At 41.9% G+C, this 144,179-nt stretch overlaps 4 protein-coding genes across 6 annotated transcripts in view; 1 reads left to right on the forward strand and 3 right to left on the reverse strand.

Moving 5' to 3' along the window:
* Positions 1–769: 769 nt before the first annotated feature.
* LOC308102931 (uromodulin-like) lies at positions 770–4,941 on the reverse strand (the record flags this gene model as incomplete). Its single annotated transcript, XM_080452783.1, has 8 exons — positions 4,850–4,941; positions 3,347–4,129; positions 2,832–3,109; positions 2,315–2,457; positions 1,592–1,834; positions 1,103–1,262; positions 922–1,003; positions 770–789 (listed from the first exon to the last, which is right to left on the reverse strand). Exons 1-8 carry the CDS (start codon positions 4,917–4,919, stop codon positions 770–772), a joined length of 1,779 nt encoding a protein of 592 aa, XP_080308909.1. The 5' UTR covers positions 4,920–4,941.
* Positions 4,942–13,778: 8,837 nt separating this feature from the next.
* On the forward strand, positions 13,779–17,637 carry LOC308102932 (uromodulin-like; the record flags this gene model as incomplete). Its single annotated transcript, XM_080452784.1, has 8 exons — positions 13,779–13,794; positions 15,314–15,387; positions 15,605–15,769; positions 16,018–16,160; positions 16,641–16,883; positions 17,213–17,372; positions 17,472–17,502; positions 17,618–17,637. 8 exons carry the CDS (start codon positions 13,779–13,781, stop codon positions 17,635–17,637), a joined length of 852 nt encoding a protein of 283 aa, XP_080308910.1.
* A 37,899-nt stretch (positions 17,638–55,536) lies between these two features.
* On the reverse strand, positions 55,537–119,602 carry LOC308103856 (uncharacterized protein). 3 transcript variants are annotated; one of them, XM_080454049.1, is made up of 17 exons: positions 119,353–119,602; positions 117,209–117,269; positions 112,605–112,741; positions 101,238–101,288; positions 98,122–98,771; positions 92,666–93,286; positions 83,113–83,736; positions 79,919–80,061; positions 79,491–79,566; positions 66,433–66,543; positions 63,187–63,332; positions 62,769–62,838; positions 60,568–60,713; positions 59,835–59,904; positions 57,903–58,066; positions 57,556–57,631; positions 55,537–56,080 (listed from the first exon to the last, which is right to left on the reverse strand). In XM_080454049.1, the coding sequence occupies exons 5-17, from the start codon at positions 98,417–98,419 to the stop codon at positions 55,821–55,823; spliced, it is 2,805 nt and encodes a 934-aa protein (XP_080310175.1). In that variant the 5' UTR covers positions 98,420–98,771; positions 101,238–101,288; positions 112,605–112,741; positions 117,209–117,269; positions 119,353–119,602; the 3' UTR covers positions 55,537–55,820. The 3 variants fall into 3 exon arrangements, with proteins under 3 accessions (XP_080310175.1, XP_080310174.1, XP_080310176.1); XM_080454048.1 differs by having other exon boundaries at positions 101,238–101,360; XM_080454050.1 differs by lacking the exon at positions 117,209–117,269 and having other exon boundaries at positions 101,238–101,360.
* Positions 119,603–127,798: 8,196 nt separating this feature from the next.
* LOC308103855 (uncharacterized protein) overlaps positions 127,799–144,179 on the reverse strand; it is a 164,163-nt gene continuing 147,782 nt past the window's right edge. Inside the window, exons 26-27 of the mRNA XM_080454047.1 lie at positions 130,525–130,585; positions 127,799–129,789 (exon numbers count right to left, since the gene is read on the reverse strand). Of these exons, the coding sequence (XP_080310173.1) occupies positions 129,704–129,789; positions 130,525–130,585 (147 nt within the window). The 3' untranslated portion in view covers positions 127,799–129,703. The remainder of the gene's footprint in view (positions 129,790–130,524; positions 130,586–144,179) is intronic.

Here is a 144,179-nt window from a genome sequence, read left to right on the forward strand (position 1 = left end):
TTCACTCTGAAAAACTCCTAAAACAACGATTTCATTGGTTCATCAAGATAAAGGTGAGTGGAATTTGATTGGATAATGTTAAATAATTTGTGGTATTGTACTGTATATTATGGCCCAATCATTGGATATTCATCCTACTGAGAAGGATATATTATGTTTAATAATTGTGTGTATTGTGAATAATCTACTGTTGTGTACACAGGGAGGATTCAGTTATAGCTGATGTTTGAATAGAAGTGCTTGTCAGTATCACCTTGTTTTTTCATTATTGAGTTAAATTAGTTATGACACACATTAAATGTGTGTCATAACTAATTTATGTGTTTTTCATATCCTTCTTGACATCACATTTTTATGTCAAGAAGGATATGAAAAACATTCATTGATCAGTGTGTTTTCTTACATTTTTAAAGCACTTTTATAAGCATTGAGGCTACATATATTCTATTTTTGTATAAATATACTTCATCATTGATCATTCACATATTTCTATATTTACTAAATAACTATATAATGATTTATTTGGGACTTGAACCTTGAAGAAGCAGACACAGATTTGCCATTTAATGCTCAAATCATCATTTATTTGTAACCATATTATTGACAGTATTTGTTTATTTTTTTCAGAAGAGAGAAATATAAAAATGGTTAATGATTAGTTAGATTAGATTAATCATAGCATAGCATATTTATGAAACCTACGCACCAAATAAAAATCATACGATTAGAAAATGTAATATATTGGAGTCAGTTAACGATGTCCGCTGGTTCACTCCACTAGCTTGTCCCCTGAAGATCCAAAGCAAAGAGAAAAACACAAAAAAACTAATGTAATCCACTTTAACATTATTGAGATGTCAGCACTTAAGATCCTTGTATTTCATAAAATATAAAAAAATAATTGTTGTTCTTGATACTCACAGGTGATTGGTCCAATGGTGATGGGTTTGAAGCGTACAGGTGTGGAAACGGAGCGACGACGGCGACGCCTCCCTGAGCAAACCTGTGAATGGTGAAGGAATAGCAGTAAGCACACAGTTTGCTACTGACTTAACTGTCTGGTGTGAAACAGCAGAGTGTGGAAAGAAAGTGTGAAACTTACAGGAGAACATGAGGAGGCTCTCTGGTCACACAGGTGGAGGCTGCAGTGAAGGTAGATATCTCTGTAGTTTCCATGGAACAGGAAGAGCAGGGCAGAGAAACGAGCCTGGAGGGAAGAGCCGCTCTCATCCACTTTCACCTGACGACGGTTGATAGAACACCTGGAGAAAAGAAGGGTCACGTTGTAGGCTCATCCGTCAGTCTTTTCTTTTTAGTTAAATGATTTTAAATTCATACTAAGACACTAAACTTATAATAAACAGTTTTCACATTATAAATGCTACGCTATTGTAGACTCATGCGACATCACTGTTGCATCCAACATTCTTCTCTTTTCATAAGGATTTTACATTCATACAAAGACTCTGGACTAAGACTTCACATTATAGTTGATATCACAACCCCATACCCCACTCCCACCCAACGCTCTCTTTCATTGTTTGTTTATTGTGACACAAGCCATCTGCTGAGGCTGAAGAATGAAACATACTTGTTTTGAATGAGGAAGTATCGCATGAGGTCATCAGGGCTGGAGGAGTGAGTGGCGTAGCAGTCGTCCAGAACGACCGCAAACCTTGGATCTGTTTCCCCTACAGATACTCCTACATGCAGGGCAGAGCCCACTGGCAGGGTGACTGGGCCTGCTGGGTAAGGCTCTGTGTAGTTGGAGTTTTGGAACAAGGACATGGAGGTGTTGGTTGGTGAACCCACACCTGACGTGCCACCTTTAAGCCTGTCAAGGAAACATATCATTTAAAGGATCAAACGGTATCAGATGGGTTTGGTTTGGCCGAGTGGCTGGCTGTCACTATAGCAGAAATTTTTTTAAGTGCAAACTTAAGAACTGTCTTTGAAAAAAATACATATTAATGGCCAACATTAACTAAGTATAAAATGTGGCATACAAATACTGTAGTTTCTCTAGCCTGGATCAAAATATGACAGCAGGGAAACAAGTTGAAGCCTGAAATGTAATATACTAGTCTCTTCTTGTATGACAGCAACTAGAGGCCATTATAACAATGGCAGATGAATTAATAAAGAACCATTCAAAACACACTTAAATCTGTAACCTTTTTTCATTTGTCTGTGTTTTCACAGTTCTGTACTGAGGCTGTTTGGTGCAATGCAGTTCACATTTATTGTACCGCAATACATTGTATATTCACTGTGTTTTCACTATCATTTGCAATTTTGAAAATAGGTTACTCACTGAAGGTTTGGTCTGATGGCCACATCTAGGCTGGTCTCTGTGTCCAGAGGATAGACACAGGAGAAGGGAAAACTCACAGGAAGTGAGTTATTTGCAGGATAGATAAATAAACTGTTGGAGTAGATGGCATGGGTGTTGTTGGTCTGAAAGACAGAGGTTAACAGAATGGTCAGTCCAGTCAATCATCTAGCCAGCTTGGACACACAGTATCAGTATACAAGTACAACACATAATTAAACAGAATGACTGAAAAAAATGAGTAAATAAATAAACAACCTCTGTCCAACCACAAAGTAAGTTTGGATTCCAACTATATATATATATATATATATATATATATATATATATATATATATATATATATATATATATATATATATATATATATATATATATATATATTGTACTGTGGCCAACAACATCACTTTGGCAGCCACAGCACAAAAGAAAAAACTAACTTTACTGCTGATGAAGACAATCCTATAAAACAGCTACAAGTTATCAGACAAATCCTCACTGTCAATATGTTCCCACAGGTGTCAGCCTGACGTTCCACTTGGTACCACACTGTTCCATCACGCTCTGTGAAAGATGAGCACCGCGGGTCGGCCAGGTGACCAGAGGATCCATTCAGACCAGAGGATTGCAGACCAGTCAGCAGCAGACCAACCTGGATTTGACTCTGACCACAAATAAGTCCAGCAGTTGAAGCTGGAGGTGGTTGAGTGACAGTAGTTGAAGGGGGTTGAGTGACAGTAGTTGAAGGGGGTTGAGTGACAGGAACTGGAGATAAATCTAGGAAGGTAAAATCCAGGTTTGAGAGTTATTACAGCACATCTTTAACAAACAAGGTTAGAAGCTGAAATGTTGACTAAAGAGGAGAAAGATAGGAAGGTAAAGGAAATATGGAACAATTCTTAATTTTATGTACACTTACACAACACACTATAGCTTTCAAGCCTTCAACACCACCAAACAAGCTGTAATATTATAGATTAATATGTTATGAACAATTTTACAGCACCAACTTACCTGCACAATAGGCAGCGTGACAGTATGTTTGCTTTAGAAACTTGTAGACATAGTAGTTCCTATTACAGTTCTTGACGTGGATGGGAGGTGCGTGATTCAATTCGTTCAACCAACAACAGTCGGAACGCCAGGTACCACAGACACTGCGCTGTACAATTCCATCTGACTCTGCAGGATGAGACTGTTTCATCCATAGAGGAACCTGCGTTCCACACTTGTAGGATTCCACACATGTCTCTGGCATCTGGGCACTGCTTTGCCCCAGGATCATTCGATACCACCCTTGCCAGTTGACATTGTCACAGTGATAGTTAGTATAGTGGGGGTTGTTATCTGTCGCTCTCCAGGCATCATTCAGTACTGTGTAGTGATCACAGGGATCTACACAGCGAGAGTTGATACAGTCCTGACCTAATGGACAAACCACATTGCCACAGGAGAACTGAACAGATCTTTTGGCCCTGGAGGGAGGCACGAGGCACTCAAAGGAGCCAGGTGTGTTCACACAGACCTGAGACCCATGGGTGCAGGATGCCTCAGGGAGGGAGCACTCATCAACATCCACACAGCCTTTCTCTGGTGACCATCTGTAACCTTGGTGACAACAGGAGGAATTAGTGCAGAGCTTTACATCGTAACAGGTGAGGCCATCACCGACGAAGCCATCTCTACAGACACAGGAGACTGATTGGCTGAAGAAGGTGTCGCCTCTCTCTGGTTTGACGGGAGACTCCAGGCATTTAGCCTGATCATGACAGGATTCACAGCCGAGGAAAGTTGTGCCTGTGAAAGGAATTAGTCATTCAACACATCAGGCTATTCATTATGGCAGGTGTGAACATTAAATAATAATAATAATGATAATAATAATAATAATTACTATTATTATTATCATTATTATATTTAAGAGAAGTCATTTTGGTGAAACAAGCTACAGAACTGCGCACACACGCACACGCTCAAGCACACGCACACCCACACATGCACACATGCACACACGCACACACACACACACACACACACACACACACACACACACACACACACACACACACCCACACCCACACCCACACACACACACACACACACACACACAAACTTACGCTCTACAATTTAAAAGTAACTAAAGTGACTAAAAAGTAACTACAGTGCAAAAAGTAATCATAGTGAGTACAATTATTTATAAGAAAACAAATTGAGTAAAAATACTTACAAGTAGTTAAAATGAGTAAAAAATACTTAAAAGTTGTTAACATTAGTAAAACTACTTAAAAGTTGTTAAGATTTGTAAAGAAAATACTTTAAACTACTTAAGATGAGTACAAATATTTAAAAGTTGTTAAAAATAAGTATAAATACTTAAAAGTTGTTAAAATGAGTACAAATACTTTAAAGCACTTAAAATTTGTAAAAAAATCTTTAAAGCACTTAAAAGTTAAAGAAATCGGTAAAAATACTAAACATCATATCTATACCAATAAGAGGACATTAGAGGCAGCTTACCTGGACTGTTTCCAGTAACATTCTGTATGAACAGAACTAACAGAACAGCTGACACTCTCATGGTCCACATCCTGGAGATCTGTCACAAACCTGTTGAAAATGTAAAAAACATTTTTAGACAGACTACAACATCACAAAGGAAAAAAAAGATAGAATGTAAATATAGAAATTGACCAAATATGTTATTATACAGAAATCTTTAGGTGCTAATATACAATTATTTACCTATCCTTACCTTACCTTAAAGAGGTTGTGTGTTAAGATTCAAACTGGAGTTGAGAATTTATAAGCCTCCAGAGCTCAACAGTGACTGCCCACTTTTTGAACATCTCCATTTCCGGAAGTGACGTTCCATGATTGATGGTTGGGAAGGTGACGTAACAAAAAGACGTGAAAAACTGGAATCGTCTTTAGTTCCGATAAGGCGATAAAAGCAGGCATAGAGCTGAGTCATATCTACACGTATCTCATTACAAGGTGTGGGTCACTGGGTTCTATCGTCCATGCAGTCAAGCAGTACAATACTGTTGAAACTCATAACGACAACAATTATGAAATCCTCCTGGACAACCCTTTATCTTAAAATGTTATAGATCTCTCCCCGTACTCCCATATAGTTAACTAAAACTACAAAATAACAACAACAAAAATATAATTGAAATACAAAACAAAATAAACATTATAACTTCCCACAAAAAAGTTTGGAAACGTAACTTCGGTCGATTATTTCTCCCCTTTAATAATACTAATTGGTATTGTGTTTTATTGTTATTGTTGATTAGTCACCTTTACAATGAGGTACAGATTGTAAGGATCGGGCATTCGTGGAATGAGCAACACAGCTAAACGTGTGGTTAGTGCCCCCCCAAAAAAATATCCAAATCCCCCAATATGCTTCTGTTGGTAATCGCTCTTGTTTTTAGCGACGATTACAGTCATATATAAATATATAACCCTAACCCTTAGAACACTCATTGCATTTTGATTCTAATTTATAGCACTTTGTAGGTGCTCACCCGATCTCGTGGAGTTGCAAAAGTTGCAAATATTACACTTTTTCTGCCAGAACTTTCATATTGTTTTCATAATATGACAACAGCTGACCCTCACCCCATAGCCTCAAGCAAACTCTGCAACATTCTCCACTAACAGGCAGCCCATTCCTCCTGCATTATGTGCAATTTAGAAACGGGTGTTACCTGACCTGTACAGACAAGATCAGCTCATGACCATTCTCAAGAAACTGCCCACCATTGCCCAGCATTCAATGCAAATACTAACCATTTCATCCATTGAAAACGCGCTAGCGTATACCCACGACCACGCGCATCTCGTGCAGGGAATGATTATTGTATACCTCCGGAAAAACCACACCACTGATGCAACTGTTTGCAGCTGTAAATGTATGTATTTACAGCCAGTATTATTGTCTCCGCCAGGCCTAAAGGCATGGCGAGAGAGTATGTTTTCGCCCCTGTCCGTCCGTCCGTTTGTCCGTCCGTGTGTCCTGTCTGTGTGTTAGCAGCTAATCTCTGGCACCGTTGGCCCGGTCGCTCCGAAACTGTGCACACACACTCCCTGGATGCCAATTCAGAACCTCTACCCCAATTTTCACATGGGCCTGTTATAGCGCCACCAGGAGGCCGATTTGTGCAAAACCCTTTTTTTTTTACATTACTCCTACAGATTTTATCCAAACGTCATGCAAATCGGTTCACAGTATCTCTATAGTCATGTGATCAACACAAATCTGTCCGATTTTCCATATTCCATCCTCATTGCCTATGGTTGGCTTCCAAAGTTTGCAGGATTGGTCCGTTTTGAACAAAAAGCCTCAAACTATGCACGCAGCTTGTGATTTCCGTGAATTTTCACACGCACATTCCCACTAGGCCGAGGAAGAAATGCCACCCTTTTCACATTGGCCTGTTATAGCGCCACCGCAAGGTCTAATTTATCAAAACACATTTTTGGAACAAAGTGCCTCAAATCATGAATGCAGTGTCTGATTGCCGTGAAAGACCTAAGAATAAATGGCACCCTTTTCACATTGGCCTATTATAGCGCCACCAGGAGGCCACAATAACGTACCTGACCTGGCGGAGACCTGTGCTCTTTTTCTAGTTTGTCATTATTTAGTTATGCAATCACTTAACATTGAAATGCCAAAAAATCCTATCTGCAGAATTAGCCAGGAAAAGTGGGGAATAACCTCCTATCTGCATTTGCAATATGAAATCAGTGTAATTAACATATAATATTTTAATATAGTCCAGAAATCCAGAAACGGTGTATTATGTGATGGGTATCATAAAAAAATAGCATTGTGCTAAAAAGATACAACATTTTGTAGTTTTCTTTTTCATTTTCTCAACAATGTTAATTTTTCAGATAGGAGGTTTTGCGTTTTGGCCATCGACTGGTGACTTATTTTCCTGGTTTTATGTTACAGGACAAAAGCATGTAGTTCAAAAGGTGAGTCCTAAAAATCTGTCCGGGTGGGTATATTTCTGCATTATAGGCTCAGAAATAATACATTCCCACCTAAATACACATAATCTAAATCAAATTGTATTAAAGACTAGGAAAATGTAATTGCGCTGTAATCCAGAATGTGGTTGGCAAGAATGTTTTGACAATAGTGTTCAAAGTGTTGTAACTGTAGAAACATTTAACTAATGAGGCCTAATTGTTATTGATAATCAGCATGAAAAAGGAAGATGGGAATCAAATTGTTGTTTCATAATCATAAATGACTACTAGTTATATTTGGCTGTGATGCAGCTCAGCTACTTGGGCTCTAGATTGGTGGGTTAGCCTGCTTGCTTGGCAATATAACACTGTGATGCATAACACAATAAAACTACTACAAGATATTTGCCAGATCAAGTTACAAAACAAATGCAGATGATTTAAACCAGTGGTTCTCAACCTTTTCAGGCCACGACCCCCCAAAATAATCATATTTGAACTGGGGACCCCCCACCCTGATAAGCACTTGGAACGTAAGAGTTGAGGCATTACATTTGCTTTGACTCTGTTCCACAGATAAACATTGTGAAAATAGCAGATCTACAAGATTTTGGTTCACAATCTTTATCTCTTTCTTATATTATTTGACAATTTGGCCAATGTTTAACCAGCTTTTATAGAATAGTTTGTTGATTACTATTGATGCAGTAATGGTCTTTTTTCTTTTATTTCTTTCTTTTTTTTAGGTATTAAAAAGGTCTTAAAAGACCTTAAATTGTCACTTCACTGTCATCTGGGGATCCCCCAGAATCTTTCCCGACCAACAGGTTGCGAACCACTGATTTAAACCATACCAGATTAAAATTATTGTCTCCACCAGGCATAAGAGTGTTTATAATGGACAGTGGACACAGTGATAATGGATCAAAGTTTGCAATGCTCAGCATTAGGCTATGTGCAGCAGACAGTGTTAAATGTAGGCTAACAAAATAAAACACAACTATACAAATAGGTTCAAATGGGCATTATAGTTACACACATTGATTTGAACATGTGTCTTTCGCTGATACAAAGTATTTTAAAGTATAAAAACACTATAATATACTTTATTTCACAACTGTCTGTAGTGTTAATATACAGTAAAATCATGTTGTCTAATGTATCTAAATGTTAACGACAGCACATAAAGATATACTTTGGGGGAAAACTGATAAGCCAGTAGAAGCTGAAGTTCAACCTGATACAGGACATGAGCTGTCTGTCTGTCTGTCTGTCTGTCTGTCTATCGTCCGTCCATAATTCTGTCCATCTGTCGAGCAGCATAAGTTAGAGAAGTAAGTTAAGAACATATTTCCTTCATTTCTTAATGAATTTTAATGAATTAAAGAAGCAATATTACATCAGAGGGTGTGCATTACCTTGAGTATTGACACAACAGTGATGAGGTCAGGAAATAAGCCATTGTGCTTTTATGAGCGATCTAGTTTAGAGGACCTTGTATTGTGAATTGTACTTCCATGTACTGTTACCATGTCTTTTCTAAATAAAGTATTCAATCAATCAAAAAGGAGGCAGAGCCTTGTTGAAGAATGATGTGAATCTATAGTGTGTCTGTTGTGTTGTTGTTGTGGTTGTGGTTGTTGTTGTTGTTGAAGATTGCTAGTTGTGACATGGTGACTGTATTAATTCATATGATTGGCTCGGTGGAAACACTTCTGTCTATGTAGGCCTTTTCCTCACAGCCTTTTTATTTATTTCTATTTCTTTCTTTTCGGTGAGCTCTATTTTTCTTTTCGATTTGGTGGATTTTAAAACTGCACAAATAATTTACAAAGCAACTGTGCTGTTCCTGCCAAAGTGTAAGCTGAACTTCAGCTCAACAGCGAGCTAAACTCCACTTCCCATAACAATAATGACAGAATCGTGACGTTGGACTTGTTCTTTTTACTGAAGATTCCATAGGTTTTCTTCCAGAGATTTACAGGTAACATTTCCACAACGGTAGCTACCAAAGACAGATGTAAAAGTTGCCGGACCCATGCTCAGCACCTGCCAGCAAATGCTACCGGCTTAAGTAAATCGTTGATGAACAGAGCTAAATCAGGTTGTGTGCATCAGCAAGGGCTTGTGTTGTCTTGTTGCTGCTTATTCTGGGTTGCTGTTGGAGGCGGAGCTGTGTGTGTGTGTGTGTGTGTGTGTGTGTGTGTGTGTGTGTGTGTGTGTGTGTGTGTGTGTGTGTGTGTGAGGAGTCAAGCCAATAGTTTTTTTGATGGCGACAACCACACTTTTTTTCCTTGTTTCTTGATTTTACCTCACTTGTTTCTTGATTAAAAAAAAAGTCATATTTTTTGGATGCCACTGCACGTCCCCAATAGCACCTCCCCGCGACCCCACTTTAGGTCGCGACCCATAGTTTGAGAACTGCTGCTATAGACACTTCCAGCCTCACTTTTCAGGTCCCGTCATACGCAGGCGGTGCCAGAAATCGGGTCATTATGCCAGGGGGTGTGCTATCCCTCCGGTTGGTCCAGCGAGCCAGCAGCCAACCCTTAGAACACTCATTGCATTTTGATTCTAATTTATAGCACTTTGTAGGTTCTCACCCGATCTCGTGGAGTTGCAAAAGTTGCAAATATTACACTTTTTCTGCCAGAACTTTCATATTGTTTTCATAATATGACAACAGCTGACCCTCACCCCATAGCCTCAAGCAAACTCTGCAACATTCTCCACTAACAGGCAGCCCATTCCTCCTGCATTATGTGCAATTTAGAAACGGGTGTTACCTGACCTGTACACAGGACGCTAAGATTTACAACAAGCGCTTCCCAACTCGAACACATAATAAAATTCATGGCTGCTCTGAGTTTAGTGACAGAAAGTTAAATGCTCATATCATGACAGTGGTGGATTGTTTTGAAACAAGTCTTGACAGAGACAAAGGATAATCCTACATGCAGACATGCAAAAGTGTCACTTTTGTTGTAACTGTAGAAACATTTAACTAATGAGGCCTAATTGTTATTGATAATCAGCATGAAAAAGGAAGATGGGAATCAAATTGTTGTTTCATAATCATAAATGACTACTAGTTATATTTGGCTGTGATGCAGCTCAGCTACTTGGGCTCTAGATTGGTGGGTTAGCCTGCTTGCTTGCTAATGGGCAATATAACACTGTGATGCATAACACAATAAAACTACTACAAGATATTTGCCAGATCAAGTTACAAAACAAATGTAGATGATTTAAACCAGTGGTTCTCAACCTTTTCAGGCCACGACCCCCCAAAATAATCATATTTGAACTGGGGACCCCCCACCCTGATAAGCACTTGGAACGTAAGAGTTGAGGCATTACATTTTCTTTAACTCTGTTCCACAGATAAAAATTGTGAAAAGTAGCAGATCTACAAGATATTTGTTCACAATCTTTATCTCTTTCTTATATTATTTGACAATTTGGCCAATGTTTAACCAGCTTTTATAGAATAGTTTGTTGATTACTATTGATGCAGTAATGGCCTTTTTTTTTTTTTTTTGGTATTAAAAAGGTCTTAAAAGTCCTTAAATTGTCACTTTACTGTCATCTGGGGACCCCCCAGAATCTTTCCCGACCAACAGGTTGCGAACCACTGATTTAAACCATACCAGATTAAAATTATTATCTCCACCAGGCATAAGAGTGTTTATAATGGACAGTGGACACAGTGATAATGGATCAAAGTTTGCAATGCTCAGCATTAGGCTATGTGCAGCAGACAGTGTTAAATGTAGGCTAACAAAATAAAACAAAACTATACAAATAGGTTCAAATGGGCATTATAGTTACACACATTGATTTGAACATGTGTCTTTCACTGATACAAAGTATTTTAAAGTATAAAAACACTATAATATACTTTATTTCACAACTGTCTGTAGTGTTAATATACAGTAAAATCATGTTGTCTAATGTATCTAAATGTTAACCACAGCACATAAAGATATATTTTAGGGGAAAACTGATAAGCCAGTAGAAGCTGATGTTCAACCTGATACAGGACATGAGCTGTCTGTCGTCCGTCCATAATTCTGTCCATCTGTCCAGCATAAGTTAGAGAAGTAAGTTAAGAACATATTTTCTTCATTTCTTAATGAATTTTAATGAATTAATGAAGCAATATTACATCAGAGGGTGTGCATTACCTTGAGTATTGACACAACAGTGATGAGGTCAGGAAATAAGCCATTGTGCTTTTATGAGCGATCTAGTTTAGAGGACCTTGTATTGTGAATTGTACTTCCATGTACTGTTACCATGTCTTTTCTAAATAAAGTATTCAATCAATCAAAAAGGAGGCAGAGCCTTGTTGAAGAATGATGTGGATCTATAGTGTGTCTGTTGTGTTGTTGTTGTGGTTGTGGTTGTTGTTGTTGAAGATTGCTAGTTGTGACATGGTGACTGTATTAATTCATATGATTGGCTCGGTGGAAACACTTCTGTCTATGTAGGCCTTTTCCTCACAGCCTTTTTATTTATTTCTATTTCTTTCTTTTCGGTGAGCTCTATTTTTCTTTTCGATTTGGTGGATTTTAAAACTGCACAAATAATTTACAAAGCAACTGTGCTGTTCCTGCCAAAGTGTATGCTGAACTTCAGCTCAACAGCGAGCTAAACTCCACTTCCCATAACAATAATGACAGAATTGTGACGTTGGACTTGTTCTTTTTACTGAAGATTCCTCATCATTACAGGTCATGGAGTAAAAACAGGAAACAAAAGTAACATACAATGTATCATGAGATGTTGTCCTGTTCTATTTACAGTGGCTTGTAAATACAATCATTTTTTAATACAAAATAACCATTAACTGCCATTTTTAACATTAACTTATTGTCTTAGTTAAGCATACATGAAATTACCACAACAACATGAAATTATAGCTTCCACATGAACTCTAACTTACAGCATTGCCTCATGGGGAAGGTATGTTGAAGGTAAGATGAAAAACATCCGAATTGGACACAGCAATGGAGAGCATGCACTCTCTGCTGCTACTGACATAAAAATGCTGTTTGCTGGCTCACACAGCTGTTCTGTATCCAGTGCAATTAGCTAAACTCACACACCTGCCTTAACTAACAGACCTCTTCTCATCAAGAGGACCTAAAGTCACAGTGGCCTCTTCTTGTCAAGAGGGCCTTTCAATATAAGGGTACTGTTGTCTTTCAAAATAAAGCCATTCTAAGCAACATAACGGCAAACAATAAAAATCACATTATAAGACAAGACACTCCCCGCTTGACCTTTATGAGGTCACCATCTTATTTTTTACACTGCGGGTTCGGAATATGAGTCCTCTGTAGGTAGAAGCAGAACTATGACTAGTCTACAAAAAGTCTTTGCACAACCTCGGTCCATAGTCTTCATTTCCACATTGCGTAATCTTTCCTGAATTTGCCTCCACTTTTTTGGTGTAGACATCCTTGTCTGTGAAGTCTCCTTGAGGGCGTGAGACTACAGGCTTCTTGCTGAACCTGAATAGACTGTCATGCGACTCCCCGCCATGACAGGTTTTCTCGTTAACGTGCATGAAGCACTGGCCCGGGATGCATGGCTGTTATGTGAAAGCCGCTGTCACATTCCTCACACTTTACTGCATTTTTGCAGTCCTTTGCTAGATGAGAGGCCGAGGACACACATTTGAAACATATTCCTTTTTCCATGAGAAAGGCCTTCCTGTCCGAGAGTGTTTTATCTCTGAATGTCCTGCACTTCCTCAGTGGATGTGGAAGGTCGTGGATTGGGCATGTTATACGTGGATCATTGTCGCTTTTCACAAGGTTGTTTGCATCAGTTTCTGCTGTGGAGACATCGGTCTGGTGAACCGTGATTGGATAGCTGGAGCCTTGACTTTTAAAGTTAGGTCTGTCTGTTTTTGCAGGTGCAGTGTCACTGCTGGAAAGAAAAAAGCTTGGGTCGTTACGCTTTCGTGCTTCGTAACAGACAAACCCGGCAAAATACTGAAATGGAGGGTAACAGCCGCCGTTTTCCTCCTTCCATTTGGAGCCGGTAGACATCCATTTTTCTTGGAGCCCGTAAGGTAGCTTCTCGACAATGGGGTTTATGCCCCGTGGAGTGTCCAAATATGACAGCCCCCTGAGTTATCCGTCCTCATTTGCACCCTGGAGCTCCATGAGCAGATCTCCTAGGTCTTGTAGCTTTTTGTGGTCTTTCGCCGTCACTCGTGGGAAGTTATCCAGGCGCTTGAAAAGAGAGTTCTCCAATATTTCGGGAGCTGCATAACATTCACGGAGTCTTTCCCATGCCTTCTGAAGAGCTGCTGCTGGGTTGTTTACATGCACGGAGCGCATTCGTTTGACATCTTCGCTGGATTCCTTACCAAGCCACCTTGTCATTAAATCCAATTCCTCTGTTGCTGTGAGGCCTAACCCTCTGATAGCGTTGGTGTAGGATGAGTGCCAAGCACGGTAGTTTTTGGGCCTGTCATCGAACTGATATAAGCTTGAGCTCACCAAGTCTCGCCGAGCCAGGAAGTTTGCCAGTGGTTCAGTGGTGGGTGCCTTGGCATTAGCTTTTGGTGTACCTTGGGGGGTGTACGGTAGGGCGGAAGTGTTCAACTTAGAGTAATCCCTGCTTGAGGAAGCTCTCAGCTCTGAACTCTCAAAAATCCGTACCTGGCTTACCGATAACAAACTGTCTCTACACCTTGGGAAAACTGAATCCATCCTATTTGGGACCAAACATTCCCTCAGTAAAATGAAGGTAAATGACTTCAAGGTCAAAGTCGATGACACAATCATCACTAGCAAAGAAGAGATTACCTATTTGGGATGTATTCTGGACAAATACCTGTCAGGTGAAAGCATGGCAACAAAGGTGGTCAAAGGAGTAAACCAGAGAACCAGATTTATGGGCAGAGTTTCCTCTTTTGTCAACCCTCAGGCCCTCAGGACCCTCTCAGGGGCCCTGATTCAGCCCCTTTTTGACTATGCTAGCTCCTCTTGGTACTCCAACACCTCAGTGTCACTGCAGACTAAGCTTCAAACCTCCCAAAACAAACTGATCCGACTACTTCTCGGACTGGGGCCCATGACCCACCTCTCTCCCATTCACTTTGCCAGCCTAGGCTGGCTCAGGGTGGAAGACAGGGTTAAACAACAAAAAATGGGTCTGGTCTTCAAAATTGTAAATGCAGATTTGCCCGATATGCCCCCTATACCCGCATATCTGTATAAATACCTCGAAAAAGTTAGTGACACCCACAGCCACGAAACTAGAGGGAGCGTAAACAACAATCTGGTACCACCCACCCATAAAACAAACATGGGCAAATTCTCCTTCTATAGCACAGCCACCAAGGAATGGAATAGTCTAACCCCATCCCTCAAAAAATGCAGTTCGCTGGGCTCATTCAAAACAGCCCTAAAAACCCATCTTTCTGGAGGCCGAAAGAGGAGCTAGTACCAGTTTCCCTGTAGACAGACGACCCCCCCCCCCTCCTCTTTTTGTACATATTTTGTATTTCCTCATGCTTTTTTTGTATATATTTTTTTATTTTTCCATGCTTCCCCCCCCCCTTTCTTTTTGTACATATATTTTTAAATGCTTTTTTTGTACATAGTGGTACTTTTTCTGTATTATCTGTATTTTCATGTTGATTTTTGAACTGTTTGGTTGCTACTATATATGTCTATGAAATTAACTCAAGGACCCCAACGGAAACAAGTCCGCAAGGACTTTTTTGGCCGGACCTTTTAGACAAAAGCATTATAAATGTAACTGTGTTGTTTTACATTCTTTTGCCTAATAAAAATTTCAATCAAAAAAATCAAATGAATGTCCCTTATAATCATGCTCTCTTTTAGGGGACATTTTAACAGGCCGTGGTGTGCTTGTATCTTTGATTCGGTGTTCGACTAACACTTGTTTGCTGCCGGATTTAGCGTGTTGTGGTGCGCTATCTCTTGCTGGGCCTTGCTGTGTCAGTGGAGAAACGACAGTTGTGCTTGGCTGTGTCGGAGTATCGGCGTCGACACGGTCTTGCGGTGGAGAATTCGCCTGTGCGGATGGCTGATTACCGGATGAGCTTAATGAGCAGCCTTTTCTTTTTGTAATTCTGCTTCCATAGCAGCCTTTTGCTGGTGCATATCTGCTTCCATAGCAGCCTTTTGCTGGTGCATATCTGCTTCCATAGCAGCCTTTTGCTGGTGCATATCTGCTTCCATAGCAGCCTTTTCCATCTTGAGTTCAGCTTCTTGTGTTGCATATTCTGAAAAGTGGAAAATCCAGATTGGTCTGCTGCTGACTGCTCTGCAATCCTCTGGTCTGAATGGATCCTCTGGTCACCTGGCCGACCCGCGGTGCTCATCTTTCACAGAGCGTGATGGAACAGTGTGGTACCAAGTGGAACGTCAGGCTGACACCTGTGGGAACATATTGACGGTGAGGATTTGTCTGATAACTTGTTGCTTTTTTATAGGATTGTCTTTATCAGCAGTAAAGTTTGTTTTTCTTTTGTGCTGTGGCTGTGTATGTGTGTATATATATATATATATATATATATATATATATATATATATATATATATATATATATATATATATATATATATATATATATATATATTATTATTTTTCAAGCTGGCTAGATGATTCACTGGACTGACCATTCAGTTAACCTCTGTCTTTCAGACCAACAACACCCATGCCATCTACTCCAACAGTGTATTTGTCTATCCTGCAAATAACTCACTTCCTGTGAGTTTTCCCTTCTCCTGTGTCTATCCTCTGGACACAGAGACCAGCCTAGATGTGGCCATCAGACCAAACCTTCAGTGAGTAACCTATTTTCAAAATTGCAAATGATAGTGAAAACACAGTGAATATACAATGTATTGTGGTACAATAAATGTGAACTGCATTGCACCAAACAGCCTTGGTACAGAACTGTGAAAAGACAGACAAATGAAAAAAGGTTACAGATTTAAGTGTGTTTTGAATGGTTCTTTATTAATTCATCTGCCATTGTTATAATGGCCTCTAGTTGCTGCCATACAAGAAGAGACTAGTATATTACATTTCAGGCTTCAACTTGTTTCCCTGCTGTCATATTTTGATCCAGGCTAGAGAAACTACAGTATTTGTATGCCACATTTTATACTTAGTTAATGTTGGCCATTAATATGTATTTTTTTCCAAGACAGTTCTTAAGTTTGCACTTAAAAAATGTTCTGCTATAGTGACAGCCAGCCACTCGGCCAAACCAAACCCATCTGATACCGTTTGATCCTTTAAATGATATGTTTCCTTGACAGGCTTAAAGGTGGCACGTCAGGTGTGGGTTCACCAACCAACACCTCCATGTCCTTGTTCCAAAACTCCAACTACACAGAGCCTTACCCAGCAGGCCCAGTCACCCTGCCAGTGGGCTCTGCCCTGCATGTAGGAGTATCTGTAGGGGAAACAGATCCAAGGTTTGCGGTCGTTCTGGACGACTGCTGCACCACTCACTCCTCCAGCCCTGATGACCTCATGCGACACTTCCTCATTCAAAACAAGTATGTTTCATTCTTCAGCCTCAGCAGATGGCTTGTGTCACAATAAACAAACAATGAAAGAGAGCGTTGGGTGGGAGTGGGGTATGGGGTTGTGATATCAACTATAATGTGAAGTCTTAGTCCAGAGTCTTTGTATGAATGTAAAATCCTTATGAAAAGAGAAGAATGTTGGATGCAACAGTGATGTCGCATGAGTCTACAATAGCGTAGCATTTATAATGTGAAAACTGTTTATTATAAGTTTAGTGTCTTAGTATGAATTTAAAATCATTTAACTAAAAAGAAAAGACTGACGGATGAGCCTACAACGTGACCCTTCTTTTCTCCAGGTGTTCTATCAACCGTCGTCAGGTGAAAGTGGATGAGAGCGGCTCTTCCCTCCAGGCTCGTTTCTCTGCCCTGCTCTTCCTGTTCCATGGAAACTGCAGAGATATCTACCTTCACTGCAGCCTCCACCTGTGTGACCAGAGAGCCTCCTCATGTTCTCCTGTAAGTTTCACACTTTCTTTCCACACTCTGCTGTTTCACACCAGACAGTTAAGTCAGTAGCAAACTGTGTGCTTACTGCTATTCCTTCACCATTCACAGTTCAAACCCATCACCATTGGACCAATCACCTGTGAGTATCAAGAACAACAATAAGAAAGACTGTATTTTTTAGTGCTGACATCTCAATAATGTTAAAGTGGATTACATTAGTTTTTTGTGTTTTTCTCTTTGCTTTGGATCTTCAGGGGACAAGCTAGTGGAGTGAACAGCGGACATCGTTAACTGACTCCAATATATTACATTTTCTAATCATATGATTTTTATTTGGTGCGTAGGTTTCATAAATATGCTATGATATGATTAATCTAATCTAACTAATCATTAACCATTTTTATATTTCTCTCTTCTGAAAAAATAAAAAATACTGTAATCAATAATATGGTAACAAATAAATGATGATTTGAGCATTAAATGGCAAATCTGTGTCTGCTTCTTCAAGGTTCAAGTCCCAAATAAATCATTATATAGTTATAGTAAATATAGAAATATGTAAATGATCAATGATGAAGTATATTCATACAAAAATAGAATATAGCCTCAATGCTTATAAAAGTGCTTTAAAAATGTAAGAAAACACACTGATCATTGAAGGTTTTTCATATTCTTCTTGACATAAAAATGTGATGTCAAGAAGGATATGAAAAACACGGAAATTAGTTATGACACACATTTAATGTGTGTCATAACTAATTTAACTCAATAATGAAAAAACAAGGTGATACTGACAAGCACTTCTATTCAAACATCAACTATACAGTACATGAATCCTCCCTGTGTACACAACAGTAGATTATTCACAATACACACAATTATTAAACATAATATATCCTTCTCAGTAGGATGAACATCCAATGATTGGGCCATAATATACAGTACAATACCACAAATTATTTAACATTATCCAATCAAAGACCACTCACCTTTATCTTGATCAACCAATGAAATATCACAATCCTTCTGGTCTCGTTGGTTTAGGAGTTTTTCAGAGTGAATTCTTGCACAGGTGTCTGTGGACCAAGGGTGACATAATCTTTTATTTGCTTAGTCTTTGCTTAGTCTTTGCTTAGATTATTATTATTGCCAGCTTGCTTTGATGCTAAGTTGTGTTGTTTTTGTTGTTGTTGCTCCTGTCTTTTGTTCAGAGCCAACAACAGAGGTGCAGATAGTAACGATTACTTACTCTCATTCACTCATTGTGTGGCAAAACTGTCTCAAAATCATACTTTAAGCTCATAAACAAATGCAAAAAACAAGGTGAATTAATTATTTCAATGTTCTGGTAAAGCCCATCCATACCTCTAGCATAGCTGCCTTTGTATTGGGTTGTTACACCAATACTAACCTACCAAGTTTGATTTGATTTGGACATATTTTACATAATCGTCTCTGTCGGGTGGAAACCTCATATGTCCGAAACTGTTCCTGTTCAGGATTCAAATTCAAGCAGCAAAAGTAGAAGATCTACAAGCTCAAAACGCATGTATGTGTGTGCATGCGTGGGGCTACACTCTATTTTACATCTCACATTTTGTATGTTGCCAGGAAGCAGATTATGTCTTGCTTTGTAAATTATTTGTGCCGTTTTAAAATCCACCAAATCAAAAAAACGTTCATTTGTGTGATCATGATATACCACGTTAAAAGCATTAAGAATACTCAATAACCTATTTGTATAAAGCCCATGAGAGAAAGAAAAATAGAGCCCACCGAAATGACAGAAATAAAAATAAATAAATAAAAAGGCCATGAGGAATAGGCCTACATAGACAGAAGTGTTTCCACCCACCATGTCACAACTAGCAACCTTCATCATCAACAACAACAACAACAACAACAACAACAACAACAACAACTAGACGCGTCGCAATTATGGGAAATTGCAAAGTGTGGTTGCGCCGTCGCCGGTCGCAGGTTGCCGCCGCCCGGACGTGAGGAATATGCTTGGAGGAATACCGTCGGAGGTCGCGTGACGTACCATTCGAATTTGGTGCTGATTGGATCCTGTGTTCGTGATACATGGCGTTTTGATTTGAAGAAATAGGCCCCACCCACTAAAATAAATAAGCCCCTCCCACAAATGTAGCGGGCCAATGACATCGTCATGTCACTCCTGAGATCACCTGCTTTTCAATTTGAGAGGAGTGATCCCCCCAAAAATCATGTTTTTGCATCAAACGGTTACGTTTTGCAGAGTTGTGGCGCCCCCTATGGGTCAAAGTGGAAATGCTTTTGGGGATTCGTTGAGTAAACCACCCTCGACATGTGATTCAAATTTGGGATCGATTGGACGTTTCGTTCGTGATTTTTGGCATTTTTGGTAAAACGGGCTCCTCCCACTAACTTTGGAAGCCATTTACGGACGAACGGTATGGACTATCAAAATGCCGTTTGGATAAGTTTATCCCATGAGTCCATAGATCACGTGTACCGATTTTTGTGAGATTTGGGAAAAAAAATTAGGAAAAGGTGCAAAAAGTGTGTTTTAAAGAAAATTCAAAATGGCGGAAAATCTATCCTGACGCAAATGGGCGTGGCCTATATAGGGAGATGCGTCATGACCCAAGGAATCTAGGGAAAAAGAAATTTTGATTTTACGACCTACGGTTCAAGAGTTATAGGCCAAAAGGTAAAGTGGGCTGTTATAGCGCCACCATGTGGCCGACTGGTGTGATTTTTTTTTTGATAATTTTGCAATAATCTATTAACCTCCCCTCCAAGTCATGTAACTGTAGCCTTTATGGTTACCGAGAAAAAAATACTTGAATGGGAGTTTTTGCAATTCCCATTAAAGTGGATGGGGAAATTTAATGCACTAATAAATCAATATCAAAAAATCTATCCAGACGCAAATGGGCGTGGCCTATATGGGGAGATGCGTCGTGACCCAAGGAATCCAGGTGAAAAGAAATTTTGATTTTACGACCTACGGTTCAAGAGTTATAGGCCAAAACGTAAAGGGGGCTGTTATAGCGCCACCATGTGGCCGATTAGTGTAATTATTTTTTCAATAATTTCGGACTTAATTATGAACCTCCCCTCCAAATCTGGTAACTCTAGCTCTTACGGTTTCTGAGAAAAAATGACTTGAATTTGAGTTTTTTCACTTTTTCATTAAAGCGGATGGGGACATTTAATGCACTAATAAATCAATATCAATTAAACTATTTAACCAATCTCTTAGCAAAATACAAGCGCACGATTCCCAGTCAAGACGGTCATTTTGAGATATGGCACTACATTGGGGAATAAAAACTGTGGGAGGAGATGCAGTTTGAAATATTGTTTATTAACATTGTTCAAGAACAATGTTAATACTAGACGCGTCGCAATTCAGGGCAATTGCAAAGTGTGGTTGCGCCGACGCCGGTCGCAGGTTGCCGCCGCCCGGACTTGAGGAATATGCTTGGAGGAATACCATCGGAGGCCGCGTGACGTGCCATTCGAATTTGGTGCTGATTGGATCCTGTGTTCGTGATACATGCCGTTTTGATTTGAAGAAATAGGCCCCTCCCACTAAAATAAATAAGCCCCTCCCACAAATGTAGCGGGCCAATGACATCGTCATGTCACTCCTGAGATCACCTGCTTTTCAATTTGAGAGGAGTGATCCCCCCAAAAATCATGTTTTTGCATCAAACGGTTACGTTTTGCACAGTTGTGGCGCCCCCTATGGGTCAAAGTGGAAATGCTTTTGGGGATTTGTTGAGTAAACCACACTTGACATGTGATTCAAATGTGGGATCAATTGGACGTTTCGTTCGTGATTTTTGGCATTTTTGGTAAAACGGGCCCCTCCCACTAACTTTGGAAGCCAATTACGGACGAACGGTGAGGACTATCAAAATGCCGTTTGGATATCTTTATCGCATGGGTCCATAGATCACGTGTACCGATTTGTGTGAGATTTGGACAAAATTTGAAGGAAAAGGAGCAATAAGTGTGTTTTGAAGAAAATTCAAAATGGCGGAAAATATATCCTGACGCAAATGGGCGTGGCCTATATGGGGAGCTGCGTCATGACCCAAGGAATCTAGGAATCTTATAGCGCCACCATGTGGCCGACTGGTGTGATTTTTTTTTAAATAATTTTGCAATAAACTATTAACCTCCCCTCCAAGTCATGTAACTCTAGCCCTTATGGTTTCCGAGAAAAAAATACTTGAATGGGAGTTTTTGCAATTCCCATTAAAGTGGATGGGGAAATTTAATGCACTAATCCCAGCCAGCACGCCCACGTGGGTCCCATATGGGTTCAAGGTGGGCTAAACCATATGGGCCCCATGTCGGCATGTCAGCGGGATCCACTTGGGTCCCATCTGGGATGCCCATGTGGGCCTTACGTGGGTATTACCTGGGCCCCACATGGGCCCCATGTGGGCTTTTAGGTGGGTTCTACCTGGGCCCCACGTGGGCCCCATGTGGGCTTTAGGTGGGTACTACCTGGGCCCCACATGGGCCCCATGTGGGCTTTAGGTGGGTTCTACCTGGGCCCCCCATGGGCCCCATATGGGCTTTAGGTGGGTACTACCTGGGCCCCATGTGGGCCCCATGTGGGCTTTAGGTGGGTTCTACCTGGGCCCCACATGGGCCCCATGTGGGCTTTAGGTGGGTACTACCTGGGCCCCATGTGGGCTTTAGGTGGGTACTACCTGGGCCCCACATGGGCCCCATGTGGGCTTTAGGTGGGTTCCACCGGGGCCCTAGGTGGGTCCCTTATGGTTTCAAGGTGGGCTAAACCATATGGGCCCCATGTCGGCATGTCAGCGGGATCCACTTGGGTCCCATCTGGGATGCCCATGTGGGCCTTACGTGGGTACTACCTGGGCCCCACATGGGCCCCATGTGGGCTTTTAGGTGGGTTCTGCCTGGGCCCCACATGGGCCCCATGTGGGCTTTAGGTGGGTTCTACCTGGGCCCCAGGTGGGCCCCAACTAGGCAAGTCTATGTGGGACCGAGGTGGGTCCCAACTGGGATGCCCATGTGGGCTTTAGGTGGGTTCTACCTGGGCCCCAGGTGGGCCCCAACTAGGCAAGTCTATATGGGACAGAGGTGGGTCCTAACTGGGTTTGTTTGTGCAATGGTTCCTTTGATTTCCAACGTGTGTCCTAATAAGATTTAAATATAAATAAAATAGATTAAGCAGCAAACATGAACCGTGTTAATTCTTGTAAACACACCTAAAATAAAAATTGGGTATATAACATTTTACACGTCTTCAGTTTTACCAGGATGAAAATAGACAATATATATTTTGACAAATTTATTAAAAACAATATTACAAGATAATGAAAATACAATGAAAATACAAATGGAAATAAATATAGCAGTAGTGTAAAGGTGCAGGAAGAGAAGGCACACACATTAAACGTGCAAGTGTACATACAGTATATACATAAAATCACAAAAATGCAACATAATATTCTGACAATGCTCCACAGAGACTATTAACAGAACAAAATATAAGAATAAAAATGGTCCAAAAAATGTATAAATAGTGTATAAGAGGTGCATCAAAAACTTCCATTGTCCATGTAACAGGGCAGAGGGATTCTGAGATCCAGTTTCATGTTGCAGATGAATCTGGGCCCTATGTGTACGTGGGTGTCTCTTGAGCCTTTCTGTTTAAATCCCCAGTGACAGAACCAACCAAGTATTGTGCTGCTAAGGGGAGAGAAAGAGAGACAGAGACTTTGTCTACTAGGGTGGTGCATCATCCAGTTGTGGAAGCTGTCTCTGAGCTCAAACTCTGTTTCCACCTCTATCACAAGCCCCAGTGAACCACTTGGAGAGAGCCTTCTCTGCATCCTTGTGTTCTTCAGTCCTCCTAATAGAAATGACAAGAAGCCAACTGTTAGAAATTATAGAATTATGAAACTTTCCATTACTGTATATGCTGTGGCATGCCTTCTACTGGTATACATCAAATGTGTTGCCAAATTACATTTAAAGTTAGACAGATAAAGGAAAATTAATCACACACACACACACACACACACACACACACACACACACACACACACACACACACACACACACACACACACACACACACACACACACACACACACACACACACACACACACACAATGATTCACCAAGACAAGCAGGAAGAATGCCCAAACTGAGCAGCATAAAACAGCATGAAAATAAAGTTTAGCTTGAGAACAGAGTAATGCACAATCTACTAACTTAAGGAGATCAGTACTGAATTTAAATATTTACTTACTTAGTTATGAAAGCAGAAATCCATCACAAGGCAATCCTCCTCTCTGCTTTGCTCCTTGAGTCCTTTGTCAGTTTAAATTTGAATTTAGTGGACAAACAGAGGGGGCCTTTAGGACCCAAAGCAAACAGGACCTTTAGCTGTCCTTAGAAATGCCTGAGCAAATAAACAATAAATAAATAACAATAAAATACTAACTGAAAACTAAATACAATGGGCTTGCCTGTCTTAAGTAAAGTGTGTAATACTGCATTAAAGCAAACATCGCCAGCCTTTATAAACATAACCTGTGCTGATGTAAACATTCGACTTTCTAAATGAACACCCGAGCTCTCTCTCTCTCACACACACACACACACACACACACACACACACACACACACACACACACACACACACACACACACACACACACACACACACACACAGCTCTGTTCAACACAATGCTGTACCCCCTCCAACTGTACTTCTTGTTTTCATTATGTTTTAAAAAAGACTCTCTGTCTTTCTAAAAGGAAGATATGTGTGTCCCCACTGCTGCCTAAGCCAGGAAACAAGGCTTTACAAAAAATATAACTAACTGAAACAGGATTGTGTATTTTCAAAGTTAACTAAAACAATCTATCTGAAAAAGAGCTTGTAGGTCGGCTATTAAAAAAAAATCCATATTACAATAAAAAATTAAAACTAAACTTTAAAGAAAGAAATAAACTAAACCACCCACCCCTCCAAACCCAGACTAGTCTGGCATGCCTTGAAGTGATAATTTGAATACCCATTGTTCCATTGTTGCTATCTGTGTGTGACCTCCACAGGGTCACACTCAGATAGGGCCATTAACAGGCAGTCAGGGGGAGGGGATTTAGTCTGGACTTGAACAGGATAATACAAATGTAGTTTGACTTGAAGCAGCACATGTAACTGAAAGAAAACAGAAAGCTCTGAATCCACAAGCTTATGAACAAATTGTATTATCATTGCTCCCTATCACAAACGACACATTTATACTTGTTAAAATCTAAGAAAAAGTGAGTTGGGCTTTAACCACTTAAACCCTTAGTAAACTTGTACTTGGTCTGCTCTTTTTTCCCCCTCTACACCAAACCTCTTTGCCAAAAATAGCCGATCTACAAGCTTGAGCTTGTAGATTGGTTTATTAGCCAGGGATCCTTTTAATGGTTAAACGGTTAACAGTTAAAAAGTTAACCTGCCATGGCCATCTCTAATAAATAAAAACAAATACTTAAATACTTAAAAATACAATGTAATGTCCAATCTGTATGGTAGAGTATGTTCATACAATATAACTTATACTATATATATAATTGGGGTGGTTGCATTTAGTCTCCCTGCTCTTCTATTGAGACATTTCGATTGTGTCAAAGGTCATGTCTCACCTAGACACAGGATCTGACACAAATTCTGACCTGATGGTCAAGATTGAAATCATCCCCTGAACAGGCAGGCTCTATCTTAATGGTAAAATATGTCAGCACTTGTGCAGGAAACTGGGTTAAAATCTGGGGTAGAAGAGGAAGATATAGTACAACTTAAAATGGGGTTGAATAGTTTGTCCGTCTTTGTGAGCTTGTATATTGGCTGTTTTTGGCATTAGTGTTTAGTTTGGCAGTGGTAAAACAAAAAACAAAAACAAATCTGTTTACACATTATTCGATTTATAGTGAGTGAGTGAGTGCGCGCGTGTGTGTGTGTGTGTTCCAACCCATGCCCAGTTAGCCCATATGTACATGTCAGTTAGCCAGCATGTACACCACGTGGGAATCACATGGGCTTCCCCGCTTCCAACCCATGCCGGTTAGCCCACATGCAGACCACACGGGAACCACGTGGGCTTGCCCGCTTCCAACCCATGCCGGTTAGCCCACATGCAGCCCACGCGTGAACCACGTGGGCTTGCCCGCTTCCAACCCATGCCGGTTAGCCCACATGCAGCCCACGCGGGAACCACGTGGGCTTGCCCGCTTCCAACCCATGCCGGTTAGCCCACATGCAGCCCACGCGGGAACCACGTAGGCTTGCCCGCTTCCAACCCACGCCCAGTTAGCCCACATGCAGCCCACGCGGGAACCACGTTGGCTTGCCCGCTTCCAACCCATGCCGGTTAGCCCACATGCAGCCCACGCGGGAACCACGTGGGATTGCCCGCTTCCAACCCATGCCGGTTAGCCCACATGCAGCCCACGCGGGAACCACGTGGGCTTGCCCTCTTCCAATCCATGCCGGTTAGCCCACATGCAGCCCACGCGGGAACCACGTGGGCTTGCCCGCTTCCAACCCATGCCGGTTAGCCCACATGCAGCCCACGCGGGAACCACGTGGGCTTGCCCGCTTCCAACCCACGCCCAGTTAGCCCACATGCAGCCCACGCGGGAACCACGTGGGCTTGCCCGCTTCCAACCCATGCCGGTTAGCCCACATGCAGCCCACGCGGGAACCACGTGGGCTTGCCCGCTTCCAACCCACGCCCAGTTAGCCCACATGCAGCCCACGCGGAAACCACGTGGGCTTGCCCGCTTCCAACCCATGCCGGTTAGCCCACATGCAGCCCACGCGGGAACCACGTGGGCTTGCCCCTTTCCAACCCATGCCGGTTAGCCCACATGCAGCCCACGCGGGAACCACGTGGGCTTGCCCGCTTCCAACCCATGCCGGTTAGCCCACATGCAGCCCACGCGGGAACCACGTGGGCTTGCCCGCTTCCAACCCACGCCCAGTTAGCCCACATGCAGCCCACGCGGGAACCACGTGGGCTTGCCCGCTTCCAACCCACGCCCAGTTAGCCCACATGCAGCCCACGTGGGAACCACGTGGGCTTGCCCACTTCCAACCCACGCCCAGTTAGCCCACATGCAGCCCACCTGGGACCCTCATAATTTGCCCAGTTCAAACCCATGCCCACTTGGTACCCAAGTAGCCCGCATTGGGCCCATATGGGTCCCACGTGGGCGTGCTGGCTGGGATAAATCAATATAAAAAAATCTATCCAGACGCAAATGGGCGTGGCCTATATGGGGAGATGCGTCGTGACCCAAGGAATCCAGGTGAAAAGAAATTTTGATTTTACAACCTACGGTTCAAGAGTTATAGGCCAAAACGTAAAGGGGGCTGTTATAGCGCCACCATGTGGCCGATTGGTGTGATTTTTTTTTAAATAATTTTGGACTAAATTATGAACCTCCCCTCCAAATGTGGTAACTCTAGCTCTTACGGTTTCTGAGAAAAAAATACTTGAATTTGAGTTTTTTCACTTTTACATTAAAGTGGATGGGGACATTTAATGCACTAATAAATCAATATCAATAAAACTATGCAACCAATCTCTTAGCAAAATACAAGCACACGATTCCCGGTGAGGCCGGTCATTTTGACATATGGCACTAAATTGGGGAAAATAAACTGTGGGAGGAGTAGCGTGCCAAAGTATTGCGTGCTTCAGTTAACCAAGAACAATAGTCTGGTTGCCCTGTTAGGGCAACCACACTAATAAAGAGTATAGAGTACTATAGTCTGGTTGCCCTGTTAGGGCAACCACACTAACTAGAATTGTCGCAATTCAGGGCAATTGCAAAGTGTGGTTGCGCCGACGCAGGTCGCGGGGTCGCCGCCGCCGGGACGCGAGGAATACGCCGGGAGGAATACCGTCGTAGGCTGCGCCAATTACATTGTCACGTCACTCCTGAGATCACTTGCGTTTCATTTTGAGAGGATTGATCCCCCCAAAAATCATGTTTTAGCATCGAACGGTTACGTTTTGCGCATTTGTGGCGCCCCCTATGGATCAAATTGGAAATACTTTTGGGTATTCGTTGAGTAAACCACCCTCGACCTATGATTCAAATTTGGGATCAATTGTACGTTTCGTTCGTGATTTCTGGCATTTTTGGTAAAACGAGCCCCTCCCACTAACTTTGGAAGCCAATTACGGACGAACGGTAAGGACTATCAAAATGCCGTTTGGATATGTTTATCGCATGGGCCCAGAGATCATGTGTACCGATTTTTGTGAAATTTTGACAAAATATGTTGGAAAATGAGCTAAAAGTGTGTTTTGAAGAAAATGCAAAATGGCGGAAAATCTATCCTGACGCAAATGGGCGTGGCCTATATGGGGAGATGCGTAGTGACCCAAGGAATCCAGGGAAAAAGACATTTTGATTTTACGACCTACGGTTCAAGAGTTATAGGCCAAAACGTAAAGGGCACTGTTATAGCGCCACCATGTGGCCGATTAGTGTAATTATTTTTTCAATAATTTCGGACTAAATTATGAACCTCCCCTCCAAATCTGGTAACTCTAGCTCTTACGGTTTCTGAGAAAAAAATACTTGAATTTGAGTTTTTTCACTTTTCCATTAAAGCGGATGGGGAAATTTAATGCACTAATAAATCAATATCAATTAAACTATTTAACCAATCTCTTAACAAAATACAAGCGCACGATTCCCGGTCAAGACGGTCATTTTGACATATGGCACGAAATTGGGGAATAAAAACTGTGGGAGGAGATGCAGTTTGAAATATTGTTTATTAACATTGTTCAAGAACAATGTTAATACTAGACGGGTCGCAATTCAGGGCAATTGCAAAGTGTGGTTGCGCCGACGCCGGTCGCAGGTTGCCGCCGCCCGGACTTGAGGAATATGCTTGGAAGAATACCATCGGAGGCCGCGTGACGTGCCATTCGAATTTGGTGCTGATTGGATCCTGTGTTCGTGATACATGGCGTTTTGATTTGACAGACGACCTTTGATTTGAAGAAATAGGCCCCTCCCACTAAATTAAAGAAGCCCCTCCCACAAATGTAGCGGGCCAATGACATCGTCATGTCACTCCTGAGATCACCTGCTTTTCAATTTGAGAGGAGTGATCCCCCCAAAAATCATGTTTTTGCATTAAACGGTTACGTTTTGCAGAGTTGTGGTGCCCCCTATGGGTCAAAGTGGAAATGCTTTTGGGGATTCGTTGAGTAAACCACCCTTGACATGTGATTCAAATTTGGGATCGATTGGACGTTTCGTTCGTGATTTTTGGCATTTTTGGTAAAACGGGCTCCTCCCACTAACTTTGGAAGCCAATTACGGACGAACGGTAAGGACTATCAAAATGCCGTTTGGATATATTTATCGCATGGGTCCATAGATGACCTGTACCGATTTGTGTGAGATTTGGACAAAATTTGTAGGAAAAGGAGCAAAAAGTGTTTTGAAGAAAATTCAAAATGGCGGAAAATTTATCTTGACGCAAATTGGCGTGGCCTATATGGGGAGTTGCATCATGACCCAAGGAATCCAGGGGAAAAGATTTTTTGATTTTACGACCTACGGTTCAAGAGTTATAGGCCAAAACGTAAAGGGGGCTGTTATAGCACCACCATGTGGCCGACTGGTGTGATTATTTTTTAAATAATTTTGCAATAAACTATTAACCTCCCCTCCAAGTCTTGTAACTGTAGCCCTTATGGTTTCCGAGAAAAAAATACTTGAATGGGAGTTTTTGCAATTTCCATTAAAGTGGATGGGGAAATTTAATGCACTAATAAATCAATATAAAAAAATCTATCCAGACGCAAATGGGCGTGGCCTATATTGGGAGTTGCGTAATGACCCAAGGAATCCAGGGAAAAATAAATTTAGATTTTACGACATACGGTTCAAGAGTTATAGGCCAAAACGTAAAGGGGAATGTTATAGCGCCACCATGAGGCCGATTGGTGTAATTATTTTTCCAATAATTTTGCACTAAATATTGAACCTACCCACCAAATCTTGTAACTCTAGCCCTTACGGTCTTTGAGAAAAAAATACTTGAATTTGAGTTTTTTCACTTTTCCATTAAAGCGGATGGGGAAATTTAATGCACTAATAAATCAATATCAATTAAACTATTTAACCAATCTCTTAGCAAAATACAAGCGCACGATTCCAGGTCAAGACGGTCATTTTGAGATATGGCGCAACATTGGGGGATAAAAACTGTGGGAAAAATAGCAGTTTGAAGTATTGTTTATCCGGAAGATTAATAAAGAGTATAGAGTACTATAGTCTGGTTGCCCTGTTAGGGCAACCACACTAACTAGACGCGTCGCAATTCTGGGAAATTGCAAAGTGTGGTTGCGCCGACGCTGGTCGCGGGTCGCGGCCGCCTTGACTCGAGGAATACGCCTGGAGGAATACCGTCGGAGACCGCGCAACGTGCCATTCAAATTCGGCGCCGATCGGATCCCGCGTTTGTGTTAAGTAGCGTTTTGATTTTAAGAAATAGGCCCCTCCCACTAAATAAATAGACCCCTCCCACACATTTAACGGGCCCATCATGTTGTCACTTCACTCCTGAGATCACTTGCTTTTCTTTTTGAGAGAACTGATAACTCCAAAAATCACGTTTTTGTGTCAAACGGTTACATTTTGCGCATTTGTGGCACCCCCTATGGGTCAAAGTGGAAATGCTTTTGGGGATTTGTTGAGTAAACCACCCTTGACATGTGATTCACATTTGGGATTGACTGGACGTTTTGTTCGTGATTTGTGGGCTTTTTTGTAAAACGGGCCCCTCCCTCTAACTTTGGAAGCCATTTACGGACGAACGGTATGGACTATCAAAATTCTGTTTCACTCCAGATTATCGCATGGGTCCCGAGATCACGTGTACCGATTTTTGTGAAATTTGGAGAAAATATGTGGGAGGAGGAGCTAAAAGTGTGTTTTGAAGAAAATTCAAAATGGCGGAAAATCTATCCTGACGCAAATGGGCGTGGCCTATATGGGGAGTTGCGTCATGACCCACGGAATCTAGGGGAAAAAAGATTTTGATTTTACGACCTACGGTTCAAGAGTTATAGGCCAAAACGTAAAGGGCACTTTTATAGCGCCACCATGTGGCCGATTAGTGTAATTATTTTTTCAATAATTTCGGACTAAATTATGAACCTCCCCTCCAAATGTGGTAACTCTAGCTCTTACGGTTTCTGAGAAATAAATACTTTAATTTGAGTTTTTTCACTTTTACATTAAAGCGGATGGGGAAATTTAATGCACTAATAAATCAATATCAATTAAACTATTTAACCAATCTCTTAGCAAAATACAAGCGCACGATTCCCGGTCAAGACGGTCATTTTGACATATGGCACGAAATTGGGGAATAAAAACTGTGGGAGGAGATGCAGTTTGAAATATTGTTTATTAACATTGTTCAAGAACAATGTTAATACTAGACGCGTCGCAATTATGGGAAATTGCAAAGTGTGGTTGCGCCGTCGCCGGTCGCAGGTTGCCGCCGCCCGGACTTGAGGAATATGCTTGGAGGAATACCGTCGGAGGTCGCGTGACGTACCATTCGAATTTGGTGCTGATTGGATCCTGTGTTCGTGATACATGGCGTTTTGATTTGAAGAAATAGGCCCCTCCCACTAAAATAAATAAGCCCCTCCCACAAATGTAGCGGGCCAACGACATCGTCATGTCACTCCTGAGATCACCTGCTTTTCAATTTGAGAGGAGTGATCCCCCCAAAAATCATGTTTTTGCATCAAACGGTAACGTTTTGCAGACTTGTGGCGCCCCCTATGGGTCAAAGTGGAAATGCTTTTGGGGATTCGTTGAGTAAACCACCCTCGACATGTGATTCAAATTTGGGATCGATTGGACGTTTCGTTCGTGATTTTTGGCATTTTTGGTAAAACGGGCCCCTCCCACTAACTTTGGAAGCCAATTACGGACGAACGGTAAGGACTATCAAAATGCCGTTTGGATATATTTATCGCATGGGTCCATAGATGACCTGTACCGATTTGTGTGAGATTTGGACAAAATTTGTAGGAAAAGGAGCAAAAAGTGTGTTTTGAAGAAATTTCAAAATGGCGGAAAATCTATCCAGACGCAAATGGGCGTGGCCTATATGGGGAGTTGCGTCATGACCCAAGGAATCCAGGGGAAAAGATTTTTTGATTTTACGACCTACGGTTAAAGAGTTATAGGCAAAAACGTAAAGGGGGCTGTTATAGCGCCACCATGTGGCCGATTAGTGTAATTATTTTTTCAATAATTTCGGACTAAATTATGAACCTCCCCACCAAATCTGGTAACTCTAGCTCTTACGGTTTCAGAGAAAAAAATACTTGAATTTGAGTTTTTTCACTTTTCCATTAAAGCGGATGGGGAAATTTAATGCACTAATAAATCAATATCAATTAAACTATTCAACCAATCTCTTAGCAAAATACAAGCGCACGATTCCAGGTCAAGACGGTCATTTTGACATATGGCACGACATTGGGGGATAAAAACTGTGGGAGGAGAAGCAGCCCGAAGTATTGTTTATCCGGATTAATAAAGAACATCCAGTACTATAGTCTGGTTGCCCTGTTAGGGCAACCACACTAACTAGACGCGTCGCAATTCTGGGAAATTGCAAAGTGTGGTTGCGCCGACGCCGGTCGCGGGTCGCCGCCGCCGGGACTTGAGGAATACGCTTGGAGGAATACTGTCGGAGGCCGCGCCACGTGCCATTCGAATTTGGTGATGATTGGATCCTGCGTTCGTGATACATGGCGTTTTGATTTTAAGAAATAGGCCCCTCCCACTAAATAAATAGGCCCCTCCCACAAATGTAGCGGGCCAATGACATCGTCCTGTAACTCCTGAGATCACCTGCTTTTCATTTTGAGAGGAGTGATCCCCCAAAAATCATGTTTTTGCATCAAACGGTTACGTTTTGCGCAGTTGTGGCGCATGGATCAAAGTGGAAATGCTTTTGGTGATTTGTTGAGTAAGCCACCCTCGACATGTGATTTAAATTTGGGATCGATTGGACGTTTCGTTCGTGATTTGTGGGCTTTTTTGTAAAACGGGCCCCTCCCGCTAACTTTGGAAGGCATTTACGGACGAACGGTATGGACTATCAAAATTCTGTTTCGGTCCAGATTATCGCATGGGTCCAGAGATCATGTGTACCGATTTTTGTGAGATTTGGGAAAAATCTGTAGGAAAAGGTGCAAAAAGTGTGTTTTGAAGAAAATTCTAAATGGCGGAAAATCTATCCTGACGCAAATGGGCGTGGCCTATATTGGGAGATGCGTCGTAACCCAAGGAATCCAGGTGAAAATAAATTTTGATTTTACGACCTACGGTTCAAGAGTTATAGGCCAAAACGTAAAGGGGGCTGTTATAGCGCCACCATGTGGCCGAATGGTGTGATAAATTTTTTTATAATTTCGGACTAAATCATGAACCTCCCCTCCAAATCTGGTAACTCTAGCTCTTACGGTTTCTGAGAAAAAAATACTTGAATTTGAGTTTTTTCACTTTTCCATTAAAGCGGATGGGGAAATTTAATGCACTAATAAATCAATATCAATTAAACTATTTAACCAATCTTTTAGCAAAATACAAGCGCACGATTCCCGGTCAAGACGGTCATTTTGACATATGGCACGAAATTGGGGAATAAAAACTGTGGGAGGAGATGCAGTTTGAAATATTGTTTATTAACATTGTTCAAGAACAATGTTAATACTAGACGCGTCGCAATTATGGGAAATTGCAAAGTGTGGTTGCGCCGACGCCGGTCGCAGGTCGCCGCCGCCGGGACTTGAGGAATACGCTTGGAGGAATACCGTCGGAGGCCGTGTGACGTGCCATTCGAATTTGGTGCTGATTGGATCCTGCGTTCGTGATACATGGCGTTTTGATTTGAAGAAATAGGCCCCTCCCACTAAAATAAATAAGCCCCTCCCACAAATGTAGCGGGCCAATGACATCGTCATGTCACTCCTGAGATCACTTGCGTTTCATTTTGAGAGGATTGATCCCCCCAAAAATCATGTTTTTGCATCAAACGGTTACGTTTTGCGCAGTTGTGGCGCCCCCTATGGATCAAAGTGGAAATGCTTTTGGGGATTTGTTGAGTAAACCACCCTTGACATGTGATGCAAATTTGGGATTGACTGGACGTTTTGTTCGTGATTTGTGGGCTTTTTTGTAAAACGGGCCCCTCCCTCTAACTTTGGAAGCCATTTACGGACGAACGGTATGGACTATCAAAATTCTGTTTCGTCCAGATTATCGCATGGGTCCAGAGATCATGTGTACCGATTTTTGTGAAATTTGGAGAAAATATGTGGGAGGAGGAGCTAAAAGTGTGTTTTGAAGAAAATTCAAAATGGCGGAAAATCTATCATGACGCAAATGGGCGTGGCCTATATGGGGAGTTGCGTCATGACCCAAGGAATCTAGGGGAAAAGAGATTTTTATTCTACGACCTACGGTTCAAGAGTTAAAGGCCAAAACGTAAAGGCGGCTGTTATAGCGCCACCATGAGGCCGAATGGTGTAATTATTTGTATAATAATTTTGGACTAAATTATGAACCTCCCCTCCAAATCTGGTAACTCTAGCTCTTACGGTTTCTGAGAAAAAAATACTTGAATTTGAGTTTTTTCACTTTTCCATTAAAGCGGATGGGGAAATTTAATGCACTAATAAATCAATATCAATTAAACTATTTAACCAATCTCTTAGCAAAATACAAGCGCACGATTCCCGGTCAAGACGGTCATTTTGACATATGGCACGAAATTGGGGAATAAAAACTGTGGGAGGAGATGCAGTTTGAAATATTGTTTATTAACATTGTTCAAGAACAATGTTAATACTAGACGCGTCGCAATTCAGGGAAATTGCAAAGTGTGGTTGCGCCGACGCCGGTCGCGGGTCGCCGCCGCCGGGACTTGAGGAATACGCTTGGAGGAATACCGTCGGAGGCCGCGCGACGTGCCATTCGAATTTGGTGCTGATTGGATCCTGCGTTCGTGATACATGGCGTTTTGATTTTAAGAAATAGGCCCCTCCCACTAAATAAATAGGCCCCTCCCACAAATGTAGCGGGCCAATGACATCGTCCTGTAACTCCTGAGATCACCTGCTTTTCATTTTGAGAGGAGTGATCCCCCCAAAAATCATGTTTTTGCATCAAACGGTTACGTTTTGCGCAGTTGTGGCGCCCCCTATGGATCAAAGTGGAAATGCTTTTGGTGATTTGTTGAGTAAGCCACCCTCGACATGTGATTTAAATTTGGGATCGATTGGACGTTTCGTTCGTGATTTGTGGGCTTTTTTGTAAAACGGGCCCCTCCCGCTAACTTTGGAAGGCATTTACGGACGAACGGTATGGACTATCAAAATTCTGTTTCGGTCCAGATTATCGCATGGGTCCAGAGATCATGTGTACCGATTTTTGTGAGATTTGGGAAAAATCTGTAGGAAAAGGTGCAAAAAGTGTGTTTTGAAGAAAATTCAAAATGGCGGAAAATCTATCCTGACGCAAATGGGCGTGGCCTATATTGGGAGATGCGTCGTAACCCAAGGAATCCAGGTGAAAATAAATTTTGATTTTACGACCTACGGTTCAAGAGTTATAGGCCAAAACGTAAAGGGGGCTGTTATAGCGCCACCATGAGGCCGACTGGTGTAATGTTTTTAAAAAAAATAATTTCGGACTAAATCATGAACCTCCCCACCAAATCTGGTAACTATAGCTCTTACGGTTTCAGAGCAAAAAATACTTGAATTTGAGTTTTTTCACTTTTCCATTAAAGTGGATGGGGACATTTAATGCACTAATAAATCAATATCAATAAAACTATGCAACCAATCTCTTAGCCTTATACAAGCGCACGATTCCCGGTGAGGCCGGTCATTTTGACATATGGCACAAAATTGGGAAAATTAAACTGTGGGAGGAGTAGTGGTTTGAAATATTGTTTATCTAGAAACACCGAAAGAATAAAGTTTCTGTAAAACAATAGTCTGGTTGCCCATTCGGGCAACCACACTAACTAGACGCGTCGCAATTCAGGGCAATTGCAAAGTGTGGTTGCGCCGACGCCGGTCGTGGGCTGCGGCCGCCGGGACGCGAGGAATACGCCGGGAGGAATACCGTCGTAGGCTGCGCCAATTACATTGTCATGTCTCTCATGAGATCACTTGCGTTTCATTTTGAGAGGATCGATCCACCCCGAAATAATGTTTTTGCATTAAACGGTTACATTTTGCGCATTTGTGGCGCCCCCCTATGGATCAAAGTGGAAATGCTTTTGGGGATCCGTTGAGTAAACCACCCTTGACATGTGATTCAAATTTGGGATTGACTGGAGGTTTCGTTTGTGATTTTTGGCCTTTTTTGTAAAACGGGCCCCTCCCGCTAACTTTGGAAGCCATTTAAGGACGAACCGTAAGGACTATCAAAATTCAGCTTGGAGACGTTTATCGCATGGGTCCAGAGATCATGTGTACCGGTTTTTGTGAAATTTGGACAAAATATGTGGGAGGAGGAGCTAAAAGTGTGTTTTGAAGAAAATTCAAAATGGCGGAAAATCTATCCAGACGGAAATGGGCGTGGCGTACATGGGGAGTTGCGTCATGACCCAAGGAATCTAGGGAAAAAGAAATTTTGATTTTACGACCTACGGTTCAAGAGTTATAGGCCAAAAGGTAAAGTGGGCTGTTATAGCGCCACCATGTGGCCGACTGGTGTGATTTTTTTTTAAATAATTTTGCAATAAACTATTAACCTCACCTCCAAGTCATGTAACTGTAGCCCTTATGGTTTCCGAGAAAAAAATACTTGAATGGGAGTTTTTGCAATTCCCATTAAAGTGGATGGGGAAATTTAATGCACTAATAAATCAATATCAAAAAATCTATCCAGACGCAAATGGGCGTGGCCTATATGGGGAGATGCGTCGTGACCCAAGGAATCCAGGTGAAAAGAAATTTTGATTTTACGACCTACGGTTCAAGAGTTATAGGCCAAAACGTAAAGGGGGCTGTTATAGCGCCACCATGTGGCCGATTGGTGTAATTATTTTTTCAATAATTTTGGACTAAATTATGAACCTCCCCTCCAAATCTGGTAACTCTAGCTCTTACGGTTTCTGAGAAAAAAATACTTGAATTTGAGTTTTTTCACTTTTACATTAAAGCGGATGGGGAAATTTAATGAACTAATAAATCAATATCAATTAAACTATTTAACCAATCTCTTAGCAAAATACAAGCGCACGATTCCAGGTCAAGACGGTCATTCTGAGATATGGCACAACATTGGGGGATAAAAACTGTGGGAGAAATAGCAGTTTGAAGTATTGTTTATCCGGAAGATTAATAAAGACCATCCAGTACTATAGTCTGGTTGCCCTGTTAGGGCAACCACACTAACTAGACGCGTCGCAATTCAGGGCAATTGCAAAGTGTGGTTGCGCCGACGCCGGTCGGGACTCGAGGAATACGCTGGGAGGAATACCGTCGGAGGCTGCGCCAATTACATTGTCACGTCACTCCTGAGATCACTTGCGTTTCATTTTGAGAGGATTGATCCCCCAACATAAGGTTTTTCCATCAAACGGTTACATTTTGAGCATTTGTGTGCGCCCCCTATGGATCAAAGTGGAAATTATTTTGGGGATTTGTTGAGTAAACCACACTTGACATGTGATTCAAATTTGGGATTGACTGGACGTTTTGTTCGTGATTTGTGGGCTTTTTTGTAAAACGGGCCCCTCCCGCTAACTTTGGAAGCCATTTACGGACGAACGGTATGGACTATCAAAATTCTGTTTCGGTCCAGATTATCGCATTGGTCCAGAGATCATGTGTACCGATTTGTGTGAGATTTGGGAAAAATCTGTAGGAAAAGGTGCAAAAAGTGTGTTTTGAAGAAAATTTTAAATGGCGGAAAATCTATCCTGACGCAAATGGGCGTGGCCTATATGGGGAGATGCGTCGTGACCCAAGGAATCCTGGTGAAAAGAAATTTTGATTTTACGACGTACGGTTCAAGAGTTATAGGCCAAAACGTAAAGGACGCTGTTATAGCGCCACCATGTGGCCGAATGGTGTGATAATTTTTTTTATAATTTCGGACTAAATTATGAACCTCCCCTCCAAATCTGGTAACTCTAGCTCTTACGGTTTCTGAGAAAAAAATACTTGAATTTGAGTTTTTTCACTTTTCCATTAAAGCGGATGGGGAAATTTAATGCACTAATAAATCAATATCAATTAAACTATTTAACCAATCTCTTAGCAAAATACAAGCGCACGATTCCAGGTCAAGACGGTCATTTTGAGATATGGCACAACATTGGGGGATAAAAACTGTGGGAGGAGTAGCAGTTTGAAATATTGTTTATATAGAATAATAATAAAGTTCATCAAGAACAATAGTCTGGTTGCCCTGTTAGGGCAACCACACTAACTAGACGCGTCGCAATTCAGGGCAATTGCAAAGTGTGGTTGCGCCGACGCCGGTCGCGGGTCGTTGCCGCCGGGACACGAGGAATACGCTTGGAGGAATACCGTCGGAGGCCGCGTGACGTGCCATTCGAATTTGGTGCTGATTGGATCCTGCGTTCGTGATACATGGCGTTTTGATTTGAAGAAATTGGCCCCTCCCACTAAAATAAATAAGCCCCTCCCACAAAGGTAGCGGGCCAATGACATCGTCACGTCACTCCTGAGATCACCTGCTTTTCAATTTGAGAGGAGTGATCCCCCCAAAAATCATGTTTTTGCATCAAACGGTTACGTTTTGCGCAGTTGTGGCGCCCCCTATGGGTCAAAGTGGAAATGCTTTTGGGGATTCGTTGAGTATACCTCCCTCGACATGTGATTCAAATTTGGGATCGATTGGACGTTTCGTTCGTGATTTTTGGCCTTTTTGGTAAAACGGGCTCCTCCCACTAACTTTGGAAGCCAATTACGGACGAACGGTAAGGACTATCAAAATGCCGTTTGGATAGGTTTATCGCATGAGTCCATAGATCACGTGTACCGATTTTTGTGAGATTTGGAAAAAAAAAATAGGAAAAGGTGCAAAAAGTGTGTTTTGAAGAAAATTCAAAATGGCGGAAAATCTATCCTGACGCAAATGGGCGTGGCCTATGTGGGGAGATGCGTAGTGACCCAAGGAATCCAGGGGAAAAGACATTTTGATTTTACGACCTACGGTTCAAGAGTTATAGGCCAAAACGTAAAGGGCGCTGTTATAGCACCACCATGTGGCCGATTAGTTTAATTATTTTTTCAATAATTTCGGACTAAATCATGAACCTCCCCTCCAAATCTGGTAACTCTAGCTCTTACGGTTTCTGAGAAAAAAATACTTGAATTTGAGTTTTTTCACTTTTACATTAAAGCGGATGGGGAAATTTAATGCACTAATAAATCAATATCAATTAAACTATTTAACCAATCTCTTAGCAAAATACAAGCGCACGATTCCAGGTCAAGACGGTCATTTTGAGATATGGCACAATATTGGGGGATAAAAACTGTGGGAGGAGTAGCAGTTTGAAATATTGTTTATCTAGAAGATTGTGTAAAGTATCCCTAGAACTATAGTCTGGTTGCCCTGTTAGGGCAACCACACTAACTAGACGCGTCGCAATTCAGGGCAATTGCAAAGTGTGGTTGCGCCGACGCGAGTCGCGGGTCGCTGCCGCCGGGACTCGGGGAATACGCTGGGAGGAATACCGTCGGAGGCCGCGTGACGTGCCATTCGAATCGGGTGTCGATCGGATCCTGCCTTCGTGATACATGCCGTTTTGATTTTAGGAAATAGGCCCCTCCCACAAATGTAACGGGCCAATCATATTGTCACGTCACTCCTGATATCACTTTTATTTCATTTTGAGAGGATTGATCCCCCCAAAAATCATATTTTTGCATCAAACGGTTACGTTTTGTGCATTTGTGGCGCCCCCTATGGGTCAAAGTGGAAATACTTTTGGGGATTCGTTGAGTAAACCACCCTCAACATGTGACTCAAATTTGGGATTGACTGGACGTTTCGTTAGTGATTTGTGGCCTTTTTTGTAAAACGGGCCCCTTCCGCTAACTTTGGAAGCCATTTACGGACGAACGGTATGGACTATCAAAATTCTGTTTCACTCCAGATTATCGCATGGGTCCAGAGATAATGTGTACTGATTTTTGTGAAATTTGGAGAAAATATGTGGGAGGAGGAGCTAAAAGTGTGTTTTGAAGAAAATTCAAAATGGCGGAAAATCTATCCTGACGCAAATGGGCGTGGCCTATATGGGGAGTTGCGTCATGACCCAAGGAATCTAGGGGGAAAATGATTTTTATTCTAGGACCTACGGTTCAAAAGTTATAGGCCAAAAACGTAAAGTGGGCTGTTATAGCGCCACCATGAGGCCGACTGGTGTAATGTGTTTTTTAAATAATTTCGGACTAAATCATGAACCTCCCCACCAAATCTGGTAACTCTAGCTATTACAGTTTCAGAGAAAAAAATACTTGAATTTGAGTTTTTTCACTTTTTCATTAAAGTGGATGGGGAAATTTAATGCACTAATAAATCAATATCAATAAAACTATGCAACCAATCTCCTAGCAAAATACAAGCACACGATTCCCGGTGAAGCCGGTCATTTTGACATATGACACTAAATTGGGAAAAATACACTGTGGGCTGTGATACGGTTAGAAATATTGTTTATCTATAAATAAAGAAAGAATAAAGTTTCTGTAAAACAATAGTCTGGTTGCCCTGTTAGGGCAACCACACTAACTAGACGCGTCGCAATTCAGGGCAATTGCAAAGTGTGGTTGCGCCGACGCGAGTCGCGGGTCGCTGCCGCCGGGACTCGGGGAATACGCTGGGAGGAATACCGTCGGAGGCCGCGTGACGTGCCATTCGAATCGGGTGTCGATCGGATCCTGCCTTCGTGATACATGCCGTTTTGATTTTAGGAAATAGGCCCCTCCCACAAATGTAACGGGCCAATCATATTGTCACGTCACTCCTGATATCACTTTTATTTCATTTTGAGAGGATTGATCCCCCCAAAAATCATATTTTTGCATCAAACGGTTACGTTTTGTGCATTTGTGGCGCCCCCTATGGGTCAAAGTGGAAATACTTTTGGGGATTCGTTGAGTAAACCACCCTCAACATGTGACTCAAATTTGGGATTGACTGGACGTTTCGTTAGTGATTTGTGGCCTTTTTTGTAAAACGGGCCCCTTCCGCTAACTTTGGAAGCCATTTACGGACGAACGGTATGGACTATCAAAATTCTGTTTCACTCCAGATTATCGCATGGGTCCAGAGATAATGTGTACTGATTTTTGTGAAATTTGGAGAAAATATGTGGGAGGAGGAGCTAAAAGTGTGTTTTGAAGAAAATTCAAAATGGCGGAAAATCTATCCTGACGCAAATGGGCGTGGCCTATATGGGGAGTTGCGTCATGACCCAAGGAATCTAGGGGGAAAATGATTTTTATTCTAGGACCTACGGTTCAAAAGTTATAGGCCAAAAACGTAAAGTGGGCTGTTATAGCGCCACCATGAGGCCGACTGGTGTAATGTGTTTTTTAAATAATTTCGGACTAAATCATGAACCTCCCCACCAAATCTGGTAACTCTAGCTATTACAGTTTCAGAGAAAAAAATACTTGAATTTGAGTTTTTTCACTTTTTCATTAAAGTGGATGGGGAAATTTAATGCACTAATAAATCAATATCAATAAAACTATGCAACCAATCTCCTAGCAAAATACAAGCACACGATTCCCGGTGAAGCCGGTCATTTTGACATATGACACTAAATTGGGAAAAATACACTGTGGGCTGTGATACGGTTAGAAATATTGTTTATCTATAAATAAAGAAAGAATAAAGTTTCTGTAAAACAATAGTCTGGTTGCCCATTCGGGCAACCACACTAACTAGACGCGTCGCAATTCAGGGCAATTGCAAAGTGTGGTTGCGCCGACGCGAGTCGCGGGTCGCTGCCGCCGGGACTCGGGGAATACGCTGGGAGGAATACCGTCGGAGGCCGCGTGACGTGCCATTCGAATCGGGTGTCGATCGGATCCTGCCTTCGTGATACATGCCGTTTTGATTTTAGGAAATAGGCCCCTCCCACAAATGTAACGGGCCAATCATATTGTCACGTCACTCCTGATATCACTTTTATTTCATTTTGAGAGGATTGATCCCCCCAAAAATCATATTTTTGCATCAAACGGTTACGTTTTGTGCATTTGTGGCGCCCCCTATGGGTCAAAGTGGAAATACTTTTGGGGATTCGTTGAGTAAACCACCCTCAACATGTGACTCAAATTTGGGATTGACTGGACGTTTCGTTAGTGATTTGTGGCCTTTTTTGTAAAACGGGCCCCTTCCGCTAACTTTGGAAGCCATTTACGGACGAACGGTATGGACTATCAAAATTCTGTTTCACTCCAGATTATCGCATGGGTCCAGAGATAATGTGTACTGATTTTTGTGAAATTTGGAGAAGATATGTGGGAGGAGGAGCTAAAAGTGTGTTTTGAAGAAAATTCAAAATGGCGGAAAATCTATCCTGACGCAAATGGGCGTGGCCTATATGGGGAGTTGCGTCATGACCCAAGGAATCTAGGGGGAAAATGATTTTTATTCTAGGACCTACGGTTCAAAAGTTATAGGCCAAAAACGTAAAGTGGGCTGTTATAGCGCCACCATGAGGCCGACTGGTGTAATGTGTTTTTTAAATAATTTCGGACTAAATCATGAACCTCCCCACCAAATCTGGTAACTCTAGCTATTACAGTTTCAGAGAAAAAAATACTTGAATTTGAGTTTTTTCACTTTTTCATTAAAGTGGATGGGGAAATTTAATGCACTAATAAATCAATATCAATAAAACTAGCGGGTCGCTGCCGCCGGGACTCGGGGAATACGCTGGGAGGAATACCGTCGGAGGCCGCGTGACGTGCCATTCGAATCGGGTGTCGATCGGATCCTGCCTTCGTGATACATGCCGTTTTGATTTTAGGAAATAGGCCCCTCCCACAAATGTAACGGGCCAATCATATTGTCACGTCACTCCTGATATCACTTTTATTTCATTTTGAGAGGATTGATCCCCCCAAAAATCATATTTTTGCATCAAACGGTTACGTTTTGTGCATTTGTGGCGCCCCCTATGGGTCAAAGTGGAAATACTTTTGGGGATTCGTTGAGTAAACCACCCTCAACATGTGACTCAAATTTGGGATTGACTGGACGTTTCGTTAGTGATTTGTGGCCTTTTTTGTAAAACGGGCCCCTTCCGCTAACTTTGGAAGCCATTTACGGACGAACGGTATGGACTATCAAAATTCTGTTTCACTCCAGATTATCGCATGGGTCCAGAGATAATGTGTACTGATTTTTGTGAAATTTGGAGAAAATATGTGGGAGGAGGAGCTAAAAGTGTGTTTTGAAGAAAATTCAAAATGGCGGAAAATCTATCCTGACGCAAATGGGCGTGGCCTATATGGGGAGTTGCGTCATGACCCAAGGAATCTAGGGGGAAAATGATTTTTATTCTAGGACCTACGGTTCAAAAGTTATAGGCCAAAAACGTAAAGTGGGCTGTTATAGCGCCACCATGAGGCCGACTGGTGTAATGTGTTTTTTAAATAATTTCGGACTAAATCATGAACCTCCCCACCAAATCTGGTAACTCTAGCTATTACAGTTTCAGAGAAAAAAATACTTGAATTTGAGTTTTTTCACTTTTTCATTAAAGTGGATGGGGAAATTTAATGCACTAATAAATCAATATCAATAAAACTATGCAACCAATCTCCTAGCAAAATACAAGCACACGATTCCCGGTGAAGCCGGTCATTTTGACATATGACACTAAATTGGGAAAAATACACTGTGGGCTGTGATACGGTTAGAAATATTGTTTATCTATAAATAAAGAAAGAATAAAGTTTCTGTAAAACAATAGTCTGGTTGCCCATTCGGGCAACCACACTAACTAGACGCGTCGCAATTCAGGGCAATTGCAAAGTGTGGTTGCGCCGACGCGAGTCGCGGGTCGCTGCCGCCGGGACTCGGGGAACACGCTGGGAGGAATACCGTCGGAGGCCGCGTGACGTGCCATTCGAATCGGGTGTCGATCGGATCCTGCCTTCGTGATACATGCCGTTTTGATTTTAGGAAATAGGCCCCTCCCACAAATGTAACGGACCAATCATATTGTCACGTCACTCCTGATATCACTTTTATTTCATTTTGAGAGGATTGATCCCCCCAAAAATCATATTTTTGCATCAAACGGTTACGTTTTGTGCATTTGTGGCGCCCCCTATGGGTCAAAGTGGAAATACTTTTGGGGATTCGTTGAGTAAACCACCCTCAACATGTGACTAAAATTTGGGATTGACTGGACGTTTCGTTAGTGATTTGTGGCCTTTTTTGTAAAACGGGCCCCTTCCGCTAACTTTGGAAGCCATTTACGGACGAACGGTATGGACTATCAAAATTCTGTTTCACTCCAGATTATCGCATGGGTCCAGAGATCATGTGTACCGACTTTTGTGAAATTTGGAGAAAATATGTGGGAGGAGGAGCTAAAAGTGTGTTTTGAAGAAAATTCAAAATGGCGGAAAATCTATCCTGACGCAAATGGGCGTGGCCTATATGGGGAGTTGCGTCATGACCCAAGGAATCTAGGGGAAAAAAGATTTTTATTCTAGGACCTACGGTTCAAGAGTTATAGGCCAAAACGTAAAGTGGGCTGTTATAGCGCCACCATGAGGCCGACTGGTGTAATGTTTTTTAAAAAAATAATTTCGGACTAAATCATGAACCTCCCCACCAAATCTGGTAACTATAGCTCTTACGGTTTCAGAGCAAAAAAATACTTGAATTTGAGTTTTTTCACTTTTCCATTAAAGTGGATGGGGACATTTAATGCACTAATAAATCAATATCAATAAAACTATGCAACCAATCTCCTAGCAAAATACAAGCACACGATTCCCGGTGAAGCCGGTCATTTTGACATATGACACTAAATTGGGAAAAATAAACTGTGGGCTGTGATACGGTTAGAAATATTGTTTATCTATAAATAAAGAAAGAATAAAGTTTCTGTAAAACAATAGTCTGGTTGCCCATTCGGGCAACCACACTAACTAGACGCGTCGCAATTCAGGGCAATTGCAGAGTGTGGTTGCGCCGACGCGAGTCGCGGGTCGCTGCCGCCGGGACTCGAGGAATACGCTGGGAGGAATACCATCACTTGCGTTTCATTTTGAGAGGATTGGTCCCCCCAACATATGGTTTTTGCATCAAAAGGTTAAATTTTGAGCATTTGTGGCGCCCCCTATGGATCAAAGTGGATTTTTTTTGGGGATTTGTTGAGTAAACCACCCTTGACATGTGATTCAAATTTGGGATTGACTGGACGTTTCGTTCGTGATTTGTGGCCTTTTTTGTAAAACAGGCCCCTTCCGCTAACTTTGGAAGCCATTTACGGACGAACGGTATGGACTATCAAAATTCTGTTTCGGTCCAGATTATTGCATGGGTCCAGAGATCATGTGTACTGATTTTTGTGAAATTTAGATAAAATATGTTGGAGGAGGAGCTAAAAGTGTGTTTTGAAGAAAATTCAAAATGGCGGAAAATCTATCCTGACGCAAATGGGCGTGGCCTATATAGGGAGTTGCGTCATGACCCAAGGAATCCAGGGGAAAAAAATGTCATTCTACGACCTACGGTTCAAAAGTTATAGGCCAAAAGGTAAAGTGGGCTGTCATAGCACCACCATGTGGCTGACTGGTGTAATTATTTTATTAATAATTTGGCAATAAACTATGAACCTCCCCTCAAAGTCTTTTAACTCTAGCCTTTACGGTTTCTGAAAAGCTGATTGTATGACATTCTGTATAGTAGTGTGTATATCTGTCTGTCTCTTATATGTCATCATGATTTGTGTGCATGGGGTTCTCATCTTAAACAAGCTACTGTAAGTGCTTAATGAGTCTTCCAGTTTAGTAGACCTTGTATTGTGAATTTGTACTTCCATGTACTGTGATTCTCATGTCTTACTAAATAAAAGTACATCAATCAATCAATCCAGTCGGGATGGTGGATCTTCATATATTAACAATCTTTGGTGCTGGTCTGTGTTTCCGGGTTTACAGCCAATGACATTTCACAACATTGACAGAGAGCCAATCACAAGCTGGGATGTAGGGGACCGCGAGTAACGCTTCATACGATTGGCGGAGCCTGGAACCATGCAGCTACCGGAGCTGTTTTTTTTTCTGGTCTAAAAGGATATTATATATTAATATTGTAATCATTGTCATGCATTAAAATGAAACGAGCCTGTTTTGAAAATGTATGGAAAATACAGATATAGTGAGCCCCGCCCCCAGACCGTTTTTAAGTTGCTTGATTCAGTATTTAGATATTTGATATTCATTTTATCAGACACGCCCCCTTCCTATACAAACCCATTATAACTTCAAACTCCATTTTTAACATGTTAAATTCATCAAAAACACCGTCCTTGGTTCTGGTGACTCACCATGCCCTCCTAATACGCGAGGGGTCGTGTTTTTTTTATTACTTTTTTCATTTATTATTTTTTATTGTATTTAATTTTTTCATTTTCCAAAACAAATATTAAAATAAATGTACACAACACAGGGTTTCTTCACAATAAGCACAAGCATGGATGCAGAATATCATGCAGAGTTAAAACACACCTAACACCCATGACCAACCACCTGTCTGGACTACAACTATGGCCACCCGTACTACTGGCTCGGACAGAACCAAATATACCTCAAATATACCTTATTATTAAGCCTCACAGAAATGAACAGCTGGTTTGCACAACACAATAAACCTAAATAAACCTAAATGAAATAATCAAATAATAACCAAAACAACAAGGACAAAAACAGTAGAGGCAAACAGAGCTTCTCCTAATAAAACAAAAGGACATAATTAATAACCAGGTCAATGACATTAAGACAAACAAACTACAATATGCACGGATTATGCATGTTTATTATATAGGAATAAGGTTCATGTTTAGACATAGTTTCACTGAGGTTAAGGTTAGAAATAAGGTTAAGTTTAGACATAGTTTTACTGAGGTTAAGGTTAGGAATAAGGTTAGGTTTAGACATAGTTTTACTAAGGTTAAGGTTAGGAATAAGGTTAGGATTAGACATAGTTTCACTGAGGTTAAGGTAAGGAATAAGGTTAGGTTTAGGCATAGTTTTACTGAGGTTAAAGGGATATTTCACTTTCAAATAAAATAAACATTTAAAAAATATATTAAAAATAAATGAAAAAAGTTATGGAAAAATCACGGCCCCCTCACGCATTAGAGTGTCCTACTAATGTGTGAGGGGGCCGTGATTTTGCCATAACTTTTTTCATTTTTTAAAAATATTTATTTTTAATGTTTATTTTATTTGAAAGTGAAATATCCCTTTAAGGTAAGGAATAAGGTTAGGTTTAGACATAGTTTTACTGAGGTTAAGGTTAGGAATAAGGTTAGGTTTAGACATAGTTTTACTGAGGTTACGTTTAGGAATAAGGTTAGTTTTAGATATAGTTTTACTGAGGTGAAGGTTAGGAATAAGGTTAGGTTTAGACATAGTTTTACTGTAGCCTCACGTGGCCAGACAATATCACACGACGCACCAGGCGCGTATGGTGGGTTCTAACGTGGACCGGGCAAGATTCTTAATGACTCCCCCCTTCCCCCCGGCCCCCCACCCACTGTGTCGCGGGCATGTACGCGCGCGAAGCGAGCGCGATTTTTTTGCTTAATTAATTCATTAAATGACCATAAAACAACATTAACAACACTCTACCCATCCCTCAGTGTGTTCCATCCTCAAATGTTTTTTGAGTACTTTTTCCACCACTGGTATTCAGTGCATTCAGTGACTGTTAGTGCACACAGGACGAGGGAGTCGAGGGACACAGCATAGCGACCCTTCATTTCAATAAGGGCAGACGGCAGAGCCAAAACCTGCAGAACATGTTTAGCACAGCCACAGAGATCACGACTTGTTTATTAGAGGCAATTAGCATGTCTGGCTGGGGCCGTTTGACAATGGGAACGGTGGGGTGGGCGGAGGCTGCGGAGCTACTGCGCCGGTAGAGGAAAAAAAAGACGTTTTCATATATAAAAAAATAGGGGAGCAGAGTTTTCCAGACCGGGCCATGGCCCCATTGGCCTCTATGACGGTACGCCCTTGCGACACACTAGGGCTAAAGTGCGATGCAATTTAGCAAAGGCAGATTTGTCTGGAACCAGGCTAGTTTTACTGAGGTTACGTTTAGGAATAAGGATTGATTGATTGATTGAATACTTTATTAGAAGTTTGCAGAAAAAGCACATGAAAGTACAGTTCAATACAAGGTCAGCTAATAGGAATTAAAAAAGCCAAGAAAGCCATTGGCTTGTTTCCATTGGGGTCCTTTGTACTCAATTCATAGTGACATTAAATAATAAATAATAATAATAATAAACTTTATTTGTATAGCACCTTTCATGACATGAAATGCAGCTCAAAGTGCTTTACAGAGCAAGAATACAATTACAGTTAGAACCAATTCAACAATAAAGCAAACAAAAATAAAATAAAATAAAATAAAGGCAGTAAAATGCAGTAAAATGCAGTGGCCCTCGCCACTACACAACTACAACACAAATGAATATAACTTAAATGTAGTGACCACTGTCCTCTACAACACAGCTAAAGAAATATCCACACTTCACACAATTGCCAATATTACATGTGTACCTTGTGTACCTTAGTAATATATCTTCACACAATTGTCAATATTACACCTTAGGGACCAGTCGAAATTTACATAAGGGGGGGCATGGAGGAAAATAGGGGAGGGTCATGCCTTTCTAATTTTGGTCCAAGGGAGGGTCAGCTAATTTTACTTTGAATCCAAGGGAGGGTCATGCAATTTTGAATTGATAAAATAGTCCGTTTTTTATATACCTTTTTAGTACAGCAGAACAGTGGTCAATGACCCCTCTCCATTTCAAAAGATACAAAGAATTCAAATCAAGTAACACCTTGTCTATTTAGAATCAATGACGGTCGTTAACAAGCCATCAACGCACAGCGAGTGTGAACGACCCAGTCAAATCTATTCAGCGTCTTAACGATGGTGGTTGAACAATTAAGCAAAACTTCAACAGGCGTTATTGGAGAGATGCATTATAAATAGGCCTACTATAACTGGATATTCATAATCATTTGAAGTAATTCTGTGCATGTGATTAATGTGGATCTACAGTATATGGACAGTTGTGTATAGATGCCTAGCTCCACAGGTAAAACCAGAAGCATCAGGCCATAATTGATAGCCTAATTTGTTTTATGTAGGCAACAGTGTAGTTGTAGTCACTGTAGTTGATAATTAAAAGGGCAGAGTGACAAAAGTTTTAAACTACTGGTTACCAAATATTCAACTTTCTTCAATCTGACCAGGATTCAATGGGTTTCCCACATGTAAGATGAGAACACTATCCATTCTGCTACCACTACTACAGATACACTGTGCATTTAGCAAGACTGACTACACTACAGCAATGTTCTAATCAATGTGGAAAGCAAAACATTGGACATATCAGTTTTAAATGTCATGTTGTATTTGATGGGGAGGGTTAGGGGTGTCAAGAATTTCACAATACGATACATGTTGGGCATGATATCGATATGATATATTATTAATGTTCTTTTCTCATGTATCATCAACATTGGCCATCATCTTATAAATAACGTTATAAAGCAAGTTAGAAACAATTACAAAGTGCTTTGTACACACAAATAAATACATTTGTGCAAGCTTAATGGAGAAGTGAAGTTCTCACTAACTATAAACCCATTGTTTCAGAGGACAGAGACACTAATATAACAAATATAATATAATATAAGACTGCATAACTTTAATTCCACAAACATCATATTTTTGTCATCTGGACTTTACCAACCAAGTGCAGCCTAGTTATTTCCAACAGCTAAAAAAAATCTATAATACCAGATACAGTATAATACAATCTTAGATTAGATGTAGGCCTATTTGAGAGTGCAGATGCATGTCACATTAACGAGCGTCAACGAGCATCAGCTGACACACAACACCTCCCCTCTGCAGTGCTTTAAACTGAAAGTGACTGACTGGAGTCTGTTTCATTTCTCTCCAAAATACCTTGAATATGATGGAGGACATGATTAATAATTACTATGATTATGATAAGCTTTACATTTCATATCATACAGTAAAAACTCCTAACTTTCACCGGCAAAAAAAAAGAAAGTGTTTTTTTTTTTATTAAAAAAACAATTAAAAAAATATTACGATACAGTATGACATCATGACAATACCTATCATCACATTTTAATACCACGATAGGCTATATCGTGACACAATATATCGTGACACTTCTAGGCGGGGAGGGTTACTCTTTTTTTTGTAATCACTTGGGGAGGGTCATTGATTTTTTTTTTTTGTCAAAGGGAGGGTCATGGCATTTTAGATCAGGGCACATACATTTCCTCCATGCCCCCCCTTATGTAAATTTCGACTGGTCCCTTAGTAATATATTTTCACTTAGTAATATTACACCTTAGTAATATATTTTCACTTATTAATATTACACCTTAGTAATATATTTTCACCATGTTTACCACGTGTGGACTAGCCCAGGGGATCTGCTAACTTATCACATCCAAACCACACACCGTACACCCCTGAGAATGATATCGGGGTTATACAAGATATATAGACTAAACATAGACAAAAGGATCTGCCCTGGAGGGTCCACCACGTGTCGACGTGCCCCAGAGGATAATTCACTAAATCCTCCGGATGGAGTTATCAGACTCTTGTCTTTTAACTACCGTGACTCTCTCTTCCACTCACACAAAACAAAAGCAAAGGCATAAAACAACATTAAAATAGGGAATACAGTGAGGAATTAAAAATCAACCAAAGAATCTGCTAAAAGCAAGAGTGAAGTAATAGGTCTTGAGCTGTGCTTTAAAGCTATCGACTTAGTAATATTACACCTTAGTAATATATTTTCACCATGTTTACCACGTGTGGACTAGCCCAGGGGATCTGCTAACTTATCACATCCAAACCACACACCGTACACCCCTGAGAATGATATCGGGGTTATACAAGATATATAGACTAAACATAGACAAAAGGATCTGCCCTGGAGGGTCCACCACGTGTCGACGTGCCCCAGAGGATAATTCACTAAATCCTCCGGATGGAGTTATCAGACTCTTGTCTTTTAACTACCGTGACTCTCTCTTCCACTTTGATTGATTGATTGAATATTTTATTAGGCAAAAAATGTAAAACAGCACAGTTACATTTAAAATACTTTGTCTAACAGGTCCGTTCATAAAAGTCCTTGCGGACTTGTTTCCAATGAGGGCCTTGGTATTTAATTCATAGGCATATATAGTGGCACCACAGTTCAAATATCATTACAAAATAAACAGCCAAAAACAATATATAACACTATGTACAAAAAATAAAAATAAAATAAAAATAAAATAAATAAATAAAAATAAATAAAAAAAAGAGGGGAAAAAAATATGTACAAGAACAGGGGGGGGGGGTCTGCTGTCTAACGGGAAAATGGTACTACCTCCACCTTTGGCCTCCTGAAAGGTGATTTTTTAAGGCTCTTTTAAATGAGCCCAGCGAACTGCATTTTTTGAGGGATGGAGTTAGACTATTCCAATCCTGGGTGGCAGTGCTGTAGAAGGAGAATTTGCCCATGTTTGATTTATGGGTGGGTGGTACCAAATTGTTGTTAACGCTCCCTCTGGTATTGTGACTGTGGGTGTCGCTAACCTTTTGGAGGTATTTACTCAGATATGCGGGAATTGGGGGCATATCGGGCAAATTTGCATTTACAATTTTGAAGGCCAGTCCCATTTTTAGTTGTTTAACCCTGTCTTCCACCCTGAGCCAGCCTAGGCTGGCAAAATGGGTGGGAGAAAGGTGGGTCATGGGCCCCAATCCGAGGAGTAGCCGAATCAGTTTGTGTCCACTCACACAAAACAAAAGCAAAGGCATAAAACAACATTAAAATAGGGAATACAGTGAGGAATTAAAAATCAACCAAAGAATCAGCTAAAAGCAAGAGTGAAGTAATAGGTCTTGAGCTGTGCTTTAAAGCTATCGACAGAGGCTGCCTGTCTTAAGTGTAATGGGAGTTTATTCCACACTGTCGGTCCGTAAAAGCAGAATGCTGCTTCACCGTATTTTTTATATGTCATTGTAGGCACCTCGAGCAGGTCAGCACTTGAAGACCTGAGGGCCCGGTTTGGAACATATCTCTCTAGGCAGTCGGAGAGGTAGGAAGGTGCCAGACCATTTAGAGCTTTATAAACTATTAAAAGAATTTTAAAATCAATCCTAAAAACAACCGGGAGCCAGTGTAGTGAAGCTAGAACTGGAGTGATATGTTCTCTCATCCTGGTTTTAGTTAAAATTCTGGCTGCCGCATTTTGAACAAGTTGTAATCTGTCAGTTGTTTTCTTTGGCAGGCCAGAGTAGAGTGCGTTGCAGTAATCAAGCCGAGAGAAAACAAAAGCGTGGATCAGCGTTTTTGCATCGTCTAACGACAGATAGTCTCTAATTCGTGCAATATTTCTATAAATGACACTACTATGCAGAACAACATCATATAAGCAGTTTTAATATCTACAGTTAACAGTTTGGGGGGGGGGGCATTTTGTTGCATAGCAGGAGAACAAATTCAACCCCTTGTTTGTGCCAAATCTGGGTTGTACGTGATCAGTGGAGCTGCCTCTGGTGTTGTGATTGTGGACTTCATTTATGTTTTTGAAGTATTTTGACAGGTACATGGGTATCCCAATGTTGTGGTGTATCTTGTACACAGGGTTGCCAGATCTGCTTATTATAATTTCCTCGCAATATTTTATTTGAAAATAGCCGATCTACAAGCTCACAACGCGTCCCATCGTGACGCGTTGTGAGCTTGTAGATCTGCTATTTTCAAATAGCTGATGTATGAATGAATGAATGAATGAATGAATGAATGAATGAATGAATTATTTTATTTAAGTGTCATGCCACCTCGTGGCCCATCCCTCATGGGATTATATGACACCTTTTCAGACAGTTACAATATTCACAAAAATAGTTTCATATGCTGGTTACCGGTATTGCTGATCATATACAACAATTAACAGTTAACAGTTAAAGTGCTCATGTGGCCCATAGACGCTTCTTTTGGGCTGGTTTTCCTAGACCTGGTTGCTTGTTTCTCTCACAGAATCTGGCAACACTGCTTGTAGACCAGGGGCCTGTTCCTCAAAAGGTGAATTAACAAAGCCTGGCCTTAAGCCAAATCAAGGCTTGACAAAGTCGGGTCCGAAAAGCCTCGTTTGTTCCGTTCCTCAGACGCCAAGCCAGGCTGAAAAGGAGCAACTTTGTCGAGCTAGACCTTGTCAAGACAGGCTGTGTCCAGCCAGGATAATGAAGCCAGGCTGAATGGGCGGGGATTCGCCGGCGACGTATTTCTATAAAAGACCATGAACTCGAGCACAGATTCCTTGAACTTGACCAATCACGGAGTCCAAAACCAGAGCAGCGTTCTTCTCTGTGGCTGAATAGCAGCACTGCAGCAGCTCATGAAATCATACAAGGAAGTAAAATGTATTTAAGCAAGAAAGGAAACGCGACCGCAATAAATAGATCCAGGGAGAAAGCATGGCAAAGTATTGCACACACACACAGTGTGTGTGTGTGTGTGTGTGTGTGTGTGTGTGTGTGTGTGTGTGTTTGAGACGGACGGGCAACGGGACGAACGGGAACGGGACGGGACGGGACGGGACGGGACGGGACGGGACGGGACGGGACGGGGGGGGTGTACTGCGACGGGGGCCACAACGGGACGGGGGGGGGGGGGTTGACCGCGACAGGGGGCCGTGACGGGATGAGCGGGGGGGACGGGACGGGACGAGACACGCAATAAATAACCCCACATTTGCAAGACCACTTTGGTAGAGGTTTGGGTTGTGTAGTTACCTTGCCATCATGATGTAACTCCAAAGGTGGACAAGAAATAAAAAATAATTTCTCCATTGACTAGAAATTGATAATTTAAAATATGCTCCTCATTGACTTACAAAGAGGCTCCTTTAAACCCTTAACTAATAATTTATATATATATATATATATATATATATATATATATATATATATATATATATATATATATATATATATATATATATATATAAATTATTAGTTACGGGTATATGTGTGTGTATGTATGTGTCAGACATTTTTTATAATATTTAAAAAAAAATGGAATATATTATCAAACATCTAACAACAAGATGAACTATAGTGTTAACTATAACAGAGTGACAATTACATATCACATGAGTCATTGTGAAAAAAATATGATTATGATTCATGGTCACACACTATTTCAGTAATTAATTTGATTATATCTTATTGTATTTATTTCATTTTATTTGAATGCAGGGTCATTAAAATGAGTCCATATACAAACACATGTTTTGAATTAACTGTGGAAAAACTTGAAGAACAAGGCACTAGATTAAGTAAGCTTGGCTGTTAGCCTGCTCCTGACCAGGCTAACTTCACAGCTAAATTGCCATGGTAACTAAGCTAGGCTTGCTTCAATTCTCTTTTGAGGAATCGGATAAGGCTAAACTTAGCCAGGGTGAACTGGCTAAACTAATCTTCAAGATAATTCACCTTTTGAGGAACCGAGTCAGCTCTAATCCTGGCTAAATTAAGCCAGGATAGGTGGAAAAGCCAGGCTTTAGCTCTAATTCACCTTTTGAGGAACAGGCCCCAGGCCCATTGCAAGTTGCTGTACTCTGTCCTCAACCCTGAGCCATCCCACCCTAGCATAATGAGCAGGGGTTAGATGAGTTGTAGGTTTAAGGCCAAGGAATTGCCTTACCAGTTTGTGTTGGGATGTCTGGAGCCTTGTTTTTAAGGCCTTAGTGGTGTTGTGGTACCATGAGGTGCATGTATAGTCGAAGTAACCTTGGATGAGGGCTCCTGTTAGAGTCCTCAAAGTATTCTTACTGACTAGAGAGGAAATCCTATACAAAAAAACGTTATTTGTCCTGACTCACCTGTTGTTGTTGTTTTGTTTTGTTTTCTTAATTTTTTCTTTCTATTTTTCAGAAGGTTCCTTGGAAAAACGGACGTGTATCTACCTGAAGTTGAACAAGCTTCATGGTTATATAAGGCACCTTTATAGGAGGACATTGTAAACAATGATAGTTACATCTAAAGTGTTAGCACACCCTGTAACAAAAACAAACATACAATTGATGATTGTTAAAGTACACATGGTGTTTGGGCCCGAGCTAAAATGTGATGCTTTTTTATGTACGTACAACTTTATGAAGTGTCATTTATACGACTGCTTAGCTGAACTTAAATATGCTATTAAAACTGGTCATTGGGATTATACAGTGACTAAACTCTTTAAATATGCTCTGTTTCTGCTTCATTTGTAATATTGTGTCCCATTTACATCCAGAAGAGGAGATTATAGACAGAAGATAATTAACAGAGCCGGTGGATTTACAAGCTCCTTTTTTTTGTTGTAGATGTAATATTGACTTCTATTAATATGTCTGTTGATGTTTATGATCAGTGCAGTGGTTTAGTGATTACACTGACTTCTGTAGGTGACAGATATGTCGGGTGTGTGTGTGTCGGCTGATTCTTTGTTCCACTGATTTAAAAGTCAGCAGTTTTTCACTTGTTTCACACTGATGAAGACCACCATGCCTTGGACTTTCACCCCCCCCCCCAACAGTACACCTTCATCAGACATCAACTATTAAATAGATTATGAACTGAAATTATTTTATTAAACAAAACAAATTTGTGACTTTTTTTCTCAAGATCACCTAAAATACATCTCATGTAATCCCCCCCACCCCCCATTTTCTTTTTTTTAATAAAATAGAAATATACAGAAAAAATTGATAAAGAAAAAATAACAAGAAACAACTACAACCCTGATGCTATTTATACACAAATTATGAATTGCAATTTAAGTGTGGAGCTCTTAATAGAAAATAATAGAAATAAAATAAAATAATACGCAATCATCCTGAAAGCATCATGGCCTGATAAGGTACATTTTCTTGTACTAATATAATATTTGGCCAACAATTCATTATTGACACTAACTTGCCCTTGGTTGGCAGACAATAGGCAGTAATCGTCACTGGAAATGACAATTACTGTGACTTCAGATCATCGAGAAGACATGGCTCATTTTTTTCAAGACCTTTGTAGAAAATGTGTTTGGCTTTGTCCCCACGTTTATCCAGGAGTATGAAGAGTTCCCTCATCTTCTTGACACTGGTTGTCCCAGCCCTCACGTCACCACAGTCCTCAGACTGCATGACCCCCTCATCATCCAGTAGATCCAGGATGGCGTCGACCCTGGACACTCGCTGAATCAGGTCACTACGGTGTTTAGTGACAAAGTCAACCTCTGAGGACAAAACATATTTAAACATCTTTTAATTTTCTTTGCATTCCAAAGTTACTGGAATATTAACAACTGCTTGTATAGGCTGTATCTCAGCTTTTTGGAATTTGATAAAAGCTTTAATTTAGCCTAGTTGTTGGCTCCTACAAATGTTACAATAATTGAAATAGACAACAACACTTCCAATGTTATAATATATGGAAAGTAATCTTATAAATTGTATTTTCGATCTGTTTCAGTATGCTTTAGGTCAGGACATGTTCTGACCATGTTTTCAATAGGAACTAACCATGTCACAGTCAGTATGTGAAGCGCTTAACAAGTGCATAATTAACTGATATGAAAGGTAGGGTATGTGATATTTTTGGTTAAAAAAAAAGAAAGGTTAAATTGTTAAACAGTACTATATTTGTGATAGTAATCATTGCTATAGAGTGTTTGTTCAGTAACAGTGGTCTCCCTGTCTCTCCAACTCTTTAATAAACAGAAATACATTTTCAGGTGGGTGACAGAATTTCAGCCAATCAGGAGAGAGTACACAATTATCAGGTTCAATTTTATATTGTTCCAGTTCCAAATTTGTCTGCAATTTTTTTTTACGAAAACAAACAAAATAACAAAAACTGAAATTTAAAAAAACATTTGTTAACTGAACTAAATAAAAACTAGAATACTAGGGGTATATATATATATATATATATATATATATATATATATATATATATATATATATATATATATATATATATATATATATATACATGTATATAATGTATATATACATTTATTTATTTTTATTTTATTTTTTTTATTCGCTTTTTTTCCCCCCATATATTTTCATAATAAAAAAGTGCCATATATCGTATCGTATCGATGTCGTGAGCCCAATATCGTATCGTATCATGAAATTAGTGCAAGCAAAACACTGAACCCCTAATTGATGAGCAGGTTGGTGCCTTGCATGGTTTCCTCCGCCATCTCCGACAGGGGACATGTTGAAGTGGACAGAGGACTTGTTGAAGTGGACAGAGGACATGTTGAAGTGGACAGGGGACATGTTGAAGTGGACAGAGGACATGTTGAAGTGGAGAGAGGACATGTTGAAGTGGACAGGGGACATGTTGAAGTGGACAGATGACATGTTGAAGTGGACAGGGGACATGTTGAAGTGGACAGAGGACATGTTGAAGTGGACAGGGGACATGTTGAAGTAGACAGGACATGTTGAAGTGGACAGAGGACATGTTGAAGTGGACAGGGGACATGTTGAAGTAGACAGGACATGTTGAAGTGGACAGAGGACATGTTGAAGTGGACAGAGGACTTGTTGAAGTGGACAGAGGACATGTTGAAGTGGACAGAGGACATGTTGAAGTGGACAGAGGACATGTTGAAGTGGACAGAGGACATGTTGAAGTGGACAGAGGACATGTTGAAGTGGACAGAGGACAGGTTGTCAGAAAGCACTAGGTTCTTACTCAGTCTCTTGGCCTCAGCTGCAGCATTACAGGAGATGACCACTCTCTGGATCTCCTCTTTGTCCAACACCACCGTCTAGTAGGACACACACACACACACACACACACACGCACACGCACACGCACACGCACACGCACACGCACACACACACACACACACACACACACACACACACAATGCAGTGTATCCATTAAACGGCTTCGTTGAATACTTGATTCTGATTAGTCAATCAGTGAATTCATTGGTGTGTTATTTTTCAATATTATGACCTCTGAACTCATTAACAGAGCGCTGTCTAATCAAAGACTCAACAAGTGGTGAGGTTTGTGTGTGTGTGTCTGTGTACCTTGTCAGTGAGCTGGCAGCAGGTTCTGAGGTAGTCCAGGTACCTGTGTTTGTTGGCGGCCTGGACCACCAGCAGACCAAGGGCCTCCAGCCTGAGGCTGTCCAGCAGAGAGGCCTCGTCCTGGGCAGCCACCGCCTTCTGCACCTGCTTTACCGCAGCCATCACTGGATGGATGGACCAGCGCACGCACGCGCACACACACACACACACACACACACACACACACACACACACACACACACACACACACACACACACACACACACACACACGTTATGTGAATATACTTTTATTGCTCCTAGTATTGATGATTTCTTGCATATTATTATATGTCTTGATGAATTGAATACACAGGACCACAATGGCAACAAACTCCCAGGGCTCTTTGTATGTATTTTGGATCTTCTCAGTGAGATGTCTCCTGTGTGTAACTGCGTAGAATGGGTGAAAGACTCCACCGTGTTTGTGTTACTACTGTGCTATGGAAACTGTAGGTATGGGTCGTAACGAGGTGGTGCGAGACCATTTGGACCGGAGCGATGTGGTGTGGTGCGGGGTAGGGCTGCTGTGTTGAAACAACAACAGGCATATTTTATCGACTACTTCAAAATGTGAGGTGGACTCGGACAAATACTGTGGCATGGTCATGTTGGACCTCCAGAAGGCATTTGAAGGCATTAAATCACTCTATACTGATTGATAAGGCAATCGGTTTTGATCAGTGAACTGGAGGAATCCTATCTGGAGGGGAGAGAACAGGTGGTGGAGGTGAATGGAACCCTGTCCTCCCTCCTCCCAGTGAGCTGTGGCGTTCCTCAAGGACGCATACTAGGACCTTAACTGTTCCTAATTTACGTTAACAACATGACATCAGCATGTGACTGCAATTTGTTCTTGTTCGCAGATGACTGCTCTGTAAAATCCGTCAATCTATCATTACACCTGGGTAATATGTTTCAGTCCAAAATTAACCTCAGTAAGGCCACAGACTTTACGATCAGAATGGGTGACAATTGTTATCACAAGGCAAGAAGAGATTACCTATATGAGTTATATTTTAGATTAAACACCGATTTCCGGTGATAATCCAGAAAGTCAACCAAAGAATAATAGTTTTGGGCAGGAGCACAAATAAATACAATATCATTTTGACAATGCATGCACCTCATGGTACTATAGCACCTCATGGCATTAAAACCAAAACTACAGACCTCTCAAAACATACTAATCAAACTACTACTAGACCTCACACCTAGGACTCACCTAACCCCTGCTCATTATGATCAAATCAAATCAAATCAAACTTTATTTATGGATGGCTCAGGTAGAGGACAGAGTCAAACAACTTGCAATGGACCTTGTCTACAAGATACTCAAGGGACCAGTGACCATGTATCTGTCAGACTACTTCACTAGAGTGAGAAACACTCATGGGCACAACACCAGAGGGAGCTTCACTGATGACGTTCCCCCCAGGTTTTGGCACAAACATGGGCATGAATTCATTTTACTGTTATACTACCAAAACGTGGAATGCCCTACCAACAGCCATCAAAAAGTGTGACTCCCTTTCCCTACCCTCTTTCAAACCCCCATAAAAGAACAATTTTCAACAGGACCTAGACAACTAGACTTCTAGCTTGCCACAATAAATATACCCCCCCTCTCTCTCTCTCACACACACACACACACAAACACACACACACACACACACACACACACACACACACACACACACACACACACACACACACACACACACACACACACACACACACACACACACACACACACACACACACACACACAACTGTTAAAATGTCTGCTACCGCCTATAGTTATGAACAACAGTGTCCAGGGACCAGGTCATTACAATGCCCTGCAGGTTGAAGTGGACAGAGGACATGTTGTCAGAAAGCACCAGGTTCTTACTCTGTCTCTCGGCTGCAGCATTACAGGAGATGACCACTCTCTGGATCCCCTCTCTCTCCAACACCACCGTCTAGTAGGACACACACACACACACACACACACACACACACACACACACACACACACACACACACACACACACACACACACACACACACACACACACACACACACACACACACACACACACACACACACACACTTCATTGGTGTGTTATTGAGCGGTGTAGCCGCTCCTATAAGTGGGTTTGGGACCCATCCGTGGCGAAAGTTTTTCTTTCCGTCGTGAAAATTTGTCTTTCGCTGTACTGTGATTGGCTGATTGGCTGTGTCGTACTGTGATTGGCTAGCGAGACGCATGATGAAATTAATAACTCATAAATAGCACCACTCACTTTAAAAAAAATAAAATAATTGAAGTGAGCTTCCATCACTGTGATGACCACTGTTGTTGTCGATCAACCGTCTGGCTAGCTTCTACTCAATACTGAGCAAAGGGTCTGAATACTTTTGAGCTAATGAATACTTGTATTAGCTCAAAAAGGTGCTTCTCAGTGTGAAGTGAGCGGTGCTCACTTCACACTGGGTGTGATTTTTTTTCAATATTATGACCTCTGAACTCAATAACAGAGCGCTGTCTAATCAAAGACTCAACAGGTGGTTAGGTGTGTGTGTGTGTGTGTGTGTGTGTGTGTGTGTGTGTGTGTGTGTGTGTGTGTGTGTGTGTGTGTACCTTGTTAGTGAGCTGGTCCAGGTAACTGTGTGCGTTGTCGTCCTGGACCCCCAGCAGACCCAGGGCCTCCAGCCTGAGGCTGTCCAGCAGAGAGGCCTCGTCCTTGGCAGCCACCGCCTCCTGCACCTGCTTCACCGCAGCCAGCACTGGGTGGATGGACCAGCACGCACGCACGCACGCACGCACACACACACACACACGCACGCACACGCACGCGCACGCGCACGCACACGCACACGCACACGCACGCACGCACGCACGCACACACACACACACACACACACACACACACATATTGAATACACAGGACCACAATGGAAACAAACTCCCAGGGCTTTTTGTGTTATCCTTTTAGCATTATTGTATAACTGACTGTATGGTTTTTTATATATGTAATTTGGATCTTCTCAGTGAGATGTCTCCCACGTGTAACTGCGTAGAATGGGTGAAAGACTCCACTGTGTTTGTGTTACTACTGTGCTATGAAAACTGTAGGTATGGGTCGTAACGAGGTGGTGCGAGACCATTTGGACCAGAGCGGTGTCGGCTGCAGGGCTGCTGTGTCGAAACCCGGCATATTTGATCGATAACTTCAAATGTGAGGTGGACTCAGGCAAATACTGTGGCATGGTCATGTTGGACCTCCAGAAGGCATTTGAAGGCATTAAATCACTCTATACTGATTGATAAGGAAAACGGTTTTGATCAGTGAACTGGATGAATCCTATCTGGAGGGGAGAGAACAGGTGGTGGAGGTGAACGGAACCCTGTCCTTCCTCCTCCCAGTGAGCTGTGGTGTTCCTCAAGGAAGCATACTAGGGCCTTAACTGTTCCTAATTTATGTTAACAACATGACAGCAGCATGTGACTGCCCGGCTCAGTAAAATCCGTCAATCTATCATTGGGTATCTATATAAATGCATCATTTACCATTTACACCTGGGTAAAATGTTTCAGTCCAAAATTAACCTCAGTAAGGCCACAGACTTTACGATCAGAGTGGGTGACAATGTTATCACAAAGAAAGAAGAGATTACCTATATGGGTTGTATTTTAGATTAAAAAACATATTTCCAGTGATAATCCAGAAAGTCAACCAAAGAATAATAGTTTTGGGCAAGATCTTCTCGTTGGTCAGTAGGAACACACTGAGGACACTAGCTGGAGCACTCATCCAATGTCATTATGACTATGCATGCACCTCATGGTACTCTAGCACCTCAAAAGGCCTTAAAACCAAAACTACAGACCTCTCAAAACATACTAATCAAACTACTACTAGACCTCACACCTAGGATTCACCTAACCCCTGCTCATGATGCTAGGGTGGGATGGCTCAGGGTAGTGGACAGAGTCCAGCAACTTGCAATGGACCTGGTCTACAATTTACTCAAGGGACCAGTGACTAGGGGTGGGACGATATATCGATATCGCGATACATTCTCCTGCGATAAATAATCGATATACTGCCGAAAAAAATTAAAACAAACAAACAAAGAAAACGTTTTTTTCCCGTTTGTGATACGTTGTTTTTCCGACTCTGTATTTGTGTAATGATTATTTTTGAACTGTGCTATTTTATGTGTTTATGAATTGAATACAAGGACTATCGTTATTGGCACAAACATGGGCATGAATTCATTTTACTGTTATGCTAAAAGTGGAATGCCTTACCAACAGCCATCTAAAAGTGTGACTCCCTTTCCCTACCCTCTTTCAAAACCGCCATAAAAGAACACCTGTCTGCAATTTTGAACAGGACCTAGACAACTAGACCAGGGGTTCTCAACAGATTTTGACCCAGGGACCACCATCCTGACTAAGAGCAACCTGGGGACCACCACTATTGTGCGTGGTGGGTCCATCATAGACCCAGCCCACACAATAGTGGTGGGGGGTTCATGCACCGCAGGGAGCTGGAGAAAATAGCTATAACATCAATATAATATCTAATAAAATACAGTGATTTTGTTTGAATATGATGGAATATGATTAAGGATTACTGTGATTATGGTTAGCTCACATTTCATATCACACACACACCATACAGTAAGAACTCCTGTAAGTTATTAAAAGTTTTTTTCTTTTGCCAGGGACCACCTGCAATACCTCTGCGGACCACCAGTGGTCCGCGGACCACCGGTTGAAAACCCCTGAACTAGACGTCTAGCTTGCCACCAGAAATTGACCCTGGTTCTTACTTTGACTCCTGGCTGTATCATTACAGGACATGACCACTCTTTGGATCTCCCTTCTGTCAAACACCACCGTCTAGTAGGACACACACACACACACACACACACACACACACACACACACACACACACACACACACACACACACACACACACACACACACACACACACACAATGCAGTGTATTCATTAAACAAACACCACTGTCTACAACAAACACACATGACAGCATACACATTAAACCACATTATAACACAGCTTGGTTGAATGCTTGATTCTGATTGGTCAATCAGTGAATTCATTGGTGTGTTATTTTTCAATATTATGACCTCTGAAGTCAATAACAGAGCGCTGTCTAATGAAAGACTCAACTGATGTTGAGGTGTGTGTGTGTGTGTGTGTGTGTGTGTGTGTGTGTGTATACCTTGTTAATGAGCTGGTCCAGGTAACTGTGTGCGTTGGCATCCTGGACCCTCAGCAGACCCAGGGCCTCCAGCCTGAGGCTGTCCAGCAGAGAGGCCTTGTCCTGGGCAGCCACTGCATCCTGCACCTGCCTCACTGCAGCCAGCACTGGGTGGATGGACCAGCACACACACACACACACACACACACAAACACACACACACACACACACACACACACACACACACACACACACACACACACACACACACACACACACGTTATGTGAATATACTTTTATTGCTCCTAGTATTGATGATTTCTTGCGTATTACTGTATGTCTTTATATGTCTTGATGAATTGAATACACAGGACCACAATGGAAACCAACTCCCAGGGCTTTTTGTGTTATCCTTTTAGCATTATTGTATAACTGACTGTATGTTTTTTTATGTATTTTGGATCTTCTCTGTGAGATGTCTCCCGCGTGTAACTGCGTAGAATGGGTGAAAGACTCCACTTTGTTTGTGTTACTACTGTGCTATGAAAACGGTAGGTATGGGTCGTAACTAGGGGTGGGACGATATATCGATATCGCGATATATCGCGATACTTTCTCCCGCGATAAATAATCGATATACTGTCGAAAAAAATCGATATAAAAAAAGATATATATATTGTATTTGTGTAATGATGATTTTGAACTGTGTTTATTACACTATTACACTATTTTATGTGTTTATGTATTGAATACAAGGACTATCGTGATATATCGTTGGTGAAATTTCATGCAATATATCGTGTTATCGAGGGCCTAATATCGCCACAGATATCGTATCGTGAGATACCCATATCGTCCCACCCCTAGTCGTAACGAGGTGGTGCGAGGCCATTTGGACCAGAGTGGTATGGTGTGATGCGGGGCAGGGCTGCTGTGTCGAAACCCGGCATATTTGATCGATAACTTCAAATGTGAGGTGGACTCGGGCAAATACTGTGGCATGGTCATGTTGGACCTCCAGAAGTTATTTGAAGGCATTAAATCACTCTATACTGATTGATAAGGCAATCGGTTTTGATCAGTGAACTGGATGAATCCTATCTGGAGGGGAGAGAACAGGTGGTGGAGGTGAATGGAACCCTGTCCTTCCTCCTCCCAGTGAGCTCCTCAAGGAAGCATACTAGGGCCTTAACTGTTCCTAATTTATGTTAACAACATGACATCAGCATGTGAATGCAATTTGTTAGAGAGACTCATCGTCTCTATCTCAGCCGTCACACAAGATCATTTATGAAGTCTTGTGTTTGAAAACAAAGTGTAATCCAGGCAGAGCAGCAGTAACAACTGTAAATCACCAGGGATGTAAAAACTTCAAACAACGGTGCTCTGCTTCGGTGCGACCAGGGATGTAGTCACGATAATTTATCTGGTGGGGCGCTATGTCACTCGCACCCACTCACATATGAATGCAGTCCACCCAGTCAACTATTAATTATGATTGACATATGGTCATAAATTCCGCAAAATGTTTCCTCAGAGTGAAGAGTGATTTTGTTAACAAATTTGTGAAGGAGGCCGATGCACACCTCAAGGGTTGGCGACAGGTGCGTAAGTCAAAAATGCACACTTTAGGAGGAGAGCTCTGATGGTTAAACCAAAGAATAGGACCCACACACCGTCTGAATCTTGCAACAAAAAAAATAGCTCTTTATTCGACAATTGTCTTTCCTGATGAAGGTCTAACGACCGAAACATTGAATAAAGAGATTTTGTTTTTATAGAGACATTTTTTTTGCAAGATTCAGACGGTGTGTGGGTCCTATTCTTTGGTCTAACCATCAGAGATCTCCTCCTAAAGTTAACAAATTTGTAACAGAACATCCTAGATAAGTGTATAGGCTGTTGTATGTGCTATAAGTAGGAGTCAACATGCAATGACAGCGACAATATTTAAATAAATGATGTACTCCCACTGCATGCTTATAATGTGAAAAAAATAACTAAAATAACTGTTTATATCGCGTCCACTGGAGTTCAGAAATTACCATTTTCAGGGGACAAAACGTGTAACCCCGCCCCCCCCCACCCAACGCAAAGGAAAAGCTATAGTTTAGAAAACATACCCATGTACGTGTGGACGGGGGCCTGAGATGATTCTCCATCTGTAAACTGTCATCCTCTCATTATTTATCTGGTGGAGCGCTATGTCACTTGCATGCATAAATACGTACGTGTGGCCCCCGATTGAAATAACCTCTTAAAGGTTTCATGACATTCAATTTTACAACACATTAAAAGTCTTTATCTTGGTCCTTCTAACGTGTATTAAAATGTTTTAACTGAAAAATCCACTCCAGTGAGTCAACACTGTTCTATTTACACCGAGTCTCAAGTCGAGGTGACATCTCGCCCGGGTGGTCCTGCTCAAATAGCATTGGTCTCCATGTACAGACGAGCACACTGCGCAGCGTATCTCGTAATGTCTACAATTAATAGAGAGACATTTATGTTTTGTTTCACTTATGAGCCATTTCATGGAAGTTCAATCGGTGAATATTTCCAACTGGAACGCTAATAAAAAGCAGAATGATTAAACTACACCTCGGGAGGAGGGGAGGCTCCACCCGTCAATGATAGGAGCGTCATCGATACATTCACAAGCTGAATGTAAATTCACCGGACAATCACCGCGTCCATTCACACATAGAGTGGTTTGAGCCAAATGGGACATTACCAGGACTTAAGTCAAGGGTCCTGCCCACTAAAATCCATTTTGTGTCCGAGCCTACTGATCCAGACTGTTGCGTTCTCATTTCAGAGACGAATAGCTACACTGTAGCAGCATGTGGGCTAAGCTCCCTCTGTTTAGTGTGTGTGTGTGTGTGTGTGTGTGTGTGTGTGTGTGTGTGTGTGTGTGTGTGTGTGTGTGTGTGTGTGTGTGTGTCACTGGCGCCTACTACTGGTTGCACAAGGGAGCACAGGCTACCCCACGGCCCCGCCAGGGGTGGCCCGGGACCCCCACCCCTCACACCCCAAAAAAACTCTTACAAACACTATATATACATTTACTACATGAACAAATGTTTGATCAATGTAATCAATATATTGAAGAAGGTTTGATCTGTAAAGGTTAAGATGTGAGACAGTGGTTGGTCAAGTGTGGAGACACTAATCATTTATATTTTCACATTGTTATCATTATACAGTAGATACATAGATGGATGATCAAATATAGATACAAAAGAAAATGTCAAGTTCAAGACTCACCAGAATCCTTCTTTTTCCAGTGTAAGTATCCCAGTACTGCTGCCACTATGATGATGATCAATCCTCCCTCTGTGGGAATGTCACCCATGAATAGTCCTCTCCAAAACAAAGCTGGGATGTCAGTAAGAATAAATAACAAAATAAATCCATTATTGTATGAAATGTTGTATGGCAGGGAAATAATAGTGCTTAATTCTTTCACTATCACATTGCAATATGGCTTATTACTAAAATAGTAGTTCTGTAAGATGTTGAGCTCTCAGGCTGTCAGCTTATAGTGGAGCTGTGTGTGTGTGTGTGTGTGTGTGTGTGTGTGTGTGTGTGTGTGTGTGTGCGCGCGCGCGCGTGTGTGTGTGCGTGTGTGCGTGCGTGCGTGCGTGCGTGCGTGCGTGCGTGCGTGCGTGCGTGCGACATATCAAAATATCATGCATCCTCAGTGAGAATGTACAAACATTCCCATTAGTCCAGTTCTACAGTATATGTAATTTTGTTCAAATTTTCGGGGGATTAGGAAAACTATACATTTTTGGAAACTTCAGAGTATAACAAATCAGAAAATCCATGATTCCATTTGCGCAGAAGCCAATATGGTGGCCATCTTGGATTTTGCAAAATGGCGACCTTTGAATATTCGTTTTTCATTATCTCAACTTCTAGATTACATAGGATCTGGATTCTAGTGGCTAAATCTACATTTTTAGGGTCAGGAAATCCAATGGTGCTAATTAAAAATATTTACAAATGATCAATGGCACAGATTTGGGTCATAGTCCTTGATTTTGGGGGGGGGGGGATGAAAGATTTAATATTCGTTTTTCCACTATTTTGACTTCTAGATTACATAGGATCATGATTCAAGTGGTTAAATCTACATTTTTCAGGAAATCCAATGGTGCTAATTAAAATCAGTGATCAATAGCACATATTTACATAACAATCTAGAATTGTAATATATGATTATCTGAAGAGACAGAGACAGATGATTTCTCTCATTGACACAAGGTTGCATCATTTATTTACACAAACACAAACTAGACCAGTCTACATCATCCTCACTATGCTATCACTAGCCAATGTATCTTGACAGTCTTCATCATTTTGGCAGTCAGCAGTACACTGACATCTGGGATTTTGGAAGTGGCACCAATATGGAACATTCTGGGTGCAGACCGAGCCAAAGCTTTGCCGGCATTTCATGCCTTTACAGGAGCAGACAACACTGGGAGATTTTCTAGGATAGGCAAACCTGCCTGGTGGAACAGCTACCTCAAAGCTAATCTCTCAAGAACAGATTCTGCTCTGCGTTTGAATCTGTCGGGGGGGTTCGTCATATCGTGTACGCACTGGCCTACAAGTGGGCGTGCCTTCAGATCAGGAAGCAGGCCGCGCTTTACCCAATCAAATGTAGTGGGCGGGATTCACGTGTCCGTCGATCCTTCCCCACTCGAAACAAACCGAAACTAATTTAACAATAGCGTCCGTGGAGCAGACAAAACCACGGAAAGATATTCACATTTTAACTTACTCTTTCATCATAGAAACAAGTGGACTTATAACCAAAACGATCCATGTTCTCTGGGAGAAGTGCTGTTAGTGTTCCGTGTAGAAATATTGTTAGTGGGAATGAAAACATAGTCGCACCACCGGAAGTGATGCGCTGAAGGCAGACCAAAACCCCGGTTTCCTTGCACACGGGTGCTACGTCAACTTCCTCCCAGAGCCAACTGAGATAGTCAAAAACAGCAGAGGGCGCTGTTTTTCCTTTTCTTTTGGCGATGGGTTCCCAGATTGCCTCAAAGCTGGTGATGATGTCCTCGAGGCTCTGAAGATGCTTTCTCAAACCAGTGACGTGACAGAGGATCTGCTAACTACAGTAGCTACGTTTGTATGCACTGCATACTTACCAAAGGGGATCAAAATTTAAAACATCCCTGAGCTGAGATGGCATCTATTCTGCAAACACATGGCAGAAGGGGACAAGCTTCCACCCACCCTTGGTGCTCTCAAGCAGCATGTCCTAAGAGTCCATATCCAGGCCAGAGTGTGGAGTCAGGCACTCATTGCTCAGCAGGAGTTCCTTGACCCACTCAACAATGGCCGGGTTTCCCAAACGAATGTGAGCTTGTGCGTAGCCTAGAAGCTGCGTAAGAGCCTCCACGCATCTGCGCAGTAGCAACCCCGCCACGCACTATCTTCGTTAGTAGCAGCTGTGTGTGCCCTACGTGCCATCTAAACTGGCTTCAGGAGATACCATCGTCGTAGGTTCTCGTTACGTGTGTGCTAAAACTACATTCACGAGACAGCATGCACGTAAAGACCTCCTGGACGAAGCCTACGTAAAGCCTACATGAACTACGTAGTGCTGTCCTACGCTACACAGCAGTTTAAACACCCTTTGCGAAAGTGAAATGGATCATAAAAATACCAGAGCCAACTGTCAGATGTCCTGAAGCAGTCCACTCCAAATACAACTTTTGAATAATATATTTATGAATTAAATTACAGCGATGAGGTGACATCTGCAAGGTAAATAAAACACTAAAGTGTCCCCATTATGCAAGTAAATTAAATATACTTAAAATACCAAAAGTAAAGGAATGCAGAATGTCCCATTTCCCAAATTTAATATGTATTAAAATCTTTTGAAAATAGCAGATCTACAAGCTTGTGAAGCGTTGTGAGCTTGTAGATCTGCTAGTTTCAAAAGATTTTTTAACCATTCATAAACATGGCGAGCGCAACAGCTGTCACTTTGTAAGAGGAACTGGGGACTTTCATCATAACATTTAACTATAAAACTTCGAAATTAAGGAAATATGTTTAGCTCAGCATCATTTATATACCTTTAGTTAACTTGGCATATGCTTAATATTAAAACTAGTAAACTTCGGGTTCATGCATAGAGGACGAAGCAGCGTAGCGAACCAGGGCTAGAAGCAGCGCAGCCGCCCGCCCTGTGTGTGTGTGTGTGTGTATATATATATATATATATATATATATATATATATATATATATATATATATATATATGTATATATATATATATATATATATATATATATATATATATGTGTGTGTAAATTATATGTGTGTGTGTGTGTGTGTGTGTGTGTGTGTGTGTGTGCTGCTACTAATGAGGGTAGAGCGTAGATTTCGCCGAGTCCCAGCTGTGTAGGAGGCTCTTACGCAAGCTGCGTAGGCAACGCATGACCTGAAATCTACGTGCCTGCTAGGGTACTGCGCAGCCTGTGTGGACACACGTAAGACCCGTCGTAGTACCTGCGCAGGATCTCTACGCAGCATCTCTACGAATCTCTTTGGGAAACGCGGCCAATGGCTACTACAAGGACAAGGACGGCCAGCTGAAACCAGTTACAACTGAGTCCCTCCCAGCACCAGAGGCAATCATTGAGATGGTCAGATGTCACTGTAAAGCAGACTGTTCTTCACTTAGATGTTTGTGCAGATCAGTGGGGCTACCCTGTACGGAGCTATGTCAGTGTACTGCTGACTGCCAAAATGATGAAGACTGTCAAGATACATTGGCTAGTGACAGCAATGATGATGGTGAGGATGATGTATAGACTAGTCTAGTTTGTGTTTGTGTAAATAAATGACGCAACCTTGTGTCAATGAAAGAAATCATCTGTCTCTGTCTCTTCAGATAATCATACATTACAATTCTAGATTGTTATGTAAATATGTGCTATTGATCACTGATTTTAATTAGCACCATTGGATTTCCTGAAAAGTGTAGATTTAACCACTTGAATCATGATCCTATGGAATCTAGAAGTCAAAATAGTGGAAAAACGAATATTACATTTTTCATTTTTTTCCCCCAAAATCAAGGATTATGACCCAAATCTGTGCCATTGATCATTTGTAAATATTTTTAATTAGCACCATTGGATTTCCTGACCCTAAAAATGTAGATTTAGCGACTAGAATCCAGATCCTACGTAATCTAGAAGTCGAGATATTGTAAAACGAATATTCAAAGGTCGCCATTTTGCAACATCCAAGATGGCCACCATATTGGCTTCTGCGCAAATGGAATCATGGATTTTCTGATTTGTTATACTCTGAAGTTTCCAAAAATGTATAGTTTTCCTAATCCCCCGAAAATTTGAACGAACCTTCTTTTTTGGACATATAGAACTGGTCATTCCATCCATGTTTCATCTCTGTGATAACCCAGACATCTTTACATATCTGACAGCTAATACATCAGATGTTGTTCTGGTTGATGAAGAGTTCAGAGCCTAAAGATCATTAAATACCAACCACTCCTACATACCATCTCAAAGCTGAACTATAGGTGCAGACTATTTGTTTTTATATTTGGCAGCCTGGGACATTATACCCACAGACTGGTTGTTAGAGGGTTTCAACAACTTGGGATGCCCTAAAAGGAGTCGTCTCTGATATAATGGACCCTTCGCTAAGCCCCACCCACTCCACTCCGTCAGACCCAGGCCTGGCAAGCTCTGCTTCTCCCATTGACTTGCATGTTAAATGACGGCTTTCCCCCTTATAAATAATCGATCATTTCAGGAGCAAGAGCTTCAAAATCTCTTCTAAATCTAGTCAACAAGGCCTGCAGTAGGCTATGCACTGGACACATGTGCATGACATTATTTCAACAAACGAAAAACACGGGAAATGTTAGAGGGAGTAATAGCCATGGATACGACCGTCATGGATGAACTTCAACCTGGTGTTTGCACTTTCTCCATTTACGGCCCATACAGCTACATAAACGTTCATATTTCAAACATAAAGTGCTTACCCCATGGCCACGGATGTTACATTTATGTACGGGCTCTCAGAGGTACCCGTATCATCTGTATTGTTCAATAAAAAAACATTTTAATCCAATCAGTGGCCAAGTTTTCATGTAGCCTACCACACGGTAAGACTACAGTAGCAGTTAATAAATAGACAAACAAATGAATTAATATACTTTAACGTGCAGAATTCGAAACAGGCAGAGCTGTGATTCAGATTTTTTTTACGATTACGGTGATTAGTATTATTGACACCACCTGGGCGGGTGAGTCGTGTAACTTTCCCGACGTTAAACTGTGTTGTTCAACAACACAGCCTTGCAGTTTAAGTGCAGATTTCAGCTTGGGAAAAGCTAGAAAAAGTGCTCCTCGGAGCACAGGTCTCCGCCTATGCATAAATCGGCCTCCTGGTGGTGCTATAACAGGCCCATTTGGGGCACCAACGGCACCGACGGTGCCGGAGATTAGCTGTACACAGAATGACAGAATGACACACACACGGACGGACAGGGGGTAAAACATACTCTCGCCATGCCTTCGGCCTGCCGGAGACAAAAATAAATATTAAATCATATGATATACTATATTTAATACATTTTGTTTTGTGGTTTTCAAAAAAAAAAATTTCACAGAATCAAATGTGTTATGGTCATGATTCACCAGTAGCCTGTATGGCTTGATTCTAAAATAATTGATATAAATATTTTTGGAAAATGGAAAAATTAATGGCCTTTTTTGGGGTGGAACCACTAAATAGCAGCCACTGTTGTGCCCTAGTTTCTGTTGGTTTCTTGATGGAAAAAAAGTGGTTTGGACTTTATATATCACTTAAAGGAAGAGTAACACAATGGGCTCTACTTTGTCTCAATTTAATTGTGTAATAGTTGTGAAAATATTTGCCAATGCAACTATACACTGAAAGGGTCTATGTGTAGAGCTGTCAGAAGGAGGAGGCGGCCAGTGGCCACAATTCCGAAAGTCCCTCCCACCACCTCCGAGAAGGACGAGTCATAATAACGTGTCATTGCGGGAATTTCGGTGAATTCACCCCATTGAAAAATGGCTGTGGGAATTGGGGATTTTATACACTCTAATAAGAAGTGCATACATAACTTTGTTAACGACCATGACGAACAATATTTATTCTCTCACACGTTATATTTTTTTTAATGATTGACCTGACCATTTTTGCAATATTCATAGTGAAACAGAGCTAGCTTCAGTGGCTAGGTCTGCAGTCGCGAGGGGCGGGTGTAGACTCTCCTCTCCAGGCTAGTTACAGCGGGCCACTGAGGGTCCCCAAGCCCAAGGTGAGTGGTTATCTGTGGGGAGAACAAGCGAGATGACTCGGTGGATGCTATGGAGGTTTTTTCCCCCTGCGATTTTAGCGGTGGGTCCTCCTGGGACAAATAATGACAACATCTTGCCACATTAATTGACCAGCACACTCATGGAGAGTACATGAGTGTATGTGGACAGTCTCAAAGCAGACACATGCACTCCACACTTTCCACAAAGATTCCTCAATAGTCTGCCTGTAACACCAGCTGCTTCCCATATACCGTTACTGTACTTGCACGATGTACAATTAATATGAAATGCATTATGACCCAATACTTATGCAAATCACTTCTGCAGGTAGTGCAACGTAAAAATCGTCTTCTCATCTTTTGGACAACAGATCTACAAGCTAACAACGCCTCGCGTTGTTGCCTTGCAGATCTGCTGCCAGTAGCCCTCCCCCCTTTTACTCACTGCACACAAGACCCAAGGCTCTGGACAGAGACGGAGGAGGAAAGCGACAGAGGGAGAGAGAGAGAGAGAGAGAGAGAGAGAGAGAGAGAGAGAGAGAGAGAGAGAGAGAGAGAGAGAGAGAGAGAGAGAGAGAGAGAGAGAGAGAGAGAGAGAGAGAGAGAGAGAGAGAGAGAGGGGAGAGGGGGGGGGGGGGGGGGGGGGGGGAGGGGGACAGAGAGGGACAGACAGAAACAAGCGTACGCGACTACGCGCCAGTGTTGCCAGGGACATGGAGAGAGAGAGAGGGACGGAGAGAAACAGAGACACACAGACATGACACGAAGGAGCAATGTATGTGTGTGCGTGTGTGCGTGTGTGTGTGTGTGTGTGTGTGTGTGTGGAGGAGGGAGGGAGATGAGAGAGAGACAGAGGGAGGGAGAGAAACAGAGAGAGACAGAGAGACGCGACCAAACGTTTCTCTATATCCCAGGCCTTCTCAAACTTTTTTATACCACGACCCCATATTATGAGCAGGGATGAGCTGTAGGGGGTGCTATGGGGGGTCGGCGACCCCTTAGCAAGGGCGTACCGTCATAGAGGCCAATGGGGCCATGGCCCGGTCTGGAAAACTCTGCTCCCCTATTTTTTTAATATATATTAAAGAAAAAAAAAAATCGTCTTTTTTTTCCTCTACCGGCGCAGTAGCTCCGCAGCCTCCGCCCACCCCACCGTTCCCATTGTCAAGCGGCCCCAGCCAGACATGCTAATTGCCTCTAATAAACAAGTCGTGATCTCTGTGGTTGTGCTAAACATGTTCTACAGGTTTTGGCTCTGCCGTCTGCCCTTATTGAAATGAAGGGTCGCTATGCTGTGTCCCTCCACTCCCTCGTCCTGTGTGCACTAACAGTCACTGCATGCACTGAATACCAGTGGTGGAAAAAGTACTCACATTTTTTACTTAAACAAAAGTATAAATTCTGCGATGTAAAAATACTCTGTTACAAGTAAAAGTAAGGTATTCAAAATGTACTTGAGTAAAAGTAGAAAAGTATTGGTATCAAAATGTATTTAAAGTACCAAAAGTAAAAGTAGGCTACTCATTATGCAGAAGGTCCCATTTCACAAGTTTTCAAATGTGAAAAAAAAGTTTTCTAACCCTTGATACTTTTACTTAAGTAAAACATTTGAGGATGGAACACACTGAGGGATGGGTAGAGTGTTGTTAATGTTGTTGTATGGGCATTTAATGAATTAATTAAGCAAAATTCGCGCGCGTTCGATTCGCGCGCGTACATGCCCGCGACGCAGTGGGTGGGGGGCCGGGGGGAATGGGGGTAGTCATTAAGAATCCTGCCCGGTCAACGTTAGAACCCACCGTACGCGCCTGCCCCTTAGTTCTGGCGCTGGCTGGGGGGCTGGGAGCTCCACATGCACGCGCGAGCACGCACCGTCAGCTGCGGTCTTAACACCTTAAAGTTTAAACAATAGCCTCTCAAGGTTCGCGCCGTCAGCGGCGAGGCGTTCTCAATAGCGTCTACCTGGCTGCTTTGCATAACATTAGGCTACTCGGAAAAAGCCATGGACTTGAATTGAATGTGTACATTCCTCTCACAATGAGAGACAACAGTCTCTGCACTGCAGAGTGTGAAGGGGATCGCTTTGAGAAGAGGACCCAGTGCTCTGAGACAAGACAAAGACAAGTTGTCTGATTATTTTAAGTACTTATGTGTGGGTGAGTCTATGTAAAGGGCTTTTATATAAAACTAAAAGGAAAATAAAATAATTAATTAATTGAAACAAAAATAAAAACAACAAATTAACAATGCAACTAAATAATAAGATATAATTACATTAAAAATCACATGTTGAATACAGTATTTCAACTAGCACTGAGCTGATTGGCTATGTGCACATGCGTGCACGTGCGCGTGCACGTGATGTCAGAAAATATAGCCCCCCTAGTTCAAAAATCCACAGCTCATCACTGATTATGAGGGATTTATTTTGGCGACCACCCCCCCCCGATCTAGATTTAACTCTGCGAGGGTAGAGATGGAATCAAATGGACCTGTGGTCCATGTATTCGTACCATCCGCTCATATTGAACATAAGTCCTGAGTAAATGGTTTATGAACAGCTAAAACGTGTGCCTCACTCAGCCTGTGTTGGCGGCGGAGCTGTCTGTGTATGAGAAGGCAAGTGGCCGGCCCTGTCATAAACTCACACAGTTCTCTTTCACTTCTGCCATTTACTGTGTTAATCAGCAAAATAGGTACAGCTGGTCAGATTTATATAACAACCCCGTCCCAGTGCCATCTATTAGAGAGTTACGCCAACTCCGTTCACTTCTTCGGGCCAGGTCTTCTACATACACATACATTGGCGAATAGTGACAAATCCCTGAACCGGAAGTACATCGGAATGCATTGAAGTGGACGGCTCCTTGTCACTATTTCCAGCTACATGAACCACGTGACCGACGCTGTTTCTGACCCCTCATTGGCGCAACTCTCTAATAGAAGGCTCTGCCCCGTCCTGACTAGACTACTGCAAGGGTGTACTCAATGAACACTAATTGCATTCATCACAGTCCCTTCTTGGTCGAAACTCTTTTTCTTATTTAACACAAGGCATATCATAACACAAGGCATATAAAAACGCTCGCCCCAATACACAGTGGCCCCGGGCCACATCCGCCGGTATTCCCCTGCTATAACGTAACCTCAGTAAAACGGTGCCAAAACCTAACCTTATTCGACAGACGGGGCACGTGGGAGAGAGACACAGGGACAGAGAAGGAGGAGAGTGCGACAGAGAGGAGAGCGACAGAGAGAGAGGAGGACAGAGAGGGGAAGGGGGAGAGAGAGACAGAGACAGAGAGGGACAGAAACAAACAAGCCTGCAAGTGCCACGTCCTCTGATTATAAGCGAATTTGGCTTACTTTTCACCACATTGTTGCCATGTCTGAAAATTATAAGCGACTTCGCCCTACTTTTGCACAATACTCTCTCTCACACTGTGAGGTGGCTGTAAGGCGGGGAGAGAGTGACAAAGAGAGAGAGGGGAAGGGGGCGAGAGAGGAGGTGGATCTGGCCGATGATCTGCGCTGCCAAGTGGGCGCTACGTCACGCTACATGTCAGGCCTGCATGTGTGTGAGACACCTCTGTTATATTATATTATTCATTCATCAGAACTCTTTAGAACTTCTCCGCACTGTACTTTTCACCTCAGTGTTGCCATGTCTGAGAATTATAAGCGATTTCGCCCCTGACTGGTTGATTTTTGACGGTGTATGCCATTCAGCACCATGGACAGCGATCATCTGGACGATCCGTTGATCATTCCATTGTAGATTAATAAGCTGACTTAACCTTAACCCTAACCCTAACCCTAACCCTAACCCTTAACCCTAACCCTAAACCTAACCATAAACCAAAACGTTGAAATGGAACGAAAATTTAAAAAATGAGAAAATGAACGTTTTTGTGTTCCATAAACGTTGTCATTGAACGTTTATGGAGAAACGTTCAATGACAACGTTTCCTCTGGCGATATGGTTGCTATTGGCCTACTATTGACCCCCCCTCCCCCCTTCTCTCCCTCTCTCCAGTGTCCTATTCAAAAAGTATTTGAATCATGACGAACATAGGCTACACCCGTAGGTAACAATTTAATCCTTAATGGATCAAGATGGCCTAGCAAACTGCAACAAGAGTTTCCAAATATGCACACATGCGCATAGTGATGCTGATTCCATCCAGTTTTATAGACTATATTTAAAATGCAATATCAACATGGCTACATGCTACCAACATTTATTACCCAAACTGCCTGTTGCGCTGTTGCGCACACACACGCACACGTACACGTACACGCACACACAAACACACACTTCATTTTTTTAATTTAAGAAACAGGCTAATAGCCTGTTTCTTAAATACAAGACATATTAAGCCCCCCCCTCTCTCTCTCTCTCTCTCTCTCCCCCCCCCCTCTCTCTCTCTCTCTCTGTTTTTTTTCATGGGCGTGTTAAGGGGGAGCTTGGGGGGTCCCTAAGAAGACCATAGCACCCCTAAGAATGGTAGCCTATATTTACAGTAGATGTTGTGTAGGGGGGATCGGGGACAAAAAGTAACACTTTTTGTATTTGCCTTCATAATTCACAGACTACTTGAAATATCCTAGTCATCTTTTGCTATAAGAAACATATATATGTACCCTAATTAATAATACAATTTTTAAGCTTTCACTAATAAGTACAAGACTAAAATATTAATTTGAATGCAATGAGTCACAGTGTTACAATTGCCCCCGTGACGGGGGCAGTTGTAACAGTGGTAGGGGGCAATTGTAACACTGTAAAAATAAGTCATATTAACACACTTTATCTCAAATAAAAGCACATTACTAAGTAATATGTCTTTTTTATAATTTAACATTTTTACTTACAAATGTTTTATATAGATAATTACAATTATTTTGTATTTTTATTCGAATTATTTTATTTTTCAATTTTGTTTTTTCAAATGTATGTCTATTTTTTATTTAAATGTATTTTTACTTTGAAATGTAGTGACATTTAGTGAAATATGTTAATTTACTAACATGAAAGTATGTAATCCCAGACAAAAAATCTGCTCGCATTGAAAACACATTGTTACAATTAACCCCGGTCACTTTGTTAAAATTGCCCCCGATGGGGCAACCATGATAAAATCCCATATTCTAGCAGGAAACACCTATACTAGCATAGGCTGCTGACATTCATTTGTGACCAATAACATAGAGATACAATTCATCTCAGTTTAATTAGCTGACATCGTATCTTTAGACAGCAGAAGGAAAATACTGTACACTCAAAAAATTACGTTTACACCTCAAAATCAGTTTTTTGTTGAAAACTTCTTCTGAGATGAAATGATCATTCTATCCTTCCATAGGCAGAGCGAGGACCCTACTGAGAATGTGCGCAAGAAGTCTCACCCCTCTAGCTTATTTCTAATTAGAGTTATTGAGTGTGTTACTTTTGCCCCCTGTTACTTTTAGACAGATGCTAGAGCTTCTCCAAAAATATCTGATCTCCTAGTTCACAAAGCGTCGCGCTGTGATGCGTTGTTAGCTTGTAGATCAGCTATTTTTGGGCAGCAAAGTGAAGGTGAAATTACAGAGTTATACAACGCGTCTCAGTGCATGATGCACGCTGATCCGAAAGTTACATTTCAACAAAAGGCATTTTATTGAGTGGTAATCAAATCATGACTGATACACAGAAGTAACATAGACACTTCAGAGATTAGAGAGAACGTTTAACTATTGCAATCGCTATCGATTTGGGTGAGTTCTATTGGTTAAAACTGAAATCTCGACAAAATGTTTGGACTTAGAGACATCGAAAAGAAAGCAGTGCCAATTGCTTTCGTGAAAGGTAATACAGGCAAGACAGATGTAAACTTTTATTTGATTTAATAAAAGGAGGATTAATGAAGGATTAATACACACAGGTGCTTCGATGTTGGTTGGGGCAGAGTGTAGAAAAGAGAGTAACGACACGCTTTGAGCTCGCCGCAAAGCGGGCTCCTATGGGCCATAGTTCCAAACATTGGAACTATCTCATTGAGATAGACAGAGCACTTCCGCATTCCATTCTTACAATGGGAGTCGACGCTAGTGTCAGAACTCTCTTTATGGCTCTGGGTTGGGGTAATGACTTGCAACATGTCATGTCATCTTCCTCTCTATCTCCTCTTTCATGCTCACGGCCACCAGAGCGCATTTTTCCACACACACATGTGACATGCCACACAATGATGTGCCGCCCACCTGAGGAAATCTCACACAAGCACACACATATACACACACCAGCCTGATCTCCAGCCCTTTTAGTATACATTGCACGGATCCAGTGCACGTCATTCCATGCATAGTAGCCTAGAAACCCCGAAAATCTGTGCATATGTACGACGAGTCCCACGGTGGGAGTAACCAGTTGTAACCCGGAAAAACCCGGAAGCAGAGCAGTCCCCACAACAAAATTTACGATTCTGTGCCTATCGGTACATAACTCAAACGGCGCTGAGTAGGTTCAAGGCAATGTCGCAACGTTCGAGACGGCAACTTGTTCGCTTTAGCTCACTCGGTGGTCTCTTACGTGGCGACAATTCACTTGAAACTGCGTGCCGTCGGGTTTTGCAGTTGTCTATGCAGGGAATGATCACTCCGTGCAATTTATACTAAATTGGTGGCGATCGGGTTGCGCACACGCAAGCGTGCACTATGCCTTCTACTATGCCTTCTACTAGATACTCAAGGGACCAGTGACCATGTACTTGTCAAACTACTTCACTAGAGTGAGAAACTCTAGAAACTCCCTCTGGCACAACACCAGAGGGAGCTCCACTGATGACGTTCCCGCCCGGATTTTATCACAAACATGGGAATGAATTCATTTTACTGTTATGCCACCAAAATGTGGAATGCATTAACAACAGCCTTAACTTCTAGCTTGCCACCAGAAATTGACCCCGGTTCTTACTTTGTCTCTCGGCACAGGCTGCAGCGTTACAGGAGCTGACCGCTCTCTGGATCCCCTCTTTGTCAAACACCACCGTCTAGTAGGACACACACACACACACACACACACACACACACACACACACACACACACACACACACACACAGCAAAGTGTATCCATTAAACACACACCACTGTCTACAACAAACACACATGACAGCATACACATTAAACCACATTATAACACAGCTTGGCTGAATGCTTGATTCTGATTGGTCAATCAGTGAATTCATTGGTGTGTTATTTTTCAATAATGACCTCTGAACTCAATAACAGCGCGCTGTCTAATGAAAGACTCAGCAGGTGGTGAGGTGTGTGGGTGTGTGTGTGTGTGTGTGTGTGTGTGTGTGTGTGTGTGTGTGTGTGTGTGTGTGTGTGTGTGTGTGTACCTTGTTAGTGAAGTGGTCCAGGTACCTGCGTGCGTTGGCGTCCTGGACCCCCTGCAAACCCAGATCATTTTGCCTGAGGCTGTCCAGCAGAGAGGTCTTGTCCTTGTCAGCCACCGCCTTCTGCACCTGCTTCACCAGCCTCACTGGATGGATGGACCAGCACACACACACACACACACACACACACACACACACACACACACACACACACACACACACACACACACACACACACACACACACACACACACACACACACACACACACGTTATGTGAATATACTTTTATTGCTCCTAGTATTGATGATTTCTTGTATATTATTGTGTCTTCATATGTCTTGATGAATTGAATACACAGGACCACAATGGCTTTTTGTGTTATCCTTTTAGCATTATTGTAGAACTGTTCCAGGGTTGCCAACAGCAACACACACACACACACACACACACCCACGGAGTGTTCACCTGCTGCAGTGGCGGGGGAGGAGGAGACAGCTCATTCCTTCAGATTATCCTGCACAGTTTTGAGGCCAACTTAAGCATGTTGGCTGTTATCTCGGCCTTGATTTTTCTTTTGCAGTATTTGCATCATTAAACATTGCACTGTTCAGTGTAGTGTAGTCCTGCTGTTGTAGCTCAGTCTGTGTTTAACTAACTATACGCTAGTATGATATACTAACATAACGTCACATGAAGCAACTTTGTAATTGTCGGTAGAGCAATGCTAGATAGATGCACCTTTATTTTGTGTCGCCCGCTTGTGCATGTCTGTGCCAGCATGTTGTTTTAGGTTGTTTTCTCCTCCATAAGTATAAATGATTGAAAACTCCCTCCGACTGTCTGACACAAGGTGCAGAAGGCTCTGGACTGCAGATGTGTCCATTTAACACAGTGTTTCTTCCCACTGTTTGTCTTAAGAACAAAGTATTTTATTTTTAGGAGGGCCTAGGCCGCATCTTCCTCTCTATTCCTCTTTCATGCTCACGGCCACCAGAGCATTTTTCCACACACAAGCCACACAATGATGTGCCCGCCCACCTGAGGAAATCTCACACAAGTACATGCATACAAACACACAAGTGCCTTTACAATCGATACGACATACCTCCCGACCCCCCGCAAGACATTTTCTCAACGGATCTGCAGGATTCACACACATGACCTATTTGGATTCAAAATGGTGATTTTCACCAAAAAGCTACAAGTTTGCTTGCCTGTATACTCCTTTAGCCAAATTCCAACACTCAAATCTCTGCTCACTCCATACTCGGTCAACCAGCTTAACCCATGTGTCCCAAATGTTTGCTTTTGGAGGAGCCGAGACCGGAGAGAGAGTGAGCTCTACAAGACGCTTGGTCTTGGTCTTTGTCTATGATGACTGAGTTACGCTTCGACGCACGACGGTATCGTCGATGTACAAGCCCACAAGCGTTGCGGAGGCGACTTGTTGTGTGTTTGTAGATCAGCGATTTTCTACATGCGATACCGTCGTGTGTTGAAGTATAAACCAAGCTTATTGAGGCATGAAAAGCACCACAACTCACTGAGTTCTCAAACGATTTACACACGGTTTGGTTTGTATGATATAGGATTAAGAATGCTGGCTTTCATACCAAAATGATTACATAGAAAACGGATTCACGGATTGCACGCTGTATTCATGATTTAAGGGATTTTGTTTCAAACAGAGCATTCCTGCAAACTTTAGAAGCCAATCTTAGCCAAGACCTGTTTCATTTACTGACTATAGAGATACTGTGTACCGATTTGCGTGATGTTTGGACAAAATTTGTAGGAGTAATACAGATTAAGTAATTTTTCAATACATCGACCTCCTGGTGGCACTATAACAGGCCCATGTGAAAATTTCGGGGCAGTGGTTCTGCTCTGGCATTCAGGGAGTGTGTGTGCACAGTTTCGCTGCGAGTGGCCGGACAGGACGGACGGACGGACGGACGGACGGACGGACGGACGGACGGACGGACGGACAGGGTGCAAAACATAGTCTCTAGATGTCCTAGACTCTTCTCCCTTCCCTAAAACACCCTGGACAACACTCCACACATCAGAGACTCGTCCTCCTGGCTCCCAAACTGTGAATAAACTCCCCATTGCAGTTAGAACTGCAGATTAACTCACAATGTTCGACAGTAGTCTGAAGAGTCACCTCTTCAGACTCCACCTCACCCCCTAGCACTCACCTCTTCAGACTCACCTTACAGTAGTGCACAAAATAGCAGATCTACAAGCTCACAATGCACCGCAATGTGATACGTTATGAGTTTGTAGGTCTGCTGTTTATTGGGTCCATTTGGTAAAACTGAGGTTAGTGTCTTAGAGCTGTTGTGAGTACATTATTGTAAAGGCAGCTCACTTGTAAAGTTGTATATGAGCCACACAAGGATTTATGTTTTGTTTTTGAGGAGATGAACATTTTCACACTTGGTAGGCTAAGCCTACTGTATACCATTAATTTATTTTGGTTCACAATTTCATTTAATGTTAAGATATTAATGTTTGAAGGAGAGTGATTATACACACACATCACAATAAATGATCAAAACATCTTAGCCAGAGAATGGTCACGGAATTGCCGTTTGGGACTCTACTATATTTGACTGTGTGTAATAACTGTTGAAAAAGTAGTCGTGTGCATATAGAAAATTGAGATGCATGTTATTAACAAATTATTATTAATCAAATTATTAACAGACAAATATTAATCAAATCAAATCAAATCATATCCTGTATGACAAGACTCTCCCACCAGTTACTCCTCCATTGACATCTTCCTTAACTCTTAAGGGGGGGGGCTGTGAATGATCCAAGCACCACCGAAGAAGAGTACACCCAGAAATCACGTGATCACAACAAAGTAAAGCTAGTTTCCTTTCATGTTAAAGGATTTATAAAAGTACATTTTTCTCTGCTTTCTGTTGTTTTAGGCAAAAACAAGCCACATTCAACTGGCCATAGCTCTGGAATGGAGGATCGCGACGGACAATTTTTTTTTCCTATAATACGACACTCGTGTGTGTAATGAGCCGATCTCCGTGAGGACGGAGGTCACAGAGAATATTCCATGATTTTCAAAGGTAGAGTAAAATCGCTCGTTTTCGCTGGCAGCAGTGGCACACTATTATACTATTACTCTGGCAGTCAAAGAGTTAATGAGTAATGACTGGTTTCTCTCACCTTGTTTCCTTGCTGCTTCTTGGAACATCTGGTTGGTGTAGTGGCTTCCACCGTTCTCCACCACCATCTGGTTGATTTTCTCCAGCAGCTCAGTGACTTGAGAGGAGGGATCCTCGGTTTTGTTGTTAAAGACATGATAACGACCACTATATTTGCTGATTAATTCTTTTAGTTCTGGAGATACATTCACAAATTCTTCAATTGTTTTAGCTTTAAGCTTGTCACCATGAGTGAAGAGAATCATGGTGTATTTGTCTGAATCTCCAAATTCTTTCTGAATCTTTGCCAAAACGTTCCTCTGCTCATTTGTGTATCTGTCTAGTCTGATCACAGTCAGGAACACATGAGGACCAGGAGCAGCACAACTAATACAGTTTGTGACCTCTTGAATGGTTTCATTATTACTGAACTTAGTGTCAAACAAGCCTGGAGTGTCAATAACAGAAACCTTTCTACCATCCACTACACCACTGGCCTGACTACAGGTCTTTGTCACTGATTTGAATCCAAACTTGGATTCAAATGCTTCAGGACCCAGGATGGTGTTTCCAGTGGCACTCTTTCCAGCTCCAGTCTTCCCCACCAGCACAATCCGGATTTCTTCATCATTTGTTATGAGATCATCTGAAGAAAGAAAGAAAGAAAGAAAGAAAGAAAGAAAGAAAGAAAGAAAGAAAGAAAGAAAATGGCAGCATGTATTTTTAAATTCATCATTTGAAGTGTGTTGATCATGTCACAGCAACATAACTTTAATTGGTGCATAAGTTTAGGCTCTCTAAGTTATAGAAGGCTATGAATTAAAACAAAATGCCTCAAATCATGAAAGCAGCTTGCAATTACCTGGCGGAGACCTGTGCTCCGAGGAGCACTTTTTCTAGCTATATTTCATACAAATTTTATTTAGCTAACTAAAACTCCTCACAAAGTTCAGAAACGTAACTTTTGCCTATTATTTCTCAGTTTCAATAATAGCAATTGGTATTGTATTTTATATTGTTTTTATCGTTGATTCGATTTTTGGTCTTCTTTTCTTAATAAACTTTTTTTTTTAAATTACCTATTACTGTAATGTTACCACAAAATTTACTGAAATAAACTAAACTAAACTAAACTAAAATTAGTCACCTTTACAACGAGGTATAACTTGTAAGGATCGTGCAATCGTGGAATGAGCAACACAGCTAAACATGTGGGTAGCGCCTCCAAAGAAGTTACCAAAATGCCCCAATATTCTTCTGTTGGTAATCACTGTCGTTTTGAGCGTCCTGCCACACCTGTGACTGGCACACACCTGTGACTGGCACACACCTGTGACTGGCACACACCTGTGACTGGCACATACCTGCTGGCCGGTGAGTGCCAGTCACAGGTGTGTGACTGGCACCTGAGCATGGGTCTTGCAACTTTGACAGAGATCTCTGGAAGATAAAAAGCCTATGGTCCCTCAGTGAATCAACCAGTCTTCTTGGAGTGTTGTCTTCCTGGTACCGCCATGACTTTACCAGTCTCACAGAATGGTACCAGGGCTGACACCAAATAATGCTGCCACTCTGCGTAACAGAACACCAGCTTCCACTTGCCCCATTGCACGGGTCTTATCCTTAAGGGACAAACGTGGCATCTTTCCATGGGGGCAAAGTTGCTGCTTGGAGCATACACACAAACTCAACAAAGTTGCAGAACCCATGCTCAGGTGCCAGTCACACACCTGTGACTGGCACACTGTCACATTGTAAAGGTGACTAAATCAATGATGAAAATGATATAAAATACGATACCAATTGGCATTACTGAAGGGGAGAAATAAATCGACCAAAGTTACGTTTCCGAACTTTTTGTGAAGAGTTTACATATGTACATTACAATACTAATCATCAAAGGGGGTCCGAGGACCCCCAGGGGTCCTTGAGGGGGTTCCAGGGGGTTCGCTGGCAGCAGTAGCGCACTATTATACTATTACTCTGACAGTCAAAGAGTTAATGAGTAATGACTGGTTTCTCTCACTACACTGATCCAGGCAGCAGCAGGCAGCAGCAGGCAGCAGCAGGCGCATCGAGGTGTCAAGGCTAAAGTTGACACCAGGAATAGTACGGTGCTGCTATGGATCTAAAACTGCTAAAGAAATCCTAGTGAAATGTTTGGCTTTTTATAGAAGACATGTTTCGTTTAAGTCTTTTATTTTTATAATCTTTTCATATGTTTCATGAGCGCTAAAGTGGTAGCCAAAGCTAGCTGCTGGCTAGCTCCACGGACGCTAACAAACTTTTTCTAGCTCGGTGTGACTCGTCTTTAGCCAGGAACTGGGCTGGATTAAGTGCATTGGTGAACTGAAAGAGCAGGGAACCCTCCATCCACAAGAGCCCTGAACACTCTACGGCACCACAGTGGATATTCTGGCGAAACAAACAAACAAACAAACAAACACACCTTTTCTAGCTCGGCGTGGCTCGCTTTTAGCCAGGAACCAGGCTGGATTAGGTGCATTAATAACCGCAAGAGCAGGGAACACTCCAGTACAGAGCCCTGAACTCTCTACGGGACTAGTCTCTCCTACCCCCGTGTGGCTCGTTCTCAGGAACCGGGCGTGAAATTGGAAGTACATAATGGCGGATGGTACCGTGACGGACATGGACTCGGCTGGCCATGGACCGGCTGCTAAACGTGTACATTCACGTGTTAAACCTGTCACCTACAAGACAACTGATGGGCAAGTTATTGTAGAAGATGAGCTGCTTAACTTCTTGCCTATAAAAATCAAGACCTTAAGCCAGGATGACATTGGCCGGGTTTCCCAAACGAATTTGAGCTCGTGCGTAGCCTAGAAGCTGCGTAAGAGCCACCACGCACTATCTTCGTTAGTAGCAGCTACGTGCCATCTAAACTGGCTTCAGGAGATACCATCGTCGTTACGTGTGTGCGTGTGTGCTACGTGTGTGCTAAAACTACATTCGCGAGACAGCATGCACGTAAAGACCTCCTGGACGAAGCCTACGTAAAGCCTACATGAACTACGTAGTGCTGTCCTACGCTACACAGCAGTTTAAACACCCTTTGCGAAAGTGAAATGGATCATAAAAATACCAGAGCCAACTGTCAGATGTCCTGAAGCAGTCCACTCCAAATACAACTTTTGAATAATATATTTATGAATTAAATTACAGCGGTGAGGTGACATCTGCAAGGTAAATAAAACACTAAAGTGTCCCCATTATGCAAGTAAATTAAATATACTTAAAATACCAAAAGTAAAGGAATGCAGAATGTCCCATTTCCCAAATTTAATATGTATTAAAATCTTTTGAAAATAGCAGATCTACAAGCTTGTGAAGCGTTGTGAGCTTGTAGATCTGCTAGTTTCAAAAGATTTTTTAACCATTCATAAACATGGCGAGCGCAACAGCTGTCACTTTGTGAGAGGAACTGGGGACTTTCATCATAACGTTTAACTATAAAACTTCGAAATTAAGGAAACATGTTTAGCTCAGCATCATTTATATACCTTCAGTTAACTTGGCATATGCTTAATATTTTTATCAGACGATCGGATCATCCGTGAGAGTACAATTTGTAAACTTCGGGTTCATGCATAGAGGACGAAGCAGTCCTGGTTCAGAGACGCTCTGAACCAGGGCTAGAAGCAGCGCAGCCGCCCTGTGTGTGTGTGTGTGTGTGTGTGTGTGTGTGTGTGTGTGTGTATATATATATATATATATATATATATATATATATATATATATATATATATATATATATATATATATATATATGTGTGTGTAAATTATATGTGTGTGTGTGTGTGTGTGTGTGTGTGTGTGTGTGTGTGTGTGTGTGTGTGTGTGTGTAGTCGGTCTTTTCATAGATCTATTTCGCTACGATGGGTGTTACGAGCGCCCCAGGGCGCTCGTTACAAACTGCTGCGTAAGACAGCACTCAGGGCTACGCCTCTCCCAGGAGTAGGAGGAGAGTAGGATACGTGCATGCTGTTGCCTGAATGTATTTTAGCAGAGACGTGAAGCCAGTTTAGATGGCACGTAGGGCACAACCAGCTGCTACTAATGAGGGTAGAGCGTAGATTTCGCCGAGTCCCAGCTGTGTAGGAGGCTCTTACGCAAGCTGCGGAGGCAACGCATGACCTGAAATCTACGTGCCTGCTAAGGTACTGCGCAGCCTGTGTGGACACACGTAAGACCCGTCGTAGAACCTGCGCAGATGCTCAACGCAGCATTTCTACGAATCTCTTTGGGAAACGCGGCCATTGTGTTGCTGGCAGTAAACACGTTTGACTCAGCAGAGATTGAATCATCTAAGAAAATGCTGTTTGAAGTCTGTCCCTCTACTACACTTCGCTGCATTACACACAAAGGGCAAAACAAAGATGCCAGTTATATAAAGCTCTGTCTTAGGGTGTTGAATGAATGTGGGGAGGATGTTCCCCGATTTGTTTCCCACTACCTGGACGATCTACCTCCAGTATCTTATTCCAGCATGGATGTATCCTGCCTACTCAGGAGAATGGAGCCGCTATACACGAATCCACGGAGCGCTGCCCTGTAGGTGGCGCCGCCATTGCTGCGGTGTCAGACTCGATCAGCTGCTGCTGTGCGGTGTCAGTCAGCTGCTGTCACTGACTGCTCACGTTACTCTTTTACCTGCTTTTTACTAACTTTTACTAACACTAACTTTACAAAGATGTACAGAAAATCGGGATGAACCTGTGTAGTTTATGGCTGCTCCAACAGCCAAGCAGGTAAGGAGTAACGTGAACATACGGACAGAACCGCAGCAGCAGCTGACTGAGTTTGACACCGCAGCAATGGCGGCGCCACCTACAGGGCAGCGCTCCGTGGATTCGTGTATACTCAGAGGTCTGTGCACTGAAACATGTATCGGGTCGCCAGGCTGACATATGTGAGAGTGTTCGGGCTGATACTGTGGCCATCAACGCTCGACTGAGTGCTCTGGAGCGTCCTGTCGCCTCTGATCCGCCGCGATATGAGGACCAGGCTGCTGCCCCGGCTGATGACCCACCAGGGACTGCACCACCGGACCCACCGGGGACTACACTGGACTTGAGGGAAGCATCAGCGCCAGCGGGGAGTACAGACGTGCCACCGGCTGAATGGAGTGCTGTGGTAAAGAGCGGGCGGCGTCGACAAGGACCAGCGACTGAGTTGGCTGGACCAGGTCAACGGCCTCCCATGTCAGCTGGACGCGTGAAGAAGACCCAGCGCTTCAGCTGCGGTTGCAAAGGGAGCGGGGAGCTCCGTAGGACGGGTGAGGAAACCTGCTGCTGCGGCTATTATTGGTACGGGTGCTGTGAGTACCATCAAAATAATTAAAACCAAATTAGTAAGTGTGTTTGCCACCAAATTTCACCCTGACTTGGAACCCGTAATATTATCTGACTATCTTAAAAGTCAACTTGGCCGTGATGTCACTTGTCACAAGATTGAGACAAAAAACAGTAGATTTGGCTCATTTAAAGTCACTGCAGAATGCAATGAGGTCAGTGAAATGTACAGTCCCGATATCTGGCCGGAGGGTGCACTTGTACGGCGCTACTTTGAGCCGTGCAAGTCTGGAGTTATTGGAGCCAATTATCGTGCTGTTGTGGGGTCACTACCTCAAAACCCCACGCACCTGTCCTGAAGATTTCATATAATGCGGCCTCCGTGTGGGACACAGTGCTGCTGATAAAGCAAGACGCTTAGTTGTTGACTCTCTGTTGGAAGAGTGTGACATAATGTGCCTACAGGAGACATGGCTATCCAAGCAAGATCTGGATAAACTGAACTCATTACATGTCAACTTCCATGGTGCTGGGGAGTCCACCACTGACCTCTCCTCTAAAATAACTAGGGGAAGAATACCTGGTGGTGTAGCAATAAAATATAAATATAAATATAAAATAACTAGGGGGAGAATACCTGGTGGTGTAGCAATAAAATATAAATATAAATATAAATATAAAATAACTAGGGGGAGAATACCTGGTGGTGTAGCAATTATGTGGAACTCTAAATATGACAAAGCTGTGAAAGTGGTCAGACTTAATGTTGGGCCATAGCAATAGAAATAACCTGTGATGGCAAGACATGTACACTTATGAATGTATACATGCCGTATGAGTCAGCACAATCTTTCTATTTCTGAATAGACTAGCATTTATACAGTCCTTCATTCAGGTCAATGACTCTACATGTGTGTGTTTGCTATTGGTGATTTTAATGCTGATATATCAGATAACAATGCTATGTTTTCTAAGCACCTGTCCCAGTTTTGTAAAGATTCAAATTTGACCCTTTCGAGTAAATCTATGTTGCCTGACAATACTTTTACTTTTATTAGTGACGCATGGCACACAACGTCATGGCTTGACCATTGTTTAAGCACAGCTGATGCTCATGCCTGTATAGACAACATAGAGGTGTGTTATGGGCTGGCCATTTCAGATCATATGCCTATGGTAACGAATATTAATATTGTCAATCTCCCTACCTCTATCAACATTGATCCTGGTATTAAATCAGGGAGGGTAGACTGGTCAAAATTAACCAGTGAGGATATTGACTGTTACACTGCTACTACTGATAACCTGCTTGACAACATTGGCCTGCCGAAGGAGGCACTGTACTATGATAATCTGAACTGCAAAAACGTGCAACATGGCATCCAACTCTGTGTCATGTACTGTATGATAACATTGTGGAGGCTCTCGTTGCCTCTGGTAGGCTGCTCTGTAAAAAAGGGGAAAAAAATAAGCCTGGTTGGCATACTTTTGTAGCTGAGCATCATGTGGCGGCCAGGGCAGCATTCAAACGCTGGAATGACTCTGGTAGGCCCAGACAAGGTTCAGTGTTTGAGGAGAAGAAACTCTCCAATGCTAAATTTAAATATGCTGTTCGATCTGTAAAAAGACAGGAGAACACTCTGAGAGCTGACTCTCTTGCTAGTAAGCTACAAAGTAAATACCTGTATGATTTCTGGAAAGAGGTCAAAGTAATGAACAACAGTAAAACATCCCTACCCTCTAACATAGAGGGTGCATGTGGCCCGGTTGAAATAGCTGAGGTATGGAGAAAACACTATCACAACTTTTTTAACTGTGTAAAAAGTGGCACTGTGGCAGTAGATCAGGTTGATCCATCAGAAAGTGATCAGGTCTGATGATGTGGTTGATGCCATTAGGTTGTTAGACAACAACAAGGCATGTGGCATGGATCACATCACAGCAGAACATCTCAGATTTGCAAGCAACAAAATCCGCCCTTTACTGGCCTTGTGCTTCACAGGTCTGATGGGTCATGGTGTCCTATCAGAAGCAATCACTTCTGTACAATTAGTACCTGTCCTTAAAGACAAGGCAGGTAAACTAAACAGCATTGACAACTATAGACCTATCGCTCTGGCCAGCATCCTCTCCAAAGTTTTGGAGAGAATCTTGCTTGTGTGCCTGGAAGTGTTTGTCCTGACTGCAGATAACCAGTTTGGATTTAAAAAGAAACACGGCATAGACTTATGCATATTTGCACTTAAAGAACTGATTGCCAGCTACAGTAGCCATAATTCCACTGTTTTACTATGCTTCATTGATGCATCTCAAGCTTTTGATGGGATTAACCACTTTAAACTGTTTCAGAAACTGCTTGATAGAGGCACACCGAGACACAGTACGAATACTGGTGTTTTGGTATGCAAATCAGAAAATGTAAGTCAAATGGGGTAATGGGGTACGCCAAGGGGGGATTATGTCTCCCGTTTTATTTAATGTTTATATGAATGATCTATCTTTTGAATTAAATAAGTGCAATACGGGCTGTCTGGTAGGTAACTCTATCATCAATCACCTGATGTATGCTGATGACCTGGTCGTGCTAAGTCCCTACAGTGGAGGGTTACAGCAGCTTTTGAAAGTCTGCTCTAAGTATGGCAATGAAAAAAAAGTAGTGTCATGATTGCGAGAAGCCATGACGACAAGAAATCGTCTTTTCCAGCCTTTTCCCTAAGTGACAGTCGTTTATCTTTGTGCCAGGAAATTAAGTATCTGGGCCACATTTTTACCGCCAATCTCCAAGATGATAGAGATATCTCTAGGCAATGCCGCATACTTTATGCTCAGGCCAATATGCTGCTTCGAAGGTTCAGTATGTGTTCTGATCCTGTTAAATATGCTCTTTTTAAAGCATTTTGCACTCCCATGCATACAGCCTTCTTGTGGTGCACGTACAAGAAAGGTAGCATGCGTAGGCTTAAGGTGGCATACAATGATGCCTTGAGGATTCTACTTAAGGTCCCTAGATGGCATAGTGCCAGTCACTCATTTGTGACCTGTGGTATCCACACTTGTGAGGCTCTCTTAAGACACTCCATGTATGGCTTCATGTCCCGTCTAGATGAGTCGCGGAACAGTATTATTGAGGATTTAGTCAATCCTGGGAAGAGCTGTCTCCAATACTCGTCCAGGCTGCGGAAACACTGGAGAGCCAGCCTCTATATGTGATTTTAAGTCTTTGTATTGTATTGTTACTAGAGGTCCGGGCGCCCAGGGCTCGCTTATTTTGGGGTTTCAAAATCGTGGGATCAAAATTTCCCCCCAAAAAGTTTTAATTTCTTTAAAATAAAAATACAAAAAAAAACAAAAAAATACATGTGGGACCCCCAGGGGGTCCGCGGACGCCCTGGGAGTCTTGGGGCCCCCGAAAAACATCGCAGACCCCCGTGAAACATCGCAGACTCCTTTTTTTTTTTTTCTTTCATGAAGGTGGTTGCTTGTTTCTGGCGCACATCTGGCAACACTGACCTGTCTGATTGTCTGCCCCCCCCAACGTGGCAACGTTGGGGGGGGGGCTGCGTTGAGACCATAGAGTTAAAAATAATAGAGAGTGCACCCGAAATGTCCTCCCGTCCACTTCCATTGAGTTGCTCAACCAGCCCATAGTCCTAAATCACCCCTTCTTCCGGGTTGGAAATTTGGTGGGCGCGGCCTATTTTGTGCCCCAGTGCGTCACTTCTGTGACGCGTTTTGCGTCACAGAAGCGCGCAGCCCCGTGCGCAAGCTCGTGCGCATGCTCGTGAGTCGAGCCCATTGGTCGAAACCGTTTTCGCTCGTTCATGTTGAGGCCCCTAAGCTGCAGTACCATGAATGGCCAGCATGTCCATTTGGCATCAAGGAAACCACTGGGTTCTGGGGGCTTGGTTGAGACACTGGCGTGTTTTAATGTTTTGTGTGGGATGTACATGACATATTAACGTGAGTGTGGTGTGATAGAGAGACATGAGCAAAGTGAAAGCAACGGCGGGGGTTGATGCGAAGCGGCACAGACAATGTCCACGCATGCGCAGTTTTGCGTGCAAGCAGTTTTGCGATTACACACAACCTGCTTGGAAGCAAACTGCATGCAGAGGCACTCGACGCATGCGCAGGTTTGTGAATTGTATTATAGGATGTATAATGTGTTGTTTTTATGTATTTTATTTTTTTGTATGTTGTTCCTATATGTATGCTATATGGACCCCCTGTGTGTCTGGAATAAAGTTTGAATTGAATTCTCACCTTGTTTCCTTGCTGCTTCTTGGAACATCTGGTTGGTGTAGTGGCTTCCACCGTTCTTCTTCACCATCTGGTTGATTTTCTCCAGCAGCTTAGTGACCTGAGAGCGATCCTTGCTTTCGTTGTTAAAGACATGATAACAATCACTATATTTGCTGATTAATTCATTTAGTTCTGGAGATTCATTCACACATTCTTCAATTGAACCTTCAAGATCATCACCATGAGTGAAGAGAATCATGGTGTATTTGTCTGAACTTTGTCCAAATCTTTCCTGAATCTTTGCCACAACGTTCTTCTCCTCATCTGTGTATCTCCCTAGTTTGATCACAGCCAGGAACACATGAGGACCAGGAGCAGCAAAAGTAATACAGTTTGTGACCTCTTTAATGGTTTCAGTATTACTGAACCCAGTGTCAAACAAGCCTGGAGTGTCAATAACAGAAACCTTTCTACCATCAACTACACCACTGGCCTCATTACAGGTCTTTGTCACAGAATTGGGTGAAAACTCGGCTGTAAATGCTTCAGAACCCAGGATGGTGTTTCCAGTGGCACTCTTTCCAGCTCCAGTCTTCCCCACCATCACAATCCGGATTTCTACATCATTTGTTATGAGATCATCTGAAAGATCATCAGAAAGAAAGAAAGAAAGAAAGAAAGAAAGAAAGAAAGAAAGAAAGACAGACAATGGCAGCATGTATTTATAAATTCATCATTTGAAGTGTGTTGATCATGTCACAGCAACATGACTTAATTGGTGCATAAGTTTAGGCTCTCTAAGTTATAGAAGGCTATGAATTAGAGGGGCTAGAATTACTATATTTCATACTCAATTTTATTTAGCAAACTAAAACTCCTCACAAAGTTCAGAAACTTAACTTTTGCCGATTATTTCTCTGTTTCAATAATAACAATTGGTATTGTATTTTATATTGTTTTTATCGTTGATTAGTCACCTTTACAACGAGGTATAACTTGTAAGGATCGTGCAATCATGGAATGAGCAACACTTCTCTAAAATGGCCCGAAAGTGCAAACACCAGGTTGAAGTTAATCCATGACTGTAACAGGAGTTTTCATGTACCGCAGGGTAAGACTAGCAGTTCATAAATAGACAAACAAATGAATTAATATACTTTAACGTGCGGAATCCGAAACAGGCAGAGCTGTGATTCGGAATTTTCTTACTATTACGGTGATTAGTAGCCTACTATTGACACCACCTGGGCGGGTAAGTCGTGCAACTTTCCCGACGTTAAACTGTGTTGTTCAACAACACAGCCTTGCAGCCTTGCAGTTTAAGTGCAGATTTCAGCTTGGGAAAAGAACCCTCCAACCGTTTTCTGGGTACGTACGTGGAATCTGTTGCTGGTTCATAGTCACCAATGCGTTATCGTGGTATTGCTATCCTTGCTATTATGTTGCAAATGACTGTGTGTGTGCGGGAGAAATAACATTGATTTGACAGCTATGACAGGTGACGGAAGCTTACCAGACAATATGCCAGCTTTAACGGTTGGTAAGCTAGCATTGGACAATCGCTTATGGGGTGGGGTTTAGCGAAGGGTCCATTGGCAGCCGCCATATAGCGGAGACGCTGTTACTTACACCTATAGACTACTGAGTACTTATACTGTTACTTATACCTATAGAGTACTGAGTGATATACTGTTACTTATACCTATAGAGTACTGAGTGATATACTGTTACTTATACCTATAGAGTACTGAGTGATATACTGTTACTTATACCTATAGAGTACTCAGTGACATGCCTATTATATCATGAAGACATGTGCCGTGATTTTGTGAATGTAACCTTACCTTTAATTAATATGTGCGTCCTTGTATGATCTCCTTTATGTGGACATTAATACATTGTTAAAGTAAGTGTGTTTGTGCGTGCGTGCGTGTGAGTTTGCAATGCTGCACATCCATGACTCTGACAGAAAAGAACCCAGGTATGTTTTAGGGTTTGTCTCTCATGCAAAGGTGTGATAAAAGTCAAGTGTGATTGTCTAGATGTGTAAAAGTCAAGTCCAAAGTCACCTCACTATTTACACATAACTATTTTAACTTGAATAAAGTCACAATATTTTGGAGTTCACCCTCTGTCTTTTCCATCTTTTTTGAGATTTTTAAGTCAATCAACGAGAGTAGGAAGCGTTTCCTAAATATGTCATATTATACACATGTGTGTCTTTAAAATTCAGATGCCTGAAGAAGGTCTATGACCTTAATAAAAGTTCTCTTTATTGTTTTATTTATTGTTGAAGACGGTGTGTGGGTTATTAGATTTTCATCTGATCCCTGCCTACGCACCGTCTCTGAGTTGATTAGGTGTGCATAAGACCTATTTTTTCCTGTCTTTAAAATAAATAAAAAAAATCTACAAACAAATCATGGACACTATATCAAAGCAGATGGTGAACGTGTGGTCTGGTAGATCGGTCTCACCTCCTCTCCCCCAGGGTTCACACTTGGGACTGCCGGTGTATGTGTAAGTCTAGCTGCTGAGTATGGGCCGTGTTATTGTTGTGTGTCAACAACCTTGCCATTTGGACTTAGTAAACTTAACACTGTCCATAATAAGTAGAAAGCAAAGCACTGCACGCAATCACAAATCTGTCAATCTCTCATTTATGACACTCCTGTAACCTTTAAGATTGACACTGGTGCAGATGCCAGCGTAATTTCAGATGAATATCACCAGCTCAGACACCTGCCCCAGTAATCCAGTGACTACTCAGCTTTCCACAGCCCCAGAGGTAAGCTTGACTGTCTAGGACTGTTCACTAGCATAACCAAGTACAGAGGCCAGTGATAGAAGTTCAACATCCATGTGATCAAGACAGCTAATGGCAGCAGGCCTGTTGGGCCTTAATGTTGCAGTGGCAATGGGACTGGTGAAGAGGGTGGAAGAGGTACAGAGCACATTCTTGGCCTCTAAAAAATAATGCCTGTGAAAATATGCCTGCGGGAAAATGCTGTCCCATACAGCATTAACACAGCGAGGAGGGCGTCCTCACCTGCTTTCCAAAGTCAAAACAGAGCCGGAAAAGAGCTTGAAAGGATGCTCAGATCCAGCCTGACCCCTCAAAGAATGATCAAAAAGGTCAACCAAAGAACACACTTTTTGTATAGGATTTCCTCTCTAGTCAGTAAGAATACCTTGAAGATTCTTGCATGGGCCCTCATACAAGGTCATTTCGATTATGCATGCTCCTCATGGTATCACAACACCACCAAGGCCTTAAAAATAAGGCTCCAAACATCCCAAAACAAACTAGTAAGGCTACTTCTTGGCCTCAAACATGCAACCCATCTAACCCCTGCTCACTTTGCTAGGATTGGATGGCTCAGGGTTAAGGACAGAGTACAGCAACTTACAATGGGCCTGGTCTACAAGATACACCACAACATTGGTATACCCATGTACCTGTCTAAATACTTCAAAAACTTAAATGAAGTCCACAATCACAACACCAGAGGCAGCTCCACTGATCATGTTCAACCCAGATTTGGCACAAAAAAGGGAATGAACTCGTTCTCATGCTATGCAACAAAAATGTGGAATGCCCTACCAAAAGGAGTAAAGGAGTGTAAAACCTCAATTGAACATGTTAAATGCCCGAGACGAGGAGGAGATCTTAATAGATTGCTGCTACAGCAGGAATCGTTTTGGATTTATCGACAGTGCCTACAGTCGATAACGTCCGGTTACCAAAGTGGCCCAACTTCACAAAGGTGTGTGAAGCTGATGCCAAGGCAAAGAGGAGCTAAAGGCATGCCTACAACCAACGCCACAATGCAAGAGCACTTCCACCTCTCGACCCAGGGCAGAACGTGGCAGTGAAACTCGACGGTGAGTCCGGCTGGACGACAGCAGCAACGGTTAAACAGCACCCAGCTCCGAGATCCTATCTGACCTAGACACCCAGCTCAGAGGTCCTATCTGATCCAGACACCCAGCTCTGAGGTCCTATCTGATCCAGACACCCAGCTCTGAGGTCCTATCTGATCTAGACACATAGCTCCAAGGTCCTATCTGATCCAGACAGACCACGGAAGCGGAGAAACAGGCGCCACCTACAACCAACATTCCTTCCTGGTGAGACAGACAGCACACAGGTGAGCAAGCAAACATCACCACCCCAGCTTTTCAGTCAAGGTAGTACAGTCCTTAGAATTGATTTTAAGATCTTACTGACAAAGCCATGCGAGGTCTAGCCCCCTCTTACATTTTAGACATGTTGACACCATATGAACCTATGCGCAACCTTAGATCGTCAGGCAGGGGTCTCCTGACTCCTTTTCAATCGCACCTCGTCACTATGGGCGATCGGCCCTTTAGCCCAGGCACCTACAGTACTCTCTGGAACGCCTTACCCCAGAACCTGAGGGATGCAAACTCAGTGGCATCCTTTAAATCACTCCTGAAAACCTACCTCTATATCAAGGCTTTCTCTAAGATCATGTGATTATTGTTTTATTGTTTTTCTTGTTCATGGCTGTAATGATTTTATCGATGTTTATCCTACTTGTCTGTTTTTAAGCTGAATTACCTTACCGTCAACACCAAAATAATACAATATATGGATTATTCCAATCAAGATGAATGTTGCAATTATCAAGTTTGACAAATAACTCAGTATGCCAGGAAATATTATTCTGGCCAATTACATGGTTACAACTAAAATGGACAACGTATTCTACATTATTTTCTCCTCTTGAAGCATTAGTAGCATTGTCATTTGTCCAAACGCACAATACTACAGGTTTGGGCCTCTACGCGGCCCTCACATCTAGAGTTGGGGTGACTATAGTGGCCCTCACACCTATACGTTGCACTGCCGATCTGACAGATACTGTATGTCTGAGTCATAGTATCGGGGGCTTGGACCCTTTTGTGCCCATATATGGAGATCTCTTTAAATGTTTCTGCTTATTTTGGTGTTCATAAAGGTCCCTGTAAATGTCAAAGGCTAGCACCCCTTTAGACACACCATGACAGTGTACCTGTCACCAACGTACTCATTGTGAAATTGTTGTGCATACACCCCCCCAACATTAACTATGACAATTCATTCTGTTTGAAATGCTGCATTCATGTTGTAGTCATAATGAATACTTAATTTTGTATCATTTATTTTCTCGCTGCTGTAAGTACACTGCCAGCCAATCAAACTCATTGTAAGTGTAAATGGCAATAATGAAAGCCATTAAAGCTGGATTTAGATGATCTAAGTAGCAGTTTATCAAGCGATTTCTCCTGAGGGTATATCTTTGCTGTAGTTCAACTTCTTCCATTCTTAAGCAATTGGTAGCCTGCAAAACTATGCTTCCACACTACAATACCATGATGGGAATAAATATATTATTATAGTATAATAGTATGGGAGTGTTTTCTGTAGCATGAGACCTCTATATTTCCATCCATGCACCTATATTTCTTACCTTTGGATCGGGATTCTGAAAATGTTTTTTTAAGATCATTTCTGTCTATCTTTTCCAGAATGTCCTCTGTGATCTGCATAGCTTTATCACAGAAGATCTGCTGCATGCAGTCCACTGTGGCCATTTTGTCTTTCTTCAGATTCTCCAGACGACTCCTTGAGATTTTGTCTCCGTGATCATTCCCAAGATGCCACAGGAACTCCTCATACTGTTCATCTTTCAACTCCTTCAGAGTTTTCAATAAAAGGGCTTTTTCCCGTGCCTTTAACATTACTGGTATTACTGCTAGTGGAGACATGTCTCAAATGTGTCGTTTTGGTTTTGCCTCATAAGCTACAAGCCTCTCTGACAAATGGGTGAGTAGTAACAGACTAGACCTCTGATGTATCAGGACCATGTACCTCCCATTACATTGATTACTGAATCTGGTCGATAAAGAAATGTGTGTAGTGCCCTGTGTGAACGTCCCTCAACAACCAGGATAGATTAAAGTAGACAAGATAATGTGGAATTGCTTTAGCACTTATTGTCCTGCATTGTCTGTGTGAAGCAGTTTTTTACTAATGATGAAGTGTTTAAAAGGTTGCTTTTTCCATTTGGCAAATGCAACCAGGTTTTCTGCAGTACCTGTGGAGATAGGAGAAAACACTCTGACAAAAAGATTGTCAGAGGGTGGAAATAGTGAGTGGTGACAAAGTCAAAGCCAGTTTATGAGCTAATTGTGTCCACATACAGCTTTTTAACACAGATGTATTTGTTTCTTAAAGGACAACTTTGTTTTGTTTTTTACAACAAGGGTTATTCTATTAGTTTGTAATGATAATAATGAAAAGATGAGTGTTAAAAATGTATTGCTTTCTATCGTTACAGCCATTTTTAACTGGGGCCGGGGGGCATTCGGGTAATTGGAAATGCCAATGACATGAGATCCATTCTACAAGGTAACAATTACCCCATGAAGACCTGAGGCCCATTCTACAAGGTAACAATTACCCCATGAAGACCTGAGGTCCATTCTACAAGGTAACAATTACCCCATGAAGACCTGAGGCCCATTCTACAAATGTCTTCTGAAAAACGTATGTTGCTGAATATCAGTGGTGCGCAATACCTTTTCATGCCAAGTAACCCTAACTAACCCTAACCCCCACAATTATATGTATTTGGCTGCGAAACTGTCACATTTTTGTCTCATTCCTAAGACAATAATTTGATGACCGGTAGCGGTTCCGGTAGGAGACACAAAGTGTCTCCTTTGTGTCTCCTACCGGAACCGCTGCCAACCGGTCCACTGGTCATCAAATTATTGTCTTAGGAATGAGACAAAAACTAAAAAATATCCATGAATTCAAGTCTCCATAGGAAAAAAGTCATATTGGGGGTGAACTATGCCTTTAAGTAAAAGTATCAATACTGCAATGTAGAAACACTCAGTAAGTACAAGTCTGGTAATAAAAATGTACTTGTAAAAGTACAAAAGTATTGGCATCAAAATATGCTTAAAGTACCAAAAGTAAAAGTACTCATTATGCAGAATGTCTCGTTTCACAAGGTATCATTACGTATAAAATGTATCATTTTGTTTTTGAAAATAGCAGATCTACAAGCTCACAACGCGTCCCATCGCGACACGTTTTGAGCTTGTAGATCTGCTGTTTTCAAATCAAATAGCCACAGTTTAAATAGGTCTGAACTAGATACTAGAGGCACAATACCTTACATTCTGTGCAAGAGTAACGTGCAACACATTAAATGTCAAATAACATTTACTGTGAGCACCAAAGAAATATAGCCTATTATACGCTTCTTGCAAACAGCCAACCACCCGCTGTTATCCACGGTAGTGAGGCAGGCAGACAGACAGACAGACAGACAGACAGACAGACAGACAGACAGACAGACAGACAGACAGACAGACAGACCCAAATGTATCAACATGTCACAAGCTGAGGGACAGTGAATTTAGACACAAGTGAAATATGTATTCATGTCCGCATAAACAGAAGGACATGGATGCCTTAAAGGACATGAACAGACAATAGGAAAACAGTACAAATACCAGTGGTTCTCAACCTGTGGGTCGGGACCCCCAGGGTCATCATTAGGGGGGGGGGGGGGGGCATATGACAGTGAAGTGACAATTTAAGGACTTTTAAGACCTTTTTAACACCTCAAAAAATAAATAGAAATAGACCATTACTGCATCAAAAGTAATCATCTAATTATAAACAAACATTGGCCAAATTGTCAAATAATATAAGAAAGAGGAAAACATTGTGAAAATAGCAGATCTACAAGCTCTGAGCTTGTAGATCTGCTATTTTCACAATATTTATCTGTGGAACCGAGTCAAACTGCAACGCCTCAACTCCTACAATTCCAAGTGCTTGTCAGGGTGGGGGGTGGGGGGGGGGGCTCCTAGTTGAAATATGATTATGTTGGGGGCTTGAGAACCACTGACATACAATACAGTTGACATCCTTGTCAGACACAGCAGACATCAATCATGCATGTCAAGCCCCGCCCCAGCTTAAAAAGCTGTGTGTGTGTGTGTGTGTGTGTGTGTGTGTGTGTGTGTGTGTGTGTGTGTGTGTGTGTGTGTGTGTGTGTGTGTGTGTGTGTGTGTGTGTGTGTGTGTGTGTGTGTGTGTGTGAGAGAGAGAAATAATCAGTGGTGGAAAAAGCACTGTTTTTTTTACTTAAGTAAAAGTATCAATACTGCAAAGTAGAAATACTCTGTTACAAGTAAAAGTCTGGAATTAAAAATATTCTTGAGTAAAAGTACCAAAAGTAGAAATATTTATGCATATTTATGCTAAATGTCCCATTTCAAGTTCTATTTTAAAATGGCCGAAACGGGGACATTCTGCAAAATGAGTACTTTCTACTTTTGGTAGTTTAAGTACATTTTTATACCAATACTTTTGTACTCTTTACTCAAGTAAATGTTGAATTCCGGAATTTTACTTGTTACAGTAAAGTATTTCTACAGTATTGATACTTTTACTCAAGTAAAAATAATAAGTACTTTTCCCACCACCGCCCAAGTTACAAACCACTCAACTCCCCCAAATCCCCTCCATATATATTCGGTTCCAAAAGGAAATCAAGACTTACCTGTGTGCTCTGTTCTGTGTGAGAAGATGTTATTCCTGTGCTCTGTAGAAGCTGTGTGAGACGATGAAGGAGAAGAGGTTTCCTTCAGCTTGATGCAGGGTGAAGAAAGCTCTGAGAAATGAACTAAAGACAACAAAGCGTGTCTCTTTTTATTTGGAACTGCGTGCAGTGTGTCTCCCTGAAGTTTCTGGTGGTTTGCATAACCGGTCAGGGTGCATTCAGGTGACCCATAGGCTGTTAGTGAAACCCACCCTGAGGGCCCAAACGAGAAAACAACCTTAACTAGACGCGTCGCAATTCAGGGCAATTGCAAAGTGTGGTTGCGCCGACGCCGGTCGGGACTCGAGGAATACGCTGGGAGGAATATCGTCGGAGGCTGCGCCAATTACATTGTCACGTCACTCCTGAGATCACTTGCGTTTCATTTTGAGAGGATTGATCCCCCCAAAATAAGGTTGTGGCATCAAACGGTTACGTTTTGCGCATTTGTGCTGCCCCCTACGGATTAAAGTGGAAATGCTTTTGGGGATTCGTTAAGTAAACCACCCTCGACATGTGATTCAAATTTGGGATCGATTGGACGTTTCGTTCGTGATTTTTGGCATTTTTGGTAAAACGGGCCCCTCCCACTAACTTTGGAAGCCAATTGCGGACGAACGGTAAAGACTATCAAAATGCCGTTTGGATAGGTTTATCGCATGGGTCCATAGATCACGTTTACCGATTTTTGTGAGATTTGGGAAAAATCTGTAGGAAAAGGTGCAAAAAGTGTGTTTTGAAGAAAATTCAAAATGGCGGAAAATCTTTCCTGACGCAAATGGGCGTGGCCTATATGGGGAGATGCGTCGTAACCCAAGGAATCCAGGGGAAAAGAGACCTACGGTTCAAGAGTTAAAGGCCAAAACGTAAAGGCGGCTGTTATAGCGCCACCATGAGGCCGAATGGTGTAATTATTTGTATAATAATTTTGGACTAAATTATGAACCTCCCCTCCAAATCTGGTAACTCTAGCTCTTACGGTTTCTGAGAAAAAAATACTTGAATTTGAGTTTTTTCACTTTTCCATTAAAGCGGATGGGGAAATTTAATGCACTAATAAATCAATATCAATTAAACTATTTAACCAATCTCTTAGCAAAATACAAGCGCACGATTCCCGGTCAAGACGGTCATTTTGATATATGGCACTAAATTGGGAAAATTAAACTGTGGGAGGAGATGCGGTTTGAAATATTGTTTATTAACATTGTTCAAGAACAATGTTAATACTAGAATTGTCGCAATTCAGGGCAATTGCAAAGTGTGGTTGCGCCGACGCAGGTCGCGGGGTCGCCGCCGCCGGGACGCGAGGAATACGCCGGGAGGAATACCGTCGTAGGCTGCGCCAATTACATTGTCACGTCACTCCTGAGATCACTTGCGTTTCATTTTGAGAGGATTGATCCCCCCAAAAATCATGTTTTAGCATCGAACGGTTACGTTTTGCGCATTTGTGGCGCCCCCTATGGATCAAATTGGAAATACTTTTGGGTATTCGTTGAGTAAACCACCCTCGACCTATGATTCAAATTTGGGATCAATTGTACGTTTCGTTCGTGATTTCTGGCATTTTTGGTAAAACGAGCCCCTCCCACTAACTTTGGAAGCCAATTACGGACGAACGGTAAGGACTATCAAAATGCCGTTTGGATATGTTTATCGCATGGGCCCAGAGATCATGTGTACCGACTTTTGTGAAATTTTGACAAAATATGTGGGAAAATGAGCTAAAAGTGTGTTTTGAAGAAAATGCAAAATGGCGGAAAATCTATCCTGACGCTAATGGGCGTGGCCTATATGGGGAGATGCGTCATGACCCAAGGAATCCAGGGGAAAATATTTTTTTATTTTACGACCTACGGTTCAAGAGTTATAGGCCAAAACGTGAAGGGAGCTGTTATAGCGCCACCATGAGGCCGACTGGTGTATAATTTTGTTTAATAATTTCGCATTAAATCATGAACCTCCCCTGCAAGTCTTGTAACTCTAGCCCTTACAGTTTCTGAGAAAAAAATACTTGAATGGGCATTTTTTCATTTTCCCATTAAAGTGGATGGGAAAATTTAATGCACTAATAAATCAATATCAATTAAACTATGTAACCAATCTCTTAGCAAAGTACAAGCGCACGATTCCCGGTGAAGCCGGTCATTTTGACATATGGCACAAAATTGGGCAAAAAAAACTGTGGGAGAAGTAGCAGCCCGAAATACAGTTTATCTAGAAACATCAACATATGGTTTTTGCATCAAAAGGTTACATTTTGAGCATTTGTGGTGCCCCCTATGGATCAAAGTGGAAATGCTTTTGGAGATTTGTTGAGTAAACCACCCTCGCCATGTGATTTAAATTTGGGATTGACTGGACGTTTTGTTCGTGATTTGTGGGCTTTTTTGTAAAACGGGCCCCTCCCTCTAATTTTGGAAGCCATTTACGGACGAACGGCAAGAACTATCAAAATTCTGTTTCACTCCAGATTATCGCATGGGTCCAGAGATTATGTGTACTGATTTTTGTGAAATTTGGAGCAAATATGTGGGAGGAGGAGCTAAAAGTGTGTTTTGAAGAAAATTCAAAATGGCGGAAAATCTATCCTGACGCAAATGGGCGTGGCCTATATGGGGAGTTGCGTCATGACCCAAGGAATCTAGGGGGAAAATGATTTTTATTCTAGGACCTACGGTTCAAAAGTTATAGGCCAAAAACGTAAAGTGGGCTGTTATAGCGCCACCATGAGGCCGACTGGTGTAATGTGTTTTTTAAATAATTTCGGACTAAATCATGAACCTCCCCACCAAATCTGGTAACTCTAGCTCTTACAGTTTCAGAGAAAAAAATACTTGAATTTGAGTTTTTTCACTTTTTCATTAAAGTGGATGGGGAAATTTAATGCACTAATAAATCAATATCAATAAAACTATGCAACCAATCTCCTAGCAAAATACAAGCACACGATTCCCGGTGAAGCCGGTCATTTTGACATATGACACTAAATTGGGAAAAATAAACTGTGGGCTGTGATACGGTTAGAAATATTGTTTATCTATAAATAAAGAAAGAATAAAGTTTCTGTAAAACAATAGTCTGGTTGCCCATTCGGGCAACCACACTAACTAGACGCGTCGCAATTCAGGGCAATTGCAAAGTGTGGTTGCGCCGACGCGAGTCGCGGGTCGCTGCCGCCGGGACTCGGGGAATAAGCTGGGAGGAATACCGTCGGAGGCCGCGTGACGTGCCATTCGAATCGGGTGTCAATCGGATCCTGCCTTCGTGATACATGCCGTTTTGATTTTAGGAAATAGGCCCCTCCCACAAATGTAAAGGGCCAATCATATTGTCTAGTCACTCCTGATATCACTTTTATTTCATTTTGAGAGGATTGATCCCCCCAAAAATCATATTTTTGCATCAAACGGTTACGTTTTGTGCATTTGTGGCGCCCCCTATGGGTCAAAGTGGAAATACTTTTGGGGATTCGTTGAGTAAACCACCCTCGATATGTTTTTTATTTTACGACCTACGGTTCAAGAGTTATAGGCCAAAACGTGAAGGGAGCTGTTATAGCGCCACCATGAGGCCGACTGGTGTATAATTTTGTTTAATAATTTCGCACTAAATCATGAACCTCCCCTGCAAGTCTTGTAACTCTAGCCCTTACAGTTTCTGAGAAAAAAATACTTGAATGGGCATTTTTTCATTTTCCCATTAAAGTGGATGGGAAAATTTAATGCACTAATAAATCAATATCAATTAAACTATGTAACCAATCTCTTAGCAAAGTACAAGCGCACGATTCCCGGTGAAGCCGGTCATTTTGACATATGGCACAAAATTGGGCAAAAAAAACTGTGGGAGAAGTAGCAGCCCGAAATACAGTTTATCTAGAAACATCAACATATGGTTTTTGCATCAAAAGGTTACATTTTGAGCATTTGTGGTGCCCCCTATGGATCAAAGTGGAAATGCTTTTGGAGATTTGTTGAGTAAACCACCCTCGCCATGTGATTTAAATTTGGGATTGACTGGACGTTTTGTTCGTGATTTGTGGGCTTTTTTGTAAAACGGGCCCCTCCCTCTAATTTTGGAAGCCATTTACGGACGAACGGCAAGAACTATCAAAATTCTGTTTCACTCCAGATTATCGCATGGGTCCAGAGATTATGTGTACTGATTTTTGTGAAATTTGGAGCAAATATGTGGGAGGAGGAGCTAAAAGTGTGTTTTGAAGAAAATTCAAAATGGCGGAAAATCTATCCTGACGCAAATGGGCGTGGCCTATATGGGGAGTTGCGTCATGACCCAAGGAATCTAGGGGGAAAATGATTTTTATTCTAGGACCTACGGTTCAAAAGTTATAGGCCAAAAACGTAAAGTGGGCTGTTATAGCGCCACCATGAGGCCGACTGGTGTAATGTGTTTTTTAAATAATTTCGGACTAAATCATGAACCTCCCCACCAAATCTGGTAACTCTAGCTCTTACAGTTTCAGAGAAAAAAATACTTGAATTTGAGTTTTTTCACTTTTTCATTAAAGTGGATGGGGAAATTTAATGCACTAATAAATCAATATCAATAAAACTATGCAACCAATCTCCTAGCAAAATACAAGCACACGATTCCCGGTGAAGCCGGTCATTTTGACATATGACACTAAATTGGGAAAAATAAACTGTGGGCTGTGATACGGTTAGAAATATTGTTTATCTATAAATAAAGAAAGAATAAAGTTTCTGTAAAACAATAGTCTGGTTGCCCATTCGGGCAACCACACTAACTAGACGCGTCGCAATTCAGGGCAATTGCAAAGTGTGGTTGCGCCGACGCGAGTCGCGGGTCGCTGCCGCCGGGACTCGGGGAATAAGCTGGGAGGAATACCGTCGGAGGCCGCGTGACGTGCCATTCGAATCGGGTGTCAATCGGATCCTGCCTTCGTGATACATGCCGTTTTGATTTTAGGAAATAGGCCCCTCCCACAAATGTAAAGGGCCAATCATATTGTCTAGTCACTCCTGATATCACTTTTATTTCATTTTGAGAGGATTGATCCCCCCAAAAATCATATTTTTGCATCAAACGGTTACGTTTTGTGCATTTGTGGCGCCCCCTATGGGTCAAAGTGGAAATACTTTTGGGGATTCGTTGAGTAAACCACCCTCGATATGTGACTCAAATTTGGGATTGACTGGACGTTTCGTTAGTGATTTGTGGCCTTTTTTGTAAAACGGTTCCCTTCCGCTAACTTTGGAAGCCATTTACGGACGAACGGTATGGACTATCAAAATTCTGTTTCACTCCAGATTATCGCATGGGTCCAGAGATCATGTGTACCGATTTCTGTGAAATTTGGAGAAAATATGTGGGAGGAGGAGCTAAAAGTGTGTTTTGAAGAAAATTCAAAATGGCGGAAAATCTATCCTGACGCAAATGGGCGTGGCCTATATGGGGAGTTGCGTCATGACCCAAGGAATCTAGGGGGGAAAATATTTTTATTCTAGGACCTACGGTTCAAAAGTTATAGGCCAAAAACGTAAAGTGGGCTGTTATAGCGCCACCATGAGGCCGAATGGTGTGATTATTTATTTAAATAATTTCGGACTAAATTATAAACCTCCCCTCCAAATCTGGTAACTCTAGCTCTTACGGTTTCTGAGAAAAAAATACTTGAATTTGAGTTTTTTCACTTTTCCATTAAAGTGGATGGGGACATTTAATGCACTAATAAATCAATATCAATAAAACTATCCAACCAATCTCTTAACAAGATACAAGCACACGATTCCCGGTGAGGCCGGTCATTTTGACATATGGCACTAAATTGGGAAAAATAAACTGTGGGAGGAGTAGCGAATAGAAAAAAAGTTTATCTAGAGATAAAGTTTCTGTAAAACAATAGTCTGGTTGCCCATTCGGGCAACCACACTAACTAGACGCGTCGCAATTATGGGAAATTGCAAAGTGTGGTTGCGCCGTCGCCGGTCGCAGGTTGCCGCCGCCCGGACTTGAGGAATATGCTTGGAGGAATACCGTCGGAGGTCGCGTGACGTGCCATTCGAATTTGGTGCTGATTGGATCCTGTGTTCGTGATACATGGCGTTTTGATTTGAAGAAATAGGCCCCTCCCACTAAAATAAATAAGCCCCTCCCAGAAATGTAGCGGGCCAATGACATCGTCATGTCACTCCTGAGATCACCTGCTTTTCAATTTGAGAGGAGTGATCCCCCCAAAAATCATGTTTTTGCATCAAACGGTTACGTTTTGCAGAGTTGTGGCGCCCCCTATGGCTCAAAGTGGAAATGCTTTGGGGGATTTGTAAACCACACTTGACATGTGATTCAAATTTGGGATTGACTGGACGTTTCGTTCGTGATTTGTGTTTTTTTTTGTAAAACGGGCCCCTCCCGCTAACTTTGGAAGCCATTTACGGACGAACGGTAAGGACTATCAAAATGCCGTTTGGATATCTTTATCGCATGGGTCCATAGATCACGTGTACCGATTTGTGTGAGATTTGGACAAAATTTGAAGGAAAAGGAGCAATAAGTGTGTTTTGAAGAAAATTCAAAATGGCGGAAAATATATCCTGACGCAAATGGGCGTGGCCTATATGGGGAGCTGCGTCATGACCCAAGGAATCTAGGGAAAAATAAATTTTGATTTTACGACCTACGGTTCAAGAGTTATAGGCCAAAAGGTAAAGTGGGCTGTTATAGCGCCACCATGTGGCCGACTGGTGTGATTTTTTTTAAAATAATTTTGCAATAAACTATTAACCTCCCCTCCAAGTCATGTAACTCTAGCCCTTATGGTTTCCGAGAAAAAAATACTTGAATGGGAGTTTTTGCAATTCCCATTAAAGTGGATGGGGAAATTTAATGCACTAATAAATCAATATCAAAAAATCTATCCAGACGCAAATGGGCGTGGCCTATATGGGGAGATGCGTCGTGACCCAAGGAATCCAGGTGAATAAATTTTGATTTTACGACCTACGGTTCAAGAGTTATAGGCCAAAACGTAAAGGGGGCTGTTATAGCGCCACCATGTGGCCGATTGGTGTGATTTTTTTTAAAATAATTTTGGACTAAATTATGAACCTCCCCTCCAAATGTGGTAACTCTAGCTCTTACGGTTTCTGAGAAAAGAATACTTGAATTTGAGTTTTTTCACTTTTACATTAAAGCGGATGGGGAAATTTAATGCACTAATAAATCAATATCAATTAAACTATTTAACCAATCTCTTAGCAAAATACAAGCGCACGATTCCAGGTCAAGACGGTCATTTTGAGATATGGCACAACATTGGGGAATAAAAACTGTGGGAGGAGATAAGGTCTAAAGTATTGTTTATCTAGAAATAAAGTTCATCAAGTACTATAGTCTGGTTGCCCTGTTAGGGCAACCACACTAACTAGACGCGTCGCAATTCAGGGCAATTGCAGAGTGTGGTTGCACCGACGCTAGTCGCGGGTCGCTGCCGCCGGGACTCGAGGAATACGCTGGGAGGAATACCGTCGGAGGCTGTGCCAATTACATTGTCACGTAACTCCTTAGATCACTTGCGTTTCATTTTGAGAGGATTGATCCCCCCAAAATAAGGTTTTTGCATCAAACGGTTACATTCTGAGCATTTGCATTTGTGGCGCCCCCTATGGATCAAAGTGGAAATTATTTTGGGGATTTGTTGAGTAAACCACCCTCGACATGTGATTCAAATTTGGGATCGATTGGACGTTTTGTTTGTGATTTTTGGCATTTTTGATAAAACGGGCCCCTCCCACTAACTTCGGAAGCCAATTACGGACGAACGGTAAGGACTATCAAAATGCCGTTTGGATGTATTTATCGCATGTCCATAGGTCCATAGATGACCTGTACCGATTTGTGTGAGATTTGGACAAAATATGTAGGAAAAGGAGCAAAAAGTGTGTTTTGAAGAAAATTCAAAATGGCGGAAAATCTATCCAGACGCAAATGGGCGTGGCCTATATGGGGAGTTGCGTCATGACCCAAGGAATCTAGGGGAAAAAAATTTTTTATTCACCGACGCTAGTCACGGGTCGCTGCCGCCGGGACTCGAGGAATACGCTGGGAGGAATACCGTCGAAGGCTGTGCCAATTACATTGTCACATAACTCCTGAGATCACTTGCGTTTTCGCCGGGACTCGGGGAATACGCTGGGAGGAATACCGTCGGAGGCCGCGTGACGTGCCATTCGAATCGGGTGTCGATCGGATCCTGCCTTCGTGATACATGCCGTTTTGATTTTAGGAAATAGGCCCCTCCCACAAATGTAACGGGCCAATCATATTGTCACGTCACTCCTGATATCACTTTTATTTCATTTTGAGAGGATTGATCCCCCCAAAAATCATATTTTTGCATCAAACGGTTACGTTTTGTGCATTTGTGGCGCCCCCTATGGGTCAAAGTGGAAATACTTTTGGGGATTCGTTGAGTAAACCACCCTCGATATGTGACTCAAATTTGGGATTGACTGGACGTTTCGTTAGTGATTTGTGGCCTTTTTTGTAAAACGGGCCCCTTCCGCTAACTTTGGAAGCCATTTACGGACGAACGGTATGGACTATCAAAATTCTGTTTCACTCCAGATTATCGCATGGGTCCAGAGATAATGTGTACCGATTTGTGTGAAATATGGAGAAAATATGTGGGAGGAGGAGCTAAAAGTGTGTTTTGAAGAAAATTCAAAATGGCGGAAAATCTATCCTGACGCAAATGGGCGTGGCCTATATGGGGAGTTGCGTCATGACCCAAGGAATCTAGGGGGGAAAAGATTTTTATTCTAGGACCTACGGTTCAAAAGTTATAGGCCAAAACGTAAAGTGGGCCAATTCGGCGCCACCATGAGGCCGAATGGTGTGATTATTTATTTAAATAATTTCGGACTAAATTATAAACCTCCCCTCCAAATCTGGTAACTCTAGCTCTTACGGTTTCTGAGAAAAAAATACTTGAATTTGAGTTTTTTCACTTTTCCATTAAAGTGGATGGGGACATTTAATGCACTAATAAATCAATATCAATAAAACTATGCAACCAATCTCTTAACAAAATACAAGCAGACGATTCCCGGTGAGGCCGGTCATTTTGACATATGGCACTAAATTGGGAAAAATAAACTGTGGGAGGAGATGCGGTTGAAAAAATTGTTTATCTAGAATAAAGTTTCTCTATAACAATAGTCTGGTTGCCCATTCGGGCAACCACACTAACTAGTGCTCGGGTCAGTCGGGTGGCATGCCCACGACTGTATAGGAGTTTGAATCCTCCACTGTGCATCTGACTTGACCCAGCATCTACTGCATTAGCGCCACCATGAGGCCGACTGGTGTATAATTTTGTTTAATAATTTCGCACTAAATCATGAACCTCCCCTGCAAGTCTTGTAACTCTAGCCCTTACGGTTTCTGAGAAAAAAATACTTGAATGGGCATTTTTTCATTTTCCCATTAAAGTGGATGGGGAAATTTAATGCACTAATAAATCAATATCAATTAAACCAAGAAACCAATCTCTTAGCAAAGTACAAGCGCACGATTCCCGGTGAAGCCGGTCATTTTGACATATGGCACAAAATTGGGCAAAAAAAACTGTGGGAGGAGTAGCAGCCCGAAATATAGTTTATCTTTCTTTAGAAACATCAACATATGGTTTTTGCATCAAAAGGTTACATTTTGAGCATTTGTGGCGCCCCCTATGGATCAAAGTGGAAATGCTTTTGGGGATTTGTTGAGTAAACCACCCTTGACATGTGATTTAAATGTGGGATTGACTGCACGTATATGGCCTATATGGAAAGATGCGTCATGACCCAAGGAATCTAGGGAAAAATAAATTTTTATTTTACGACATACGGTTCAAGAGTTATAGACCAAAACGTAAAGGGGGCTGTTATAGCGCCACCATGAAGCCGACTGGTGTAATTATTTTTTCAATAATTTCAGACTAAATGATGAACCTCCCCTCCAAATCTGGTAACTCTAGCTCTTACGGTTTCAGAGAAAAAAATACTTGAATTTGAGTTTTTTCACTTTTTCATTAAAGCGGATGGGGAAATTTAATGCACTAATAAATCAATATCAATTAAACTATTTAACCAATCTCTTAGCAAAATTCAAGCGCACGATGCCCGGTCAAGACGGTCATTTTGACATATGCCACTAAATTGGGAAAAATAAACTGTGAGAGGAGTAGTGGTTTGAAATATAGTTTATCTAGAAACATCAACATATGGTTTTTCTATCAAAAGGTTACATTTTGTGCATTTGTGGCGCCCCCTATGGGTCAAAGTGGAAATACTTTTGGGGATTCGTTGAGTAAACCACCCTCGACATGTGACTCAAATTTGGGATTGACTGGACGTTTTGTTAGTGATTTGTGGCCTTTTTTGTAAAACGGGCCCCTTCCGCTAACTTTGGAAGCCATTTACGGACGAACGGTATGGACTATCAAAATTCTGTTTCGCTCCAGATTATCGCATGGGTCCAGAGATAATGTGTACCGATTTGTGTGAAATTTGGAGAAAATATGTGGGAGGAGGAGCTAAAAGTGTGTTTTGAAGAAAATTCAAAATGGCGGAAAATCTATCCTGACGCAAATGGGCGTGGCCTATATGGGGAGTTGCGTCATGACCCAAGGAATCTAGGGGAGAAAATATTTTTATTCTAGGACCTACGGTTCAAAAGTTATAGGCCAAAAACGTAAAGGGGACTGTTATAGCGCCACCATGAGGCCGAATGGTGTGATTATTTATTTAAATAATTTCGGACTAAATTATAAACCTCCCCTCCAAATCTGGTAACTCTAGCTCTTACGGTTTCTGAGAAAAAAATACTTGAATTTTAGTTTTTTCACTTTTCCATTAAAGTGGATGGGGACATTTAATGCACTAATAAATCAATATCAATAAAACTATGCAACCAATCTCTTAACAAAATACAAGCAGACGATTCCCGGTGAGGCCGGTCATTTTGACATATGGCACTAAATTGGGAAAAATAAACTGTGGGAGGAGATGCGGTTGAAAAAATTGTTTATCTAGAATAAAGTTTCTGTAAAACAATAGTCTGGTTGCCCATTCGGGCAACCACACTAACTAGTTTGCAATGTATTTATTGTTTCAGATAAGATGGATGGTTATCCCATCATTGATGGTGCAATGTAAACATGACATCTAACGTTCTATTGCTGGACCTTTTTATCTGATTAGCATGTTTTCAGCAGCATGTTTTCAGTAGCAAGGCCAAGTTTGGAGGAAAACTCTTAATCCTTATTAAGTTATAACTTGACTTTGCTAGACCCACCTGTGTAGCTTGTGCCAGGTCCAGTAGTGAGCGAATCACACTTTTAACAAAGGTCTTCATTACGTTGAAATCACCGTCGGAAACACTGCCTGAGCCATCCAGCAAGAATGCAATGTCTGCTGCCGCCCCAGGACACGCTGTTAAAAGATGTAGAAGAATAGAATAATTATGCTGTTTCTATGCAACTTTTACACGTCTTGATCCTTTTGTTTTAAGGAAATTCATATTTCAATATGTGTGTCAAAGACAGGACACGTACATTTGGTGTCTGGAGGCCATCGATCTTTTGATCCAGCAATTTTGTGTTGCAAATTATTAATTTGATAGTTATTCAGCGCTAAAGTGTCAAAATGTCCTGCAGTGTAACTGTCTAATATCATGTTAAGATATTGGATACTTTGTTAAAAAATAAATAAATTGGATTTTTATACGAAAACACTTACTTACATAGACAGTAACAGTAATTCTCAGGTAGAAAGTCATATTTCATGCAGTGGAGTCATGACAAGCTGCCCTGCATAATATATGCCATTATTATTATTTTTATTATTATTATTATTATTATTATTATTATTATTACGGGGCCAGAGCTCAGCTCTGGACCTGTTTTAAGATTGGCAGTATTCTGTTTCTGCCACTTTTCGCAGTTCTGGGTGAACCGTGCTGTCGCTTTTTACGAAACTCGGCCATATGGTAGATGGTCATGAAAAACTATCAAGAAATAATTCTCACAATCTTTCGTCAAAAGGTGGCGCTATAGCAAAATGCCAACTTTGAACAGGTACAACTCATGCCCTGTTTGACCTACAGCCATGAAACTTCAATAAACATATGCGTCTACTCATGATCAACAACTTTCACACTCTGACTTTTGACCTCTGACCTTTAGATGTCCCACCATTTTGAATTATATGAAAAACAGGTTTAGTTAAAACCTATCTCCTCCTGGGATTTTTGAGTAATCTGCACGAAACGTTTTACACATGAACTTTGGACCTATGCCGACAAACAAGCAGCAAAGATTTTCCATAAGTGAAAAAATTAAGCTTTAATGAGCCAATGAATATTGCAGTTTTATGACAATTATTCATCTGCCCCTAACACATACATGCAGACTCACATTTCTTTGAAACTTTGCGGTAATGTTGAGGGTCCTTCCAAATATCACTGAAACCGATCTTACTCCAATTGGTCAAAGGGGGGCGCTATAGCGATTTTTTGAAAATGCAAACTTTAAACAGGCAAAAGTCATGCCTTGTTTGGCCGACAGCCATTAAACCTGCTTACACATGTGCCTTGACTCATGAGGAACACATGTATCACGTTGACCAGTAAGCTCCGCCCTTAGATTGTCTGCAATTTTGAGCAGTTTGAAAAACACTTAAACCCAGGATTTTTCAGCTATTTGCGTGAAACTGTATCATCTGATTGATCTCCTTTTTCACAGGTTCTTGTCTGTTGGACCAATGGCTTCTCCCTTAAGCAAGTGCCTTACGACCGGAAGGTTGCCGGTTCAAGCCTCACTTGAAGCAGACTCATTTAAGTTGAATTGCAAAAAGCATGACTGTATCAATGAATACATGTGCCAATGGTAAAGATAACATGAAATGCTTATTTGAGAGTATGTTTTTTCAATGTATGACGTACTTCATTGTGAAAATAGCCGATCTACAATCTCACAACTTTTCAGATAGCAACGTTTTGTGAGCTTGTAGATCGGCTGCTTTCACTGGTTTCGGTTTCGAGGAGACATACAATTTCTCTATTGGTAAATGGTTTGTGAACGAGTGATCTTAGTGTTAGTGTTAGTGTGAATTCTTTTTTCACTGGTTCTGGTCTGTTGGTCCAATGGCGTCTCGCTTCAGCATCAGCCTCTGGATCCAAGTTCACCAGTTCAAGCCTCAACTCTTGCTGGCCACTTTTCAATTGTATCGCACAAAACATGACTGTATCAATTAATGCATGCGCAACTGTTAAAGGTAACATGAAATGCTTCTTGGAGAGAGTATTTTTTGCAATATATGACAATATTGTGAAAATAGCCGATCTACAATCTCACAACTTTTCAGATAGCAACATGTTTCTGAGCTTGTAGATCGGCTGCTGTGTTATCTCTTTTTTCACAGGTCTTGCCTGTTGGTCCAATGGCTTCTCCCTTAAGTGAGTGCCTCATGACTGCAAGGTTGCCGGTTCAAGCCTCACTTGATGCAGACTCATTTAAGTTGAATTGCGAAAAACATGAATGTATCAATGAATACATGTGCAATTGTTAAAGATAACCTGAAATGCTTATTTGAGAGTATGTCTTTTCAATGTATGACATACTTAATTCTGAAAATAGCCGATCTACAATCTCAAAACTTTTCAGATAGCAACGTGTTCCTGAGCTTGTAGATCGGCTGCTTTCACTGGTTCACTTTTATCTTCAACAGACAACCTCCGCCTAGACAAAGCTATAGCACTATAGGTAGTGTTGCAGCCTGTCAATCCGAAGGTTGAGGGTTTGATTACTGTTAATGGCAATAGGTTGAGAAGTTCAATCAATCCATTCTGCTTCCATCTTTCTCTCTCTTCAATCTATTATGTTTCCATGTCTCTCTCTCTTCAATCTATTCCGTTTCCATGTCTCTCTCTCCGCCCTTAGATTGTCTGCAATTTTGAGCAGTTTGAAAAACACTTAAACCCATGATTTTTCAGTTATTTGCGTGAAATGGTATTATCTGTTTGACCTCCGTTTTCACTGGATCAGGTCTGTTGGTCCAATGGCTTCCCGCTTAAGTGAATGTTTCACAACATCAAGTTTGCCGGTTCAAGCCTCACTTGGTGGAGACTTCATTTAAAGTGCATTGCAAACAACAAGACTGTATTAATGAATACATGTGCAATTGATAAAGATAACATGAAATGCTTATCTGAGAAGGTATGTTTTTGCAATATATGACATACTTCATTCTGAAAATAGCCGATCTACAATCTCAAAACTTTTCAGATAGCAACGTGTTTCTGAGCTTGTAGATCGGCTGCTTTCACTGGTTCACTTTTATCTTCAACAGACAACCTCAGCCTGGACAAAGCTATAGCACTATACGTAGTGTTGCAGCCTGTCAATCCGAAGGTTGAGGGTTCGATTCCTGTTAATGGCAATAGGTTGAGATGTCCAATCAATCCATTCTGCTTCCATCTCTCTCTCTCTTCAATCTATTATGTTTCCATGTCTCTCTCTCTCTTCAATCTATTCTGTTTCCATGTCTCTCTCTCTCTTCAATCTATTCCGTTTCCATGTCTCTCTCTTCAATCTATCAATCAATCTCTCACTGTCTGTCTGCCTGCCTGAATGTCTGCCTGTCTGTCTGTCTGTCTGTCTGTCTGTCTGTCTCTCTCTCACTCTGTCACTGTCTGTCTGTCTGTCTGTCTGTCTGTCTGTCTCTATCTCACTCTGTCACTCTCTTCAATCTATTCCGTTTCCATGTCTCTCTCTCTCTCTCTCTCTCTCTCTCTCTCTCCAATCTATTCTGTTCTCTCTCTCTCTCTCTCTCTCTCTCTCTCTCTCTCTCTCTCTCTCTCTCTCTCTCTCTCTCTCTCTCTCTCTCTCCAGTTACCATGTCTGTCTCTCTCTCTCTCTCTCTCTCTCTCTCTCTCTCTCTCTCACTCTCACTCTCACTCTCACTATTAATTACCTAATTAAAAATATTGAAAAGGCTCCTTATAATCTCTAATACTGATTCTGTTCAAATCTATACTGTAACTTAGCTAAGAAACAAGCAAATGCACTTCCTCTGGATGACTTTTTGTTAGGCAGTGGGTGCTCAGCTACAGAGACAACTAATTCAAAAGAAAAAGCGGTATTCCAAAGATAACTAGACAAAGGTCTCATAGAACCGGAGGTTACGGTAGTAACCTATAGTTAGGAGGTTTTGTCCATCATTGATAAGAACAGCTGAATGGGCCTCCAAGCTCACAATGAGTTTGGAGGTCAAAAGGGGGTGGAGCCTGGAGTCAGCAAAACCAGCTAACTCCACCCCCCGTGGTGGAGGTTTAGCAGAAAGTTTGAGGATCCAATGGAGTTAGCTGGTTTTGTCAGAAGCACTTTTTAATACTTTTCATTGGTTAAATTTTTTTTTTTTACCAACACACAGACGTAAAGGGTGTTCAATAGCACTGATTTATGGGGGGAAAATGGAGTTAGCTGGTTTCGGCCCGACAGCAACTATATAATATATAATAATAATTCTACATTTTGCTGACAATCCTGACATGTAGTTCAGAATCTGTGTAACTTAACCCATTTAGACCTGAGGCCGATTCTAAAAACGCCTTCTAAATCCTGACCTAAGTTTTCTGAATTTTTTTAAAAATATGTATGTTGCTTTATACTGTACATACCAACAAGAACCCCAAAAGGGGTTCCCGTCTTGAACGGAATAGTTACAAATTGGGGTTCCCGCCCTAAATGGGTTAAAACAAATGCACAGAAATGTATCTTGATATGATTAGAGACACATAATGAGTTAACATATGTGCACATTCTTCAATCCTCATCCTCAATCCTCAGTCATATCATGGCATTAATCACTGATGGAAAGAAAAGATAGAGAATGACTCACCCTCTCTTTTTTCTCTGGAATGAAATAATGCGGCGTCAGGTATCTCTGTGTCTGTGTGTTCCTGGTGAGATAATTGGTGTTGTTGAGAATACTTCACATTATTTCCTCCTCATTATCTGACGTCTGACAATCACCACACTTCTTTTTTTTTGTCACAGAAACCTACAGTAAAATTCTGGCTGTAAATTCTACTGCTGTATTGTAAAGCCTAGGTGGGTAGCTAGAAAACTGGGCACTTGAGAGAATTGGGCACTTTTGGGGAGAGAACTGAGCGAACTGATGAGAGAACTCATCATAGGGTTGGTTTTATTAAAATTTTATTGTATCTCTGTTATTACTGCGGTTATTTTTATTGTTCTATTTTTATATTTGCTTTTTAACATGCAGTGGAGATGTTTAGGTGTGAATACATTAATTTTTTTCAAAAAATGTGAAAATTGCTAGTGAAAAAGGGGGTAGGAGTTTATAAGTTTTAGACTTCATCCTACTCCTTTTCGGACATTATTGTTGTTGTTTTTTTCTACAGTTTTGTATTCTATTTGTCTTTTTATTAATGATGTTCGAAATAAAACTCATTCATTCATTCATTCATTCATTCACTTGAGAGAAGTCATCATGGACTTTTTGGGAAAAGTGGGTACTATTTTGGGGAGAAGTGGGTACTATTTTTGGGGAGAACATGGCTATTTGGGGAGAACTTAGACCTATTTATTATTTTATTTCATTAATTCATTTCTAATGACATTCGATGTTTAAAAAAAAATATATATACTATGTCACCAAGCGCTGCTGACGATGTGACTGTCTATCTCACTGTCCTCCTGACGTAATGAACGGTAGCCTATAGTGTAGACCGTTTTCACATATGAACTCGAGGCAGAGAATCGGGTCCAGACATGTGGCACTGTCTGTGTTTAGTGCCCAGTTACCTGTATCGCCCAGGTGACTGCATATATGCAAATTTTGAGAAATAAAACGGCCTTAAAATGTACCGTATGTATGATGAGTTTATACGTTGCTACAGTTTGTAGTCTTAAAACCCGGAAGTCAGTTTACAGTGGGGTCCCTCGTTAGATTTCCAATGCTACGTTCCTAATCTTCCTATACGTTTTTGTGAGTTTTTTTCGAGCCATTTTCGCTATTCTTCATACAATGAAGCATAATAGCACTTAAGTGGTTAATTTATCCAAAACGTACTTTCACAAAGTCCACATGGTAGATTCACAGGAAAAGTAAAAGGCTGGTCATGGACTTTACTTGGTATGGCCTACATTCTCAAAACACTGTTCAGATGTTGATTCCAAAAGTGAGTAAGTAACGGAATTAGGCAAAAAGAAAAAATCATATGCTGCCCCTTCTTCTTGGAATGATTTGCAGAAAGGTCTGAACCTATCTGAGCTGATCACTTTGAGGGAATTTTAATCAATCTTAAAGGATAGAGAGACTAGTATTATTGGAAAATGTGATTGCTTTTACATTTTAGTCAACTGCCGCACTTTAAGTTGTTCATATAACATTTTAGTTCCTGTTTTGCACTTTAACTGGATATTGTTCACTTGTGTCTAGTGCAATATATATGTATTGTTTTGTATTGCTTGTCTATTGTTGTAATAATGCTGCCTCTTGGCCAGGACCGGTCACTCTCTGAAGAGTGTATTTTAACCTGGTTAAATAAAGGATATCATATGATGACTTTTCCTGTGAGTCTCCCTTGTGGACAATGTGGTTGAACCTGACAATACATTTACACTGTCTGCGCTTATCTCATGTACCGTACAATGCACTGACACTCTTTTGCACATTAATGTCTAATCTCATGTACATAGCAGCAGCTGCTATGTGGACCTACTGTACCGAATGCAACCACCTTTTTGTCTAACCTTATGTAGGCCTACATACAGTATGTATCAGCTGGATTATGCTATATGTATGTAGATATCTTAGATTTTTGCCTATCCTCGACATATTTCTCTTTGCTGTTTGATTTCTTTTTCTCTTCCTGCCCCCCTCTTCTTTTAAAAACGATGGAGCTTGCACAAAAAATAATTTCACCCGCCTCTTTATACCTGTAAACCTGTGATGTGACAATAGAGTTGATTCTGAACTTAATGCAAAAATTCTAAAAGGTGGCACTGCCCACTTACCTCTAAATATACATGTAGAGACTCTCCCATCTTCAGTTTCTCCAGATGGTAGCAGATCACCAGAAAAGTAACCATGTATTCTACTGCCTTTGGTAATGCCATTACTAAAGACTGCAATAAACACATACAAACTGGAAAAGACTGGGTCTTACAACGGCATGGATTCCCTTTGGATCCCAAACATGGAGGGACAGATTATGAATTCACAAAATGCAAAAAGAATATTGTAGTGCTTCCTACTTGGCCGGGGTGCTCCAACAAACACAATTGTGTGTGGGTGGAAAGCGGGCAAGGGTGTGTGTTTATATTGCGTTCAAACAGTCAGATACAAACATACAAAGAAACAAAGATACAAAGATACAAAGATACACAGCATATTTGTCGTGTTGCTCAACACGGTCGGTGACGTCATCAAGCGCTGCATCATCGGAGCACACTGGCCGCCCAGTTCTCCACAGTGGTGTAAAGTAACTAAGTAAATGTACTCAAGTACTGTACTTAAGTACAATTTTGAGGTATTGTTTACCTTACTGGAGTATTTCCAATTTTCAGTACTTTTACTCCACTACATCTCAGGCAAATATTGTACTTTTACTCCAATACAATTATTTGAAAACTTTAGTTACTAATTACTTTGTAGATTTTGATTATCATTACAAAACCACTTCAGGCCTACATACATTTTGGCCATTTGAAAATAGCCGATCTACAAGCTTACAATGCGTCGCGATGCCATGCATTGTGAGCTTGTAGATCTGCTATTTTCTAAAGATTTGTGAAATGGGACATTCTGCATAATGAGTATTTTCTACTTTTGGTACTTTAAGTACATTTTGATACTAATACTTTTGTACTTTTACTCAAGTACATTTTGAATTCCGGACTTTTACTTGTAACCAATGGCTTGGATTCTATGGTTACCCCTTCCCTACAGGGGAGGGGGAGCGAGCCCTCGGACTTCCACCTCCAGGCACTGTGCTGACTGCCCCGACGCCGTCCTGTAACGGTGTCTCGTGCTGGGCATCGGGCGCCCGGATTTACAAGCCAGAACAGGGTGGAAAAAAAGCAGGGTAAAATAAATTGATTGGTTCGCACTGCGTCATCGGAGCTACAGCTATATTTTTGCATCTTTGTACGTGAAAGTTGAACCCAGCTCAACTTGAATTTGTAGCATTTTAGCTTTGTATCGTTTGTAGCAGCTACAAACGTCGGATGTTGCTTTGGATCTTCATGTCGCTGGCTTCCATTGAAAATGAGTGGTAGCATGTATCATTGTATCTGCCCCGTGCGAACGTAGCAGTGTGTGGACTCTTATTTACACAGTATACTTTAGTATAATGGTTGTCATGTTTGAGGAAATAAAAGAAGGCTAGTCATGTTTATTGTGTAATCACTTTTCATCTTTGCTGTTCTGTTCAGCATGACTTGTATGTATGTATCGGCATGAAGGTCACACAGGACACTACTATTAGGAAACGGTGTTAGCCGTAGCCTACAGCATGGACAGACAGTAAAGCTATGTGATGTTGTGGATTTCAAACATGTTTGTCCACTAGTTCCCACCATGTTTAGTTTGGCACGCTATCGCTATGCCCTTCACCCGATGTGCCATCCCCTTGTTACTACAGGACGTACTTCTTAATCTGGTGAGGTCCACCTGGGTCCCTCGGTACACCTTCCATCAGATGGAGACATTTGTCATTTCCTAACAGGCCCTTGTCCTTGCCAATAGGCACTTGTTATTACCAGAATTGTGGCGCCTCTTACATAATCATTTAGTGTCATTTACTCATGATATTTATACTGGAATACATTTACTGTGCTAGATTACATTCCCCATTATTATTCTCTCTGTCCCTTTAATTGATGATGCCACAACAATGTTCTTATCAAACATGACATGACATTCCTAATTCAGCAGTGCTCACCATAACAGTAATACAGTATATCGTTGCTGTCGGGCAGGAACCTCTCCTCATACTCCATATTATTTGAGTTTTTTCGTAAATGAATGCCCTACTTGATCATACTGCAGCATCACATAAAAGTATAAAAAGTAGCAGATCCACAAGCTCGAAAGGCGGCGCGAAACGACGCCTTTTGAGTCTGTAGATCTGTTTCTTTTGCTATTTTGGAATTTGAATCCTGAAAAGTAACAGTTTTGGACATGAGGTTTCCACGAGACAATATTCATGTTTTTTCCTGAGACAGTGGTGCGCAAACATTTTCAGCAATGACCCAGAAACGTCAGTCTATGCTTGTCACAACCCTACCCACCCAGTGTAGTGTTTATTCATAGAAGTTAATTGACAATTAAATGCTGACAACAGCCATGTTTTCAATAGTTAATGCTAAGAAAAAGTGATAACGCATTAGTGAACTGAAAACATTTTTTTTGTCACATTCTAATGTTGCTGTACACAATTCCACGACCAAATGGATATGTCCTGTCCTGTCCAAAACAACTTTAAACAACCATGGGCATGCAGTAACAATGTGTTGTACAGCAATAAATGGCAGATCTACTAATTCACAATGCATTGCATTGTGATGCATTTTAAGCTTATAGATCTGCTATTTTCATTATTTCTCTCTACGTCGTCCTCAGACGAGCCCTCCATCGGAGTCTCCAGTCATCTCGGTTCTCCATACATCTGGCAAGCTCCTTTGTGCTTTCTGCACCAGCATCTTTCCTAGTACATCCACGTAGGCAGAGTAATTTAAAAGAGAGTAATGACACGCTTTGATCTCGCCGCAAAGCGGGCTCCTATGGGCTATAGTTCCAAACATTGGAACTATCTCATTGAGATAGACAGAGCACTTCCGCATTCCATTCTTACAATGGGAGTCGACGCTAGTGTCAGAACTCTCTTTAAGGCTCTGCACGTAGGTAGGTGTGGGACGTCCTCTTGATCGATGCCCGTGTGTTGGTTCCCACAGTACAAGCTTTTTGACCGGTAATTCTCGGTGCTGGTGGCAGTGGCCGGCTAGTCTCATCCTCCTGACTGCTATCTTTTCTGATACACTTGGTAGTGCCCATAGAGTTAAAAAATAATAGAGAGGGCACCCGAAATCTCCTCCCATCCACTTGCATTGAGTTGCTCACCCAGCGCATGGGCCTAAATCACCCCTTCTTCCGGGTTGGAAATTTGGTGGGCGCGTCCTATCATGGGCCCCAGTTCAGAATCAGAATCAGAATCAGTTGTATTGTCATCACAGGTTTACAAGGTAAAAAAGTGGGTGAAATTCGTTTTTGTACATCATTCCCATCGCAACGTTAGTTCCATAGAAAGAAGAGGGGGGGGGGGGGGGGGTGGGAGAAGAAGAGAACAACAGAAGGCCAGACAAGTTATCTACATATTTACAAAGTACCTGAGATAATAAAAACTAAGGTGCCTGAGCATAGCAGCAATGTATGTATACTGTGCATGATATATACTTATACTGTGCATGATATACTTATGGACGTTAAGGTGCTTAGAGAAAAAAAGAGCACAATAAAAATAAAAAGTCAGTGCGTTATACATGGGATTAAGGTGCAAAAGGTCAATGCGTGTCCACCTAGGGTGGACTGACCCTAGTATAATCCGCAAGTAGCTCCATGAGGGAGTGCAACAAAAAGTCATTTGTACCTGGTGTAGTCCACAGGTATGTCCGAGGGGGAGCTATGTCCAAGTCATTTGTCCCTGGTATAATCCACAGGTGTGTTCAGGAAGAGCCAGAAAAAGTCTGCGACCAGCTGTACAGAAAAAAAAGTCTGCGACCAGCTGGACAGTGCCGCTTGTTGTCAGGCTGCTGAACAAGGCTTATGCCTCATTCAGCATTCTGACAACAGCCGGATTAAAACTGCACCAGAACCTGGTGGTGGAACTCTTGTTACTGCGGTAGAGCCCCTTGCCCGGTCGCGGTCGTTGTAGGGGTTTGAACAGTTTGTGACTTGGGTGGTGCTTGTCCTTGATGATGCGCTTGGCTTTGACCACGCACCGCTTTTTGTACAGTTCCTGGAGCGCTGGGAGCTCGTCTCCCATTATCCGCTCTGCCGATCGCACTACTCGCTGTAGGCTGATCTTTTCTCGGGCAGTGCAGTTCCCGTACCAGGCCGTGACACAGCCTGTTAGGATGCCTTCAACAGAACTGTTGTAATACAGCCTGAGGATGCGATGTCCTACTCCGAGCTTCTTCAGGCGGCGAAGCCAGTACAGTCGCTGCTGAGCCTTTTTCCTCACGTGTGTGGTGTGCGTCTCCCATTTGAGGTCCTCCTCGATGTGTACTCCGAGGAACTTGAACTCGCTGACCCTTTCCACTACAGCACCGTCGATGAGGATGGGCGCATGGTCTCTCCACGGCCTCCTGAAGTCCACGATCAGTTCTTTGGTCTTGTCGACGTTAAGAGCGAGGTTGTTCTCCCGGCACCAGAGTGCCAGTGAGTTGATCTCCTCTCTATAGTCAGACTCGTCGTTGTTGACGATTCGGCCTATCATTGTCGTGTCGTCCGCGTACTTTATGATGGTGTTGGAGACGTGTGTGGCTATGCAGTCGTACGTGTACAGGGAGTAGAGGAGAGGGCTCAGCACGCATCCCTGGGGTGCTCCGGTGTTGAGGGTCAGGGGGTCGGATGTGATGCTGCCCATTCTCACCACCTGATGTCGGTTGGACAAGAAGTCCTGTATCCAGTCGCACATGCTTGGGTGTAGCCCTAGGTCTCTGAGCTTTTTGTCAAGTATTGCTGGGACAATGGTGTTGAATGCTGAGCTGTAGTCCACGAACAGCACACGTACATATTTGTCCTTCAGCAGCTTGTTGTCCATGTGCGAGAGGACGGTGTGGAGAGCCATGGCAATAGCGTCGTCGGTGGATCTGTTTTTGCGGTATGCATACTGCCACGGATCCAGCGAGGCAGGTAGCGTGGAGCTGATGTATTCCCTCACCAGTTTCTCGAAGCACTTGCTGACGATCGGGGTGAGAGCGACAGGTCTCCAGTCGTTCAGGCATGTCACTTTGGCCTTTTTGGGAATGGGCACAATGGTTGACATTTTGAACCCTGCAGGGACCACAGCCTGGGAGAGGGAGAGGTTAAAGATGTCAGCGAAGACACCCGCCAGCTGGTCTGCACATGCCTTAAGGACCCGGCCTGGAATCCCATCAGGTCCGGCTGCCTTGTGGATGTTGACCCGTGCGAAGGCTGTACGCACTTCTCTCTCCGAGATGATAAGAGGGTTCTCCTCTGCTGGTGCTGCTGATGGCCCCGCTTGGCTGCCGCGGTTGGGGCTGATCTCAAACCGGCCGTAGAAAGTGTTCAGTTCGTTGGGGAGGGAGGCAGGCGGGTTCACCTCGCTTCTGGTTCTTGTTTTGCAGTCTGTCAAGGTGTGTACCGCCTGCCACGTGCTCCTGATGTCGCCATTGCTGAGTTGGTCTTGCATCACAGAGGTGACGCGTTTTGCGTCACAGAAGCGCGCAGCCCCGTGCGCAAGCTCGCAGCCCCGTGCGCAAGCACTTGCGCACGCTCGTGAGTCGAGCCCATTGGTCGAAACCGTTTTCGCTCGTTCATGTTGAGGCCCCAGGCCTGCAGTACCATGAATGGCCAGCATGTCCATTTGGCTTCAATGAAACCACTGTGTTCTGGGGGCTTGGTAGTGCCCCGTACAGACGCTTGTTGGTAATGTGCTCGTCCTGGTTGATGTTCAGTACCACACGTAACATTCTGGTGTAGCACCCGTCCAGGGACTTCTGTAGGGCTTGCTTTAGTGTCCAGCATTCACAGCCATAGAGGAGAACGGACTCCACAGTCGCAGAGAAGAAACTGATCTTGATGCGTCGGGGGAGGTTGCCCCCCCAAAAAATCAATTGGAAACATGGTTAACATACATTTTTCAGATCGGCCTGTTATAGCGACACCAGGAAGCTGAGTTTGCGTCCGATTTTTCATATGCCATCCTGATTGGCTAAGATTGACTTCCAAAGTTTGCAGGAGTGGTCCGTTTTGACCAAAATGCCTCAACTCATGAACACAGTGTGCAATTGCCCTGAAACTTTGCACGTACATTCCCACTAGGCCGAGGAAGAAATGCCACCCTACATTTTTCAAATCAGCCATGTGGCTGTTCTGTCCTCTAATGGCAAGTGTTGCCAGAGCCACCTACTGGCCATTAAATGTATTTTATACAACAGGTGTACTGTATTGTCCTGATTAGGAGAAGCACACAGGCGTATATGTGCTCTTAATTATGTATGTGCTCTGCAATTCCTAATTTCACCATAGTCACAGCATTGTCTGTAAGTGGGAACTTTTCCTTTTCTTATGACAGGAGACTGTAGTTTCTGATTTGTATGCAACTTTGTAGAGCGTATTTCATGCATAATTGATTTATTTTACATTAGCTATGGTAGATTAAGATTTCACTGAGTAGATTAGCTCAGTGTTCACCTGCTTGCTTGCTTGTTTGTTACAGCCTGTCATTTTCTTTATTTTTCGTAGTTTTGCTCCATTTCTTGATGGACAATAAAACAGCTTGGATGCTATTTCCTGACTCCCATGTCATTTTGAAAGGAGTTTGGCTGACTGTCTAACTATGTACACTAATGTACACGTAGCAAGGACAGTACAGTGGCGCTATGACAGGCCAATTCGCGATTTTACCTACAACTAGACCGATCGGCGTGAAACTTTCCACGCACACTCCCTAGAGGCCAAGGTAATACCTTTCAGATCAGCGTTTTATAGCGCCACCAGGAGGCCGATGTTTGTAAAACATTTTTTTTGTTACATATTTTGTCCAAACATTACTCAAATCGGTACACATTATCTCTATAGTCATGTGATCAACGCGGATCTGTCGATTTTTCATATTCCATCCGGATTGGCTAAGATTGACATCTAAAGTTTGCAGGAGTGGCTTGTTTTGAACAAAATGCCTCAAATCATGAACACAGTGATTCCACTCACCTCTTTAATGACTGAATTCCAAACATTGCTGGCCCACAATAACCTACCTAGCCTGGCGGGGACCTGTGCTCCGAGGAGCACTTTTTCTAGTTCCTAAATGTAGTCTGACAAAGTACCCATTCAGATATTTTAGATACAGAACATGTACAGTATGTATGTTAATGTTGGTTTAGAGACTCATTGCGTTTTGACAATTGTATGCAGTGCTGAATGTGAAAGCAGTGTGGTTAACATAGTAGGATTCTAAGTGTTTGGTGAACCAATGCACTTTTATTTAACATGACTCTATTAACAGCAACACAGGATGCAATGTTCCAGCAATGTAACTACTGTACTGTATCTTTTACTTCATGTTGATAAAGCTGATGAGACTAGTGGAGTTCTACAGTATGACCTCATTAACCAAGTTTCGACATCATTCAAATAATACATTTAGAGATGTTTTGAGTTATTCTCCAGATCTCAGTGTGTATGACATAGTGATATAAGAACTTATTTCTTGAGAAACAAGTTGTTTGATGCATTTCGTCAAAACTGATCCAAACATCACGTATCAAAATGTAGTAATTCTGCAGAAAAAAAAACTTTAAGAAAAACTCAAGACTACATTTCTCTTTATTTTTCCATGCTCAATAAAGTACTCAAAGTGCTCTAAGTGCAGCAAACGTTTCGGTCATGTGACCATCATCATTGTCATATGAACCACGACTGACATGCTTCTCATATAGACCAAGTGACCAACCCAGGTGCTCATGATCAGAATCATCGGGGATGGCATGGCAAGTTCATCACTTTGGCATTTACAGGGAAAATAATACAACATTACCTCATATACAAATCAAAGACTCCAAAGTTACATATATTATACATCAAACAACAAAATACATGGAAAACACATCTCATCACGTAGAAAAGCTGCTCTAAACAGGAAGAAATCACCTCATACATACCACAGTGACTGACCACAATATAATACATGGTTGTAGAAAGTTCTTATTTACTGTAACATGCTTTAAAAATTAAATATCTCTCTCTTAAAAAATCCATTTAGTATAGTAGAAAAAACACTTTATCCCCTGTCCAACTCAAAAAGTAAAGATTATCATGAACAAAAACATATTTTGGGGGACAATTCCTATCCTATATAGATATCACAAAATAATCTAACCATGAAATATAAAAGAGATTCATAGGAAGCGCTGGAGGGAGAGGTCCTCATTCATGCCTCCATGCAGGGTTGACAGACTGTGAATGAAATATCCATCTGCTTTCACTCTGAAGGAGTCTAGAGTCCAAATCACCACCTCTTTGAGATGTCCTAACTTGTTCAATAACTACTGTATGTATCACAGACCAGCTTCCATAAAAGGTCTAGCAGCAGGAGATTTGATATCCTTGCGTCTAATGGCACTCATTTGCTCTATAACCATTTTCTGTTTTAAAGAACCATTTCATCAATTTGGCCTGTGCATTCCTAAAGGTAACAGTTTTTTCTATGATTACCACCATTTATTTATATTTAGTCATCCAGGGGGACAAAGCTGGCTAACTCTAACTAAGCTAGACCTTTCTGCACTGAACATGGACATGGAAAAATAAACCCATACTGTATGAGAACATGCCCAAAGTAGGGACATCAGGGTGAAAGTGGTTAATGACCCTCAATTTCTGCAGTGACGTTTTCTGCAGTGACTTTGATGACAGTTTGGTCTAAATTTAATTCACAATGAGCAGTCTCTCAGCAACCAACAATTCATTGCTGAGGCGCCCACTGTCCGACACCATCCAGTTTGCTTAATATTAGATCTTACTGATGGCCCTGTTGAAGTCTAAATTTGCCACTGTGATTTGCCTTTTAGTAAGTGATTTGATAGGCAAATTAAACTAAAACAAACCCATTTAGCATCTTATTTATAAACACATCTTATTTATAAACATTTTAGCACTGCAATTTCTGCAACAAAAAAGAAACAAAGTGAAATAAAATACAAAAATAAAAAACAAACACTGTATTTACATCCTACGAGTTAAGATGAGTAAATGCATGGGACAAAATGTCATGTATGTTCAAATATACAATGACAAAATAAATACCCCAATGGAGTGGGCACCATATTATAATTATTAAATGACATGTCTCTCTTTCTTTCTCTCTCTGGAAAGACAACTTACTTAGTAACGCTGATGTAAACTATTTGCTCATCGTATTTGCTATTTGGAACATCCTGCATTTAAACAGACAGTAACTCAGTTGTCTTTGCCTGCAGTGTAGCGCTGCAAGAAGCTAGCTGTCTATCACAACAGGGTCTGTATGTGTGTATGTGTCCAGTGCTAATCTGGACACACAAACAGTTGGACGGAAACCAAACTTTGTATGTACGCTGCCAGTAGACCACAGAACATCCACTATTGTCTTTCAACATGTTTTATCCTTTCAACATGTTTTATGTAACTTTACTTTCATAATGGAAGTCAAAGGGGCCTTGATCATGCTGAATGATGTCATGAGTCATACATCATCGTCATAGACGTCTGACATCACAGATCACCGATGTCACCAAGTCCCCAGGACGAGGCAATTTGTTGTAGAAAAAAACAACCTTGTACAGATGACAATGAAGATGCTTTTATAATGATATCTGGCATATCAATGACATCATATTGATGAAGTCAGTCATTTTCAAATTTGGGCTCAGTTTCAGCCCAATCTGAGCCCCAAAAATATATTATTGTGGGCCAGCAAAATATTATAACATTTAAGTTAAATATTTCAAGAAAAATATAAAACATAATATGTTTTTGTGGAAGAAAATGTGCAGTGGTACTGACTTGGCCTAATGGCAGAGCGCAGAAGAAACACTCACACACACGCACGCACGCACACACACACGCACGCACGCACACACACACAGATTGTATATATACTGCTTAAAGAAATGTGAAAAGAAAAGAAACAAAAACTGCTCAAAAGTATTAATTTAAGGGATCAAAGTGTTCCCATTGAGTGCCATTGACGCGTTTGACGTGTTTTACCGCAATTTTTTTTGCTGCTCCATTCACTTCTTGTTTAGCCTATTACTTAAAAAGGCTGTATCGGCTCCTGTGTACTTTATTTTTTACTATGTATTTTCGGCCCAGACATGTTATTTTCAAAGGCAGACAATTAATGTCAAGATAAATTGAAAAATCTCTGGTACTGGGACATCACAGTGAGAAATAAATCTGGCACTGAATGAGTTAATTATTTTGAGCAGTGTATATATGAGCACTGCTAATCAATTTTTTGCAGACAATGCCCCAGATACAAACTTAATGCCAGACACGGTGAAAGACTGAGGAATTATTGTTCTCTGTGACTCCTGAGCCATCTGGCTTGTTTGGTAATTATGTTGATCGCCTGCTGTGCTGTTAACTGTTGGTAAAGGACTCGGATGCACCGGTACTGCTAGATGTTGCACCAGTACTGCTAGATGTTGCACCAGTCACGTTGTAACCTGATATAAAAAAAAGAGGAGAACAGGACATGTTAGTACAGCAATGGAACAAGTGATGCATGAGGAAAGATAACATCTTAAAAGATATACTGTACCAGACATAAGCCGAGCCAGACACTAGCTCATTTTGTTATATTTTCGTCCCTAGATTCTTGTGAAATGCAGGAAATGTTTTCTGCATTTTGTCCTTTATAAACCATAAAACCAAAATGACTGAATCATTGCTAGCATTGTTGCTATTTTCTGGCTGCACTTATGCCCAATGCCCGTTGATGTGAACAAGGAATTAGAAATGCAATCTTACAGTTGAAGTGCCAATTTTCCTCACGCTGACATGAGTGCCAGTTAAGTTATAATGAGTGATTATAACTTAACCTGAACTAGATGTTCAGGCTGCCTATCCAGCCCTATATTGCACTGATCAGAGCAATGGTCACAGAATTATGGACATTTGAAATGTTAGAAACGCCTGTAACACTGCTGTAGTGCCCCATATCTGTGCAATTTAGTTTTTTTTGTCATGTCATGGCAGATTGTTGAACAGCATTTGTTTGGTGATGATTGGAGCAACGTGGCCCCTGGTGCGACTATTGTCATTGCAGACCCCTGAACAATGTTTGTGCCAAGTTTGGTGCAGATTGGAGCAACACTGCATGTTACGTTTGTGACGTTCACCGTCGGTCCGCCCACCCGCCCGACCGCCCATCTAGGCAATTTTAATATAGGATATCATACCTCGTCCTCTTCTCAAATTCCGGAAGAAGCCCAGTCCCGTTGACAAGGTTTCGGGGATGCTCTGAAAGGAAAACCAAATATACAGATATTTGAGATGCGACTGATGCACTGTTCACCACAGAATAGCGATTCAGACAAAACAACTCTTACCTTTGTAGCTGAACCAGAACTTGGCTTTATTTTAATTTCTGATCGAACCTGAAATACAATCAGAAAAGTGAGATCAGAAATTAATACATCTAAAGCCCTGAAATAAATAGAGGTTATCATTCTCCTCGCCGCGTAAAGTAACAAGGGCAATATTCAATGCCGGGTGACAATTTATTTATTTTATGTGACCAAAGCCTCCACAACAGCCGTGTTTGGAAGCCAAGATTGACATGGTGAGCTCCTTAGCAGCGAGGAAGCTCACTGTGCCAGTTCAGCAATCACAAGGTACTTTCAATTTAGATCAGTGGTTCTCTAACTTTTTCAATGTCAAGGACCCCCAAATGAATATGTATGTGACCGCGGACCCCCATCTGAAAATATTTGGTGACAGGGACCACCATACATGATTTGTATTGTTAAAAACTCACTCCAGCATGCATGCAATGAGCTTGTATATCTGCTATTTTCAAATAGCCGATGTGCAGTATACAGTATAGGGTTGAAGTGGTTAAACAGATTTTTATGCTATATTAACAAAGTTTGCTGGGGACCCCCATGGAACCCCCTCAAGGACCCCTGGGGGCCCCGGGTCCCTACATTGAGAACCACTGCTTTAGATTGTGCAGATCAGTGAGCTAAAACAGAAGAATGCCAGAACTCACGGAAGTGTCTTTCAGCCAGGTACTTTTAGATAGACACAAGTAGCAAACGCATGCAATGATATTATCACGCTGAGGAAGTGTGTGTGCTACCCGTGCATATTGAAGGAATACCTGAAGGACAGCATCTATTTTCAATTGAGAATGGATTTTGAATCGAATCTTGACCCCAATAATCACATTTTGGAAGGTACCGAAATAGTCACACCACAACTTATTACCCGTGTGGTTCTGTAATCACCCTCTCCCACGGGGAAAATAAAGACTGGGCATGTGGTAAAAAGATGTAGTGTAAAGGCTTTCAGAGAGTCATTCATTGCAATTTTCCATACACAGTACTCACATTTTTGTCCAGCAGTGTTCCAAACACCAATATGAAGCATCCCTTTGTAAAGATACATTGAGATCAGTTAAAAAGCAGGATTAACTGAACACTTTACTTTCCAATGGCCTCATGCCGCTGTTACCATGTGTACTGACATATATTAAAATATCATAATTATGTATTTACAGATTAATATACTGTATGTGCAGTATAAATAAACGCCTGTACCGTAGGAAATGAGTACATATTTGAGAGATTAGAATTAAGTACAAACACAAAATGTCCTTAAAACAGTTACTATAATATTGAACATTGTCAGGTAAAGTGTTACACCCTGTTAAAGAACATTACTAACATGGTGTTATTCATACCATAAACTTTACTCCATATTCATAAGTTGTACATTACTCCATAATATTAACTGCTATGTGTCAAATACCTGTAGTGAATTAAAGATTGCAAACACAATATGGATTCCTTTGTCGTGTGGAGAAACCATGGTTCCTACTCCCAGACCCCAAGTAGTTCCGAAAAAAGGCGTTAGCACAGCCAAACTTCTAGCGATGGTCACCAGGACATGCCGCTCTTCAGACCGCGACGATTCTCCTACTGTTCTGCTTCTCAACATTTTGTATATCACCACAATGAGGATCAAGAGGTTTGTGGCCACTACCATGAGGGCAGGAATGACAAACGCCAACAGAGCCTTGGAAGGGTCCCAGTTCAGCCAGCAGACTCCGTTTCTTCGGATATAATTCGTATCGGGTGCAGTTACGGCTATGGTTATAATGGCGATGATGAGAGGTGCTCCGTAGCCTAGAGAGAAAGCAATAGCTAGCATGCTTTTTTTTGACATATTCCCCAGGACGGCTACTGTGCGATATAGCAACAGCAAAGCTGATGCCAGCATCCAAAAGAACAGAGCCAGGTAGAAAAAATGGATAAAGAAAGTTGCCGCATTGCATGCTGGTACGTTGTCTGTCTCTGGGTCTGAAATGGCTGCTCCGATAATAAACCAAATGTCTGCAATCAGGAGCGACACAGCAATGTTGACGATGGACACATGTCGCAAGTAGGAGGTGGAGTTCCTTCTTATTTTTCTCCAGATGACTGTTTCAATGATGAGACATATGACCAAGCAACCCATGGATATGCCCACTCCAATGTAGGTTATGAAGTCCAGAATGACTAGTAATTCCTTGTCAAACAGAATAAAGGGCGACATGAGGATAGAGAAGGAGGTGAGATGGTTGCAGTTGCAGGTCACAGTTCCATTAGCATGACTCACCAACACACATCCCTCACTGTTCCATGCGCCAAGACCACTGAAGAGACTAAAGTTCCAGAAGACGCACTGAGGGTTTCCCAGAGTCTCATTGCCCAGAGTCTCATTAAAAATATCAAAGGTGAATGACACATTGTTGATAGTGGCGTCAGTCTTGACTAGAACCACATTTCCATTGATGACAGTGGAATTTGAGTCATTGTTGGTGGGGTTTCTCACAGGAAGGACATTATGCATTGAGGCAAATATCACAGTGGTGATTGCACTGCGAGGATTGTTAGATACTGGTATGTCTATCTCAACAGATGAATTCAGATCATTGTTGTAGGTGTCTGTGAATGTGGTTTTGTTCAAGGTAATGAGCGATCTTTCAATTACAAAAGAGTCATTGACCAGGTTACCGGTTATTGTTTCAATAGCATTCAGTAAGTTTGAGCCACTTTGAGGTTCAGCAGTAGCATCTGAGGCTTTGCTTTTAGTGACGTCATTTAAAACATTCCATTGCTCCCTTGCTGCAGATACGAGAACATTTACAGTTTTCAGGATATCCTAAAAAAGTAAGGAGAAAAAAAACATATGTACAAAATGTAGTTTTTTCAAATAGAAATACAAAAACTGTGTATATAACTACATTTATTTTTTACATTATGTCCAGTTATTAAAACATTACTGAACTTACCTGAATAATCAAGTCAACAATGGCCAAACATGTTATGAATGTTTGAATTTTGTTTGTATAAATAAATCTGCTCTCCAGGGACTATTTTTGGATATACTAAAATGCAACAATAATGTAACTTTGACACAAAATAAACAAATAATACTGTATAATAGTTGACCTACCGTCATAAGTTCTTTATTTATTGGTATACTTGTATTTGCCACACTATTCAGTATGCTAACAATGGCACCAATGTTGGCAGCTGATGAAACCACTTCCGCAGTGTTGTCTTCAGTGACTGAGCTTAACTCTCCCAGAAACACAGAGACTTCAGAGACGTTCAGAGACTGTAGATCCTGAGATATAAAAGCACTTTGTCATAGAAATCTGAATGGTCATCATGAATATCAGCTAGATAGTTAACCTGCCTGCAGTGGTGTGTGGCAGGGTATTGTAATCATTCCTTTTTATGTATCTGTGTCTGTCTCTGAACAAAGAAACTCAAACGGTTTGCTTGATTTTTATGAAACTTTGTGAGAATGATCAGTAAGTTGCCCTGACAATATTATTATATTTTGGGTTGAAAAGGTCAAGGTTTCGAATGCATAATCATCGTATCTCTGGAACAATTGTCAATGCCACCAAAGTGTAGCCCCATCTGTGACCTCACCCTTTGCTGTAGCGAGGCATGAGGTCAGTCACATAGTATTATCATTCAGGACTGGGGTGCTGGGCGATTAGGTGTATTTTTGTACTTATTTCTCCAAATTGTAAAGGAAATTTAAAGGTATTTAAATGTGCCTTACAATTTGGGCTCGTACAGATGTCTGTCTGCAGTAACAGTGGGGTGGTAAAATTATATTCCGCTGTGAAACAACAGTTTAAATAGGGTATTTTGACAGCCTACAGTAAATTTACATGGAAGCGCACTCTTGATCAGCGGCAGCGAAGAAGAGTGTGCTTCAGTGTTTTTGTATGGGAACTTTCACTTTGGCACAGGCTGTCAACATACAATAATATCATTTTAACACCTGGTTTTTACAATAGACATCTGTAAGAACGTGAATACATTTACATTTGTGATATACTTTGTTGGAAAATAGGTCAAACTAGAAAGGTGCACTCCTCAGAGCGCAGGTCTTTGCAGGCCGGGTTGTCGAGGGTTTGCAAACGTAAGTCAATCATACCCAATCGGAATAGAATCTGAAACATATGACTGGGATGGCCGTTCCTCCTTCGCCTACGGGGAGAGTGCGTGCAAAGTTTCCTGGTAATCAGATGCTGCGTTCATTGACCGTAAGTCTTCAGTCAACGAAGTAGTATTTAACAACTCTAGCATACCTATTATGGGGTGAACATTCAGTGAAAATAGCAGAACTACAAGCTGTAGACGGTGAAAAAGGGGTTATTAAGTGTCATAGTATGACACTTAATAAGTACAAAAGTCTGTGGGTGTTACCTGAGACTCAACAAGCAGTTTGTCAATCGCTTCCAGGATGCACGTGTCTTGTATAAGATCCCATTTTCCATCTGCTCTACAAACTGCTGTCCTCTCTCCCACTTCACCAACGTTGCAACCTTTAACTTTTTCCCCAACTTTTCCATCACCAAACTCTGGTGAACTACATACATCTAAGGAAAGAAATAAAAGGTTGTCTGACTCCAGCACTGGACTCACAAAACACAAGATATGTTTTCATTGATAGTTTTGTGAAAGTGGTCTCTGTGGTTATGCCACAGACTTGGAGTTTGTGACCCTCCCCTCACCAACTTTTTAAGAGACTATTTGTGTTAATATTTTGCAACTAGAAATGTTTAAATAAGGCATATCATTCTTACCTTCACGTATTATTGTGTATCCAGGATGGTCTGTTTCTATCTTTGTGAAAATCTTTTTGCGCAGAGCAGTTAGTTTTGAGTTCTGGATAGGTTGACTGGAGGTTGCAGTCACTCTGCAATCTGCAATGACACTTCCCTCCCTGTGAAAGAAGTTAACAGAATTAAAGAATATTGTTGTCGTAAGACCTAGAGGCATGGCCAATGCTGTTTCGTTATTTTGAGTGGCCAAACGGCATTGGCCACGCCTCCAGGTCTTAAGTTAAGTCATAAGACCTGGTATTTAAGACCGCAAAATAGGCCCCCTTGTGTTTTATTTATTTGACTGTGTATGTATTGTCTGAGAGTAGCAAATATTCTATTCTTAAAGTCCAAGACAATAAAGATCAAAATTGTATTCTTGAGGCCAAAAACTAAAATGGTCATTGACAATAATGATTTTATTTAATAACATAATCTGTTATTTAGGACTAGTGAACAAAAAGGAAAGAAAAAAAATGTCATGCAAATATTTTACATTTCTTTCTTTTTCCTACATTAAGGAGCAGGTGTATGAGATGACATGAAGGCTCAAATAACTCCATTGTTAAGAATCAAGCACTGCAAAAACCTTTCATAAGGTTTAATGGGAATCTGCTTAGAAATAACCAACATTAACATTGGATTTATTCTACTACATCCACATCTTGGTATCAGAAGACAGCACTTAAGCAGGCAGTCATGGTGAGGATTTTCTGGCGACCCACAAGGATTACGTTCAAAGGAGAGTAAATGTTAACATAACACAAATAATGAATGAATTAAATTGATGTGTCCAATTTTCCTTGGATGTAATGGTCTTTCTGGTCTAGGATGGGCTGTCACCCGACTGTCAGACTATTAGTGCAGATGAAAGCAAGCCATGGCCCTATCTTGACTTCACAGAGAAGTCTGTGACTGCCTCTACCAGGGACATGCCTGTCAAATGTGTACTACACCGGACCGCACAACAAGGACAAACTCCTCCTTTTTTTCCCCTTCTCCATTTTGTGAATCACAGAGTTGTGGCTGTGCAAATTTACCCGGCACAAATCCTTACAGCTGCCTGGATTCCATGTGAACCGTGATCCGAAACTTTCACAAAACCAAAGGTCGCAGGATTTGTTTTCCTTATCTTTATATTTTGAGTAAATAGTTGTAAATGTGAGTAATTCAAATATTTCTATACTTTTGCTTCAGTGCAGTGCATCAACCTCATCAAGATAAATTCCTCGTATGTGCAAACTAGCGGAGCGGATAAATGCTTTTTTTCTGGCAGAATCTTTCAGTTGATGATAAAAGCGTGAAAATTGGCATGAGCAGTCTCCATGGGTCACTTGACAAGAAAATTGTCCGAGGCAGTTGTAATTTCAAGATGGCGGCCTTTTTTCAAGATGGCCGACACCTTAGTGGGCAGTTAAGTGATATGATGGTTTATTTGGTGATACAAGCATGAAAATTGGCATGAATAGTCTCTGTGGGTCACTTGACAATAGGCCACCCACAGCTACTTGACATTTCAACATGGCGGCCATTTTTCAAGATGGCCAACACTTTAGTGGAGCAATTAAGTTATATAATGGTTTATTTGGTGATACAAGCATGAAAATTGGCATGAGCAGTCTCTGTGGGTCACTTGACAATATGCCACCCACAGCTACTTGAAATTTCAAGATGGCAGCCATTTTTCAAGATGGCCGACACTTTAGTGGAGCATTTAAGTTATATAATGGTTCATTTGGTGATACAAGCATGACAATTGGCATGAGCAGTCTCTGTGGGTCACTTGACAATAAGCCACCCACAGCTACTTTAAATTTCAAGATGGCGGCCATTTTTCAAGATGGCCACCACCTTAGTGGAGCAGTTAAGCTTAATAAATCATTTAGTTGGTGATACAAGCATGAAAATTGCCATGAGCCGTCTCAAAAGGTCATTTGACAAGAAACCCCACAACCACCACTTGAAATTTCAAGATGACTGCCGTCCGCCATGTGGATCTTTAAATGATACCTTTTCTCATAGAAATGTATTGGGTTCCTCAAAAAGCTCTGTCAAGAGAGGTTGTTTGACTGTGTTTTGTCTGACTCCTCGCCCACGACCTGTCCAGTTTGGTAAAACCTGTCAGGAGTTGCCTCAGCCATAGCTCTCAGGGTTCACTGAGGTACTCAAGCTCCCTTACCACGACAAGGTAACAGTCACAAGGGAGGATTTTTTTTTTTTTAACTAACAGCCATTACATGTGTCAAATAAATACTAAGAGATGGGGGGACAAAAAATATGACTAATACATTAGCACAGTTGTGGTGCTGATTAGCACAGTTGTGGTGCTGAACGGACAGTGCTCCAAAATTATAATTGAGCAATGGCTAATACTGAATGGCAGTAGCCACGGAACCATGACAAACTATAGTAAGGAACTAAACTGAAAATGTGCTTCACTGTTACGTATGGCAGTGGAAGGCAGTGGAAGCAATGTTACAAAGTAACAACTGAAAATTACACACTAATAAACTGGTGACAAAGTAAAACATGATGCACCGATTGGCGAGGGGAAGCCGAGCCATAGGCCTACACTTGTAAACACAGAGGGAAACTTGAGGGATACCAGTTATGGCTAGCTGAGCTTTTGAGGCTCTGCTCATGCTTGAGGGCATTGAGATGGTCTCGCTCTCTGTTGTACAGTCCAACAAGACGGATGGTATTTAAATTCCTGTGCAACAACATTACCAGCAATAAGCTTTGCAAGGAGCTTTGTGTCGCTTAAATTCCTGGCACATTCATTAACCCGTTCATTAAGTTTCATTGTCATTGCGTCACTTAAGGAGGACGTTGCACTCTCATCTTCACAGATAGTGAAGTCAACATCAACATCCACAAGGCAGCCGGACCTGATGGGATTCCAGGCCGGGTCCTTAAGGCATGTGCAGACCAGCTGGCGGGTGTCTTCGCTGACATCTTTAACCTCTCCCTCTCCCAGGCTGTGGTCCCTGCAGGGTTCAAAATGTCAACCATTGTGCCCATTCCCAAAAAGGCCAAAGTGACATGCCTGAACGACTGGAGACCTGTCGCTCTCACCCCGATCGTCAGCAAGTGCTTCGAGAAACTGGTGAGGGAATACATCAGCTCCACGCTACCTGCCTCGCTGGATCCGTGGCAGTATGCATACCGCAAAAACAGATCCACCGACGACGCTATTGCCATGGCTCTCCACACCGTCCTCTCGCACATGGACAACAAGCTGCTGAAGGACAAATATGTACGTATGCTGTTCGTGGACTACAGCTCAGCATTCAACACCATTGTCCCAGCAATACTTGACAAAAAGCTCAGAGACCTAGGGCTACACCCAAGCATGTGCGACTGGATACAGGACTTCTTGTCCAACCGACATCAGGTGGTGAGAATGGGCAGCATCACATCCGACCCCCTGACCCTCAACACCGGAGCACCCCAGGGATGCGTGCTGAGCCCTCTCCTCTACTCCCTGTACACGTATGACTGCATAGCCACACATGTCTCCAACACCATCATAAAGTACGCGGACGACACGACAGTGATAGGCCGAATCGTCAACAACGACGAGTCTGACTATAGAGAGAAGATCAACTCACTGGCACTCTGGTGCCGGGAGAACAACCTCCCTCTTAACGTCGACAAGACCAAAGAACTGATCGTGGACTTCAGGAGGCCGCGGAGAGACCATGCGCCCATCCTCATCGACGGTGCTGCAGTGGAAAGGGTCAGCGAGTTCAAGTTCCTCGGAGTACACATCGAGGAGGACCTCAAATGGGAGACGCACACCACACACGTGAGGAAAAAGGCTCAGCAGCGACTGTACTGGCTCCGCCGCCTGAAGAAGCTCGGAGTAGGACATCGCATCCTCAGGCTGTATTACAACAGTTCTGTTGAAGGCATCCTAACAGGCTGTGTCACGGCCTGGTACGGGAACTGCACTGCCCGAGAAAAGATCAGCCTGCAGCGAGTAGTGCGATCGGCAGAGCGGATAATGGGAATCGAGCTCCCAGCGCTCCAGGAACTGTACAAAAAGCGGTGCGTGGTCAAAGCCAAGCGCATCATCAAGGACAAGCACCACCCAAGTCACAGACTGTTCAAACCCCTACAACGACCGCGACCGGGCAAGGGGCTCTACCGCAGTATCAAGAGTTCCACCACCAGGTACTGGTGCAGTTTTAATCCGGCTGCTGTCAGGATGCTGAATGAGGCATAAGCCTTGTTCAGCAGCCTGACAGCAGGCGGTGCAAAACTTTTCTGGCTCTTCCTGAACACACCTGTGGATTATACCAGGGACAATGACTTGGACTTAGCTCCCCCTCGGACACACCTGTGGACTACACCAGGTACAAATGACTTTTTTGTTGCACTCCCTCATGGAGCTACTTGCGGATTATACTAGGGTCAGTCCACCCTAGGTGGACACGCACTGACCTTTTGCACCTTAATCCCATGTATAACGCACTGACTTTTTTTTGTCTTTTTTATTGTGCTCTTTTTTTCTCTAAGCACCTTAACGTCCATATGTATATCATGCACAGTATAAGTATAACATGCACAGTATACATACATTGCTGCTATGCTCAGGCACCTTAGTTTTTATTATCTCAGGTACTTTGTAAATATGTAGATAACTTGTCTGGCCTTCTGTTGCTCTCTTGTTTTGATCTCCTTCCCACTTGCCCCCCATCCCTCTTCTTCTCCCCCCCCCCCCCCCCCCCTCTTCTTTCTATGGAAATTAACGTTGCGATGGGAACGATGTACAAAAACGAATTTCACCCACTTTTTTACCTTGTAAACCTGTGATGTGACAATAAAACTGATTCTGATTCTGATTCTGATTCTGATAAAGCACAAAGCTTTCGAGGGCTGGGATCTTCTTGGCCTCTTGACATGGATATCTTTGGTACCTGTCTTCAGCAGATGTAGATGCTCTCTTTTGGGCCCTTTCCAGCTCTGTGTTGTTGAATCTAAGTTTACAGCTTAAATGATATTTTGCTCTGTTTCTTGTCAATGTGCTTTCTATGCCATCACCTTCATCTAGTCGGGTTAGACTAAGTAAGATAGGCAGAGCATTGATCTTATGAAATAATGGAACATTTCTTGCAATGGTATCATAACCAGTACGATCGTGCTCTCTGTTGAATAAACTCGGCTGAATGAGTTTTTCCTTGGTGACCTGCTGACAAATGAAACATCTGTCCAGTTAGTTTTCTCAACTGTTATGATGGCTTCTGCCATGTCTGCAGCATAGGCAGAGGCCGAGGGTTTATCCTTTTACCACCTTTTACCAAGCACTTTGATGTATGGGATACAACTAAGTTCGTGCCTTAACCCTACACTTAGTCCGATCGTTCATCCAATGCCATTTAAATCCTGTGCGATCTGTACACCATCCGGTTAACTAAAACCCCATTAACCTTGGCTCGGCTCTCCCGCGCTGGCACGACCTGTCAATTCAGGTGCGGCTATCTAATTGTTTTGGGGTAAATTAGACAGCATTTGGGATACTAACTTTCAATTAGCTGACATTGAACCCCACTCTGAGTTTAACAGCAGTGATATATCACCAGTGTGCCCTGGTAGTGCAGATATTCACTCTTATCTAATCTATCTATGATCAACAAATCAACACAACTGTATTGTGATGTGTTAAAAGTTGTTCTTTAGCATAATAACAATAATCGTATAATTGTCCTTAATGAAGTGGCTGGGAGTGTTTTCTTGTCAAGCAACCCTTAGACTGCTCATGCCAATTTTAATGCTTGTATCACCAAATAACCCATTATATAACTTAATTGCTCCACTAAAGTGTTGGCCATCTTGAAAAATGGCCGCCATCTTGAAATTTCAAGTAGCTGTGGGTGGCCTATTGTCAAGTGACCCACAGAGACTGCTCATGCCAATTTTAATGCTTGTATCACCAAATAACCCATTATATAACTTAATTGCTCCACTAAAGTGTTGGCCATCTTGAAAAATGGCCGCCATCTTGAAATTTCAAGTAGCTGTGGGTGGCCTATTGTCAAGTGACCCACAGAGACTGCTCATGCCAATTTTCATGCTTGTATCACCAAATAAACCATTATATAACTTAATTGCTCCACTAAAGTGTTGGCCATCTTGAAAAATGGCCGCCATGTTGAAATTTCAAGTAGCTGTGGGTGGCCTATTGTCAAGTGACCCACAGAGACTGCTCATGCCAATTTTCATGCTTGTATCACCAAATAAACCATTATATAACTTAATTGCTCCACTAAAGTGTTGGCCATCTTGAAAAATGGCCGCCATCTTGACATTTCAAGTAGCTGTGGGTGGCCTATTGTCAAGTGACCCACAGAGACTGCTCATGCCAATTTTCATGCTTGTATCACCAAATAAACCATTATATACTTAATTGCTCCACTAAAGTGTTGGCCATCTTGAAAAATGGCCGCCATGTTGAAATTTCAAGTAGCTGTGGGTGGCCTATTGTCAAGTGACCCACAGAGACTGCTCATGCCAATTTTCATGCTTGTATCACCAAATAAACCATCATATCACTTAACTGCCCACTAAGGTGTCGGCCATCTTGAAAAATGGCCGCCATCTTGAAATTACAACTGCCTCGGACAATTTTCTTGTCAAGTGACCCATGGAGACTGCTCATGCCAATTTTCACGCTTTTATCATAAATTGAAAGATCGTAGCACTTATCTGCTCCGCTAAACATACTGTACCTAGACAATGACAATGAAAAAAGAGTGAAACTTTGATACCTGAAACCGATGAGTGTTGCTGATTTGAAATCCTTGTCTCCTCTGGCAACAGCTTCAATCTGTTTGAGAAAGGATCATGAATATTTTACAGTTATTCAGTAGCAGCAGAGCTTAGAGATTTCAAATATATCTTTATGACAAATTCAGAAATTACTAGTGTAATAGTACAGTACAGCAGAAATGTACAGGAGATATGGACGAAAGGACCGTGACATCACCCATTGGTTTACAGACCAGGAGTCCGGGACCCTACAGCATTCCCTTTTCAGAATTCCTTCCATATAGATAGACAAACGTTGTTATGACAATGGAGCTACAAAAGGTTGCTTAAACAGACTACTAAAATGAATGGAATGTTACATACAGTAGTATGATTACACAGTAGTTGTACCCAACTCTGTTTTGCACACTTTAACTCTTTCAATGTTTTTTTCTTCAAGTTCAACTTATCATCTTACAATAAAATGCACGAAATCTCTGTCTGTAGTTCACATACATCTGTAGTTCACATATCTCGACAACGACACGCGCCACTGTTCATGACAAGCGTCTTTTTAATGCTTAGTAGAGCACCCTTTTGCTGTTATGACCTGCTGCAAACGTGATGCATAGCCAGGAACCAGCTTCTGGCAGTATTCCTGTGGCATTTTAGCCCATTCTTCATGTGTAGTGGCCTCCAGTTCACTAATATTCTGGTGTTTGCATTCTGCAACCGCCTTCTTCAAATACCACCAGAAATGTTTTATCGGGTTCAAGTCAGGAGACTCTTACAGCCAGTCTAGAATCTTCCAGGACTTCCTCTGAGCCTTGGTGGAATGCTTGTGATTATTGCCCTGTGGAATTGGTCCAATGACACCCATGCTTCAGCTTCCTCACAGACGGCATGATGTTTTCTCCTAGGATTTCCTGATACTTGATTAAATCCATCTTGCCAACAACACGGTACAGGTTTCCAATGTCACCCTGTGCATCTGTGCCACCCCATGCTTCACTGTAGGTAAGGTGTTCTTTTCAGTATAATGGTTCATTCTTCCTCCGTAGTCCTTCAGATATACCGCTGATCCTTAAGCCCAAAACGTTCCAGTTATTTTTGATATTACTCACTCAAGGTCTCGCTTATGGGTCACAGAAGCATTTATTATACACAAGGATCAAGTTCGCATCAGGCCAAGTCAGCAGGGTAGCACCCCCCTTTGTGCTACTTAAGGGACTGCCGTGGCCCGGCGCATTATTAAAATGTCATTCTCGCAGATATCATAGAACACGTATCTCTGTCTGACCAACAGTCAAGTAGTTTAATAGTTCACTAATAGGACAGGAGCATATCTTTGACCCAAAATGTTACCGACAGCTTTCTGAGATTTTAGCAGCATTGTGAAAATCGGTGGCTATTCTGTTTAGCTTCAACATTAACACTTCCTTGAGCTGCATAAGCTTGGTTCTAGCTTTGGTTCACGCTGACCTTCGCCAGATTTTAGACTGGATGTGACTGCACCGCCCTGGCACATGGGCGCTCTGCCATAAGCGAGACATCTCGCTCGTAATACTCAAATAACCAGGGTTACATGTGTAACCAATAGTTTTGTTTCATCACTCCAGAAAATAGATTTCCAAAAATTCTGTGACTTATGCATATGGTTTTGAGCATTTTGGAGTGGGCCTTTCTGTGCTTTTGGATCAGTAGTGGTGTACATGTTCTTTTTGAAAAAGAGACTGTGTCTCAATGGAGTTCAGGCATGAAGCCCTTATTGTGAAAACTGAAACCTCAGTGCCTGTTGCCACCAAGTCTTTCTGCAGGTCTTTTGCAGTTAATTGCGTGTTTTTTGACCATCTGCTCCTCAAGAATCTGGTGGCAGCCATTGATAACTTTCTGCCACATCCAGGTAGTGTAGCCACTGTTCCTTTAACTTTCAACTTGTGAATTATGCTTCCAAAGAAAGGCTTTGTT

This window comes from Gymnoscopelus braueri (assembly GCF_963280865.1).
Source record: "Gymnoscopelus braueri genome assembly, chromosome: 16".
Classification (NCBI taxonomy): domain Eukaryota; kingdom Metazoa; phylum Chordata; class Actinopteri; order Myctophiformes; family Myctophidae; genus Gymnoscopelus; species Gymnoscopelus braueri.

Excerpts from the sequence above, each read along its gene's own strand:
- LOC308103856 (XM_080454050.1), bottom strand. The coding sequence starts at position 98,419 with ATGTCTCCACTAGCAGTAATACCAGTAATGTTAAAGGCACGGGAAAAA. Across the intron at positions 80,062-83,112 it reads AGAAGCAGCAAGGAAACAAG|TGAGGCTGGTGAAGCAGGTG; the intron begins GTGAGAGAAACC and ends CCATCCATCCAG. Across the intron at positions 60,714-62,768 it reads TGATACAGCCAGGAGTCAAA|TGCTGGCTGCGGTGAAGCAG; the intron begins GTAAGAACCAGG and ends CCATCCACCCAG.